Source organism: Mauremys reevesii, linkage group 11 (assembly GCF_016161935.1).
Source record: "Mauremys reevesii isolate NIE-2019 linkage group 11, ASM1616193v1, whole genome shotgun sequence".
NCBI classification, from domain to species: Eukaryota; Metazoa; Chordata; order Testudines; family Geoemydidae; genus Mauremys; species Mauremys reevesii.
In genome coordinates this window covers 36,237,504-36,381,682 of record NC_052633.1, presented here as the reverse complement: position 1 = coordinate 36,381,682, position 144,179 = coordinate 36,237,504, and the positions used below count along the sequence as shown (strand labels likewise).

General features: G+C 41.0%; 1 protein-coding gene and 1 long non-coding RNA gene across 3 annotated transcripts; one reads left to right on the top strand and one right to left on the bottom strand.

The window, feature by feature from the left end:
- Positions 1–24,899: 24,899 nt before the first annotated feature.
- Positions 24,900–102,837, bottom strand: LNPK (lunapark, ER junction formation factor). Of its 2 annotated transcripts, none has more exons than XM_039495501.1 (13): positions 102,683–102,837; positions 95,980–96,069; positions 92,189–92,233; positions 90,350–90,537; positions 85,198–85,256; positions 77,063–77,103; positions 67,510–67,593; positions 67,377–67,428; positions 58,785–59,009; positions 43,240–43,345; positions 42,403–42,473; positions 40,230–40,400; positions 24,900–25,886 (listed from the first exon to the last, which is right to left on the bottom strand). In XM_039495501.1, the coding sequence occupies exons 2-13, from the start codon at positions 96,004–96,006 to the stop codon at positions 25,687–25,689; spliced, it is 1,269 nt and encodes a 422-aa protein (XP_039351435.1). In that variant the 5' UTR covers positions 96,007–96,069; positions 102,683–102,837; the 3' UTR covers positions 24,900–25,686. The 2 variants fall into 2 exon arrangements, with proteins under 2 accessions (XP_039351435.1, XP_039351436.1); XM_039495502.1 differs by having other exon boundaries at positions 92,189–92,230.
- Positions 102,838–116,930: 14,093 nt separating this feature from the next.
- LOC120375208 lies at positions 116,931–140,676 on the top strand. The gene is made up of 3 exons (XR_005586511.1): positions 116,931–116,956; positions 125,302–126,020; positions 140,526–140,676. It is a non-coding gene; the product is annotated as an uncharacterized LOC120375208 (long non-coding RNA).
- The last annotated feature ends 3,503 nt before the right edge of the window (positions 140,677–144,179 follow it).

Here is a 144,179-nt window from a genome sequence, read left to right as displayed (position 1 = left end):
AATTAAACAATGGCCTATGCCCTTCCTAGAATGCTGGGATATAAATGTAAACGACAAATATAAATAAACAAATCTTACATGTCTCTTAGCACATTGCCTTCCAAAGTTCCCATAGCCATTTAAACGATATACATACATCACCAGGGAAAAGCACCTCCCTGTGGGATAGAGGGATCCAATCACCCAGTTAACAGCACCCTTCACAAACTGTTTGGGGGAGGCAAAAGTTTGGCCAAGCCCCTAACTTGACCAATAAAGCACAGCTTATTATAGCCAGAAATTATATGAACAAATTGCCACATGCCAGAAATAATTTTCTGCTCTCATTACAGAAACCAATTTTCAAAGAAAACAAATCTATTGCATGTAAAAAAGTGATAAACAAAGAACACAGTTCATATTAGACAAATGCCTTTTCAACCATGATTCCCAGGGATACAAAAATTGGAAGCAAATGATAAAATAAAGTCAGATTTGGTGGAATTATGAGGAAATCCATTCATGTCTATATTAACCTCTTGGCACTGGTAGTCCCTTTCATACACAGTCTTCAGAAATCCTGGCATTAAGAGATTAAATATTGCAAATGAACTAATCAATGGTACACCCATGTTGCATTAAACCACTTGAATCTTTTGGACAAAAGAAACAAAGGATAAAGCATACATGGATTAGTCACGCCTGAGTGTGCCAGGAATTAACATTACAACTTTCATTCCTGTTTACATTTTCTGTATAAAAAGAAATGTAAACAAACATCCACTCTCTGACTATTCAAAGAATAAAGTGTTGCATCTTCAGTTGTGATCTGTATTGTTAAATGTGACAGTGAATGTGTACAACCATTTTGTAAAGAACAACACTTTATTTTCCAGAATTCTCACCCTTGACCTTGACAAAGACTCAATTATTGCTGTTACTAGTCTTATAAACCCTACAGGGACATTCATTATTTCTGGGTTAGATATGACAAAATGCAACACCAAGCAAAATTCCACCTTATAAACTCAATTTTATTAAAAAAATATGTATCAGTACAATTAATGACTAAAAATGGACATAACTGCCTCTACTGTTTATTCTTTTATGCACTCACTAAAAAAAGAGCATCACTTTTAATGTTTGTTCTCTGAAGATATATCCCTGGATTTGGTCTCTTTCTGGAAGTTAAATCCCAGGAGTGCAGATCCTATGCAAATAGTATCTTTGGAGAAAGTCAGCTTTCACAAACACTGAAAGCAATAGCATTCTCGTCCCCTGTGCCTGTGAGGGTTGGGGTGTATACTTCCTCGGGTTGGGGTGTTCACCCCCCAAAATTAGCAGAACTGTCAAGATCTGCACACATCTCAGGGGATCTAAGAAGGCACAGAATCATCTCACAGGCCCCTTGGTAGCAGGGCTTCTGTAGAGTCATGAGATAAAATGGTTTCTCTCTCTAGCTACTGCCTGTGGGATCCCTCTTCCAGGTGGGTTCTATGTCACAGAGGAAGAAATTAAAGCTAATAGGGTTAGTATTAGCATACTCTACAGTATGTTGGGAGGGCTACATTGCCACAAAATCTTCCTCAAGCCATGCTTCCTCCTAAAATATGGAGGCAATACCCCATGGAGTTGTTTCAAAAGGATCTGAAGAGGATGCCACTGAGGCAATAGTCTCACTTTCTGTGCTCCTCCCCCCTGCTTTAATAGGTCACCTGTGGAAACCTGATATGACCCTTCCACTCACTTTTCAACCTTAAGGTCTCAATCTTGATCCTCTTGGAGTTGACAGGACATCTGCTATTGACTCCGAGAGGAATATCAGAGCCTAAATTTGGGTGCTCAATTCGGAGTAATTAAATAGGCATTAGATCCCTTGAAAGTGCAGCTGGGGGCCTAAGTGCCAATTTGAGTATGCAGATGTAGGATTTGAACTAACTAGGATGTCCACGTTTGAAACCTGGGCTTTTCATTCTGAGCTAATTTAAAGAAGCTACCTTAAAACACAGCAGCAAAGAGGATGGAAAACCAGTGTTACCATCTTTTGTGGGGAGGTAAAGTAAAAGCAAGATTTATTCTTGTGCCTTTCTTTTGCATATTTTCTCAGAAGTTATTAAACTTAAGTTTTGCAAAGCAATTTTCCAAGTTGCACTGTAAAACAAATCTGATTTGAAAAATCTTACTTCAGCAGGGTTGGTTTGCAGATGTTATTTGCACCATTTATTTATCAAAAATAACTAGAAAATGTTTTTAAAACATCATTCCAAACTGTACAAATAGAAATGTGACATGCTTGGCATGGCTGTCTGTTTTACTTATACTGTTTTACTGTTTCATATTCTGAGCAAACAGAGAGGCTATTTTCCCCAAGGGTTCAGGAGGGCATACTATTTCATTTCTTCAGAAAATTGTTTCTCAGGATTTCAATCTTTTTAGCTAGATATGACAAAACATAATAGCAAGAACACATGCTTTTTATCAGCTCTATTTTCAAAGCATAAATAATAGATCAGTATACATTTAAGTCAGGTGACCAAGACTTATCTAGGAAATCAGATAAACAATTCAGAATGCTTAAATGATATTGTCCATTTTCACACTACACCTTGTAAAATGCCTTCAAAAAACCAATTTATAAGGATTGAGCAGTTCTGGAGATTGCCACCGGAATGGGGTATGAACTATCAATTTTTTTAAGTCTTAGGGTTAATGAGGCAAAAGAATAAAAACTAAATTGGCCTCACACTTTGGTTTAAATATTTTTGTATCTGTCACATTAGTAAAACTAAGGCTCCTTTTGGTACCGTTCACATTGACTTACAGTATTTTGGCTCTCGGCATCATTACACTTCTGTTTATAATGGATCTTTTGAAAACTTTAAAATCTCAAATGTTTTAAGAAGAGAACAAATCAGGCATCAACGGGTAGATGAGCATAATGCCTTTCTATGATACACTAGGAATATCTCAGCTAGTTGCACACAGCTTTAGCTGAGCAATTCCCATTAGCATTAATATAATATACCCCTAGTTCCTACTCTCCTATCACTTACGCAGCAATCTGAGCATCAGCTCAATTTCATGGGGATTTCACTATTATAAACCTTTGTAATACTGCATTGAGACTTCATAAAACTTCCATAGATTTTGAAAGGTAACTGAACAAAAAACTATAGTAAAATATCATCAGGTTTGAGACAAGCCTTCAAAAGACAATGCCTTCTGCACCCAGGCTAGCACAACCTCTCTCTTAGCAATATATAGATATAGACACACACACTCTAGAGATACTGCAGTATATAGGACCTGTAGCAAAAGACCTCGTAGTGCTGCACAGTCTTACATAACCAAAGGAGTCCTTCACAAATAATACTGCAGTAGAAATGCTGAAGCAAATATCTATATGAATCCCTACATTTAATACAGAAGAGCATATTAAAGAAAAATACTTGTCCAGTATTATGCAACACTTTTGTAAGACTTCCATTCTTGCAAGGCCTCCTCTGCTCTTTAAAGTGGTTCATATTTTATGTAGTTATCTATAGGACAGAAGAATTAAAGCTGGACAGAGTCTATAAAAAAAATCACTCATTCACGGTATGCAAACAACTAAAATGAAATATTGAGTTTGGCAAGTTCTCCAGCATCAATTGCCTTTTGCAATGCAACCTTCTCCAAACAGTGAAATGCAGTTGTCTATGCTAAGGATATGGTTGCCAACTGTCTAATCACACAAACCCAAACCCCCTTGCCCTGCCCTTCCCCCAAGGCCATACCTCTGCCCCACCCCTTTTCCAAGGCCCCAACCCCACTCACTCCAGCCCCCCTCCCTACATTGCTCACCCTCCCCCACCCTCACTCACTTTCACCGAGCTGGGATTGGGGCGTGGGCTCTGGGAAGGGGCCAAGAGGTTCGGCGTATGGGAGGTGGCTCTGGGCTGAGCCAGAGGCAAGGGGTTGGGGTGCAGGCTCTGGGAAGGGAGTTGGGGTGCAGGAGGGGGCTGGGGCAGGGGGTTCTGGTGCAGGCTCCGGCTGGGCAGTGCTTACCTCAGGTGGCTCCTGGAAGCAGCAGCATGTCCATCAGTGGCTCCTAGACTCATGGGTGACTGCACACTGCCCCTGCCTGCAAGCATCATCACTGCAGCTCCTGGGAGCAGCACAGAGCCAGGGCAGTTAGGGAGCCTGTCTTAGCCCTGCTGCGCTGCCAGACTTTCAGTGTCCTAATATCTCCTGGTTTGACTTCAGTAGCATTCGGTAGATTGAGCCCAATTCTGGGAGACTCCCGGCCAAACTGGGAGGGTTGGCAACCCTAGCTAAGGATCAAGGACCTGCATTATTTTTCCCCCTTTTAAAATGAATGCAATCTTGAAATTGACCCTCTCCAAAATAAAATGAATAATAATCCTTCATAACTCATTATCATAACACATGTAACGTATTCTCTTCGTTAACACACACACACACCCACCCACCCACTAGCATGGTCCGAGACCTTAGGGTTTGGGCCTTTGAGATGCTGGGCACCTTCCACTATTGTTTCCAGCCATTTTTACTTCTGGTTCTCATATATCAGCAGGATGCTTCAGTGTCTGGACTGTAAATACTGTGTGGTCAAATTATTCCTTTGCTTTGTGTTTAAACAAAATCTAAATTGGGGCCTAGATTGTCATACTGGAACCCTATTAAGAATCCTGGCTGCTAAAACAGACCCCAATCCTACACACTGCTACATATAGGGACACCCCTGCACCCAGACTTTATAGGATTGGGGCCTCAGGGCTAATTTATGCAAATGTAATGACATGCTCTGTCATCTCTTGCTCTCCTTTCTTCCCAAGGAACAAACAATATTGCAGGAAAAACCTATTTTCATTAGCATACAAACCGCCCTCTGCCAGGAAGATGATGTGCTGTTAGGGGTCTGAAGAAACAGACAGTGAGAATGTGCTGTTGCTTCAGGAATAAAGAGCAAACATGGACAGCAGCTGTGAATACTTACCAGCTGGAGCACAGAAAGAAACTACCACCACTTATGCAATGGCTACTTTAGTGCTTGGCTCAGCCAAATTTAAAGGGCCACTACTCAAAGTAACACTGGGAAAAGTCCCTATAAAAGGGAAACTCTAGCATGGGGAGACCATGGTTATTGTAAAAAGAACAGGAGTACTTGTGGCACCTTAGAGACTAACAAATTTATTTCAGCATGAGCTTTCGTGGGCTACAGCCCACTTCTTCGGATGCATAGAATGGAACACACAGACAGGAGATATTTATACATACAGGGAACATGAAAAGGTGGAAGTATGCATACCAACTGGAAGAGTCCAATCAATTGAGATTATTGTGTGTGACATACCCAGGGTAAAATCTAGAGCAGTGAATAGCTGTGACTGTCACCCCTTCCTTTTAACCTGCGGTGCCCTTTACACTGCTTACTGTTGTTGCCTCCATTTCAGGACTGCTCACAAGCAGTCTCCAGCATGTAAGTTACTCCCAGCAATGTCTGCCTAAGACTGCAACCTTCCAGCCTGAAGGTGACCCCAACACCTTCCAGGCCCAGATTTCCCCCAGAAACATATATCTTGTACTGCCCAGCCCTCCCCTGGAAAGTACAGTCTCATATAAAGTCCACTGTTTCATTAATAGAAATTATATGCACAAATCCTGTTATTCCCAAATGGAGTTTCCCAAACCCTTCAATCCAAACACACTGGTTTAAATAAAACAATAAAACAAGTTGATTAACTACAAAGAAAATCTTAAGTGAACACAAGTAATGAGACAGAAAAGTCAGAAATGGTTACAAGAAAAATAAAAATTAGACAACTAGTGTCTAACTTAAACTATGATAAATTCAAAGTGAAGTTTTTCTCATCACATGCTCTCAGCAGTTTTACTGGCCAGGACCCCTTCTTCTGTGTAACGACTGCTTCCTTTGTTCCTTCTGCTGTAGTGCCTCGATGGACAGAGTGAGAAAGGAGGAGAGGTTCTTTGGGGGTGTTTCCCCTTTCTTTTTATAGTCCTCTTCCTCCTTTGATAAGCATCTCCAGCTGGGCTCAGGGCAACAAGCAGTCTGTGTGGATGGGAACCCCAAGCTGTTTCTTTGCTAAAATGTAGACTTTTCACCCACACCCCCTTTCCTGCCAAAGAATGGCTATTTAGCAGATAACAACCCATTGACTGTTTAAACTGGCTGAGGTGTCAGCTTGCCATTGTCTCTGAGGAACTGGTTTGGCCTGGGACATGTTTTAGTAATGTCAGAGTGAAATCTTATAACTCTACATACAATGTTGCTATACTTATTTTACCAGGACAATAATGACCGCATATTATGAGTTTTCAAATAATACCTCACAGGGCATGCTTTGTACAAAGATTATTACAATTGTGTGAAAGGAGTGAATACAGGGGTACAAATTATTACTATTATTTAATATCTCCTGGAGGACAGTTTTATAAAGTTTCACACTTAATACCCAGATACGTCCACTCTTAGGCAGTTGCCGAAAATAGCTGCCTTCAGAGACTCATTGTTTTACATAAACGCAGATGTGGATTTATTTTGCTCAGTGTCCCAACGGTTGCATCCCTCCTTTTGTGTTCTGTCCTATCCGGAGTCCTTCAGCTTATCATCAGTGTGCTTTGTCTTTAGTTTCATTGCCCCCCTCCCTTTGGGTGGTGCCCTGCGCCCACTGGCTTATGGGTAGGGCCTACTAAATTCAAGGTCCATTTTTGTCAATTTCATGCTCATAGGATTTTAAAAATAATACATTTCATAGTTTCAGATATTTAAATCTGAAATTTCATGGTATTGTAATCATAGGGGTCCCAACCAAAAAACAGGGTCATGGGAGGGAGGGGTTGCAAGGCTAGTGTAGGGGGTCAGTCTTGCCACCCTTACTTCTGTGCTGCTGCCTTCAGAGCTGGGCAGCCCTAGGGTAGCTTCTGGCGAGGTGTCCAGCTCTGAAGGCACCGCCGCCACCATCACCACCAGCGCAAAAGGGTTGCAATACCGTACCATGCCACTCTCACTTCTGTGCTGCTGCTGGTAGCAGCGCTGCCTTCAGAGCTGGACTTCCAGCCAACAGCCACAGACCTTCCTGCAGGTTTCCAGAGATGGGTCTGACCCAGCCTCAGGAGCGGCCTGTGCAGAGGAAGAGGAAGTCCAGGATTAGCAGCTGGAGCCCAGGGCACACTAGGAGCCCTCGGCTGGGGCACTATCACCCTGCTCCTCCCCAATGCTTGGTAGTTAAAGGGGCCTTGAGCTGCTTTTGTGTGTGACCACAGCACCCCCCCTGACCACGAGGCCCTGGGCAGTTGCCTACTCACCCACTTGTAAGGCCAGCCCCACCCCTGCTGAAAATTAAGGACCCCCTCTCCCAAAATCATATCACCCTCACTTCTGCGCTGCTGCCTTCAGAGCTGGGCTCCCGGCCAGCAGCCGCCGCTCTCTGGCCTCCCAACTCTGTGAAATCTGGTCTCCCCTACAACAGCCAGATTTCATGGGAGACATCAGATTTCACATTCCATTGTGCATTTTTCATAGCCATGAATGTGAGAGTCCTACTTATGGATGATTCATCTGTGCACAGCTGCAGGATCCAGGTCTTAGAGTTGATACTGTAAACACTTACATATGAGCTGTGTATTATGCACAGCAAGTAGTACAGCTGAGGTAATAATAAAGAAGTGTCTTATATAAGGTGTGCCTAGGCTACTTACTATGCATTGAATGTAAATGTTTTATTTTCTTCCTGCAGATGTTAAGCACCCACGGGTGGCTCCAGGCACCAGCACGCCAAGCGCATGCTTGGGGCGGCAAGCCACGGGGGGCGCTCTGCCGGTCGCCACAAGGGCGGCAGGCAGGATGTCTTTGGTGGCATGCCTGCGGAGGGTCCGCTGGTCCCGCGGCTTCGGGGGACCTCCCGCAGGTGTGCCACCGAATCCGCGGGACCGGGGACCTCCCGCAGGCAAGCCGCCAAAGGCATCCTGCCTGCCGTGCTTGGGGCAGCAAAATACCTAGAGCTGCCCCTGTAAGCACCAAAGTTATTTGTACCACTGTGGAAAGGGGACAAGTTTGGATGGGTTTGGGGTTAAGGTTCTGGACTAGAATTCAGGGGGTCTGGATTCAGTTCACAGTTGTGTCAAACTCCAAACCCCTATTGAGGTTGATGAAAATTTTGCAATTGAGTTGAATACAACAAGGATTTCACTCAGTGTGTGACCTTGGGCAACTCACTTCTCTCTCTGTGCCTTAGTTCCCAATCTTCTACTTGTACAATGTATCGCTTTCTACCAGCCTTTGTTGTGTTGATTTAGAATATAAGATTTTCAGGGCAGAGACTGTCTTAATATGGGTTTGCATAGTGACTAGCATGATGGGGCTCTCATTTTGGTTGGGAAATCTAGCTGCTTCTGTCTAATAAAGTATTTGAAGGCCTTCACTGAAAAGAATGTTCAACACAATTCAGTTGTGCCTGTAACACTGAATGCCCAACTGGTGATGGAACAGGCGGCTCAGGAGACTGATAATGGGATTTACTTCTAGATCATCACTTTGAATTTTGTCCATGACAGTAGTGATAGAAAGGCACTGACAGTTATTCAGTTGCTTGTTTAAAACGACCTGGTGATCTCAGCCTAATTCTTAGTGGACAGGTGTCCACAGTATAGAAGCCACCCCTGGCACTCATTTCAGACGTGTCTGGAAACTGTTAACTCCTTGGGGCAGGACTAGCTTGTTATGTGTTTGTACAGTGCCTAACACAGAAGCACTAGGACCAAGAGGCGCTATCACAATACAAAAATAGGTTAGGGAAGGAATGGACACAGACATTACAACTAGCTTCCTGCTGGTTTGGGTAGGTTAAAGATGAGACACGTTGCTGTGGCAGCTCACTGTGACCCCGTCTGTGTTTCTCTTCAGTCAATCACTGAGTCCTAAACATCATTTAAAAAATGAAATTCCCCTAAAAATAAATAGGAATTGGTCTTTGCAAACGTAAGGCCTTATCCTACAAACACTTGTGTGTATGAGTAGCTTGACTCGCGTGAGTCATCCCATTCAAGGCATACTCAGGCAGCTAAAGTTGTAAGTGTACGTGCTTGCAGGATTGGCCCCTTAGCTGGGAACCAGAGTATGGATAACGCTATAGAGCTTTTCACTGTATTGGGACAATGGCATTAAATAGCCTAGAAAATAACCTCTCTCAGGAAACAGTATTGCAACAAAATGCCAACTGCACAGGAGCAAGAGCTCACATCTTTCTGCTACTGAACTATGTTAATTTAAAAGCCAGGATTCTCTTGAAAAAAAAAATTCACCCTCACATTTTGTAAATCAGAAAGTTTCCCCAAGATTGTATCCATTTCTGCATTTGCAAAATATATTTAACTTAGAAGGATCCTCTTTTTTTCCCTGACATAATTGCTTACAAGAGGAAAGCTAAAACACAATCTCAAGTGTAGTAAAGGTAATTGCTGCACTTACTGCTCATGTCATGTTGATGTATTACTATGTATCAAAGGTCACAGTTCTGTACTCATACATTATCAAATTTGAAAGAGCAATATTCGGTTCTGACCAACCTTTAAACTGCTCACAATGTGTGTGAAAATGGATGGAAGGCTGCCTTGGGTTTAGAAAAAAAATAAACCCATGTTTCGGAAGCTGAGAGGTCAATAAGCCAGACTGACAGGGTTAGATGGCAGTACTATGAATCTAATACTCTCTTAGATTATCAATGAGGTGCAGTGCAATGATCACAAGCTAAAACGGCTACGCTAATGAAAATGAAACAGTCTACAAAAATTAGGTGTTACAGGCCTGTGACACAGGGCAGAACCTTGTGGACAATAATGCAGAAATAAGGACATAAATCACCATTTAGAGACAATAAAACTGATAATACCTACCCTGAAATGTTTACATGTCTATTGAAAGGAATATCCCAGGACAAAAGCCTGCAGCTTCACAGTGCTGTACTTTCTTGGGAAGTTGCACTAAATAATCAAGGCAGGTGAGGTTCTTGAATGCCCCTTCCCCATCGCACACACAAAATTGAGTAGTTTTCCCCCCATCCTTTACCTTAGAGGGTAGGGGGCTGTTCATGCCATGATCCAACAATTTTCACAATTGTTTGCTGTACAGATAAATTGGTCTTATTAGAATCTACTCAACCCTGAACAATTTCTGTATTCTACCTACACCTCCAATGCAATGGCAGTGGTGGGGGATGGGGAAGTCAAGGGGAAATCCCCATAACTGTGTCAATAGCACATTTAGTCATTTTAAGAAGACATGAGATCTAATTGTATTTGATCACACACAATTAGAGGAGAATGGATTATTAATAAAGAACCACATCACCCTAGAAAGAGACCACAGATAATGTGAAACCACTGAAAGGAGAACTAAATATATGTGCCTATGAAAAATTTGGGCAAATCCCTTATTTTGTAGCACAGATAACTATTAAGCATGTACAGTGCATCAGCTTTGTTTCAACTATAACCATAATTCAGATCAGATAATAAAACTTTCAACGGCCTTTCCAGAATCATTGTTCCTACAGTAAGATGACAGAAAAGGGAGAACACACATTTACACAGTGGACTAAATAATTCTACCAAGCTAAGTATAGGGGTATGTCTACACAGCAAAAAAAAAAAAAAAACCCTGTGGCTGGCCCAGGCCAGATGACTCGGGCTCATGGGGCCCAGACATAGGGGCTGTTTCATCGTTATGTAGACTTCTGAGCTCAGGGGTCCCAGAGCTTGGGCTCCAGCCCGACCCTAGAAGTCTACATAGCAATGGAACAGCCCCACAGCCCGAGCCCGACCAGCCCATGACTGCTGGCATGAGCATGTAGGCTGACGAGATAGCAAGTGTCAAAAATCGGGACAGGAGGTGGGGGATAATAGGTGCCTATGTGAGAAAAAGACCCAAAAATCGGGACTGTCCCTATAAAATCAGGACATCTGGTCACCCTATGAGCATGGGCCAGCCAAGGTTTTTTGTTTTGCTATGTAGATATAACCTAAGGGGGGGGGTCTGCTCTGGGCTACCTGGGACTCATTCAGAGCTTTGTTGGGGCCTGATGGAGGACAGGTGTTCCCTATAGAAAGCCAGAGAGGAACAGGAAATATGGAGAGCCAACTAGCTAGGCTGAACTGGCTGGTCTGGGGAGATGAAAGTGATAAATTATACTGAAAGCAGGTTAGAAAATGTGGGCAGAGAAAGTATTGAGGACAACTCGATGCAAACAAGGAAAAAGAAAAGGGTAGATTCTTTAGAACCAGCAGAAGGAACAGCAAGTGGGAAGGAAGGAATGGGACATGCAGAAAGTTATATCATAGTAAAATCCCTAGCTAAGGACATAAAGCTAGGGGATGTCCGCTCCCTGAGGATTGCAGAGTGGGTAAAAAGTGTTGGAGATATAATAAAAGCTAGGAAACTACCTGGTGGAGACTTGTTAGCAGAGTTCAAAAACAAAGAACAAGCCGGGAAGCTCCTTAAAAGAAAGGTGCTAGGAAAGCTGAAAATAAGCTGTCAGCTATCTATGTTCCCAATTGAAACGAGAGGAGTAGTATATGGTATGCCACTTGAAATGTCAGAAGAGGAAATAATGCCAGGAGTTGGTGAAGATGAGGGGATATATGCTAAGAGGCTAATAAGCAGAAGTGGAGGTGATAGCAAGCCCCCCACAGTTATGCTGGTCACATTTAAGATCAGGACAGATCTAGATTCTCCAGATTATCTGATACCCTTAAATTACTAAGATGTATATACCTCCTCCACTGGAATACTCTAGGTGTCAAAGGTTTGGTCAAATAGGAAATAATTGCAATGGGAAATTAAGATGCAGCAAGTGTGGAGGTAACTATTCATACGACGGATTGTGAGGAAGGGACAGAATAAAAATGTTGTAGCTGTGGAGTAAGACACAGCTCAGCATATGGAGGATGTACTGAGGCAAAGCAAAATAAATAGAAAAATACAAAAAACTAAAATCATTAATAACTTCTCATACGCAGAAGCTGCTAGGAAACACCTTAAAGGAAAAAAAATGAGGAAAAAAGAAAACAAGATGAGGACAGGGATTATAAAGCAACAGATTACTGGAAAGAAGGCAATGAAGGACATCAGGGTAAAAGCAGATGACATGCTACTTACAGAAAGAGAGAGACTGAAGTCATAAATTGTACTTCTCAGACAGGAAAGAAAACAGAAAATGATAATTATAGGTAAAGCTGCTGAAAAGAACCTACAGGGGAGCAACCTATCAGCAGAATACTTTCCTAAGTGAAGGAAGTATTCTAAGTTAAGAGAATGGGTGTGACTATTTTTTAGCTGGAATGCACATAGCATTATAGCACATGGGCAGGAATTAAAGACCCATATTATTGATATGACAACAAAGCTTAGTAGACTATGCATACCAGAGACTTGGCTAGTACAAAAAACTATGGATATGGTATAGATAGATAGATATGATAGAGAAATAGGACAGTGCATGGGCGTCTGTACCCTTGTCAAGGAGAACCAGAACTACCTTGAATTAGATGTAAAAAAGCTAAATCTCAAGTAAAATGCTGTTGATACACTGACACAAAACAACTCTGCATCTCTCAGACCACATAATGCTTCTAACCCATGCAGAAAACTAGAGGCTACAGAACTGAAAGAATTAATTGCAGATGTGACACTCCCATACATTATCTGCAGTGATCTGAACAGACACAAAAGATTGTGGGGAAGCAGGATAAATGATAAGAATGGAAAATGTCTAGAAATTTTTTGAAGATAATGTAGTAATATTAAATGATGGAACACCTACCAGGTTCAATGCAGCCTCTCTTGCCTAGACCTGAGAATAGCTTCTAGTAACATAGCAAGCAAATGCTGCTGGGAAATTTACAAAGAGGAGGGAATGGGTAGTGACCGCTTCCCAATGTTAATTATGTATCCAGGAAAAGGAAATACTGAAGACAAGAATAAAACCCTCACACCTGGAACCTAAAAAAAAGCAAACTGGAAACTCTTTAGACACAAAAGTGAAGAATATGTGGGCAAGCAGTGTGTAAGTGAGCATATTGAGGAATTCTGTAGTAATATTACCAAGGGAATTATAAAGAGACAGCCTGGCTATTCCTAGGATACCAACTTTAATTAAAGATAGGAAAAGTGTACCGTAGTGGAACAAGGAATGTGACAAGGTAGTTAAGGGAAGGAACAAGGCTTATAAGAAAGCAAAAAACTACACTAAATGGTGAGTAGTTAATTACATATAAAAAAGTAAGGTAGTTGCACAGCTGGCTATAAAAAGGACGAAAAGAAAAGTTGGAGGCAATACTGTGGAAAAATAAATAAAGATACCAATACATCAGAGGTATACAAGCAACTCTGGAAAATGAACAGAATAAAGCGTGAAAGCAACACAATACCAAGCCTTGTGGTGAAAGGCCATGGAGAAAATAAGCTCCAGCAAAGAAAAAGTGGAAATTCTGACCACTGTGCTTCAAAAAGTCAGTAATGACAAGGATCGGAGGATAGAAATTAGGGAAAGGAAAAGAACATTCCTTAATGATAATTCTGAGATGAAGAGCTGGGAGGTGGATGTTGGATCTTATTTTAAATGAAAATTTCAGTGTGAGGGAACCTCAAAAAGTGAAAATAAGGAGGAAAAGCACTGCCCCAAGCAAGGAGAAAATAAGCTTTGAAATGCTCGAACACGTAGGTGACGAAAGCCTGAGGGTAATACTAAAATTATACAACAGCATATGGAGAAAAGGGGAAATACCTGAAACGTCGTCATTGTTTCAGTGAGGAAACCAGGCAAGATGCACTGCAGGTCTTTAGACATACAGGCCAACTACCCGCACAGCGTGTTTTGGTAAAATAGAGGAAAAACTGGTGACAGAGATTAGTAGCCTACTTAGAAGGAAAAAGGCTCATAGATGGAATTGGGTTCAGAAGAGGTAGGAGTGCAACTGACCACATTGCAAAAAGACACAGAAGAAAAAAGATTACATGATAGTGACCTTCCTGGACACAGGAAAAAAAACCTACATGTTATGGAGAGAGGGATTATTATATAAACTGAAAACCATGGGCATTGTAGGAAGAACATACATATGGATCAGGGATTTCCTAAGCAAAAGAACTATGCAAGTCCAAGAAGGGAAAGGCTTTTTCCAAATGTATATCCCATCACAAATGGAACTCCATATGGGAGTGTTATTAGCCCATTCTGTTTAACATCAAGATAATGATCTTCCAAAGGGGATGAGTGCAGGAATAGGCATCACATTATTTGCTGATGACTGTGCCATATGGACCAAAAGCTGAAACCTTGAAAATGCCACCAAACGAGTCAAAGATGTCCTTCAGGGGAATACAGAAAGAGGAAGCAAAAGTGCGGCTTCAAGTTCTCCATTGATAAAGCTAAGGTAGTGATCTTCACAACTCGGAAGATTCAAAAAGACATACAATTATATCTACATGACTAGCAGATAAGCAGGGGCGGCTCTAGGTATTTTGCCACCCCAAGCTCGGCAAGAAGGCTGCCTTTGGCGGCTTGCCTGTGGGAGGTCCCCGGTCCCGTGGATTCGGCGGCAGCCTGCGGGTGGTCCGCCAAAGCCGCGGGACCAGCGGACCTTCCGCAGGCACGCCGCCGAAGGCAACCTGCCTGCCGCCCTCGCGGCAACCGGCATAGCGCTCCCCGTGGCTTTGCGCCCCAGGCACGCGCTTGGCATGCTGGTGCCTGGAGCCGCCCCTGCAGATAAGGATAGTGAAAAAGTACAAATTCCTAGCTATAATATTTGATAACAAGCTCATCTGGATGGAGCTTATTGCAAATATTATAGATAAGTGCAAAGGAAGAATCAACTTACTTAAAAGTACATCTGAAATCTCCTGGAGAGCAGATAAAAAACAAAACCAGTGATAAGGCTATACAGAGTGCTAATCACAACTATTAGTGAGTATGGCTGCCAGGCCTATAGGTCAGCATAAAAAACCAATCTGAGAAATCTAGACTCCATCCAAGTTTAGGCATTGTGTATAGCATATAGTGCCTTCATTACTGTGCCTGTGCATGTAATGCCTATGTACCATAGAATGAAGCTCCTAGACTTACCTTTTATGCCAAAGTACTAGGTAGTAGTGATGATAACACACTGAGCTAATATATACTGATCGCTGAGAATTAAGTGGAGAGCGGGTAGGACAAAAACTCAAAAATCCTCCACGTAAGTAGGGTAAATAAGTGGATAAAAGGAGCTCAATGAAAAGAAAAGCTTGAAAGAGGCCACAGTCAATAGCTATGGGAAACCATCCCCCTCCCCTCAGATAGACATGGAATTATATAATAAAATAAACAAAAGGAGAAAAATGATAACGATACATGATATAGCAAATCAATACATCTGTGTCAGATGAATACTGTAAGCGTACATATGGTACTGTATGTAATGATGGTTCCAAACAGGAAGGAACAGGGAGAGTGGGAACAGCTTTGTGTGCGCCTGAATTCAGACTCAAGAAAGCTATAAGCTAACAGGGATATTCATGGCACTAATCTGGGCCTTAGATGTGGAGTCAGACAGGACAGCCATGGCAGCTGACTCCTTATCAGGGCTGCAGGCACTATACAATGGCAAGTCTGACAGCAGAAACAGTATACTTAATGAAACATTACTGCTAACAACTGAATTGGCACAACTGGATAAGACCATAGTAAAAGCATGGCTCCTGGTGCATATAGGGACAGCTGGTAATGAATTGGACGATAGGCAAAAAATCCTATTAAGCATGAATTAATTGACCTAGAGATCCCCTTAAGTAAACTGGAATTTAAACATTTAATCAAAAATGAGCCAAGGAAGGAGTGGCAAGAACTGCGGGCACATGAAATGAAGGGGAAAAAATTCCATGAAGTATGCCCAATAGTTGAAAATGTTAATGTTATCCAAAGCCCTGAGAGGAAGAGTGAAGTGGTTTTAATTCAGAATTTTAACAGGGCATTGTGGATTAAAGTAGTAACCTATTTCTAATCAACAAGCATAAGGATGGACTATAAGAAACATGTAATGTCCAGGGCACAATAGATCATCTCTTATGGAATTGTTAAGACTGGATCAGTGAAAGGAGATATTCATATGGGGGGAAAAAAAACTTAGAAACCTTAAAGTAACAATTTTTTCTTTGTAACACCTATACAAAATACAAGGAAAATGGCTAGTCTGCAATTCTTTAAGAATACTGGGAAATTACAAAATCCAGTGAATGGTGGTCATAAACTCAGGAAGTGAGTCTGCTGCACCACCCCCAAGAAGGGCCAGGGAAAGGAAGCTTGGGAAACTGCAGAGAGTGAGAAAGACTCCTGGACGGAAGAAACAGCAGTAGAGTTTGGAAGGCAGATAGGGTGACCAGACAGCAAATGTGAAAAATCAGGACAGGGGGTGGGGGGTAATACGAGCGTATATAAGAAAAAGACCCAAAACTCGGGACTGTCCCTATAAAATCGGGACATCTGGTCACCCTAAAGGCAGAGCCACAAGGCTGAGCTCCTGCCTGGGGAGAGAGACAACTGAGTTCTGTTTTGACTGTTTCTAACCTGAGTGGAATGGGTGAAAGGCAAATCAAAGGGACCAGGGAGAAGAACTGCTCAAGCCCCAGAAGGAGGGCTATGGGTTCCATTAATCAAGAGGGAAGGGTTTGGGTCTAGTGGGCCACTGGAGACTGTGAGAAAGATTAAGTAGGTCCCACCCAGGAGGAATACTGTGGGCTGTGTAGTTCTTAAGAAGCCTAGACCAGGAGGAAACAAAGGCAAGGTGCTTCTCTGGGCATAAGGAGGCAGCTGACCCTATTACATAGAACAACTGAGCTTTACTGAAATATACCAGATCTCAACAGGTAAGCAAAAGCTTAACATTTTTGCAGATTGCAATCCACAGAAACTAAGAGACACACAGGTATTTCATGGTAAGGCACATTTACCTTGATGATACATTCAGAGCATGTGCTGGCAGATCCCTTTGCAATTGACTTTATTGGGGCTCCATTTGAGCATGGATCATATACAAGTGAACCTCTACTTGTATATAAGGACTTAGGGCCACAGCGAATCTGAATTACTTTTCTGTCCTGTTGAAAAACCCCATCTGATTAAAGCTATTGTTTATATAACATATTCTTTGAATGCACAAAACTCATACTAATGCAATGTAAAGGCTATTACAGCAACATGACTGGGCCAAACTATACATATGTTGTATTTTCTATTCCTGTTTCTCTGGTTAGAGATATAGCTCAATAAATAAGTGTTTATCTACTAAAGTCCATACATCCAGAATGTGTAATATAGTTGACTTAACATTGCACTAGGAACCTTAACATTTGCATTTCTTGACTTTTTATCCTAAACCAGGCAACTTCAACATTATAGAAATAATCAATTAAAATGTGATTGTCTTGTTTTATTAAAAAAGTTCATATGCACAATATTAATAATTAAATGGCTCTAATTAGGCTTTAAATGAATTCACAGCTCATTAATGTGAATGGGAAGAACAACTTTCCTCACTGAGCTGAATGGAGTGGGGCAGCACAGAAGTCCAGTCTTCACTCTTCCCATTTTACCTGAGAGTCTTCTACAAGTCTAGGTTAATGGAAGAGATGCACATCCATTTTCTTTGGAAATGAGACACAACCAAATTTCGTTTTTAAGTTTAACTTTAAAATTTACAGAATGCAACAAAACTGTGGCGAAACCTCACAAGTTCTTAGGATCTCCAGTTTTTACAACCTCAATTTTCTCTTATCCTGACTATTTAGAGATAATTTTGCTGGGTATATTTCAGTCAGCCAGTTGCAATCACCCTTGTGAAAGCTGTTCCAGCAAGGCAGGGAGAATGCCTAATGATATCACAAAAGGGGACGGCTTTGTTAGGCTGTGCTGGAAAAATATTAGTGACTTCTTACTGAGCATGCTCCCAAACATAGCATGGAAGCTTATAACCATCTAGCCAGATATTAGAAGTTTGCTTATTTCAAATACAGTGCTCACTGGGCCTTGAAAAGGAGAGAGAAATGCATATGATGGGAATTGTAGTTCACATAATGTACTACTATTGACCAAGAAATGTATCGGCTTCTATTAATTCTCTTTGCAGCCCTGCAGAATCTCTTTGCTGTTTTGGTATGTTCTGGAGTAATCCTGAAACATGCTAGTCTTATACTGGTGGCGGGCCTTATGCTGAGTAAAAAGCATGTTAGGATTAGAAATAGTATTTTATTTTTTCTGGATACAAATAAAGAGACTGATTGTAAAATGTAATTATATAACCCAGAGATGATTAAAGTACAATGAAGTGATTTAGGTTTTGCAGTGTTGCCAACTCAGGATTTTATCATGAGTCTTGAGAAACTTCATTTTTTAAAAACTGTCCTAATATTCTGGGGTCTATCTGACCTGACTGTGCACAAAAGTGTAAATTAGAATTTTCATGCCAAACCTGTGCACCTTCATACCTCATTCTCAAACGAGGATGAAATCAATCTTAACACATTGGTTTTATCATCCTACCTGCTGTGGTTTTTGTGCAGCAAACAAAGTCACTAAACAGGTAACGGGATCAGTTCGACCCCTCAATATTAATCAATAGGGAAAATGAAAGTACTACGCTACCAAGATCTTTGGAAGTCTCTTGGACCCCAAACAAGTACAAAAATGTAAATAGAACACAATAGTCTTAGACTCAGACTTTAGACGATCATGATGGTCCCATCTGGCCTTAGTTTGATCTCCTGCACATTGTAAGCCACAGTTCACCACCTATCCAATACTGAAATAGGCCCATAACCTCTGGCTGAGTTACTGGAGTCCTCAAATCATGATTTAAAGACTTCAAGTTACAGAGAATCCACCAATTACATTAGTTTAAAGTTGAAAGTGACCCATACCCCATGCTTCAGAGGAAGGTGAACCCCCACCCCCCAGGATCTCTGCCAATCTGACCTGCGGGAAAATTCCTTCCTGACCCCAAATATGGTAATCAGTTAGACCTTAAGGCATGTGGGCACCATCAAGACCCCAAACACATACAAATATTTAAATAAAACGTAATAGTCAAACCACTGTCTCTTCTAAGTATTCTCAAGCTATAATGAGGACAACCAGTCAGTACTCGTTTTGTCTGTATAGCTGTTGCACTTTTAATGTAGCAAAAATGTCACTCAAAAGATATTGGTGTCAGTTAGATCCCAAATTAATTACTGTACGTATTCCAGCATCAGATAGAAATGATGATGATAAAAACTATGTTTTTTGTTTTTTAAAAAATGTGCCAAGAGGATCTCAGGGGACTGAGAGACGTCTGATAACACTTGCCTCATGTATCATCACAATCGTTCAACAAATTGAGTTTCTTTGAAGATAACGCTGTCAAATTGAGTTTCTGGGACGCCTATACTTGCTATGAAGAGCTTCTGGGGAAGCCACAATTGTCAGATACGTTTTCTGGCAAGCCCACACTTGACAGCTACTGTTGCTGGGGCAAAGTCGTTGCATTGCACATGTACACTGCATGTCTGAATGCATACAGTGTTTGGATTTTGTTGAATTACACACAGCATAATAAATCCCTGAGTAATAAATCTCAGTGACCTGGATACCAAAATGGGGAAACCACTGGTGCAGGTAAGGACCATTGCAGCTGTGCCTCAGGCTTCCAGGAAAGCAGCATCTAGTGTGCTGGGTACTGAACCAGAGCCTAAGAAACCGGAAGATGTTAAATCTGTTTCAGAGAATGAGACAGAAAAACACAACAAAAAATGTTCAAAGTAAAACCCCAAAGTAAAACCTGTGTACGTTCAGAACATGTCACCTATTCGCGTCATTTGTTCACAGGAGTAGACCATTTACTGCCACTTTGCTGTTGCTATCTAGTTTCATTGTCTAAACTTCGGGTCAATTAGACCTCACCACCTGTATAGTGTATAGCATTTTTAAAATGTGTTTGATCATGGGGCCTCTCCCTTTCCCTTGTTAAATTGGGGTTTCCCCTCTTCATGACTTGGCCCTCTGGATATCGTCCTCTCCTTCTAGGGTAAAAGTCTTTCTAGACCAGCTGTCCAGTGGCATTTCCAATGCTCCTGTGCCTGCTAGGGGAACCCCCTGCCCGCCACACCAGGTTCCATTCCAGGGACCCTATAACAAGCAACCAAGATCCGTGCAGTCCTACCCCCTACTTCTGTTTCCATGTGCTTCTTCCTACCTTGCCCTCAGGTTTTCTTTCACCACAACTCTTCTGGGGGTGACCCTTCTTCCAGGGCTAGAACCACAGTGCTTATTCTCCCTCTTGGGTTTTCTCTTCCCCTTCTCTCTGCTCCCACAGAGTTGCTGCAGACTCTCTCCCTGCGGCCCCTTCCTCTGCAAACACTTCCCAGGCACTTTTGCTGACAGTATGAAGGAATTAATGGGCAAATTAGTCAGTGATGCCATTGGGACGGGGTAAAGTACAGTACTAAGAAGACACAGGATATATCTACACTGCAATTAAACACATGCAGCTGACCCACGTCAGCAGACTCAGGCTCATGAGGCGTATTGATTCTTTGTTGCTTTTACAGATCCAGACTAACACGGCTACCCCTCTGATAGCCTGAGCCTGAATGTCTACACCACAACTTTACAGCCTTGCAGCCCAGGTCAGCTGCAGGTGTTTAAATGCAGCATAAATATGCCCAAAGGGCCCCTCTTTTATCCCTTTAAGACACAAAGTAACTTGTAAGGAGGAGTTATTTTAACTTCCGATTTTCTTTCAGGATTCCCATTTTATAGAGATCAGAAATAACTGCATGATGGCAGCAACTGAAATTATATTTTTTATGAAATAAAATATTTAAATTACAAAATAAAGGAGGTACAGAGTCAAAACACATTAAAGGAGAGGTAGTTGTGTTTTTTGTACACCTGAAATTTTTCTTAAAGTTTTCAAACAGCCAAAAGCCATTTTTTTCCAAGCTAAATATCAAAGATGTTTGAGCTTGTTTTTTCAATGAAAACCCAAAAGCTTTCATTAAAAATTGACATTTCCCTTGCAAATATCAGTTTAAATGAAAAAGCCATTTTTCTTTAAAAAAAATTTAAATGACAAATTTCAACCAACTCTACTCTTCATAACTATACCTCCAACCTTCAGTTCCATGGATAGGCTGTGCATGCAGCCCTAACAATTACTATTTTAAGTAGTTCTAGGACACCAGATAAGTGCTCCATGAAAACAGGCACCTGCAAGAGGAATTAGATACTTTGCATGCAGGGACCTAAACTTATGTCATTTTAACTTCTGAAACACTATCAACATTCACCTGTTGGCCACTCCACTCAAGAGGCTTATAACCAAAGTGCAAACAAAACCTTACCTGTAACAGTGCTAAAGGAAGCTAGAGAAAATGTATGTCTCAACTTGGTTAGTTAATTTGTTATAATACCTTGAGCTTCCTTTCTGAAAAGTACACAAGCCACTGAAATACAAAGTAAAGCAGCAGATATAGGTATGTGCTTGTACCAAGATAACACACTTGCGTTTTTAGATCACTTTCAGCCAAATAGTTCCCATAACACTTTACAAAAAATTAATTGATATTTTAGGATGGGAAATTTAGCATGTTGAACATATTACTAGTAAGATGTATGTGTATCCCCCTTAGCACTTTGCTTGTATACGGTATCCCTTTTCTCCACGCTCTGGTCTGAGGCAGTACATTCTTAAGACAGAGACAGTCTCTCTTATTTGGAAGCACATTTTGGATGCCAGCATAGACTAAATCAACATCTGCATATTGTGTACATGTGCTAGTGAAATGACGTGAAGCCAGTCATATGACAAACATGTAGTATGTTGACTACCTCATCTGCACTCTGCCCACTGGGCCTACTTCTAACAATCCACAAGCATCTTAAGGCAGCTGCAATTAACATGTTCCATAAAAATATTTCCCCGAAATATGGAGCTTCCCCTCAACACAACCGCTGATCAATGACAGGTTCAAGTTTGATATCTTTTTACCATGAAGGTCAAAAAATAGCATATAATTGAAAATGGAAAATTACCAGCTTTCAAATGAAACTACTTCCGTCTCTCTCACTTGTCAATATATGAAACCTAAAATCATATTTAGCAGAAAAGTACACTGTTTTTTGGGATAATTTCATCTATCCTCCTGAGGTGTACAATTTGATTAAAGAGAAACTGGTTTTGCAGACAGAAAGACAAAAAATGTTGTTTGCAGCATTGTTGTAGCCATGTTGCCCCAAGATACGAGAGAGACAAGGTAGGTGAGAGAATATCTTTTATTGGACCAACTTCTGTTGGTGGACAGGACAAGCTTTCAAGGTTCACAGAGCTCTTCCTCAGGTCTGCAGAAGGTAGCAGAGTGGGACAGATTGTTAAGCATAAGAGATTCTCACATGCTGTAGGAGACCACTTAAAATGGAGTGGAAAAATGCACCATGAAACCAACAATATACATCAATGATATTTTAATCCTCTGGACAGATGACCTGAACTCCCTCAGACTTCCACCACAATGACAACCACCACCACCACCACCACCCACCAATGAACTATCTGGAATACTCCAACTCTAGCATCAACTTCCTGGACACCACAATAAGCTTCAGCAATGGAACACTACACACAACTATATACAAGAAACCCATGGATCACCACACATCCAGTGACCACCCCAGATACACCAAGATATTTTATGTACAGACAGACACTCAATTTGCTCAAAAGAGGAAGTCTGAGGTACACACTTAAACTCACTAAAAATCACCTCCACCGAACAAGGACTTGCCCACCAGAGAAGTAGATCATATCATGGAATGGCCACCCAAATACTCTGTGAGAACCTGCTTCAATACAGAAAAAACCCCACTGACTGCACACCCCTAGTTGTCACCTACCACCCCAAACCAGAACCCATAAAGGGTATCAAATAATTACAATCCGTACTTGATAGGGACCACTTTCTGAAATAAATTTTTCCCAAACCTCCTCTTGTAGCCTTCAAACAACTGCCCACCAACCTGCCAAGCTCATGATCAAAAGCAAGCTTCCCACAGACCAGGACATACCAACTCAAAGTGGAACCAAACCCTACCAGCACAACAGACACAAAACCTGCAAGCCTGGACACAAAAACTGCTACGAGGATTAATTACTCCCCCCGCAAAACACAACTTTCAGGATCCATGGGTCCTACAAATGCCTATCACAACATGTGGTGTACCTCATTCAATGTATCAAATGCTCCAACAACTACTATGGGGGTGAAACTACACCATCACTAAGCTCTCAAATGAACTCTCAGAAAAAATGATAAAAGACATAAAAGACAAAAACACCGCATCACCTGTCGGCAAACACTTATCACAAAGCAATCACTCCACGTCTGACCTCTCAGTCCTCATCCTCAAAGGAAACCTGCACAACATCTTCAAAAGAGAGCCTGGAAATTTAAATTAGTAACTCTGCTGTACTCTAAAAAACATGGACCTAACAGAGACACTGGCTGTATGGCTCATTACAACAATTTGTAACACGCACTACTGCCTGCTAACCCTTAATTGCCCACTTCATTCTAAGTTGCCTCCTATAGCATGCACGAACCCCTTATGCCTAACAATCTGTCCCAACTTCTATTTAATTTGGACACATTGGTTACCTTCCCCAGACCTGAAGAAGAGCTCGAAAGCTTGCCCCTTCTACAAACAGAAGTTGGCTCAATAAAAGATATTACCTCATAAAAATTTTAACAATACTTGAAAATATTTTTTCTGTGCAACGAGGCACATGCAGAGTACATGATGGTGCGGAAGAGGTTTGACTGACAATTATTTGGGATGGCCTGCATTACTCTGTGTCAGACACAAATGGTTTATTCAGGCCATCCCAAACATGTCAGTAAGACTTCTAATATAAGAGAATACATAATAGTCATATATTCTGCGTACACAAACCAATGAAATATCACCACCTCCGGGGTGAAATGTGACATCAGCTTAACAGTGTAAAGCAACTAAATAAAACTCCAAGGATAATTTTAGGCAGGTAGAATATAACTAGCCAATATGGAAATTGGTTAGGCTGATGTGGATCAAAGTACTTTCTGCAAGTAGTACATAGAATTTTTAAAGACCACCAACTACCAGGATCTCTGTTTTACATGCCACTCTTAGGAGGGCAGCTCCAGCAATAGAACCACTCAACTGTGCTACAAGGCTTTTGTTTTTTGTTTTTAAAACATAATGGCAGCTTTGCAGTAATCTGCTAAGTGGAAACAACTAAGGCCTTGTCTACAGGATAAGTTGACTTAAGTTATGCTACTCCAGCTACGTGAATAACGTAGCTGGAGTTGCCGTAGCTTAGGTCGACTTACTGTGGTGTCTACACCACGCTGCATTGACAGGAGACGCTCTCCTGTCGACTTACCTTATTCTTCTCGGGGAGCTGGAGTACCGGAGTCAACTGGAGAGCGCTCTGTGGTCGATTTAGCAGGTCTTCACTAGACCCTCTAAATCGACCCTCTAAATCAATTGCAGCAGTGTCGATCCCTGGTAAGGGTAGACATGGCCTTAATAATTCAATGTGCTGTTAACCAAAAAAAATGGAACTGTAAATTAGGCACATTTAGAAAACAGTGGAATGTACTAACATAATTCTACAAAAAGCTTCTAGGTTAATTACCAGCCCAGTTCAATTCTACCAACAAATTCACATAAGTACTAAAATACATGCTCTGTATAAAGCAAATTGACATATTCCTTCAAGAGTCTCCATAAACTGTTATAGTTGCTATATAGCACAAAGTTTTCCCATGATTTCTGGAAGATACAAAGCAATTATTGCTGCTAGATAGTCTTTATTTTCCTTTAACAAAAAACACAAAGGCACAAAATTCACTTATATATTGTCATTATTATACAGGTATAAATAACACTCAGTATTCAAGTACAATCAAGTGCAGAGACTTCCTATACCTTATGTAAACACAAACTAATTTTGTATATCATGTGCCTTTGGCCCATCTGCCAAAGGAGTTACTATACAGCTTAGTGCTGTTTAACTGCATTCTGTCAAAAAAGTTAAGACAATGACTAAGCTGTTACAGTTATAATGACACTTCCATACTGCTTAAGCTGAATGCCTAAAGACATTTTAGCCTGTAAACATCTAGATATTTAAAAGTCACTCAATCCATTTTAATGGGTAAACATTAAAAAAAAATCCTAAAAGTTCACAAAACCAAAACTCCACTAGACAAGTTGTTGCCAATTACTGTAGCTTCTGTTCAATAACCTAAAACTTAGTATGCATTTGGTTAGTATGCAAATGGAAAATAAACCTGTAGGTAAATTTTAGTTCTCAAGTATACAAAACTAAGCTAAAGCGACCTGTGATTGTGTTAGACTTCAATCAACTGTACATTCTGCAGCGCATTAGCTCATTGAAAGAATACATGCTTTATTGTCAATATCCAGTAGTGCACATAGCTTCAACGTACTGTGGTAGTGAGGCAGTCTGAGCTCAAGAGAGATTTTAATTTGTACAGTTTTCAAAAAGCCCACCTGAAGAGTAACAACTGGCATGAACAAAGCTAAAAGAACTAGCTACAGAAGGCACTTGAAGTACTTATTCTGCTTCTGGGACAGACTTATCACTTTGTTCAGTTGGAACAGCAGAATCAATTTTCGTAACTGAAGGTTCACTTTCATTTATTGTTTCTTCTTTCACAACCTCTTCAGATAACTCAGCCCCTTGCTGCTCAGTACACGATGCCTCACCATCTATCTGGTCTGCCTCAATAATACGTGTAACTTGTTCTATGAGTTCTGAGAAAAAAAATAAAATGATTAAATTAATCATTTGATCACTTCCAGAAATACTGAATACACAGTTGACGTTTGTAGGGAAGTGTGGGACTTAGACTTGAACATTTTCTAATCACAGGTTTAGAGTACTGTCATTGTATAGAAATTCTTTATAAATACCAGGACCAACTTGCAATGGGTTGATATTTCTCTAATGGTAAGGCCAAAAGTAAGAATTTGCAGAGTTTTGTAGGGGGGAGAGAAAAGTAGACAATGGGAGGAAGAGATATTGAAAATTCATAACTATCAAGGTAGACATTTATATATTCTAGCACATTTGATACAAGATTACACACAAGAACGTTATTATAATTGCAAATTTAATTACTCAAAAGTTAAGAATCAGAATTAAGGTTTCCTATGCAACCTTAATTCAGTACCCTTGTGCATATTCATTATGATATAGTCTTTAATTACGTGTTCACATACCATTTTTTCCACAGGACCCCTGCCTCATTCCATGGACAGGACAGCCCTACTCTGGAACTGAATCAGAGCCGGGCAATGAAGGAGGCTGTTTGTAGGACCCCTTGCAGCTTCTGCGAGGGCTGGGGCAGCTCAAACTGAGCTGACTAGGATCTGATTTTTCTGTGTTCCCATATCATTTTATCCACAGGACCCCTGCTTCATCTCTTGCAGAAGCTAGAAGGTGTGTAATATTTGGCAGGGGGGGATTAGGCCTGCCTATAACTATAGGCCCAACCCCTCAACTACGGGGGAGGAACCAATGAGCCCAGACTACAGTTGATTTCTGGGGATAACAAATGAAAAAAAACAGGCATGGGAGTGAGGTCAGAGGTAAAGAATAAGAGATCCAGAGGGGGACACAAAGCAGAGAACCCCAGACAGCACCCACTGCTTCTCTAAGGAGTTTAGGGAGTCAGTGGACACCGCCCAGAGGAACTCTGCCCAAAGACGTGAGTGGAAAAGGGATCGAAAATAGGCCCCACTATCACAGGACACCCCTCTGTGTAGCTTCCTCCTCCTGGAATGATGGATGGCCATCTTGGCCAGCACCAGGAAGAGGTTGATGAGGAGGTCCTGCAACTTTGTTGGCCCATGGATGCGGTGTGCATAGATCAGGTGGTGTTGGAAAAAAATGTGGCCAGAACCAGCTCCTCCAGAGTCTCTTGCTGAGGAAGAAGGGCTGCAACCCAATGTACTCCACAGAGATGTGCACCAGGGTCTCCTCCTCGTTGCAGAAGGGGCAGGAATCATGGGATTTCGTGAACTGCACCAGGTACATGCCTGTGATCACAGCTCTGCAGAGGAGCCACCAACTGATATCCCTGGCAGCCTGTGGGACCAGACTGGAATATAGGCTGGCCCGCCAGGGTTCCTCACCCTCCTCTGGTTGCAGCAGGTCCTGCCACTTGGTGTCAGGGCAGGACACAAAGGTGAGGATGTGGATAGTATGAAGCACGAGCACATACAGATGTTCTCTGGGCAGGGTTCGGAGGCAGCCTAGCTGGATGTTGTGCAGTTAGCTCAAGTAACATGTTGGGAGTGGCTGGAGAGGCTTGCAGAATAAGGGTCCAATGATGAGTTTTGGAGCAGCAGAGGTGAGGGACTCACTTGAGAAAAGCGAGAGAAGCAGGAAGCAAGGCTGCCCTCAGCTTCTGGAATGCACAACAGGTGATGTGCAGGATGGAAAGCCCCATGCACTGGCCAACAGTTGCAGGGTCCACCTAGCCTCTCTGACCAGAGTCCAGGTGTGTTATGAACGAGGCAGGGGATGCAGGAAGAGAAAGGGTGGTCTCACAGTTAAGAATGCTGCCCGGGAAAACACTGCATTCTATCCCTGCCTCTACACAAAGTTCCTGTGTAGTGCTAGGCAAGTCACTTAAACCAACTTTTCACAGGTGGTTATTAATTGTGTGTTCTTTATTTTCTGTATGCACAACTTGAGATCCAGATTTGAGTCTGATTTGCAAGACTGAGCACTCACAGCTGCAACTGAAGCCACAGCTGTACTCTGATCATATGAACTGTTAAGTACTCTGAAAAAATCAGATTCTAGTCAGCTCAAGTTGAGCACTGAAAGTTAAGGTCAGAAGTGTCCACTAATCTCCAAGCTTCCCATCTCATCTCTCATAGGCGTTATGAAGATACATTAATGTTTGTGATGTACACAGATACTATAGTGATGAGCACGACAGAAAGGCCCCACAAGCAAATTAATAATTTTGTCTTCAGAGGAGAGTTTCAATACCGCGCAGTAAAGGCATGGGGACACTAACTGAACAATGAGGAGGAAACAAAATATTTAATACTTCTCATTAGCTGGGCATCATTTAACCTACACATTGAATGAGGCAGGGATCCTCTGGACAAAACTATGTGATCATATAATAACAAGGGGGCAGATTAAAGTTGGACAGACAACCTTAATTCTGGCATTTCCTAACTTTTGAGTGCTAAACTTTGCAACCTTAATATTCTTTTAATGTAGTTTTTTTTTTAAATATAATTTACTAAGTCTTTAAGAAAGCCAACTATAAAAACAAATTCCATTATATGGCATCATACTGACACTCATGAGGTTCACCAGCAGGGCTGGACTTTTTAAAGCCACTACGCTCATCTCTGCCACTTGAGCTAATGTTGTAAATGGTAGCAGTAGAAGGCTGTCATCCTCTACATGGATCAGCACCAGAGTGGTAAGACACACTAATGGGGGGTTCACAGGTATTTGCTGACAGCAAAGGAATGGGGAGATTCAGGCATCCTGGATTCCATTCCAGGGTCTAGAGGGGAGTGTGGTCTAGCAGGCACAGGCTTCTGCACATTCCCTCCAATTTGACTCCTTCTGCTCTGTCCCTCTACCCAGTCCCTATCTAGTCTCTTCTCCACCCATTTCACCATCCCAGCCTCATTCCCTAGCAAGTCTAAGACTCCACTCCTCAGGCTTCTCATCCCAACATCAGTTTCGTGGCCCAGCCAGTCTGTTTCATCTCCAGGCTCCTCATTCAATCTGCCTCTCCACTCCTCCTTGGCCTCCAGTCCTTCTCACCCGCCCTGGTTTCCCAGTCCCAATTATTCTCCCCAGACTCCTCATCTAGTCTGTCTCTCTTACCCCCACCCCACCCCACCCCCTGGTTCCTTGTCCCAGTCAGATTTTCTTCCATACCTTACTTCAGTCCCTGTCTCAGACTCCTTGTTCCAATCTACTCCTTTCTTTGCCCAGTTCTTATCCTCTCTGCATTCAAGTCAGGTACCTTTCTTCTGCATGGGCTCTGGCCCCAGAGTGGGTGGGAGTGCCACTGAAAGCAAAGGAGATACACTCTTCCCCTGCTATCAGTTCCAGTGCCCAGCCACACCGTAGCCTGGAGATTTTTGCAGCTCCACCAAGAAGTCTGAGCATGTGTGAACTGCAATTTTTCAAAAGCTTATAGCAGCCAAATTTGGGTGGATTTTCAAAGGGAAAGCAAAAGGCACATTCTTGATACAGAGACCACTCCCCTGCCAAATTTCAAGCCCCTGAACTGAAGCATAGGGGCACACTAGAGATCTCAAAAGAAGATTCCAAGGATGTGAAAAGGTAAGTAAAAAGTAAGTTTTTATCATTTAAAAATAATTCTGGCAAAGGGCTGAACTGTTTGAGCTGAAACTTTCAAAAAATATTCAACCTGAGGAGACACTATGCATAAAAAATTTCAGCATAAATGCTTAAAAGTTGGCAAAGTTATATGCAACTAAAACCAGAGTCTTATAACAGCTCCACCTATTATATAACAAACTCTGATGTTTAAAGCTTTCATGTGCAAATACAAGGTTTTAATTTTACATTATAAAAAAATTGGTTATGATTAATGTAAATGTCTAAAATCATTTAGATCTCAGTAACAATTTAACTGCTAGTAAAAGCTGTAATTATAGAGGGATAAAACTCTGAAAATGAAATAAAAAAGGACAAAATATTACAATGCAAATATCTTATTTACTTGAAGTCTTTGGGTATTAGCAATTAGCCTTGATTGATTTAATTGAAGGAAAATACACCTACATATATCAGCCTTCCACACAACTGTTATAGACTGCTTAAGATGGATTTTAATATGTCAAAGCCATTAACATATTATAGCGCTCTTAACAAAAACCTGATCCCAACAGCCATGCATTTCTTAATATCCTTGCTTAGCATTTAGTATTTAACAAAAACATGTTAACAGAGCCTTCTTCACAATCAGCTAATGAAGTCAACTGTCCTACCTTTGCAGTAGGGAATGTTTCCCACAACACCCAGCGAGCTAACTATATTATGATTTCACAGTTTGACTAAGGTGGTAGGCATTTGTTATTAGGGAGTTCACAAAAATCATGTAATAAGAAAATATCAAATGGAAAGGAATCCCCCTACAACCTAAAATGCAACTATTTATTTTTTAAGAAGCTGTGGTAGCAACACATGAAACCAGATTCTTAGATTTTGAGTGTGGGGAGGAACAGCAGGAGGAAGGAGAGGGAAAAAGGAGAGAACAGAGAAACAATCCATTGCCTAGTCTCTCAAATTCTGAAGCAAGAGACTTTTGTAACACTTCTGCAACAGTGATGGCATCCAGCCACCTGTAATTCTACACTCAAGGAATCCTAGCAGCACTAGCAGCAAAATTTCAAGAATTCTGGCTTTTCATAACTCTGTTCACAAAGGCTTAGAAGTAAGGGAATTTAACCCTTTCTGAACTAGAAAAATCTGTATATGATTAAATGGTTTCAAATTAAAAAATTCTCTGAAAACCTGGGTTATCAAAAGTGAAACAAGTTTATTTAATTCAATTCAACCTAGCACTCCACAGGATATCAATTCTGTATGACAAGAATGGAGCAGCAGAACTACAGTTCAGAGATATACATAAAAGATATGTGAACAAGTTACTGTATACACAAGCTTTTCTGCATTTTACTGTGCTTTATCTGGTAGTAACAGTATTTCACGCTAAATAATAAAGGCCATCCAAAAAGTTTCAAGTTAGAGTCCGGGGATGCATATGTCTTACTCACTAAGAGTGAAGTGTGACACAGGAAGGTAATATTTGAAAGTTTTCATCTAGTTATACACAAAGCAAAAATGTCTATTTTCAACGCAGAATGCCAGGTTTCAGTTTTATAGACCATGTGACATCAGCATTGTATCATGTAGTCAGCTCCATGGTGTCACATTTAGATTGACTGGCAAACCTCATACTACCAAAGTGCACATTTTGGGGAGATGTATGGAGTCTCTTTATTAAGTGAATTTTAAATGTTCTGAAGAACCAGCCACCGGTTAAATAAGGATTACTGGGTTAAATCAACTCTTCAACTCCCAGCTTTAAAGAGTCTCATGCCCTGACTTGCAAACTACAGAACTTTTACTAGTAGTAAAAGCATGAAGGGCAGTGCATGCGTCACCTAGTTTGGAAACATTCTGAACAGAGGCATAACACTAACACATACCCCAACCCTCTAATCATTTCTTTAGTTGTTCCTTCCACTGACAGAAGTGATCTCAGAAACTTCATCTGCTCTTTTGCATTGGGCAAACATTGTTATTTTTATTATTCTTGGTACAATGCAGGATAGCTTAGCAACCAAAGGTCTTAAAGTAACTTCAAGTTTTTGACCTTTATATGAATTTTCTCAAAGGCTAGGTTTTCTTCTCCACTGTAGCAGACCCAGTGAAATAATCTGACTTTTAGAAATGTGCACTAGTGAAGAATGCACTTTCCAGTGTCTCAAATACCTGCCTGAGGGATATTTGTCTCACAGGTATTCCGTGTGCATGGCTTTTATACCATGAGGAAGGAAGGAATACATACATTTTAGTTTTTCTTGAAGAAGAAAGCCTAACATTTACACAGCAATTGCATCCATATGCCCTTTACAGTTCTGCCAAAGAGGTAGATGAGAGCTCCTCAGCAAGTCAGACTGAACTGAGTAAAAGGGTCAACAACTTAGGACATTTTTACACTGAAAAAGAGTCGTATTAGAAATAACTGAATCCAAGAAAAGCTGATTCATCTCCTCAGTCCTCTGTGCCAATGTCAGGAGGTCTGAAGAAAAAAAGCACATAAGACATCTGGGGGCAGAAATACTATTCTTCCAAAGAAAATAACTTACGGGTTTAAGAAATGGTGCCCTAGTGCTATTCTCTTACAGAGCTAGAGGATACTGGTTAAGCCTTACTGGTTAAGAGACAAGCCAATTCTTTGCCGACAAAGTTTGCTTTCAGATCCAGTTTCTTGATCAGTCATTCTGAGCTGTCATTCAGACCAAGCTAGATTTATTCCCCTATAGTAGTTACTATGTCTCTGCTGCAAGTATCTCAAAAAACATATCTGACATTTGAACCAGTGTCTATTCTTCTGGAGCATCTGGTAGGTAGCCAAACAATGGGGTCAGTACTTAGTCTTAGAGACATGCATAGTTGCCTGCCGAACTTCAGTCTACATTTCTGAATCTCCCTTTTGAAGGGTATGACTCTTTTTTTTTTTTTTTTTTAAAGCAGGTAAAATAGATGACCCTGGAAAAATAAAGATATCAGATCATCTGCCACATTGGCCTATCTCCTGGCCTGCCCCAACTGCCATTAAAAAAAAAACAAAAAAAACTTTGAGCATCTTTTTGTTTCTAGCAGCCACCTCATGGAAGATAGTCTTTGCAATCTCAAAACATCAGATACCCAAACCATGGTCCCCTTCGTAGTGAGGCAGCATTTCTGAACTTTGGCAGTGAATTGTATGGGATGTGCCCATGTGTGGGCGTGTATACAGATTTTTGAATTGAATGGTTTTTATTCCACTTTTGATATGTAAGAAAAGCAATAAAATCTCTATGGGGAAAAAAAATTTCAATCTTAAGATAGGATAAGGGACCTAGAGCTCATATAAAACTCCTTGACTTTCTCTACCTTTCTGGATTATTTGTTCCAATATTTTCCAGCACTGCAATCATCTTTGATTGATATGTCTTGGAAGTTAAAGTTTATATTGAGTTAATGGCACATCAAAACCTAATCTCCTTTCCGGGATCCTTCTTATAACAAGTTTCTAATGGATAACTCATGTCCCTGTCAGACAGAAGCCATGGAACTAGAGCTAGAGCTTTATTGGGGCAGAAGTTTTACTCCAACTATCCTCAGAGAAAAAGGTTTCTGTCCCATTTTTGAGCACTGAAAATGGAAAAAACAGTGAAAAACGGAAGTTTAGGATGGCTTCTCAGCAGCTAGTATGGCTTATCTGCTTTCTCCCATCCCATAGTAAACTGACTAATTTTTATCTCCCAATTTATAATCCTATCAACTCTTGGAACACTTGTACGGTTCTCATTAATTTTACATGTTCCTTTCAGACACATTAGCAATACTACTAAGATTACTGGGTTCTTCTTCAGCCTTACACTATTTTTCCTAAAGACAACATGGCTTTAAATCCTCAAGATACATTTTTGCATCCAAGGTGGTCAGAAACTTCTACATAAATCAATGTGTTTTGCTTCCACTGTTTCTTCCAAGACATGATCTCCTTGGGGAGAGGAGATTAGATTTCTGTTGTTAAAATGACTCAATTTTGTTTTATTTAAAAACTCAAATTTAAAAAAGACTGTCCACTTGGGGGCTATGGGTGCCTTTACCATCAGCTAAAAGCAAATACAAAAGCCAATTACAAAAAGAAAATCAAAATAGCAGAATTCTTCCATGCACCAGTCACTAGTCAGCACATTACATATTATCTGCCCAACAAAAATCCTACGATCACAGCTCTACCCAAATATCAACTCAGAGGAACTTTGTAGGATGCTTGGGTCAGATCTGAGTTATTTTAGAATGAAGCTGTGTACTGGGGGGGGTTGGGAGGAGGATGCTTTCCCAAAAGACTTCACAGAGAATGCCTTGCCAGCAGCCTGTTCTCTAAAGGTTCAAATTGAGTACCTATGCAGATCTCAAATTGTGGCAGTATGGTATAAGGAGACAGGAAGGTCCTTGGCCATTTAGGTTTAGGGCCTTATAGGTCAAAACCAACACCATAAACTCTGCCTGGAAGCCAATAGGCATCCAGTGCAGATAGCGGAGCACAGGTGTCACATGTTGGCCACAAGATACCACACTTATGAAGCATGCTGATGAACCATGCACTAGTTTCAGCTTCCAAACAAATGTTAAGTATGACCACCTTGAAGAGCACATTACAGTACACCTCTACCCCGATATAACGCTGTCCTCGGGAGGCAAAAAAAATCTTAATGTGTCATAGGTGAAATCGCGTTATATTGAACTTGCTTTGATCCGCCGGAGCGCGCAGCCCCGTCCCCATGGAGCGCTGCTTTACCATGTTATATTCGAATTCGTGTTATATCGAAGTAGAGGTGTAGTACAGGTGACAAAAACATGAAACAAAGGACAAGGTCAGCATCAGAGAGAGGACTTCTATCTCCTGATCAAATACAGAGAGGAAAAAAAGCCCTTATCACTGCCACTAGTTGATCATCCAAAAGCCGCTGGTAATCTAATCAGACCAAACTACAAACTTTGGTTACAAGTTTTGTAGATTCACACTCATTCAGGGTGTGCCAGCTTGTCTGCTTCCTTACTGCAACTTACCATTATTACCTGAGTCTTCTCAGGACTGAGTCTCAACCAGCACACTCTCACTGCACCCAGACACTAGGAAAATCACTGAATCGTACTCCCTGGATTGGTGAAATATAAAGTTGGGTGTCACTAACTCAAGCAGCCTCATATATGCAATGAATAAGAGGGATGAGAATAGGGTGACCAGATGTCCCGATTTTATAGGGACAGTCCCGATATTTGAGGCTTTTTCTTATACAGAAGCCTATTACCCCTCCACCTCCTGTCCCAATTTTTCACACTTGCTGTCTGGTCACCCTAGATGAGAAAGTAGATCCTTGTGGTATACCATGACAGCACCTGGGGTGGGGGGAGGTTAAGAGCAAATCCAATACTATCTATCAAGAATAAAGAAACTAAGGCAATGAAATGCAACCCTGTCCATTCCCTCCAGAGATCCTGGGCATGTTCAACATCACCTCATGATTTAAGGTACTAAAAAGCTGATTGAGGCCTATCTTACAATGAACACCTGATCTGTTTGCATCAGGTGGTTGTCAATGCAATAAAGTATTCTGTGCCATACTCAGGTTGAAATCCCAGTTGCTCAAGGTCAAGTAAATCAGAGCCACAGATCTTCCAAGATTTGTCACATTGCTGCCTTTCTACATTTTTAATTGGATATAATGCTCTATTTTTGGTTATCAAATATTTTCAGTGTCAGGATTTGGCTTTTTCCAACAGGGACTAAATATGATGCACTCAACAGGAACATTTGGAGACACAGAACAACAGCTGCTGATCCCAACTAACAGGAGAAAGAGAAGACTACACATGATTACTTTAAAGCACTCTGTGCTCTGTCTTCAAATGAAACCAGATGAGCAAAATGGATAAAACTGTGCTTTGTTGCTTCTTAAAAATTCTGTTGGAGATTTAGTACTAAAATGACTCAGGTTTTAATCTACTAGAGGGAAGGCAGCTACCAGGGTTTCCCTAATGAATTTCTCAATTACTGAGATATATTGAGGCTGCCATTTGGAGCTCAATTCAAACATTTACTAAGCACTAGTCTTTTGATTCAACTGCAAGATAAGATGGTAGGCATGTGAGAGCAATTTGCTCAACTAGTTTTCCTAAGGAACATCTCTGCTGGCTAATCTCTATCGAGTTGAGATCTGCAGAAGCAATTTCATGGAGAAAAGAAGAGCAATCACCTTAGTGTTTTAGTGTCAACAGGTACTTTAACCCCATCCTCCTATGTCTGTGACCATAAAAGATTATGCAGCAGACTAGTGAATACTTGGACACAAAACTGGGAGGAGGGAGAGGGAGGGGAGGGAATTGGATCTGGTCATCTTTACTGAAGGTGGTTAGTCATTTTGCCTATGTGACTGTGGTTTTGCTATGTTGGTAATGACATTAGCCTTACTCCAAGGCTATGGTTTAACAAGGTTACTGATCCAAGTCATGTTTCTGAATGTGCCAACATTTTGGTAGAAGTTACTTTCCTGTTGCCAACATCTGTTGTAATTATAATTAAATATGCCATTTTTTGCCAGGACAGAACCGTCTTAATAGCTGATCTGCAAAAGCCTTGCTTACAGTTTATACCTCATTAAAAGGAAAGCTTAGTAGCTTAAGTTTACAGAGTCACATTAATTAAACCCTTTAAAACAAGTATGGGTTAAAACTACCTGTAAGCAGAGTTTATGCTATAAATTAGATCTGACAAAAAAAAATGGCTTATTGAAAATGCTTTTTGACAGATTGAGAGTATTATTTTCATAAGACAAGGCTGCTCAAATGAAATGCCTTGAATCAAGTCATGGTCAGTTTGTGCATAATGACAAAATTACAAATTAGCATCAACCTATAGTGAACCATCTAATATGGGTACAAGAAAACATTTTCTTTTGGCTAGTACAGTTAGAGAATTAATATTTTGTTTTATACATTATAATGCATTAAAAGACAGTAGGTACAGCATTTATCTAGTATATTATATGACTAAGATTTTTCAGAAGATAAGGAAATTAGATGCCCACATCCCAGTAATAGTGGATGTTGGGAACCTAACTCCTTTCTTCTGTAAATCCCAGCCTGTTTTAAAAATTTAGTCCGGTGCACATATATTATACTTTCATACTTTACTTATTGACAATTAACTTATTGACAATCTGGATTGCATGTTTGGTTTTAGAACACCTTAATCCTTTTTCAATTATATCAATGACTTCTCTATGTGTAGAATGCAGATCATCAGGGAACTTTGGAAAATAAGAAATGGTTAATACAAGGGAGGGATACTTTACAATTTTATGTGCAATAGCAGCAGGAAGATCTGGGTCTGTGTTCAATAAAGAACTCAATGTTTAACTAATATAACTCAAGATCACACTGGTAAAATCAAACTGATGGCCATCATGACTTTCATTATTAAAAAAATCAATTGAAAGATGATCCATATTTAATACATTTCAATATAATAAGGAATATTAATGTAACATACCTGAGAAAATGCAAAGAAAAAAAATACTTCTTTTCAGAGAAGCAGAATTACAAGGTATTGTCTTTAAAGACAGTTTGCTTCACTAGCAAGATTTTCCCTCTATGAAGACTGAGTTCACAGATAAAAGCAACTACACCCTGAGCTGCTCTAATCTATGCTGGGGACAGTTACAGTCAGCTTCAAGAGCAAGAGGGGGCTGTAAACAGCTACTTTGGAGTTCCTTCACTTTGCTGCATCCAGAGTTTATTGGGTGCAACTAAGGACTGAGCCTGAAACCTCTTGGCTAAAGAGATTAAAAGGTAGGAAAGCTAGGAAGACTAATAAAGCCAATATGGCTCCATCAGGCACTCTTTAATTATATGAAAAATCAAAAAGGAATCCTACACAAAGTGGAGAGATGGACAAATTGCATGCGTTTCTTCCTCCTTGTTGTTAATATTAATTGGTAAGCATCTGGCCACAGTTAACCTTATTAGTGAATGCTGAAGCAAAATAGGCATTAAACACCTCAGCCTTTTTGATGTCATCAGTTATTAGCTCTCCTTCCTTGTTAAGCAGAAGACCTACACTTTCCTTAGAGTTCATCTACACTGCAACGTAAGACCATGCTTGAGCCCAGGCTGAAGCCTAACCTGACCAATGCAAAAAATTTTAAAAAATTGGGCATGTTAGGCTCAAGAAAAGAAGACTGAAGGAGGTCCTAATAACAGTCTTCAAATATAAGGGCTATTATAAATAAGATGAAGGTTTCTAACCATTAGAGGAGTGAAGTTCTGGAACAGCCTTCCAAGGGGAGTAGTGGGGGCAAAAGACATATCTGGCTTTAAGACTAAGCTTGATACGTTTATGGAGGGGATGGTATGATGGGATAGCTTAATTTTGGCAATTAATTTGGCAACTGATCTTTGATTATCAGCAGGTAAGTATGTCCAGTGGTCTGTGATGGGATGTTAGATGGGGTGGGATCTGAGTTACTACAGAGAATTCTTTCCTGGGTGCTGGCTGGTGAGTCTTGCCCACATGCTCAGGGTTTAACTGATCGCCATATTTGGGGTCGGGAAGGAATTTTCCTCCAGGACAGATTGGCAGAGGCCCTGGGGGTTTTTTGCCTTCCTCTGCAGCATGGGGCATGGGGCTTGAGGTCTTCAAACCACAATTTGAGGACTTCAATAACTCAGACATAGGTTAGGGGTTTGTTACAGGAATGGGTGGGTGAGATTCTGTGGCCTGCATTGTGCAGGAGGTCAGACTAGATGATCATAATGGTCCCTTCTGACCTTAAAGTCTGAGTCTATCCAATTGTTCTCCATGTCTACTCTTTGTTCCCCCTTCAGCTTAATCTGTAGTAAGAGAGATTTAAATTAGATGTTAGAAAACCCTTTCTAACTATAAGTGTAGCTAAGTTCTGGAAGAGGTTACCAAGGGAGCATGGGAAATCCCCATCACTTTTAAGAACAAGTTGGATAAACACCTGTCAGGGACAGTGTAGGTTTTCTTGGTCCTGCCTCAACTCAAGGTTTCTTCCAGCCCTGCATTTCTATGACTTTATGATTAAGTAGGATTGACTAGAAACTGGAGAACACAACAAGGACCTGAATAAGGGCTAAAGCAGCAAGAGGCACTCCCACATCAGAGCCAGTGAGCAGCTCCTTCACTGACCAATCAGAAAGGAACTGTCTGGAATGTTCTGGAGCCTCTAATAAGGTTATGTCTACACTGTGAAGAAAAACTCATAGTGCCAAATCTCAGAGCCCAGGTCAATTGGCTCAGGCTGTGGGATTAAAAATAGCAGTGTAGACATCCCCACTCAGGCTGGAGCCCTGGTTCTGGAAGCCAGAGAGGGTGGATGGTGGTAGACCCTGTGTCCCAGCTCGAATGGGATGTCTACACCTCTATTTTTAGCCCCACACCCCAAAGCCGAGGAGCCCGAATCAATTGATCTGAACTCTGAGACTCCATGCTTCAGGTTTTCCTTTGCGGTGTAGACATACCCTGAGGTACCTGAAGTTGGAGCATACTCAGTAAGTTAGAGCTCTCAAGCCAGCCTGCAGGTGCCTCACTGGATCAAACTTCTCAAGACCTAGAGGCAGTTTCTCACATGACTCATGCTGAGGCAGGAGACATCAGTAATGAGAATTCTGTACAAGTGGTATTTTTAGAGAACTCAGGGCACTATTAGCAAGTAATTAGACACTAATTGTGTGCATTTTTTACCAGTTTAAGCCATTAATGATCTTAATACATCACTACAAAAAAACCCCACATTTATTAATCTGTCCTCTGTGCAATGGCAAAGATGATCACCCTGCCTCTTCATGCCACATACAAAGTGAAAGACAATGCCACTCTGTCCCCAACATGAAAAGATTACAACGGAAGGGAGTTTTATTTGTTAAACTACTAGAACTATTTCCTGTAGTCAGCTGCCTTTTAAACCTTTTCAGCTAAGGACATAGTGACATGAATTGCTCCGTACTACCCAGCCCCACATGCTTTAGATCTTGTCTGGTTTGAACCGAACCGTAGAGAAATCCATACCTCTTTAGACTTGACTTTGATTACTTACTAACTGAAGATTCTTTGGTTTTAATTACAACTATTTTCTAAACTCTCCTGAAAACATTGCATCTTCTTGTTGGCTGAACACTAGACACCTACTGTATTTGCAGACTATAAAACTTCTCAAAAGGAACTTTGTTAAATTAAAATTGACAATTTGTCTTTGAACTCTTGATTTTAAGCAAGGCAGTTTTACTAGATTTTCCTGCCCTGGGGAAAATAGCAAAACTAACTTAAGGAACAAAGGCAGGAATTTCAGCCCACCTCAACCAAATGACCTGCTGAAAAAACAGTGAAATTTAACCACTTAGGGACAGATTGTCTTGTTAACTATGCACATAATATACAGTTTAGGTTTGCTATTTGTTTATCAATGATTAAAAAACCAGGGATTTCATTAGGCAGTATTTTCAAAGGGAAAATAAACTTGCCAGACATGAATGAAGTAAGACTGAATTTTAAGGAGTTGTATGGCTAAAAACCCTTCAGCAATGCAGATGAAGAGTAAACTACAAACACTAAGGAACAAACAATGCAAAATACACACACTACAGGAGAACAAAAAAGTTAGAATGCTTTAAAAACTGCTGCACTTTAAGGGAAAAAGGCTGAACCAAGAAGAGTAGTGACAAAAGGATTCCAGTGAAAAATTAATAATGGCAAGCTTCACAGGATTAGTACACACCTTCCCTTGGTGGATTCTCTTGTAGTTTTACCCCTCCAGAATGCAAAGGTCCAACCGTAGTCGGCAATTCTGTTAGCTGCCTCTTTTCACAACTGAAGTCTGGGAGTCGTGGAGCTTGCGGTCTAGTTTTTCTTGCAGGATTCAGGAAAAAGCAGTATGCACACCTAAATGCTGCACACAGGTTTACAAAAGCATACATAATAATAATCTCACTAAGTTGACTTCAAGTCTCAACATACTAGTATTCAGATACATATTTCCCAAGAAATAAAACTTTGAGTTTCCAGAAAAATAAAGCAGTGTGACAATATAAAGACACTAAAGGACTTTTGTTTTTAAATTAAAAATAGTTTTAAAAAATTGGTTAATAGAGCTATGTAGCGTGTCTTCCAACTTCAGGCCTAAGAGCATCACCACCGAACCTACTTGGGCCCCTCTATACTTCTTCCATTTTCCTCTGTGCGCAGTTGAATGCATGTTCCCTTTCAGCTCTGCTGCTGCTACTTGTGAACACTTCTGGTAAGCATTATTAGGGCTGTCACAAACATCAACAAAACATGCACCTCATGATACACAAAGTATTGCCAAATGCATAAACTGAATCTTTCATCTGTGATTTGGAGTTGTTGACAGATTGTGTATGGAAGAAAAGGATACTTAAAGATTTATAATACAAGACCATTCTTTTGGGGGTTTTGTTGTTGTTGGGTTTTTTAATAGTCCAGTATGGATATCCATTGCCTTTAAATTATTCTGTCAATTATTACGTAGTCATTTCCTTCCCTGAGGGCTACACCTTGATGTGGTGGGAAGACTTGAGAGTTCTCATGAACTGGAGAGCTATGCTAGCAGGAGTTTAACTTCTGGTAGGACCACTCCAGCCAGCCAGGTCAAAGACTAGGGACCAGACAAAAAGCAGTCCATTGCAGGAGTAGACAAGACTCCTAGCCCCAGTAGGCAGCTCGTCTAGGAGAAGACATACTCTGTATTAAAACCGGAGCTAGCCAGTCATGGCCCACAGACTTTGGCGGAGCAGCCACTCTCTTCTTCAGGCTGCAGTGATCTTAGCAAGTGAAACTGGCACAGCCCAGGCTCAAGGCCCTGGTCACTTTGGCCATCAATGGGATCTGCATATGATTGTCTCAATTGTTTCTCCTGCACCTCACAAAGTGCTGCATCTTTGTTTGACCGACCATTTGCACCAGCAAAACAAAATGGCCAAAAAGGATGAGAGAATTACAACCAACTTGCTACCACTTTGAAAAATTATTTGTGTAGGTCTACAGTCCTTAAATGGAGCTCATCCATCAAACTCGATGGGAGACTACATTATTACTTGAAAAATAACCTGCTCTTGTGGTATTTAGTAAGGAAAGCCACGTTTGTGTTGGAAAAACATTAAATGCTGTCCAATAATTTAAAATACACTTTTACAAAAGACCAAACAAAAGTCTCTTTCTTGCACATTTTGACTGTTTGTTGCTCAGACTGATACATAGCATGCATGCTGTAATATCAATCAGAAATAAAGTAATTGTTGCCTATTGTGCTGTATATTTTCTCCCAAACAGAGAGACAGGCCCCCATGCACAGTGGAAAGAAAAGAGATGTCTGAAACTATTTCTTACACATTAGACTTACTGTAGTTTTATTTTGCCTCTTTTGTACATCATCTGTGTTCAATAAAGAACTGTGTCTGTCTTAAGTTATTGTCAGCCATAAATTGACATATAACCTCCAGGGCTTGTTCCTACTCCTGTTTTGATGCCTCCCTGAGATCTTCTTGCCAAAACAAGATTTTCTTTAAGTTCTGGTAAAGCGAAGCACTTTAATGTCCGATAGTTTTTAGCTATAAAACCCTTCTGAGAACTATTCATAGCCCGTAGTGATTCTCAAGGATGTTTTGGAAGAGGCTTATTTCTCCTGAATAGTTTTACACACACAATATCCTCAGCCTGAAAGTTGTAATAAAGTACTTTTTTAAAACTTAAAATGTATCCTAAGCTACTGAATCGTAAATTACCATAAGTAGCATTTCTTAGCTTGTACTAAGAACTTAACTAGAATCAAAATGTTACAGTGCTGCAACAGTCTCTAATGAAGTACAAAACTTGTATTTGAGAAGTAATTTTTTTTTTTTTAAAAAGAACAGACTATGCAAGTTAGTTCTTACCAATGTATTCAAATTCCTCCTTCAGAGCCATACCATTATGAGAAAAACACTGTTGACATATAAGGGCATACCTACAAAAAAAAAAAAAAAGGAGTAAAAATACAGGTGTTAAGTTGAAGCTAAGTATTGAGACAATGGAACTGCTGTATAGTATTTAAGCTGAGAAACTTTTAATATATTTAAAATATTATTAACAAGTAATGCCCAATCCATTTATGAAAAATGTACTAGTTAGCAGGGTCTCTTCACTTATACATCAGAAAAAGACAAGTTTTTAATCATCATCTTAAGAATTAAACCAAGATGGCTAGCGCGTAACCTGTCATATAGCTGCAAATTAAGCATCTGTTTCATACTAGACTCAATAGAAGCCACATCAAAAATACTGGTAATTCAATTTTTATGGTGAAATACAATGATCTGATTAATAGCTCCTCTAACAGAGTTCGCAGGCCAGCTCAAGTGGGTTTGGGACAGTTCAGCAGGCAATTAGTTATAAGCAATTAAAAAGATGACATATGAAAAGAAATTAAGTCTTGGATGTTTTTAGGTGATAGTGCTCTAGTGAAAAAGAAAAGCCTTATTGAAGTGTGAGAGGGAGAATGAATTAAACTATCATTTTAAAACTGCTCGTGCTAGAGTTTACGCTTCTGAGAGTGGGGCAAAAGAGTTCCGGTGAGGCATTAGAGAGCCACTTCATTAGGAAAACTGTATATAAAGCCAGCAATAAACATAAGCAGCAGAATTCTAGAATATCTAATCCTGCACAAACAAAAACCAGACTTTCAACTCATTGTGTATGTGCTTTGTTACTTAATATCATTAGCAAAATTTTACCTGTTCTGTGGACCATCACCAACTAAGTATTCAACAACTCTATCCAAAGCTCCCCTTTCTCGAGGAAGAATAGGTCTTGCTAAAGGAGGGCCTGGTGGATGGAGACCTAACAAATGAAGTAAACATAATGAATTGACTTTTAACTACAAAGTCCTACTACATAATGCACTAGTTCTACTGTACATGCTAATACAGTGTATTAATATGTGCAGTATTTCTAAACTGTCACATTTGTGAAATCCACTAGGGAAGTTGTACCACTTTAGATCAAGCCCAACATAGTCGGACTGCAGCTAGTTTTCTTTTCTTCAATATGTCATTCTTAAAATTCAATTGCTCTTGCTGTTTGAATGTTTCAGTTTTATCAGTTACTAAATGTGGACTTAAAGTTATGATTTCTAAATCACTTATTTAAAAATACTGGTAAGTTTAATACTAAAAACTTGTTCAAAAATCAAATCTTTGAGGAAAAGGATTATTAAAAAGCAAAAATCCACCCTTGTAAACTGAAGAACATTTGAAGGAATGAGTATGAACACACAACATGCCCAATTCTCATTTATCTTAAGGCCCTTTAACACCATGCTGTCAGCGTAAAGGGGTGCTTACAGTGGGTGTAAATATACAAGCACACACTGGTGCTTTTGTATTTGCTGGAACAAGGGATCTCACCTCAAAACACTTTTGCTCTCACTGCCTATATTAGCCAGACGAGACAGAAACTAGGGGGAAAACGTTCACCTGCCCCTCAAATGTAGATTACCAAAAATCCAAAAGGTTAGACAAAGTCAGTCTAGATAGCCCAAAATTAGAATCTTAAAAATATGATCTTGCATACCAGCATCTTAATACCAACAATGGACAATAGATTCTCTCTTAGTACTAAATGGTACTGCAGAGAACAGATGAGGAACCCAAGACTGAACACAAAAATGCTGTTATAAAACAAATAAATTAATAAACCACTGTATGGTGATGCTAAAGAGAGTGATCTTGTTTAGCAGTACAGTAGTTAGGGAAGGCTACTGGTGCATTCTTCTCTGTTAATTTAAAGGATCAAACAGAAAAAAATTACAGTACCTTTATGATCCCAAACTATTTTAGAGGGCAAGCCTTAACTTTTTGCATTGCCATTAATATTACTTGACATTTATGAACACCTGTGGTAGAAAACCTATCAACCATTGCTTCAATGAAGTTTCATCTCTAATAGAGATACCATATTATGGATCATCTCCCTCTCATTTAAAATCATGAAATCTCCATTTTGGAAACTATAGCAGATGATGCAACATGAAAAAATAGCGAAGAGGAAGAATTTACATACTTGTAGTCATCTTTCATAAGTGTTTTGTCCTCTCAAATGAATTAATCTCACAATCAGATTTTGCTTCTTTTTGTCTCCCCTCACATATAGAAATAAGACCACCCAACTCTATAGACCAGAGTTTGGGAACAGCAGGTCTGCTGTACAAGACATATGCAACCTTTAAAAACCTGCAAATTTCCTGTAGCTTTAACTCTTCTCTTCCTTACTCCTGAAGTTGTCAGCCACATTATGGAAAAATTCTTGTCAAATTAATTTTTCAAATCTAAGTAGTCTCAATTATACAAAACCCGTCAAGTATTAAAAATTATTATTCCATCTCCCCAAGCTCTCACATTAGCGGTCAAGAGTCAAAATTTGGCCAAGAGCTTAATGAATAATAATACATGGGTACCCTGTGATACACTGATAACAAATACTGAACAGATTTTACTATTGTCATTTCCAGCCACCTCCTCTCCCATTACTGGATGCCTACATAAACACACTGAGTAGTAGTATATGTTTTAAAGAGAAATTTGCCTCCAACCCAAAATAGTTCTATGCCCTGAAATTTGCAATTCTCTAATCTTCAGAAATAAACCTTACATTGCCATATCATTCTTCTAGTTTCCCATAAGTGAGTTATAAAGTCTGGGCAGACTTTATACTGAAGATTTTTTTGTTCCAAAGTTTAAGCAGTTCATCAGTCAGCAAAACTCAAACTGCTTTTGAAAACAGGGTAACAATGCAGGTGGTAAGGATGAAAAGCTTTGACTTAGACTTCATCCACACTTAACTTTTATGTTTAACAAATCTGAATTGAAAGCATTTATTAATAGATTAAAGCTACAACCAAAATGTTGATTCATGAATAACCAATTTTAAGGTAAACAAAGTTAACTAACTTTAACTACAATGTACTGTTACAGTACCATTAAATGTCAAGACCCTAAAATTGAGACATCCCTCAAAATGCAACACAGGAAAATTTCTGATGAAGTTTTTTTGGTAATGATTCACAAAGAAAACAACACTTTGAATGAAAAAGGCTTTTGAAAACCTATGTTTAAAGACAATAAAAATGCTGACAGAAAAGGGTTATTGTGTTTTCTGTAACTCCCCACTCCTGCAATAGATTAAGGGGTAGAAAAGTGACATATGTTTACTGAAATACAGAATGAAGAATTGCTAAATGGTAAAATTAAGAGCTTTGTAAGCTATATTTTAATAATTTGTAATTATGGATAGTGAATGGGTTTAGATGAGGTAACACTTAGGCCAAGGCCTTGCCTGGCATAAGTGTGGTTTTGCCAATTCTTCTTTGATATAAATTGCTGTTTTGTTTAAAATGATATTATTGCTGGCAAGATACATAATGTGTCATGTTGGAAGATGTAAATAAGAGATACATAAATATGTCATGATAAATATAAAATCCCAGTTTTCTGGGAAAGCTAGGAACAGGGTGACATAGACAGGGGCGGCTCTAGACACCAGCGCGCCAAGCAGGCGCTTGGGGTGGCCGTTTCCCGGGGGGGCGGCATTTGGCTCCGGTGGAGCTCCCGCCGGCATGCCTGCGGCAGGTCCACCGGAGCCCGGGACGAGCGGACCTGCCGCAGGCATGACTGCGGCGGGTCCCGTCTTCCCGCGGCTCCGGTTGAGCTCCCGCAGGCATGACTGCGGCAGGTCCGCTCGTCCCGGGCTCCGGTGGACCTGCCGCAGGCATGCCGGCAGGAGCTCAACCGGAGCCGCGGGAAGAGGGGACCCGCCGCGGGACCGGGGAAGGGCGGCGCAGCGCTCCGCGCTGCTTGGGGCAGCCCGATTTCTAGAGCCGCCCCTGGACATAGAATGACATGACCCCAAAACTGCAAAACCAGCAGGAAAAATGCAGAAGTTGGGTAATTGAAGTTTGCGCGTGCATATTGTATGGGTTACATGCACACACAAAAATGAAGGGGTGATGTGGTAAAAGCCTAGTGGATAAAATTAAGTAATCTGTAATGTAAAAAATGTATAAGAGACTCAAGTGAACAAAGCCGAAATTAGAGAGACACTGCACCAGAAACTGCAGGAATAGGACTGAAGGACTAGACCAACAGATCAGAGAAGGTGATGATCATCATGGAAGGAAAAAGAACTTTCCAGTGCCCTGGAATGCAGCCATTTGGGCCCATTTACCTATTCCATCTTGTCTGTTATTGGCATAAGCATATGTTCAGACATTATAAGTGACAATACTTCTGTTTGAAATTGTATAAAGGCAAAAACTGATTAAGCCTAAATTGGGTGATTCAGTTTCCCACTTTGATATCCAACATTGGCATCCCTCGGTGGCATGAGTCCATGATGTCGTGTTCCCACTTCTGGCTCTTCAGGATTATGAAGTCTCCAGATACTATCAAGGCTTGGAAGGCTGTAGAGAACAGTGCCCTGGCCTCCAGCCATGGTGTTGTCCAACACCGAGACAAGAAAGTAAGTTCTCATAATCATAATGGAAGAGTATGTTAATATATCAGAGGGGTAGCCATGTTAGTCTGGATCTGTAGAAAGCAACATGTGTCTGACGAAGTGGGTATTCACCCACGAAAGCTTATGCTCCAATACATCTGCTAGTCTTTAAGGTGCCACAGGACTCTTTGTTGCTATGTTAATATAATTTGCCACTGAGGGATCTGACAGAAAAGTCTTAGCCGAGGAAGAACCTTGGGACATAGTTAAAAAGACTTAAGAGTAAAGTTGGGAATAAGAAATATAAAAATTCCCCATGAACTGTATATGGAAGTAGTATATTTAATGATTTTGTGTCTGAGGGACAAGTTAAAGAATGCTGCAAACAGTTAAAAGTACAGAATAGAGAAGTTGTGACCAATGATCAAATGACAAACTACAGTATTTGCTCTGGGTAAAAATCAATCACTGAGCTATGACAGTGAGAAACTAAGCACAACACTGGTTATTGTGCAGTTATGGAAAGACAGAACACACAGTAATATGTCCAAGAATATAAAGTGCAATCAAACTATAGAAAATTTAAGGAAACGTAAGGACACTGGTACTAGTGAGGACTTGTCCCATCTGTACCTTTGGGAAGAAGATAATGGCTACTCTGATTTGTATTCCCCCTCAACCTATAAACCTTTTTGCTAAAATGCTGGCCAGCAGTAACACTAAAGATTATAGACCTCTCTAATTGTTAAAAGTTTGTGTTAAGTCACGGAAGGACAAATTCAGTGGTGGATGCCACCCACCACAAGGATCCATGAAAATATATTTGTTTGTGCTAGAAACAGAGAAAAAGGTAGGGAGGGGGCAGCATGTGGGGAGGGGGTGCTCTGGACTAAGCCTGGGGCAGGGGTTTGGGTGCAGAAGGGGGCTCTGAGATGTTGCAGAATGGTAGAGTGCAGGGTGTGGGTTCTGGGAGTTTGGGTGCAGGAGGGGGCTCTGGTCTGGGGCAGAGTGTTGGGGTGCAGTAGAGGGTACAAGGTGCTGGCTCTGGGAGGGGGTCAGTGTTGGGGCTTTGGGCGCAGAAGGATGTATGGGGTACTGGCACTGTGAGGTGGCTCATGGCTGGGGGTTCAGGTGCAGGAGAGGGTTTCGGGTGCTGGCTCCAGGAGGGGACTCAGGGTTGCCTCCTGCTGGGCAGCACTTACCTCTGGCAGTTCCCAGCCGGCGGCAGGTGCAACAAGGCTAAGGCAGGCTCCCTGCCTACCCAGTACCACACCGCTTCCGGAAGGGGCCAACGTGCGCTGTCCCTCTGTGCGAGCCCCGCCCCACACAACTCTCCCGGCCAATGGGAGCTGCGGGGGAGGTGCTTGCAGGCAGGAGCAGCACGTGGAGGGAGACCCCGGCCCCACCCACGGGGCTGCAGGGCTGCTGGCCACTTCCGGGAGTGGCGTAGGGCCGGGGTAGGCAGGGAATCTGCCTTAGTGGCAGCCACACTATGCCGCCAGAGATCATGATCAGCTGGGAGATCCTCTAGGATTGACCAGTCAATTGCAATCGACTGATTGGTGACCATTGTTCTAGACTAATACATAGTCTTACTTCAAAAGGCAGCTTTGCATATACACACAGACTAATGTATTATCATTATACATATATCTCATGCAATGTATTGTATTTTCCTAACAAAACAAGGGTTGGTTTTTTTTGTATATTTTGAATACAAAAGTAGGTTGAAAATCAGAAAAAACAAAATACTACTTTTTCTAAAACTTGGGAATTTTTCAGTAAAAATCTGTTTAAACTGAAAATGAAGGGGCTTATAAGTTATAAGTTTATTTTATAATTTTTTGGTTTATATATTGTAGGCACCTGTGTTTTGAAGTGCTCAAAATACAGGGGAAAACTTATGAATGGCTCAGTCCTCAAACCAAATACAATCTGAGTTTATATATTTGTGGCATAACTTGCCAATTGGGGAGCATCAAAAATCCACATGAATTGGTTAAAAATGTTTAAAGAGAAAACATAATATTTAGCAAAATGGTTATTGGAATATTTTCTAAAATGGTTTTTTAATTACCAAGTTAAACTGTATTAAAACCAACAACAAGCTTCTCTTGGGAGTTTATATCTGAATAGATAGAAATAGTTGCCCCTTCATATAGTTTTAAAAGGTAGTAGTTGGGAATGGAACCCACAAGTGACTGAGGCAGTCACTAAATTGAAACAGGTATTAGCCTCAATTCCAGTGTTGGTTCAGCCTGACTATTCACAACCTTTTGTGTTGGAATTAGCTGCTACAGAAATAGCACTGGCAGTCGCCTTGGGTCAGCATAGGAATTCAAAACTCAGACCAACTGCTTATGCATTGAGATACTAGCTCCTATAGAACAGAAATATACCTGGTATGAAAGACATATGTTAGCTACATTTGGGCTGATAAGCATTTTGCTTATATTGTGGGACCATCATCTTTAATTATCAATATACACCCCAGTACAATTCTTGTTATTTGCCCAAGCATTAATGGAAACCCCGAAGAGGGCTAATCAGTCACAATAATGAGGAAGCTGAAAATCACACTATAGCTATAGGTAATGTGAAAGGCAATGGGTACATATATATTAATAGATGCTTGACAAGCTTTAAAAGATATCCACATAGGGAAAATGCATAGCCTCATTACCAAAAAATATCTGCTAGACTGGTATAGGAATGAAACAACTAGTCACAGAGGTTAATATCCTCTGGAATCTAGCTGTGGTAACATCACATCCTAATTATAATTAAAAAAAAAAGCCTTTTGTATAGTAAAGCCTCCCCCCCCCCCCCCCCCCACTTTCACTGCCAATAAAGCATCCTCAAAGACTCCAGTTTTAAGGAACATGTCCAGCCATGTACCTCACATACTGGAAGACACATGGATGGTGGCAAGCACCTCTTCTGGACTGCTGCACAGAGGTGCAAGTCAAATGGATCTGTTGATATGATGCCCTAGGGGCCATGTCACAAAGCTGTGGTATAGATCATAATAATGAAACAGAAACCCAAGAAAGAAATCATCTCAACTGCCAGGACAGCTGAGTACCTAGAATGGACATAAAATGTGGGAAATAAAGACTACTGTGTGGTTATAAGCCAGTAAAAATACAATCATGGATGGAAAGTGTGCCCATTCAATCAGCTCAATTGGTATTTTATTCTTAAAATTCAAAACTTAATTGAATTAGCCAAAATTATACCTATACTCAAATTTGTTGAGCCAGTAATAGTAAAAAGTCAACTAAGCTTTGGCACTAAGCTATGCAATTATTTCCTAACTTTAAAATACCTACTGTAAAATTAAATCTGTACTTAAAAGTCTTTATTAAAATAACATACATACCATAGAATTCACATGCAAGAACAATTAAATACAATAGATAATTAGACAGTTTGTTACAGCCAGTTACTGGGACCAAAGGAATACAATTGAGGAACATCCAGATATGGCATTTAGTTTTAAGATAGTATTATGGATACAGGTGTTGATAATTGTATTAATGCTTATAATGTGTTTAAGATAAAGTGGATTTGTGGCTCAGTTTCCCACTTGAAGCCCCAACAAAAATCAGTTCATCTGATGAAAGCGATAAAAATGAAAATTTATGCTTTCTACCATCTTCAGTTGGCTTGAAGACTCTATCCCATCCTTATGGATGATGACCAGTTATACTGTCTTTATCACCTCCTCGCTGGACTACTGCAAAGCAATATACTTGGACAAGAAGCAATCAATGCTTAGGAAACTCAGAGTATAGACTGTTGAAGCATGTTACCTAAGCAACATGGGTTATGATGCGCACATCCAACCTGCTCCCTGCTCTGACACTGGTTTCCCCACAGACTATCCAATCAAGTTCAAGGTCTTGGTCCTTACCTTCAAAGTTGCTTAATGGCCTATGCCCAGAATATTGAAGAGACTGCCTAACGCACAGAAGGAAGTGCTCTCGCAACTACTTTGCTCCTCAGGCACAACAGAACTTACTACCTTTAGTATTACTACTTTAAGAGTAAAACTCGCCTGTGCAGGAGATAAAGCCTTCTTTGGAGGACAGTCCCAGACCGTGGAATAAACTCCCACCGGAACTAGCTACCACCACAAACCTGAGCATCTACCACTAAGTGAAATGTACCTTTGCCTTACTTAACAAAACATAAAGCAGCATGTATTCATTTATAAGTATATAATACTAAACTGTAGAAGATTTCACCCTGGGGGGAGAAGGTGAGAGAAAAAGTTAACCACACATGACAGATGTTCATGAGATTGCTCAATGCACTACTGCAAAAAACTCTCAGCTACTACAGTGATGAGGGCTGTATAAGAACCTAAACAGAACACAATATATGGAACAATCATATTAATTACATGCTATGTCAAGACACACTCAGGAGGGCAACCCAAAAAAGACAGTTACCTCTTTTTTTGTAACTGGTGTTCTTCGAGATACGTTGCTCACGTCCATTCCATTGTAGGTGTTGTGCTCGCCACACACACCAGTGCTGGAAGTTTTTCCCTCAGCGGTATCCACAGGGGATCAGCTCTGGCATCCTCTGGAGTGGCGCATATATGCCATGGTATAAGGGGCACTGTCGGCTCCCCCCACCCTCAGTTCCATTTTGCCGGAAACTCCAACAGTGGGGAAGGAGGACGGGTCATAGAATAGACATGAGAAACATCTCGAAGAACACCAGTTATGGAAAAGGTAACTGTCTTTTTTTCTTCAAGTGCTTGCTTATGTCCATTCCATTGTAGGTGACTCCCAAGCAGTACCACTGGAGGCGGGTAGGAGTTCATGGATGTGTCGACTGCAACACAGCTCTGCCAAATCCAGCATCATCTCTGGCCTACTGAGTGATGGCATAACGCGTTGTAAATGTGTGCACTGAAGACCATATGTCCACAGATGTCCTGGATGGGGATATGCACTAGGAAGAATGCTGAGGATGCTTGAGCTCTGGTCGAGTAGGCCTTCAATACAGGTGGCAGTTCAGCCTGTGCTAAATCATAACATAACCAGACACAGGAGGTGATCCAGTGCGAGATCCTCTGCAAGGACACTGGAAGGCCTTTCATCCTGTCCACTGTCTCAGTGAAGTGTTGGGTTGACATTTGGAAGGGCTTGGTGCGCTCCAGGTAGAACACTAGGGCGTGCCAGACATCCAAAGTATGCAGCTGCCTCTCCTCTGCGGCGGAGTGCGGCTTTGGATAGAGAACCAGGAGATATCCTGGTTAACATAGAAGTGGCACCATCTTAGGCAGGAATGCAGGATGGGGTCACAGCTGGACCTTGTCTTTGTAGAAAACTGTATAAGGAGGTCAGGAAGTAAAGGCTTTAAATTTCAGATACTTGTCTTGCCAAGTTAATGGCTACAAGGAAGGCAACCTTCCATGACAGGTGTGACATGGAACAAGAGGCCAGGGACTCTAAGGGAGGTCCTGGAGCCTCAAGAGGACACAGTTGAGGTCCCACTGTGGAACCGGATCCCAGACCAGTGAGAAAAGTTGCTCTAGGCCTTTTTGGAACTGGATGGACATGTCCTGTGAGAACACCAATTTTCCCTGGTGTGGAAGGCCGATATGGCTGCTAATTGCATCCTGATAAAGGAAAAAGCGGGGCCTTGATGCTTAAGGTACAGCAGGTAATCCAGGATAGACTGCAAAAGACCTTGTTGGGGAGATGCCACATAGGAGAATCGCTTCCACTTTGCTAGGTAAGTCGTTCTGGTGGAGGACTTTCTGCTTTCCAAGAGGACTTGCTGTACATGGCTGGAGCAGGCCCTCTCCTCTGTGTTCAACCATGCAGCAACCAAGCCATGAGATGAAAGAAGTGAAGGTTCAGGTGCAGTAGCTGCCCGTGGTCTTGTGAGAGGAGATCTGGGCAGCTGAGCAGTGGCCATAGAGGGGCCACTGCCAGATCCATGAGCTTGCTGAACCAGAGTTGGCGAGGCCACGCTGGAGAGATCATGATGACCCATGCTTTGTTTGTTTTGACTTTTGCTAGGATCCTACTGATAAGTGGAATCGGCGGAAATGCGTACATCAAATCCCCCTCCCACAACAGAAGGAAGGCATTGGAGACTTAGGGCTGGTCTACACTGGCGGGAGGAGGGGGGGTTCGAACTAAGATATGCAATTTCAGCTACACCATTTGCATAGCTGAAATTGAAGTATCTTAGTTTGACTTACCTGGTCATCCTCACGGCGGCGAGTCAACTGCCGTGGCGCCCACGTCAACTGCGCTTACTCCTCCTGCCATGGTGGAGGACGGGCGTCGATTAGCGGATCGATTTATCGCGTCCAGATGAGACGCGATAAATCGATCCTCGATACATCGAACACTACCCGCCGATCCAGCAGGTAGTATAGATGTACCCAGAATCCCTGCCTAGGCCCTGAAAGGACTCATAGACTTTAAGGTCAGAAGGAACCATTATGATCATCTAGTCTGACCTCCTGCACAATGCAGGCCACAGAATCTCATCCACCCATTCCTGTAACAAACCCCTAACCTATGTCTGAGTTACTGAAGTCCTCAAATTGTGGTTTGAAGACCTCAAGCTGCAGGGAATCCTCCAGCAAGTGACCCATGCCCTATGCTGCAGAGGAAGGCGAAAAACCTCCAGGGCCTCTGCCAATCTGCCCTGGAGGAAAATTCCTTCCCGACCCCAAATATGGTGATCAGTTAAACCCTGAGCATGTGGGCAAGACTCACCAGCCAGCACCCAGGAAAGAATTCTCTGTAGTAACTCAGATCCCACCCCATCTAACATCCCATCACAGGCCACTGGGCATACTTACCTGCTGATAATCAAAGATCAGTTGCCAAATTAATTGCCAAAATTAGGCTATCCCATCATACCATCCCCTCCATACACTTATCAAGCTTAGTCTTAAAGCCAGATATGTCTTTTGCCCCCACTACTCCCCTTGGAAGGCTGTTCCAGAATTTCACTCCTCTAATGGTTAGAAACCTTCGTCTAATTTCAAGTCTAAACTTCCTAGTGTCCAGTTTATATCCATTTGTTCTTGTGTCCACATTGGTACTAAGCTTAAATAATTCCTCTCCCTCCCTAATATTTATCCCTCTGATATATTTATAAAGAGCAATCATATCCCCCCTCAACCTTCTTTTGGTTAGGCTAAACAAGCCAAGCTCTTCGAGTCTCCTTTCATAAGATCGGTTTTCCATTCCTCGGATCATCCTAGTAGCCCTTCTCTGTACCTGTTCCAGTTTGAATTCATCCTTCTTAAACATGGGAGACCAGAACTGCACACAGTATTCCAGATAAGGTCTCACCAGTGTCTTGTATAACGGTACTAACACCTTCTTATCTTTACTGGAAACACCTCGCCTGATGCATCCTAAAAATCGCATTAGCTTTTTTAACGGCCATATCACATTGGCGGCTCATAGTCATCCTGTGATCAAGCAGTACTCCGAGGTCCTTCTCCTCCTCTGTTACTTCCAACTGATGCCTCCCCAGCTTATAACAATAGTTTTTGTTATTAATCCCTAAATGCATGACCTTGCACTTTTCACTATTAAATTTCATCCTATTACTATTACTCCAGTTTACAAGGTCATCCAGGAGCAGTTCTGTTGGCACTTCCTGTTCTGTCTGGTGGCAAACAGGTCCACTTGGGAAGTTCCCCACTATTGGAAGAGCACTTGAATGATCTCTGGATGGAGGGACCACTTGTAGGGAGAGAAGAACCACCAGCTGAGATGATCTGCCAGCACATTCTGGATGCTGGGGAGGTGCGACACTTCAAGGTGGATGCTGTACTGGATACACAATCAGAGCACTTCCTGGCAGAGAGCTGATGAGCGGGCTCCCCCTTGCCTGTTGATGTAGATCATCGAAGCTGTGTTGTCCGTGAGTATCTGTACAACTCGACTGGAAAGATGGGGCAGGAAGACTCCACAGGCTAGGCAGACTGTTCTGAGTTCCCTGATGTTTATGTGCAACATCAGTTCCTCTGGGGACCATGTCCCTTGAGTTCGCAATATGCCAAGATGCGCTCCCCAGCCAAGGTCAGAAGCATCCAATATCAGAGATACCAAGGGTCGAGGTGTCAAACAGAACTCCTGCCAGCACCACCCTGGGGTCGTTCCACCACTGCAGGGAGGCTAGTGACAACCTTGTCCAGATGGTCTCTGGACGGGGCATAGACTATGGTCAGTCACTGCTGAAGGGGTCACAGCCTAAGCCTCGCATGACAGACAACATAAGTACATGCTGCCATGTCCTTAAGTACCAGGGACTGGCTCTTCTCCGGGTGCTTGCAGTGTTCTTAGGCACTGGTGAAGACAATAGGTACCTGGGAGCTCTTGTAGACGAAGGGAGTGCGCTGCACCGAGGCTGAGGTGAGCGTGGTCTTTTTGGGTCCAGGGCATAAAGTCCTTACAAATTTGGCATGGGTCTTTCCTATGCGCTTCCCCTAAGCACTTGAAACATCTCGAATGTGAGTTGCTCAAAGGCATAGACTTGTTGCAATCAGCACAAGATTTAACCCCCAGCAACCAGGTCATGCCTCGGCACTGGGACCAAGGACAGCTTCACTGTATAAAAGTGGGGTTGTCCAAACCAGTGGTTCTCAACCTTACCAGTCTACTGTACCCCTTTTCAGGAGTCTGATTGATTGTGTACCCCAAGTTTACCTCACTTAAAAACTGCTTGCTTACAAAATCAAACATAAAAATACAAAAGTGTCACAGCACACTATTACTGAAAAATTGCTTATTATCTAATTATATGGTAAAATTATAAAGTACATCGATTGGCATATAAATATTTTACTTACATTTCAGTGTATAGTATACAGAGCAGTATAAACAAGTCATTATCTGTATGAAATTTTAGTTTGTACTGACTTCACTACTGCTTTTTACGTAGCCTGTTGTAAAACTTGGCAAATATCTAAACTATCTATCTAAAACTACTTAAATTATCTAAACTAAGAAACTAAAACTATTTACATAAATTTCGAGTAAAACCACTAAGGGATGAGATTAGGGTGACCAGACAGCAAGTGTGAAAAATCGGGACATGGGTGAGGGGGTAATAGGAGCCTATATAAGAAAAAGACCCAAAAATCGGGACTGTCCCATCTGGTCACCCTGGATGAGATTGCCTAAGCAACAAGAGGTTCCAGCAACCATCACGGGCAGTAAGAAGGAACTGAAGAAGGGCAGGGTTGGTGGGGCCTTATGCCACCACCCAGCTCTAAAGGCAGCACTTTAAAATAGTGTTAAATATAAAAAATATGTTTTTAATTTATAAGGAGGAGTCGCACTCAGAAGCTTGCTGTGTGAAAGGGGTCACCAGTACAAAAAGTTTGAGAACCACTGTTTTAAGGTCACTGAGACAAAACACTCCCATTAAAAAGGAGTGGGCATAGCTGAATATAAAGCTTTAGAACACTCTGACAGCATACTATACTCTGGAAGAAAAGAAACTGAACACCTAAAATAGTCTAGTAATAATACTTTAGATGGAGGACTGAATTTTTAAATATTATAAGACTCTCCATAACATTTTATATTGCAAGCACATTTACTTGCTACATGTTAATAGTAAATGCAGAGAAGTGCATAAAGAAATCTAGATATATTAAATATGAGAACGTGCTCCACAAGAGTATCTTCAATCACTTGCATACTAATAACTCTGAAACCATGCATCTTAGTCTTCATGCTGTTATGGACAACAGTAATTAATATAAACATCAAAAGCAATCATTGTACGAAGACTGGTCATTTTTGCAAAGCTTGGCAAACTCTCAACTACCTGCTGGTTATTAATTTTCAAACATATGGGAGCTCTGTTGTGGTTCATGTTAAATTGATTCTCTTCTACAAAATACAATAATAAAAATGAATGAATATTCTTACTTCAGAGATAATTAAGCCCATTCATATTTGTTGCAAGTGATGCATAAACTTAGGTGGAAAGACATTTACTCTGATATTGAATTTAGTTTAGACTAAAATGTTGTGGTTGAGAGTGTACATGCACAAAAGTCAGGAAATCCAAAGATATGTCTTCCACAGTAACCATGACATAGTGTTTGTAATTTCTGTATATGAGAAATAAGTGAATCATCATATTATATACATATACACACATACAACAGAAACTACATATATGCAAAGGAAAACATGTCAGTTACTAAAGGAAACAATTTGATTTGTGCATGTAAAATATTAGCCACAAAACTTGCATTAATAGTTTCTTTTTACTTAAAAGACCTAGCAACTGTGCATTGCAATACACCCATTAAATACCGATTTCACTGTTCTATACTTAGAAGCTCAAATTCAAATAAACACAATTTAGTTCAATGTGCCTACATCTTAATATTGCTAAGAAAAATTACACATGGTTAAATAATTAAATATGAGCAAACATTTAACCAATTATTTCAGCAATCCAACAAGGAGCATATGCTTTAGGTACATGCCAAGTTTGAACTTGTTAAACACTGCCATTAAGTAGAGCTGTCTCACTGCAATACATTTACTGGTGGGAAAACTTCACTTTGGTAACTTAAGAAGCTTATCAGGATTTACTAAAAACTTTCCCCAACACCTCAGTTTTGGACTCAGAACCAACATTGGAAGTTTCACCATAAAGGTCATTTTCAAGTAGTTAATTGTTCGAGAACAGGGCATTACAATTAAAGTGTCTTCTCTAATCATTCTACAGAATTTGCTACCATCATAGGTCAGCATGAATTAACTTAATATGGTGAGAAGTTTAAATCCTGCTCCATTTAAAATCTTATCCCACTAAGTTGTTTTAAAGTATAGTAAAAATCCATTTCAAAATTAAATTGCCCAAGTTTCTCCTAATGAGAGAGAGAAAGATCATCAATGTACTGATATATTTTATTACCTAATGTAAGCCAAAAACTTAAAATAATCACTATAAACCTTAAAACTAAGGGGACATAAGTCACAGCTAAAAAAACTCCTTGGCAACAGTATAAAGAGAACAAAAACTACTCCACAGAATATGGATTAAATTGCAAAGAATGATATCAAGTATTTTTCATGGAGAATTTCCATTCTCAGTTTTGACCCAGAACTAAGCTGAAAAAGCATCTGCAAAGCAGGAGGCCCATTCAGAAGTGAACAGTTTGAAGTGTCTTGGGTAACTCACTATTTTTTAAACATCACAACTGTTGCTAAACCCCCTTTTATTGGACTACAGTACAAAATTAACATGCCATTTTTAGAAAAATCCATCTATCTAGCAGAAAAGATTTTAGGGTATGCAGTATTTTACACTATAACTCATGCTGCATCAACATCCCTGCTAGAATAAAAATTTAAATAAATGTCAAGATGCATAATAAAATATGTGCAGAGTTTAGTGAGAAACGAATGTATACTGAAAGCGTTTTCCTTTTTACCTGATTTATATAAAATCTAGAGCTTTCCTAAACCATGATCATAAAAAGGTATGTTATACTGTTGACTACAGAATACTGCAAAGTTTTATTGCCATTTAAACAAAGAAGCCATAACAGTTAAATGAGCTCAGGCAATAGGTTTCAGTATCACAAGGTGCCAGCTGTAAAGAGTTATGGCTAATTGAATATGGAACTCCTGCTTAATCAGATAACTGCTCTGCTATTTCCAAATGAAATGCCATTTCCATACTGTCTGAAAATGGCCTGTTTTATTGGTAACCAGAGAAAACAATATAAACTGTAAATAACATTAAGTGCTCTGTTTACCCATTCCAGGCACTGAAGTAGCAGGGGATCCAGGACGTCTTGGTAACACATTTGACTGCAAAGCTGGTGCAACGGTTCTTTCTGGAGGTCCACCAGGAGCTGAAGCGTCCCTTTGCAGACCAGGAGATGCTGCTAGTGGACCTGGAGCTTTGGGAGATCCCTGTTTAGGGCTTACTGGGGTGGCTGCAGAGATATTTCTTTGAGCTGGGGTCCGCTGACGAATTTCTGACAGGAACATGTACATACTGAATTTAATATTCGATACCATATTGCAAGTAACAAAAACACAAAGTATTACTATTCTAATCAGTAAGAGAAGTAATAAGCAGGAAGTCAAATACCTGTATACAAGACTACACTACAAAGACCAGTCATACTCTGAGGGCAGATCTACACTATGGGGGAAAATCGATATAAGATACGCAATTTCAGCTACGTGAATAACGTAGCTGAAGTCGAAGTATCTGATATCGAATTACTTACCGTCCTCACGGCGCGGGATCGACATCCGCGGCTCCCCATGTCGACTCCGCTACCGCCGTTCGCGTTGGTGTAGTTACGGAGTCTACATGAGCGCGTTCGGGGATCGATATCGCGTCTAGATGAGACGCGATATATCGATCCCCGAGAAATCGATTGCTACTCGCCGGCGGGTAGTGAAGACGTACCCTGATTAAGCATGCACTTCAGTATAAGCAGTTTGATCAAATACACAATCCTATATTTTAATACCAGCATTTGATTAACAACTGGTACATACTCAGAACAAAGTGTCTCCAAAGGTGCACTAATAGAGAGGTAATTGCTTAGTATACATATCTTAGTGTACAAAATGAGACATTAGTTGCTAGAATTAACTTGCTATACTCAAACAGAAAATCTGAACACAATGACTGATCACTAACTTAGGCTTTAGTTTAAATGTTTCCAAATATTGTTTCAAATTCTATGGAAGACTAAGTCATTTTGCTGGCAACTGGTAAAGTATTCAGTCTGAATTCCCCAGCAGTATTGGTAGTACACACCATTAATTTTCCAAATTAGAAAATCTAATGGTCCCTTCTTGCCTTAATCTATAATTTCAGTCTGCCCAGTTTCGTCCACCCTACTCTACCACCCTATTTTTTTTAGTGCGTGCTTGATTTGTTATTGCAGCAACAATGCACTGAGGGGGAATTATGAACTATGGTCTACCCTCCTGCCTTTTTAAGAAAGAGAAAAGCATGCTCAGACTGAATTATAGGCTGGTCATCAATACGGCAAACAATTTAAGGGGACCTCTTCAGTCCTCCTCACTCAGACAGAACTCCCATTTACACCAATAGGAATTTTGTTTGAGTAATGCATTGGGCCTTGGGCAGTTACAATTATTTATGGCAGAACTGAACAGCCACTAATTTAGCCATCCAGAAATTTGTTAACCAAACAGCTTTAATAATGAAATAGCATTTTTCTCTCACACACTTCTCTCCCCACTGGTTCCTAATAACCACTGGCACAACCATCTTCAGGCATCAGTGCCTGTCTCAAATACCTATGAAATAATGTACAACACTTGGAAATCCACCCTAAACACAATGACAAACTCCTTCACTCCATCCTTCCCCACAATTTCACATTATCCATGGGCAGTAGGACAGCTAACCGGTACGTCAACTTCTTCCTGGGCCACCTCAAGGAAGAATTACTGGAAAAATGTGCCATGAAACCAACGATATACCTGACATACATTGATGACATCTCCACATGCCTTTCACAACGTGTGACGCATCTTACCCAGTGCATCAAATGCCCCCAACAAAAACAATGTGGGTGAAACCAGACATTCACTACGCTTTCAAATGAACTCTCACAAAAAAAATGATAAATGACAAAAATACCCCATCACCTGTGGGTGAACACTTTTCACAAAGCCATCACTCCATGTCTGACCTCTCAGTCCTCATCCTCAAAGGAAACCTGCACAACACCTTCAAAGATGATCTTGAGAACTTAAATTCATAACTCTGCTAGAAAACAGACTAAAAAACAGACTAAAAATACACTAGTTTTAAGGCTCATTACAATTGTAACACACCCTACTGCCTGCTAACTCTTAATTTCCCACTTTATTTTAAGTACTACATGTGAACCTCTCGTGCTTAACAGTATGTCCCACCTTGTATTTAACTTGGACATTCTGGTCCCCTTCCTCAAACCCGAAGAACAACTCTGTGAAGACTTGTCCTTTCCACCAACAGAAGTTTGTACAATAAAAGACTTTACCTCACATATCTTGTCTGTCTTTAGAAACACACATTAAAAAAAAATTCCAGCTGTATTTATTGCTATAAACTCACTGCAGTAGGGTGGACATTTACATGAAATCAGCAGATAATAGTTTACTAAGCCCCCTTCCAAAGTGGGGAAACTCACAGAACACCAGTGTCCACCAGATGAAAATTAAACCCGTAGTGCGCATGACTGATGAAAGCAGCAAAGAGTCCTGTGGCACCTTATAGACTAACAGTCGTATTGGAGCATGAAAGCTCATGCTCCAATACGTCTGTTAGTCTATAAGGTGCCACAGGACTCTTTGCTGCTTTTACAGATCCAGACTAATATGGCTACCCCTCTGATACATGACTGATGAAGTGCATTGTAGGCACTTTCTTTTGGATGGTTTTCCTTGTTACCTACACTGATAAATGTTAGTGAATTTGGTGACAACAGCTTATTTGAAGATTTGTGTCAGGGGTTAACTGAGATCAAAGGGAAACTGGTCACATGTTACATTTAGGGAGTGAACTGTCCCGCAAAACCTCAGACTCGACAGATTACTGTATATTCAAATAATTAAACATAGGCCAGGTCTACATTACAAAGTTAAGTTGCCGCTGAGCAATGTAGCTGGGTCATGACAAATCCATACCTCTGAGGAAAGTAGCTATGCTGATCTAACCCTCGGTGCAGACAGCGCTAAATTCACAGAAGAATTCTTTCATTGACCCGGCTACTGACTCTTGGGGAGATGGATTACCTATGCAGATGGGAGAACCCCTCCCATCGCTGCGTGAGTGGCTACATTTAAGCATTACAGTGGTGTAGTTGCAGCACTGCAACTGTGCTGCTAAAGAATTTTAAGTGTACACATAGGCTTAGACAACAGTTGTCAGCCTCAAGTGCTGGCCAAAGGTTAACTGAACTCTGTTCATCCTCATTGGTGGTATAGGGGCCTACTGCTCTAGAAAGTATTGATCATTTTTATTATAAGTTGGTGCAATTAAATTAATTTTAACCATGTTTTACATTCAAGTGCCTCTTCACCTTGTTACACAATTTTTTTACAGAAAAGGGCAGGTCTAGATCAAGAGGTAACAGTAACCCTGCTGCACATACTGTATGGCAGGATCTCATTCTCCTCTAAAGAGTGGAGACAAAAAAAGTCAAAGAGATCAGATGTAGAACAGACATTAGAAAAGAGAGCTGTGATAAAACATTTACCAGGGATCAACTGTGTCAAACATGCTTCTCCCACTAAGCTCTCCACCTTCCCATCCCTCCTACATCTCCTTTGTAAAATCCTAAATGAAGTACACAAGTATCATATTTCAGCCTTCTCCCATCTCTATCCCATTCTTTTAGTCCAGTAGTCCCCAAACTTTTTGTCTGGCGGGCGCCAGACAAAGGACCATGGAGGTGGTCAAGCATCCGCCGAAATGCCGCCAAATTTCTGCGGCATTTTGGCGGCGACACCTCTCAATGACGTCACTTGTCGGTGGCAAGTGGCGTCATCGAGAGGCGTTGCCGCTGAATTTCGGCGGTGACGCCAAAATGCCACAGAAATTCAGCAGCATTTCAGCGGATGCTCTACCGCTGGCCAGGACGCGGGTGCATTCAGATGGCACCTGCGGGCATTGCTTTGGGGACCCCTGTTTCAGTCTTTCCCCGGTAGTGTCTTTTTTGTCTTGCTTCTACATTCCTCCTTAGTCCAAATCTTTTTTTTTTTGTAATTATCTTTTTCACCATCCTCCACTATACAGTCCTTCATCCCTCGCCACAGTTAATATTTCTTTCACCACATATGCAGAGCAAGGTCAGTGGGGCCCTTATTGTCAGGACAGCATTCTGCTTTGTGCTGTCCCAGGGGTTTAGGGCTCAGTCTATCAACCTCCAAAGGTTTTGCAGAATAGAAGCAAGAAGGGAAAAGAGGGAGAAGTACTGATAGCTGGGGATACAGAAGGCAGTAAAAGCATCTGGGATAGAGAGACTGTCAAACAATGCATAAGGTGCGCAGGAGGAGAATTCTTTTGCTAAAGCAGTTTTGCTGCTCTTGTGCTGGTCTGCAGGCTTAGGGAGGACAAAGGAGCTGTTTAGCCTGCAGACAGCCATCAGAAGGGGGATGAAAAAGACAAAGACAGAATAAAAAAATACTATTTTCATTGGTGTGTGTATAGGAGGACTGCTTTCATCAGCTGCACCTCAGTCAGCAAGAACAGGGTAGACAATACTTATATGCCTATCCTAGACCAATCACCACTTCTCTGCTAAACCTCTGAATCTTCTATTCCTAAAGTACATGCCATAGGCAATTTTTGCTGCAAGGTTTCACAAATGTTTGTTGATTTCAGTGAAAACTATTCCCACTGGGAGAAGAGAATATTTTAGTAGCTATAGTATTTAAGTCACATTCACCTTAAAAGATCATGAAGTAATTTAACACTTGGGGAAAAAGCAGGAGTCCCCTTTGTCCAGCAAACAGATATACCTCCGACAGTGCCAGTACAAACTTTCTCACATGTCTACTCTGCTTCAACTCTCTAGAAATACAAATGTTTCACTAGCCATTCAATTCTGGGTGCTCTGAGATTTAAAACTAAGAAAAGGACACACTTCCATTATGAATACTCCTAGGCTCACAAGCTCAATAGCTATCAAATGGGTAGGCCTAAATTCTAGCAATCTGGAATTACGTCAAACCTTTCAGTGGTATATCACTAATTCCCTAATGTTGGGTTTTAGGTTTATTCGCCCTTCAAGGGGCTCATGCAATAGACCGGTCTCAACAGAAGACCTAGTAATGGTTGGGAGTGGTCACCCCTTAGCGGATGGTCTACAACTCCACTGGCAATCATACAGATACACAGGAATGAGATTGATGAACTCTGACAGGAGAACTGCCTCTACCCCAGGAATAAGTATGGTAACATGTTAAGCCTGTGTGCCAGAAGGACCAGAATATTTCTGCTCAAGAGCCAGTGATATATCTGGTCAAGCAGAAGTGTTTTCTGCTGAAGTAGTAGGGACAAAAAGGAAACTAGAGTCCTAATAAACAATTCTAGCAAATAACTGGATGTGGGCAATTAAGCTGGAAACAGCACATGTTGGCATATAGTCTTGCCTGTAGTGAGACCTACACCCAAATATAGGGTAACTGCCAGAAGGAAGCAGAACTATAAGACAGACTGGATTCTATATACTCAACTAGTCTTATTTTGAAAATGGAATTTATCAGGGCTGAACTACATGAACACTTATTCAAATGCCAAATTTCTATATGTCCAGAAAAGTTCCACAATTTGATAGAAGGATTGTGTCACCTGGACCCCATTTTTAATATGGAAGAGAGTTACAAAACTTTTTCCTTTATTTGAATATCTTGCAATTAATCAATTGATTTTCTTCTGGGTATATGTGCAAACCAGCTGTATGAAAACTAAATTCCGCATTGGGAATTATTTGTTTTAGGTCACAAAAAGACAGCCTTGGTTTAATTTTTTGGTCTAGACCACTTAGGTCCAAATTCTGCAGTCACTCATGTTGAGTGGTACTCAGACAAGTAGGCAGGCCAATTCAGGGTGGATGTGGTCCATTCCCACTCTCTTGGTATTGAAACCTCCTCCTCTATTATTGGGAGTGGACCACATCTACCCTGACTGAACTGGCCTTGTTAACACGGATTCTCAACTCCCTTCTCTTCATGTGTGAGTATATTTATGCCTGCATCTGTAATTTTCACTCCATGTATCTGAAGAAGTGGAGGTTTTATTCCACAAAACCTTATGCCCAAATAAATATGTTAGTCTTTAAGGTGTCACCGGACTCCTCGTTGTTTTTAATCCTACTGTTTAAGACTAGAACTATTTATTTAAAAAGCAACCGGCATTGCATTATTGCCACACATTTAGACTAATTATTTTCTCCACAGAAATGACTGCTATGTAATTGTGGATTCACTAGATCTTTTAAGTAAACAGCTCTTCAGCTTTATAGATAGTTTCCATTTTCATCTATTCAAATATTTTCTTTTTTTAAATCTGTCATGAGTGCAACATTAAAGTTGAGACCAATCTGGCCACACTTTCATCATTACTTATCCTCTTTTTAAGGGGACAGAATTCACAAGTATTGACATTTAAATGATAATTGAGTTGCTAATATCTACCGCACTTCTGACCAGTTTAAGTGAAGAGAAAACTTAATTAAGGTTTGCACATAATTTAAATACGTTGCATTAAATTACATTCATGCAGACTTACATTTATCATATGGATCAATTTGAAATTGATATTTAGTTGCACCAATAGTGAATTATATACTGCACAAACCAGTAGCAGATCTGGTTTTGGTTCAGAGTTACTACCTACTTTGAATTGTACTACCCAAGCCAAACCTGAGAAACTAACAATATTCTTCTTGATGGCCTGACCTATAAGGTGAAACACATCTATTCAAGAAAATCAGAGATTAACAAATTTAATACTGGGCTGGTAGCAAACTAGTCCAATTTTCACACAGCACTTTGAGCAGCAATGCTTATAAAGAGGCTAGGAATAAGTTTCCAGGCAGCTTCACTCTTTATCCAGCACTACTCAAATGCTCAGGAGAGCAGTGATGATCTAGCTCTTGTGCATCTGCTGATCTAACTCAAGAAAAAGAATGAGGACTAAAAGGATAAAAGATATGAGGTAGCTCAAACAGAAGATAGGGCTTATGACAGGAATCACACTGAAATTCTATGACTGGTGTTATTCAGGAGATCAGACTACATGATCATAATGGTCCCTTCTGGCGTTAGAATCTAGGACTCTATGATTAGGACAGATAAACATAGTGCAGAAGAGAAGACAAAGACTGTTGCCAAGACATCAGGAAACCAAAGGAGAAAGCTGTTTGTGAAAACAGCACACTGCAAAACTTGCTCATTGTCACGACAATGGCAAGCAAGGATGGGCTAGTAAAAAAAAAAAATCACGATAATTTTGGAAGACTGAGCAAAAACAAAAGAAAAAGTGGATTTTATTCAACTGGATGGAGAATTATACAAACAGCTTTAGTGGCAAATTATCTATTTCATGTTGTATAAATATTATAACCAGCATTCCAGAAGCTGTGACATGTGAGAAAGTGACTTGAAATAGCCATGCTGGTTTAAAATCAGGCTTCCTCAAGCTCTTTCCTTCTTCCCAAACTCAACAGATCACAAGCAAGTGTGGGAAAAGGATGAATACTAAATAATGGTTTGACTATGTAGGAGTCTTCCAACCAGACTCCCACAAAAGCAATCAGGGCTACCATGCAACCACCAAAGATGTGGGAGCTTGGCAAGTCTTATATATGTGCTCAGCTGGAAACATGAATCTATTATTGAAAATCATATCCCTCTGATTCTATAATTACTTTTAGTGATCACTAGACCCTGTGCATCCCCATTGAGTTGACTTGCTTTAAAAGCAAATTAGTCTGTAAAAAAAAATTTCTGGGCAATCTATCTTCAGTTATATTCATTCAACGACACACTTAGATGTGAAATAGTAGCATTATTGCATTATCATTGTAGCATTTCATATTTACTTAATGTTATCAATTTTAACCAGGAGAATAACTTAAGTGTTTCAAAATGACTAGTGTGTTTACAGCCCATATTTCTGAATTAGAGCCATTCCACTTGATGTGATAAATTTTACCCTCTCTTTTGGGGTGGGAGAGTGCATGTTTCTCAGCATAAACCTTTTCCTTAATGATTTTTAATACATAATCGTTTTCTATTTCACTAGCATGCATAGTAGTACAACCTTTAAATGGAAAGGTCTAAGACAGTTAAGAACCGTCAGGTTTTAGTATTCCATAAAATATTCAGGTGATCTCTGCATTAACTTTTATCTCTAAGACATTACCCTGGGAGTGTTTTGACTAAGTAAAGAAAAATACAAATGAGTCAGTAGGAAATCCAAATCAGTCATTACATAAAAAACTCTGATCAAACTCTTGACTGCAAACTAGTATTCTGAGGGATTATCACGCAGAAAAATCTCACATCTGAAGATACAGAAGATGCATGCTGGAGCCAGATTCACACTGTATCAACATCAAGCAGCATTAAACATTAACTGGCTGAAATAGCATTAAATTCATTCATCCAATAACAGACCCACTACTAAATAAAGAGCAACTAATAGGCACAACCTAAAGCCAATTCCCTCCATACCCCCCAAAATTTAATCCCAGTTTACCACACAATTCCCATTAAAAAGAAGACAGACTCCTCTAGTGGAAATTGTTGCTATAAATACTGATCTTTCATAAACAGCAGCAATTTCACAGAGCTAGTACCTTGTCCAGGTCTTGGAGTTGCAGATGCTCCAGCAGATGGCAGTTCAACCTCCTGTCAATTATAGTAATATTATAAAAGTGTAGCATCGAGAAAACATTTTATAATAAATTAGTATTGATACCAGATTCCTACCTTTGCCTTCTTAGATTCTGGATCAAACCTTTCAAGAATTAATTTAGCGGTCTTATAAGTTTCCTTTTCCATTACTTCTTCAAGCTAGAAACAAAGGTTTCACAGGTCAAGACAGACTTCTTTAAAAAAAAAATATTTCAAATGTTTATTTTTCTATTTACAAGCATCACATTAAAATTTGCAAAAGTGCAAAGCCTAGTCCAACCAAGCATTACTGTGCTCAGCCACTTTGATTAACTGCAAAGGAAACAAAATCTAGTTTTAAAAAATTGTTTCTAACTTCTAACTTGTATTCAACTGCTTTATTGCAAGGAAACACCAAATATTGTTAATTGTTTACATATAATGAGGAGAATAATTACATGCACCAACTTCAATAATGGAATGTGCAAAAATCTATCAGCTATCATTATTGGAAGTTATTAGACATGACAAGCAAATGACAGGCAATTCCTCAGATTTATTTCCTCATAGCACTTAATGCTATTAATTTAAAGAAGGTCGTTAGCCAAGTGCTTTACAGAATAAAGTCTCTGTGCCAATTAACTGCTGTCAGCATCGATTTTAGATTATTTATTAGCAGAAGCAATTAGCTTGCTGCAAATGCTGTGAACACTCACTAACTGGGAGAACAGCCATGGAATTTGCTCAAGTGACTTTAAAGGCTAAACTCCATCTTTACGGTTACATTCAAACTGCTTTTCAGAAACAACTGAACATGTTAAGAATTTAAATAAAAATTTACTGAGTACTATGCATACTTTAGGGAGCATAATTAAAACACTTCATTATTACAGCATTTTATTTACAATGCACTCAAGTGGCTTTATAGCTAATACATGGGCTTAATTAAAAAAGTAATCACTAGTAAAGTATCTTTTTAGCGGTTAATAGACAACATCAGAAGAAGTTGAACTTTAGAACACAGATACGCATAGTTATAACAAATGGCTAATATGTACAGTGAATATAAAGTATTTTACAGAGTCTTAGATGGACCTTATTCCTTAGATATTCTGGTATCAAATAATATTTTGTTTAGAGTACTATAGTATTATATAATGTTTGGTTGCTGGTGTGAACAGTTGGTAACTTAAAAGGTCAGTGGCCACAAAATTAAGTTCTGTCAAACAGTCATTTATTGCTGCTAAGAAATAAATTTACTGAGACTTCAGGACCACTAGTTTGTAGAGGGTGGGATGGCTGCAATTTTCATTTCTCACCTGCAGATTAGTGATAATGGCTTACAACTATAATAGTGCTTTCTTATCCAGATAGATCCCAGAACATGTGTAAATAAAATTCACTTCATTCACAATAGAAATGCAGCATCTGTTTAACAGCTCACAGCAACACTCACAATGGTTTAAGACAGGAAATGAAATATTATCCAGATTGTACATTAAGCACAATTGAAACCACTAAATGATTAGGGAAGTAAAAAGCAATTCCCTAAACTGAAATTTGAGCAGGATATTGGGGTTAGCCTACCATCCTTGCAAAAGTGCAATGGAGCTTTAGTATGAGATCAGAAATAAGGATCTAGAATATATATCCCTCAATAATATTTCTAAGGAGAAGGGGAGGCCAGAAGGGAAATCTCAAAATGGCTAAAAGATCTGGGAAAGGAAGCTTGGGAAGGAGCCAGTTATGGTGACATATCACTTTAGGAAGGCCAAATGAAGGAGCACCTTTGTCAACCTCTGGCTCCTCCCCCAACTCAGAAGCCCTGAAACTGGGCTAATTACTTGTTCCTGTTCAAGCTACTGGAGAGCCGTTAAAAGATGGGTGCCATGTTTTCATTGCTCTTTGGTAGCCACACAAGGGAAGAGGAAACTGAAGGCAAGTAGCCAGCACCACAAGAAGGCCTTTAGAAAGGTCTCTGTGCACCTCCATTTTCCTCCAGCAGATGACCTTAGGAGAAGCTCCACAACTATTTCAGATCTCTTGTAAAACTGACCCAGCCATGAGAGCTAGTACACACTAACACTATCCCATCACCAAGGGGAAGTAATATTCTCTCATTATGCCCCTCTGCTTTCCTTTGGGGAATAATAGGGGTCAATCTGAGGGGTGGTGAAGAAACAGCACAGACTCTCCATGCAGTCAAAGGGTTGTAGTAGCCTTCTTCACTCAGACCTCTTGCTGGGAGCACTGCCACTGCAGCTCTAGATTGCTGAAAAGACACTGGGAAAGGTGGATATCTTTCCAAGGCCCTCCCTGCCTTCAGTCTCTTGATCTCTACAGCCACAAAAATAGTATGTGAGCAATGAAAGCCTATCCCTGACCCCCACTCAACATCAGCAGGCCACTGACAGGTAAGCAGCCTTGCTCCAAAGCATCGCAGTGGCTTATAGGTAGCATGAAATATCTGCCTAGTAAAGTTTTTACATGGTTCCAGTAGACTACAAACCTGGAAGTCCACTTTCAGTGCAAGTCTGCAGTTAACAGAAGTCTGGATTAACAAGGCTCTATTGCAATCTTTTTATGGACCAAGATGGATTCTCCATTCAAATGATCTGATGCTTTTTCCTTACAGCCGGTTAATGACAATCTGCCAAATAAAATAAATTCTATACCATTTTAAGATTAGACTCTCACCTAGTTATCCTGGGCACTGTGTCTGAAATGTATTGTCTGCAAAACTGCATTGCAAGCCCTCTAGATATGAAGTGTAGTGCTAAATAGTGGTAAAATAAATGAAATATTGCAGAGGATCTTGCAAGAAGTCAATGAGAAGTAAATTTACATATAAGGATAAGGAAAATTTTGTTAGAGGTCAAACCTAATAGCTTTTATTTCTTGATTTCTCTATACACATTCCATTAGTAATTGCCCCAGATCCTAGCAGGACCCAGCATCATGAAAGGCAGCTGCTCTTCATCTTCAAGAGCATGCACATGTAATTCTATGTTCTCCACACCTCCCTTTCAATGCAACAAGACATCTTGGAGAACCTGCAATAGGTCACAGGTTCTATTTTCAACAATATGGCTATGACATCCACTTCATCTCCTTTTCTGTTAGGCGCGATCAATGGTGTCACCAAGGTGTCAGTGTCCGCCAAAGATTAGCACATGGACAGACTGCAACTAACTCAAACTGACCCATGCAAGAATGAAGCAATGGGTGAAGTGAAGCACTTCATAGAGCTAACCAAGACATTGAGCTCTCTCCCCTAGGGCATTTCACCTTCCATTCATCAAGGTAGTAGAGTCAGGTTCCTCCTCATCATCCACATGGCAACTCATTGGTGAGAAATCCCATTCACCGCCAGATTTTCCTTTCTTATAAGAATTAAGACAAAGATATACTTCACGTAAGTGCATTTAGGACTAAAGGTGGAGACTACATGGAAAATCCAATTTGTACAAAATGCAGCAGCCCAACTTCTCAGTCACAAAAAACAGTCACAAAATAAGTGAAATTTCTATGTACCTTGATACTACCCTACAAACAGAGGTTTTCAAACTATTTCATCATGATAAGCATATCTTAAAGAGATGGTCTCAAGGACCACAATCTCTCCTATTCATAATTGCATGGATGGCCTGCTCTCCAACTGGCAATCAACAGAATTCTTGTAGCAACTACATCAACTGCATATATGGAAAAGGATTATTATCAATGTATTTTAATCTTCTTTTAAATTTGATTTAGCAGCTGAAAATTTGAGATCCAGCAGCACACCATGCCAACAGCTAACATTCCATTCCACCACAAATGGTCCAAGTAGTTCAGTTTGAAAACTAAAAGAATCATATGTTCACTGAGCTGTAAGATTAATTCTCATCTTTTATATAAAATGTATGAGTTAATATAGCAATCCTTTATTTAAAATAGGAACTAAAATGAATATATTAGGTCACAACAGTCTGTACTCTGAGTAGATCATCATCTGATCTAATAGTACAGTGAACATCATCTGAGCTAATAGTACAGTAAACAAATATAGCCTTTTTTGTGGACTTTCCATCAACAAGCAGACAAAAATGCCTCCAATTTATTCAATTGAAATTAAAATGAATTTTTTTGTTAATTTTACTCTACATATTAAATGGGAACATAGTTCACTATAAATTTAGTACTCTATGAGATGTATTGTTTAGGACTGTCTCACTCACGCTGCCTGTTCATGCAAAACATCGCTGCTGTGTTGTCCATGAGAAATGAAGGGTATGTCTACACTACCCGCCGGATTGGCAGGCAGCAATCAATCCAGTGGGAATCGATTTATCGCGTCTAGTCTAGACGCGATAAATCGACCCCCGAGCCCTCTCCCGTCTACTCCTGTACTCCAGCGCTGTGAGAGGCGCAAGCAAAGTCAACGGAGGAGAAGCAGCAGATCAACTTACCGTGGTGTCGACTAAGTACATCGACTTCAGCTACATTATTCACGTAGCTGAAATTGCGTAACTTAGATCGACACCTCCCCCACCCCCCGTGTAGACCAGGGCAAAGATTCTGACCCCTGATGTGATAGAGAAAAGCTTAACAGGTCATAGCCCGCAATTCCTGCACATTTATGTGAAGATCCAAATGTTACTGGATGTTACTGGATACAAAGGCTCACAGACCTTGACTTCGTAAGTTTTCTAGGTGAGCTCCTCAACCTAGAAAAGAAGCATCTGTAACAAGGGTCACTGTGGGTAAAGAAGGGGCAAAGGAATTGTCTGGGTCCATCCACGAGTCCAAGGAGGCTAACATTCCTGCAAGGACTCAAAGCAGAATGTTCAATGGTTGATGAGCCAGGGAGTACAGTGACCTTAACCAGTCCTACAATTTCCTGAGATGAAGTCTGGCATGCCAAACCGCATGTGGCCCAGCAGTCTGTGGCAATTTCTCACCTGTTGTAAGCGGATGGACTTTGAGGTCTATGGAAAACTTAACATTATCTTAAATTTGGCCTGAAGAAAGAACACCCTGACTACTGTAGAATCCAGAACTGCCCGTATAATTCTATTCTCTAAACTGGGGGGATATTTACCTGTCCTTGTTTATCCACATATCCTGAACACTTAAGACATACCATATCTTGGAGAGACTGACTTCTACTTGGAGCATGGATCAACCTCACACAAGGCAGTCATCCAGGTAAAGAAATACTTGTACAGCTGCTTTCCTTAGGAATGCAGCCACCACCCTCAGGCATTTTATAAATACTTGCAGGGTCATAGACAGGCCAAAGGGCAAGACGAAAAAATTGATAATAGGCCTTGTTGACCAGATATCTTAGCAATCTCCTGTGGCTTTGATAGTTAGCCACACAGAAACATGCGTCCTTCAAGTCGAGGCTAGCATACCAGTTGCTGTGATCAGGGGCAAAGAGGATGATTATGGATGCCAGGGTAACCATGCAAAACCTTATTTTCTTTATATATTTGTTCAGATTTTGCAAGTCTAAAATGGGCTTGAGATATCCTTTAGCCTTTGGGATCAAGAAGTAATATAGAAACCCTCTTGGAGAAGAGGGGAAGCCTCTTCTATAGGTCTCAAATGAAGAAGAGACTGGACCTCCTGGAGAACAATCTCATGAGAGTGATCCCTGAAAATGGGTAGGAAAGAAAGATGGGAAGGAGAGCATGGAAATAAAACTACAAAGTATCTTTGTTCCACAATACATAGGATCCATTGATCTGTGGGACTCAGCAAATAGGAAATGGGACAATCCGTTGGAAAAAACAGGGAAGGGAGATACTGCAATGACATGATCTGGTACTCTTACCTCAATAAGGCATTCATGGCCCGCCATACAATTTCCATACCCCAATGTGGCCCTCAGGCCAAAAAGTCTGCCCACCCATCCTAGATCCTCTGCTAGACCTATTGAGGCATACCCAAATGTTTGAAGCCATGAACATCTGCACAAAGTTACTGAGGATGCCATAGCTCCGGCTGCCGAATCTGAAGCAGCCTGCATAGAGGTCCTAGCCACCAGTTTGCTCTCTTATAAGGAAGTCTTGCCTGGCATCCTCTGGCAATTTGTCTGAGAACAAGGCTTGCTGGTTAAAAAAAAACAAAATTGTAGGCTAGCTGGGAAATAAATCTTTCTATCAAAAAGATCTAGTCTCTTTGCACCCTTCTCCTTTGGGGTAGGAGAAGGCCATCCGTAATGCACTTTTTCATATACTTTTGAGACAACCAAGGAACCTGGGAGGGATAGGTATAAAAATGCTCTCAGCCTTGAGAAGACACACAGTACCTTCGAGGAGTGCCAGAAAAGGTGGGTCCAGGGATCCATGGCCCCATCATTTTAAAAGTGGGACGACTATGCCCTCCCATTTTTTTCCCATGAGCTGGGGGGCAGGGCCTTGGGGAGAGGGGCAGTGCGAGGGTGTGGTCTTGGGGGAGCAAGTGGCAGTGGCCTCTCCACTTTTAGGGAGCTTCCACCGCTCCTAGTCCTTCTCTCAGATCTCTTGGCTGTCAGAGGCAGAGAGAGGATGGTGTTTTCCACAAGGCTCTTATAGGCTTGAGTCAGCTGACAATTGTGGTGTCCCACATCTCATCAATATTGAAAATTAAGCATGATTTACGCTTCAAATAATCTCTATGGAATAAAGGTTACTCTTTAGAGGAGTAAGCATTCCAGAAGTAAAGTATGGCAAAAAATACTATTTTTCACACTTAAAATATTAAAGTATAATTAGTTAAATATAAACAAAGTATAATTTGAACCATGATTTGCTAAATCTTAAGGGGCTATTTGAATTCAGAGGTGAAAACCAAGTTAGAAGCTATTTACATGCTGTGAGGATATAAAAGGGTACATATTTAGTGAATCAGGGGTGATAGCTTACTTAACAGAAACCCCTCCTTGAATTTCTTGGGTGCACAAGGGAGGCAGCAGTGTAGTAGTTAGAGCAGACTGATCACTCAGAGTTAGTTCTTATTCCCAGAGTTCCATGTGCCTGTGTCATCACAACTTGTATTTCATTTTCTTGTCTGTAAAGCTAAGGGATTGAGGCTTAATGACTGTATAACACTAATGCCCTTGGAGGAAAGAGGCTATAGAAGCATAAAATATCAATCAACAATACTTTCCCAGTTACACTAGGTTTTTCCAATTCTAGTTTTAAATTATATTTATTCACACTAGGCCAATTTTCTTGACTAAGTACATGCATGATACTTTAGAAATCTATCCCTTCTACCATTGTTAAGTCTCAATTTCTATACTGGCTGCAGAACATTTGTCTTGTCACAGACATCAACCTTAAAGACATGTTGCCTTGTTTGCTGAAATGCCTAGATTTCAATTATATTCCACATACCCACCATTCCCACCTCATTCTTGCATCTCAATAGCATACATTCCTTATTGAATGTGTCTCCTTCAACAAAAGCCAGACTTCACTACAGACCTGATTCTAAACTTCTTGTACTAAACAGACTACTCCTATTTTAATTTGTTGTTGTACCTTCATCAGAATAAAGTTAATAAAACTACACACTAATCAAAATTCAGCCTCACTTGTCCTTTTACCATCCTAGAATTTAAGACTACTTCCAGGAAGTCAAGCAGTTTTACTGACTTTTAGACATTTTTAGAGTGAAAGTAAGTGTTCAGAAACTGTCCTGTTATTTATTTGAATCTACTAGCACTTGTTTGGACAGCCCACATGTAATGTAATCTTCCTGAGGTGAGATTTTAAAAATGTAATGGTCAGTCACATCTATTTAAACCATTCTGAAGGAAGAAATAAATTCCCCTTTCTTCCACCACCACTCTAATTTAATGGATCCCCTACCAGCGTCAGTTTACAAATGCAGATCTCCAAATATGCAGAGGAGGAGGATTAGACGTGATGTCACTGTGAAATTGTGACCTTTACCTCTAACTTGTTTTTGTTCAATTTCAATTTAACCCCCATATCAGTAAAAGGTAAACAGAGTGGAAGATTAGTAAAGTCACCTTTCCCTGTAATAGACAGGTACTGCTATCTGCTTTATGCTGTTTCCCTCCAAACAACTGACTGTCTTACAGATCTCATTGCAGGAGTAACAAGTCCAAAACACACTCTTTTGGAGATCTTGCCTTAATACAGCATGCTAGTAACATGTCCTGAAACATTTAGGCTTCTTTGATGATTGATTTCGAAGTTGGAAAGAAAAAATATGGATTATTTGGCCCTCCCTCTGTCCAGCATAAAGTGATATAATGCAGCAAGTTTTAGGATAATCTGTTTCAAACAAATATTCACAGCTTTGGCAGTTTCATTTCCATATTTGGTTGAATTAAGCTACCAAAAGGTAAGGAAGCATTTTTGTAAGGACACTATTGTAGTTATCCATGACACACATATGGAGAAAAGATCTGGGGCTTCTAGTTCTGCCACCCGCTTGGCTGCTGTCATATCAAATCAGACCACATTAGAAGAATTCAAACAGTAGAGAGCAATTGAAAAGAGGGTCACCTCACATGTTTAAGATTAGAGAAGTACTGTGAGACAGCATCTTCATACCTTGGACATAAAGTCCACAGGAGCAAAAAGATTCTAAGTAACTTGGAGAGTAAAATGCATGAGGACCAAATTATGGGAGTCTAGTGACTTTGGGTGACAGACTCTTTCCAAAGCCAAAATGATTAGTACTTACGTCTATGCTTGATAGCACAAGCTAGGAGAACAAAGTGTAATCTTTGCATAAGTGAACAAAGATCTTCCGTATCATATTATAAATCAGAGAAGAATGGTTCCCAACACTGCACCATTGTAATGAAAGAGAGTTCCTGAGCTTTAAGAATTCTTTCAACTCAAAATCCAGGCTACTAAGGTTAAGTGTTGATCCAGGTGAAGCAAAGTACTTATGAGTGCCAGTTTCAGACTTATTTGGAAGTGTTGTTTGAAGAGCTACATAAAAAAGTGGATGAGCTCAGAGAGGAAGAGGCTGATGGGATAGACAAAAAAACGAAGTATGGAAAAGAGATTTGGAGAAGAAGGAATGAAAGGAAGGAGATAGAGAACACTGAAGGGAGAAAAAAGGAAAAGAAGAAACTGTCAAGGCAATGCAGGAAAAGATGCACTATAATCTATTACAGAAAAGAAAAAATAGAACAAAGGCAGAAAGAGAAATAAGATAACAAAAGTAACATTTTTTTAATCTCAAATAAACAAAAGTTAATTAATTAATATTACAATTAAATACAATTGTGTACTCTATTTTTAAATTATTGGGGTGTGGTTTCAGTGACATAGCAGCACAGATATTTTTCACCTTGACTAGTCAGCTTAATACTCATGCCAGTGGGCTTCAGGAATTTTTTCATTCCCTGATTAAATGGATCTACAAACTGATCCAACAGTCCCAAAACCATCGGCTTGATGGGACGTCCAAATAAACTAAAATGAGATTGATTCTTGCATTTGAAAATCAATTTCAGTTATTTTTGGTGAGGGACAAGACCTCAAATTACGAATTGTAAACACATCACAAAAAGATAGTTTCCTTTCTTTCCCACCTTATGTTCTATAGTCAATCCCAGTTAGAAAAGCTGTAGAGGGAATGTTTAACAGGATACAATGGATAGATTTGTTTGAAAAAAAAATTTACTCACTATTTTCTTCTTTTGGGATTTTAGCTCTTCTAATGCTTCACCTAAAAAAAAAAAAAGATTTATGTTAGTTTTTATATTAAAAATGTGATAAATATATTTCAGCATAGATTAATTGAATATTTCTCACTTGTGAGAGCCAAACAATATTTTCATTCACTGGGCCCAAGTAATCCCAGTACATTAGCAAATCCTTCTTGTGCTTAGTTTATTTTCACATAAGAGTTTTAAATAAGCCACCTAAACCTATTGGCAGTTTCAAGTTTTAATTATAAAACCTTTTAAAGAACCACTTAATTAAACAAATCAGTACAACCCAAGTCCTGTTTTGACCTATATTAAAATTGGTGCAACAATAGCAATGTTTGCTTAAATATGTTGATTCAACTGACTTTACAGAAAATCTTTTAGTTTGAATTTTAATACATCTGTTTGATTCCCGGATTCACATGTTTAATACACTTTCTACAGTGCTGTTGTAGCTGTATTGGTCCTGTTATATTGAAGAGACAAGGTTGGTGTCATATCTTTTACTGGACCAACTTCTGATGGTAAGAGGGACAAACTTTCAAGCTTGCCTAGAGCTCTTCTTCAGGTCTGGGAAATGTACTCAGAGTGTCACAGCTAGATAAGAGACGGAAAAGATTGTTTAGAATAAGGAATTAACACATATTTCAAGGGACCATTCAAGGTGAAGTGGCCCGTTAACAACTCTCCAGTCATGAGGGTTAGGGCAGTGGTCCCCAACGCAGTGCCCACAGGTGCAGTGGCGGCCGCCAGGGCATCTATGTGCGCCTGTGTACTGGCCAATGGACAAGCATCCGCCGAAATGCGGCATCATCCAGAGGCGCCGCTGCTGAAATGCTGCCGAAAGGCAGCAGCATCAAGAGGCGCCGCCGCCGAAATGCCACTGATTTTTGGCGGCATTTCGGCGGTGACACCTCTTGATGACATTGCTTTGGCGGCGATGCCTCTTGATGTTGCCACTTCTCGGCGGATGCTTGTCCGCCAGCCACTGTCCTCAGTGGCTCGTCGTCCGGTGCCTGCCACCCGGAAAAGGTTGGGGACCACTGGGTTAGTGGATTACAGATTGTTGTAATAAGCCATAAATCCAGCGTCTCTATTCAGTCCATGATTTTTAGTGTTTTGCAAAGTTTGTCTCTTTCACCATCTAATACAGGTGTCTCAAACATGTGGCATGCGAGCTCCTCGTGGCCCCCCTGCGCTCCCCCAGCGTTTACCTAGAGTGGCTCCAGCCCGATGCGCACCAGGGGCAGGGCAGGCGCGCCACTCCGGGAAGCAGACAGAACCTGGGGGAGGAGAGGCGCAGGGGTGTGTGTTGATGTTGCTTCAGGCACCGCCCCAGCAGCTCCCATTGGCTGCAGTTCCCCATTCCCGGCCAATGGGAGCTGCTGGGGGCGGTGCCTGAAGCAACAGCAACACACACCCCTGTGCCCCTGCTCCCCCACGTTCCAGCTGCTTCCCAGAGCGGCACGGGGGCAAGGAGCCTGCCCTGCCCCCGGTAAATGTCGGGCCAGAGCCCACCCTCCGAACCCCTCCTGCAGTCGAACCCTCTGCCCTGAGCCCCCTGCCGCACCCTGACCCCCTGCCACACCCCTCCTGCACGCCAACCCACAGCCCTGAGCCCCCTGCCACACCCCAACCCCCTGCCATACCCTGTACCCTGCCCTGAGCCCCCTGCTGCACCCTGCACCCCTCCTGCATCCCAACCCCCTTCCTGAGCCACCTGCCGCCACCCTCCTGCACCCGACCCCGTCCTGCCCCCCTGCCGCACCCCTCACCCCTCCTGCACCCCACACCCCAACTCCCTGCCCTGAGCCCCCTGCCGCACCCGATCCCCTGACTTGACCCTCTGCCACACCCCTTCTGCACCCCACACCCCAACTCCCGGCCCTGAGCCCCTGCCACACCCCTCCTGCCCCCCCTGGGGGCAGGGAGGGGGCGGAGTTAGGGTGGAGATTTTGAGGAAGGGGTTGGAATGGGGGCAGGGAAGGAGTGAGATGAGGCGGGACATCATGGAAGGGGTAGAGTGGGGGCGGGGCCGAGGGAGGTGGTGGGGGAGGGGTCAGTAATGCGGCCCTTGGGCCAATGTACTAGTCCTCATGTGGCCCTCGTGGTCATTTGAGTTTGAGACCCCTGATCTAATATATTTTATGCAAGTCTCATGCATGCTAGTTGCAAATACTAGATCATTTCCAAACTTATCAATGGGAGCTATATATTTCATCCTGACAGCATTTCCAAAATACAACAAAACCCCAGTTTTATAAGAGAAGATATGACTACCAGAAGATCATCTCATTACTACAGAATAGAAGGGACAGTGTTACAGCCAGTAAGCACAATATCTAACCTTTACCTCTAAGAGAAAAAAAAATTAAGTCAAATGCATGTGGGATTTTTCCTGAAAGTCAATACTAGTAGTTCAGTACTTATGGAAAACTCACTGTAATAGGCCTGAACGAATTCCCTGGATACTACCAGTTCTCTGCTACCTCCTTTATAGGTAAACAATGCATTCTAACAAGCAAAAAACTATAAAGGTATTTACAGTTATTTTTCCACCCTTAGTGTTATTTAACAGCTTCCTCGGTACAGCTCATTTTGTGGGCTCAAAATTTATTTTGTCAGCATCAGTTTTTCACAAAGATAGTCCATAAGTGAGAAAAGGCTATAGTGAAGAAGAAACTAAAATTATGGAATTACATAACCATTATTTGGGCCAGGGGTCAGCAACTTTTCAGAAGCGGTGTGCCAAGTTTTCATTTATTCACTCTAATTTAAGGTTTCATGTGCCAGTAATACATTTGAATGTTTTTAGAAGGTCTCTTTCTATAAGTCTATAATATATATAACTAAACTACTGTTGTTGTAAAGTAAATAAGGTTTTTTAAATGTTTAAGAAGCTTCATTTAAAATTAAATTAAAATGCAGAGCCCCCCAGACTGGTGGCCAGGATCCGGGCAGTGTGAGTGCCACTGAAAGTCAGCTCACGTGCCGCCTTTGGCATGCGTGCCATAGGTTGCCTACCCTGATTTAGGACATCGCACATTCATAAAAGAAGAAGGCTGGAGTAAGTTTGCATTATCTATAAATTGTTACTCAAAATTTAAAAGTTTACATTAGTGTTTGTGTTCTCAGACAACATTTCAATTCTTGCTGATTTAGTAGGCTTTTCATCAAGGCAAAGATATTTTATTTGTTAATTTATAACATGCACCACAAATGTATTTAATTGGGCATACATACATAATTTAAAACAATTTATACAAAGAGACAGCTATCACCAATCCAGTAACCTTGACAGGTATGCTGCAAGGCCTAGAAACCCACTGTTGTTAGGCCAGCTGGGAGGAGTAGTTTCCAGAGTCATAGAGTCCCCAAATGATTAAATATTAAGGCTGTTTGCTCACACACTGACACTGACAGACTAGTGAACTGGTGTGTGACCCTTAACAACTTAACAAGAGGCACTGATTGGTAAACAGGGCCATTCCCTGTAGATAGTTATCAAAGCCATGTTAAGTAGACTTGAATCTTTAACATGTTTGCCTGTATTGTTGGAGAATCAAGAGTAAATACTAACTGTTATTTGTCTGTGTTTACCTATATCTTGTTAGAAGTTTAATAATGTGATCTAATTAGTTTGTAGATACTAAAATCCTGTTTCTATCTTTTAGTGATTTGTTACTGTATTCTATTGAATCAAAGACCAAAGATATAATATATAAGATATTGTAGGAACTAAATGTTATTTACTTTGTCTTCAGCTTACACTGTCTATGCCATAATGAACTGTCTTGATAGGGCAATTAACCATTCAAACTATGTTAATTAATACCAATAGTTACCTTTGTATGCATAGGAAGCATAAGATTAGCTTCAAAGCAACAGTATACGTTACCTAGTCTTCATCGAAGGAAGGCCCTTCTGTGATGATTGCTGTCAAGAGGCTATCAGCCTGCTAAAGAACTATAAAGGAAGCTTTGGGCCTGATCCTTTTTATCTCACATCTGCTTAAACTTTGACAGGGAAAGTCTAAGCCACAAGACCTCCGAGGCCTCTAGGTTTACTCTGGGTTCACCCTGGAATTCTCATAGAAGGAAACTCTGCACCTGGACTGGCTATTGGACTATAACCTTTTACATTGATTTCAGAAAGACTTTTACAAATCAGCAGTCTCACTATCTCTGCTATGAAACAAACGTAGGGTCTTTATACACATTTGTATGTATATTGAACTCTCTTTTTTCTTTTAGTAATAAGTCTTAGATCTAGTTAATAAGGATTGGCTGTAAGAATGTATTTGGGTGAGATCTGAAATATTCATTGACCTGGCGGGCAATGTGTCCAGTCGTCTGGAATTGGTAGGACTAAGTATGGTAAATACAGTTTTCAATAATCTCTCACTATATTAGTCTTGGCTGTCTGGATAGGAGCCAAAGGGTGGATTGCTTAAAGGGGGCTTGTATTTTGGCTTCTTGGTAACCAGTGTGATATTACAAAAGCTACTTGGCTACTGGCTTAGTGAATCTAATTATAGAATAAACCACCAGTTTTGGAGATTGTCTGCCCTATTCCTTGCTGTTTGCACTGAGAAAGCACTCTCAATATGACCCCTCCAGACACCATGGTCACACACACCATTAATGAATTTGACCGCCACAGCAAATTACTAAAAAGAGAGGCAGCCTCCCAGATATCCTACACCATTTAAGACTACAGATCAATGACAACTCCTCAAACTGAACCCAGAAGCAATATGATGTCAGTACAGCTGAACAATTGGAAAATGTTCCGGTAGTTAATACTATATAACAGACAAGCAGCTACATTCTTCACCAAGTGCAACTTCCCGGTGGTCTTCAACTGCAGCCCCAATGAGCACTGCAGTATTTTTATTTAGTATAGAGTCATAGAACTGGAAGGGACCTCGAGAGGTCATCTAGTCCAATCCCCTGCACTCAAGGCAGGACTAAACATTATCTAGACCATCCCTGACAGGTGTTTGTCCAACCTGCTCTTAAAAATCCTCAATGATGGAGATTCCACAACCTCCGTAGGCAATTTATTCCAGTACTTAACCACTCTGAAAGTTACAACGTTTTTCCTAATGTCCAACCTAAACCGCCCTTGCTACAATTTAAGACCATTGTTTCTTGTCCTATCCTCAGAGGTTAAGAACAACAATTTTTCTCCCTCCTTCTTGTAACAGCCTTTTATGTACTTGAAAACTGTTATGTCCCCTCTCAGTCTTCTCTTCTCCAGACTAAACAAACCCAATTTTTTCAATCTTTCCTCATAGGTCATGTTTTCTAAACCTGTCATCATTTTTGCTGCTCTTCTCTGGACTTTCTCCAGTTTGTCCACATCTTTCCTGAAATTTGGCACCCAGAACTGGCCAATACTCCATCTGAGGCCTAATCAGCACACAGTAGACTGGAAGAATTACTTCTTGTGCCTTGTTTACAATACTCCTGCTAATACATCCCAGAATGATGTTTGCTTTTTTTTTTTGCAACAGTGTTACGCTGTTGACTCTCATTTAGCTTGTTATCCACTATGACCCCCAGATCCCTTTCCGCAGTACTCCTTCCTAGGCAGTCATTTCCCATTTTGTATGTGTGCAACTGATTGTTCCTTCCTAAGTGGAGTACTTCATATTTGTCCTTATCGAATTTCATCCTATTGACTTCAGACCATTTCTCCAGTTTATCCAGATCATTTTGAATTTTAATCCTATCCTCCAAAGCACTTGCAACCCCTCCCAGCTTGGTATCGTCCGCAAACTTTATAAGTGTATCCCTTTGCCATTATCTAAATCAGGCCTGCACAACTCGTAAAGCGGCGAGGGCCACATTCCTCCAAAGAAAACAGGTGAGGGCCGAAACCTCCTGGCCCCACAGAAAAACCCCGCCCCAGGGCCGCCCAGCCCTGCGGAAACAAACCCTCCTTCCCCAGCGCCGCCCCACTAAAACAGCTGTGGGCCAAAAAGGAAGGTTGGGGGTGGGGAGGTGATACTTTATTTTAAATCAACCAGGGACTCCCAGCTGAAGAGGTGGCTGGGAGCCCTCAGAGGCAAATTAAAGGGCCCGGTGCTCCGGTGGCTGGGGGAACCCGGCAGGGCCGGCTCTAGGTTTTTTGCTGCCCCAAGCAAAAAAAAATTTGGCTACCCCCCGTCCCAGCCCTGGGCTCCCCCCTGCTGCCCCAGTCCTGGGCTCTCCCCCCACCCACAGCCGCCCCAGCGCTGGGCTTCCCCCTTTCCTCCCCACCAGTGCCCTCCCCCCACCCCGCTGCTGCCCCAGCCCTGGGCTCCCCCCACCAATGCCCCCCACACACATCTCCTACCGCCCCAGCCCTGGGTCACTGGTAACTCGCTTCCAGTGTGGGTCATTCAGCAGGAATTTTGGATGTGCACAAAACACAGACAGGATTGGTTCCCATACGGTTACAGAGCTGCAGTAAAGTGGAACAATTTTCAGCTTGTGTGATTGGAGGATATCAGGATGCATATTATAAGACTGTCCTCCATAAATGAGGAAAAGTTGAGGTGCCTTTATTATTCTTTTGTTCCACTCTTTCTTTCTATGGGGAATTTGCCAATGCAATATCACTGTCTTCCATTCAAATTACCATTGCTTTCAGGTAATCCAAGCTCTATTGACAAATAAAATTTGACACTAGCTTTTTAATTAAGGCAGAGAGCTTTGTCCTTCCCATTTTCTGGAATGGTTAGACTTAGTTCATATTGGCATGTTCCAAGCTGCATAAAAATTCCCTCAACACATGGGTTTAACAAAAAGTATTAAGTTAGTTTGTTGAGTTTAAAACGTCTGTAAACTTAAAATATCCAGGCAAACTACACAGATACTGCAGAAAGTGAAAAAAGTGCAACATATTAGCACGCGACACCGATACACTTTCATCTCCAAAGAAAATAATCCTGGAACACAGTGAAAAATAAAGCTATAGGTATATTTACATCTAAAATATTTAAGCAGTATTGAGTCAGAGGAAAGATGCTCAAAAAGTTATGTTGCTTAATTTGGGAAATTACAAGGAGTTTCAAATAACCCAAGTACAATTCTTGAATCTCCTTTGAGTCATAAGACAGGGCCAAATCTGAATTCTCTTTACATGTTTTGCATACATTAGTAAGGAGTGTTGAAGGCAATCTCGCCTTTAATGAAGCGGTCTCTTCATGAATTCTAAATGCTATGGACAGACCCGCCACCACAAATGCCTGTTTTTAAATTTTGCCTTAGAAATTATCCTTTTATTAGAACTCTGGCCATCCCTTTTGAACATTCTGCATTATTCTCATGCCACCTAGCTGTACTACTTTAAAAAAAAAAAAATCAGGAATTCCCATTACAGTGAATAGGCAGCTCTCAAAAGGACAACAACATATTAATATTGCATCAAGAAAATGATGCTTGCCTGTCACACTTTTCCATTTAGAAGACGCTGCTGCTTTTTAATAGCATACTATTACAGCCATGCTACAAACAACAAAGACGACTGCAGTAGTCTCTTCAAAAGAAGGACATTAGAATGTATTTCATATAAACAGTCTCTGCCCTTACTCATAGCATGAGAAAGTTAAGACAGTCAAAATACTGCCAGAGTATTTGTAGTAACTTTTTGAAGCCTATATTCAAATCGAGCTTATATTCTAGTCAGGGAGCCATATGAGTCTCTCACATAAAGTCATAGAGGTTAAGGCCAGAAGGGACCACTAGATCATGTATTCTTATCTCAAAAGTAATGAAACCCAAAGGAGATTGGACTATTGTATGCCACAGGCAGAGAATAGGAAGGATCAAGGTGCACCAGTGCTGAAGGCCCCAGCAATGATCTATTACACCTCACAACACCCCTCTATGGCAGGGCGTTGCCATTTTATATATGGGAAGAAAAGAGATTAAGTGACTTTCCAAGGACGTAAATGGCAGAAACAAAATTTAAAAGTCTACCAAGTCCCAGTTGTGTGCCTCAACCAAGAGGTCATCATTCCTTTCCTGGAAGCTAATATAAGTACCTGTATACCATTATATTGAGTCTCACTCCTACTAATTAGTTCCACAGGATTTGAAAAAGACTGAAAAGATACTTACTGTTTCTTTCTGTTCTTTTGGAAAAGAAGAAAATGAGCACTGTTCTTATAAACCAGATTCTGTGGGGGGAAAAAAGTTATTTTACATTAAGACTAATAAAACTGAAAATAGTTGAATCTGTAATGGGAAGCTAACTTCACCCTCAATTATGGAATGACTAGCACTCCTCCAAAATGGTTTACAAGTAGCCTATTCTGAAGGTTTAATAGAAACTCAAGTTTCACAGAACAGCTAATGTCAAACACTTTCACAAAAGGTGGCATTGTTCCCCTCCAACATCTCTTGCAAATGTTGCAAAGGACACCAACAGAAAAAATAACATTACTCCTAGGTCACATTTCCCTTGTAACTAGGGTGACCAGACAGCAAGTGTGAAAAATCAGGACAGGGGATTGGGGGGAGGTAATAGGAGCCTATATAAGAAAAAGACCCAAAAATCAGGACTGTCCCTATAAAATCGGGACATCTGGTCACCTTACTTGCAACACCTAGTTTTAAAAGTAGATTATCTATAATCACTTCCTTCAAGGACAGCTCAGTGGTTTGAGCATTCGCCTGCTAAACCCAGGGTTGTGAGCTCAATCCTTGAGGGGGCCACTTAGGGATCTGGGGCAAAAATCAGTACTTGGTCCTGCTAGTGAAGGCAGGGGGCTGGACTCGATGACCTTCCAAGGTCCCTTCCAGTTCTAGGAGATTGGAGATATACCTATTATTATTATTATATTATATTATTATCCTTAGCAACTATGCAGAAAATAGTGAAAATCTTCCCAAATATATTACAAAAGTAGGAAGTTATGAATGATGCTCCAGCATTTCCTCCCATCACAGCACTGATTTACATAAAATCAGTAATGTTTCTATTAAAATATAATGAAACAAATTATTACTATGTGAAGAGCTAATGAAGAACAGCCACAATGGCAATGTCATATTTCATAGGGAAGTTTTAATATATACCCTCCAACAGTAAAGCAATAAAACGTATAATAGTAAGAATTTTAAAAATAAACTACTGACACATATTTAGTCACATATAATACGTAAGGATTCAAGCAACGATTGATTTTCATGTAGAAACATTATAAATTCAAGGACTATGCTGCTCAAGTAATCTGCTAAAAACAATTTCATTTGCAGGTTACCCCTTGAAATATTTATCAGAAATATACTAACCTGAGGACTAGACTTCCCAGCTATACTAAAAAAACTGAAGATTTGGGAGGTTAATGGGGAGGGGTCATACCAGGAAGGTCCACAGAAAACAGCTATTGTGCACTTGCTACGTTAAATCTTTTTCCAAGTAGAAGAGTAAACTGACATTCTTGTCAGAGTCCTGTAAAATTGAATAGCAGCAGTGATGCTGACCCATCTCTTGTCAGTTTTATTCTGCTGCTTCATAAGACTATGAATATTAGCAGAGACAATGGAGCAGTTTATCTGCACTCGTAGGAAGAAAAAACTGCACTGATTTACGTTAGTCAGGTTCTCCTTTCAGGCATAAGGATTAGAAACTATTATTTAAAAAAAATAATTTAAGGGCCCCTCTTGCTAGTCATCAGGAAAATCTACTAACTCCCTAGTGGCAAGTAGATTTTCAAGCCTCACTGAGAATTTTATATAAAACCCTGTTTGTCATTGGCACTATATAAAAATCTAAAGGCAGACACAGAATTAAATGAAGCCAATAATAAATATTAGAGGTCTGCACGAGGTTAAAGCCCAAAGTTACCAAAAATCATGTTCAGCATCACAAAGAATAAGCACAATTCCACAATGTTTTAACACAACACATTAATGTCACAGTTTAATAAGCGCATACTTAGCATTTATATATTGCATTATTAAAATGCTTACAACAATGAATTGTCACAAAATCCCTGAGAGATAAGTTAGTTAACTACTATCCCAATTTTCCAGATGGAGATGTCAAGGCACATAGGTGAAGTGACTGCTGAAGGTCACAGACAACAAATCATTGACAGAGACAGGATTAACAAAGGCATACTATACTGACATTCCACTTTCAAAGTCATGGTTTTAATAACTATTTAAAAATAGTTATAAAGTAGTCTGATTGCTGACATATTCCTTATATGTCATGTGAGTGGCACCTATTCTCTATAAAGGGATGATACAATGATGCATCGTATGTTTATAGGGTTATAAATTGTTTTTGAGAGTATGCTATAAACCCAGAAGCTTTATTTCCTTTAACAATTATGTATTTTTTCCCAAGTCAAGTTTCTTTCCCCCAACCCACCACCTAGTACTATATGTTGAGTAACCAGATAGTGCTATTAATATTGAAGTTTCCATTCTAAATTCTCTTTTTTAGGACTATAAGATGTCCACTCCAGCTCTCAAATTTAAAAGATTAAATGAAGAATCTTGTCAATTTAATTATCAGAGAATTAAACTATTTAAAGTTTCAGCTGAAGGAATGAGACAAAATAATTCTGAATGGAAGTAATTGCAGTTTCAAGAAGCGAGGCCTTCTTATGTGCCACTGTTTTTCCTCAAGTCTTCAGCTATTTAAATGTAGGTATTTCAAAGTTAAAAATGCTACATATTCCTAGAACCTAGCTCACTGTACCAGCATCAGTAACATACTCAGACCTTGTGGGAGCGATGTAACATAGTAGTGTTAGTGAGTGACTGCAGGCTGGGGGAGGCAGACATTTTCCAGTTTGCTTAAGGCAGAAAAATCTCTAGAGTTAGTTCTGGATGGCACCAGGCATTCAACATAGGTTCACCTCTTGACAGAGAGAAGACATGCTGGCAGCTGCTTGCCATTCATACCTGCCAGAGAAAACTGAAGAGGACTGGATTCAGGGGGCGGAAAAAAAAATCAGACACACGCTTCCAAGTTTTAAGAGCCTAAATTTAATTTTAAACATTCATATGCTTGGTGGTTGCCTGACCCAGGATTTCATGGAAGCCTATCATTCAAAAATGAAATGTGTACTGAACTTAGAAAAACAGGAGAACAAAAGATCCATTAAAAGATCAGACTAGTAGAAGACGACAGGCCCTTGAACAATGGCAATACAGTAACTCCTCACTTAATGTCCTCCAACTTAACGCTGTTTTCGAAGTTACGTCGCTGCTCCATTAGGGAAACTTACTCGTTTAAAGTTGTGCAATGCTCCTTTATAACGTCGTTTGGCTGACTTTACAAGGGAGCACTGCACAAGTTCCTCTTCTCCCCATCCCTTCCTCCCAGCGCTTCCCCTGTTTGGCGGCGCTTAGGACTTTCTGGGAGGGAGGGGGCTGCCCCTGCTCCTCCTGAGTCCTCCAGCCTGTGCTCACAGGGCCGCATTCCAAAAGGGGCCTTAGAGCTGCAGGCCAGGGCCCTGGGGCCCCCTTAGCCCAGGGCCCTGCAGCTCCAAAAGCCCCTGCATTCCGGGGTGGGCAGCTCCCAGAATTGCGGCCCCCAGAATCGAGGGCATGGGGGCGGTGCCATGCAGCGCAGAGCCACCTGCACACCCCCTGCACCAAACAGGAGCTGCCCCAGGTAAGTGCTCTGCACCTCCTGCCTGCCACAGCCCTGAGCCTCCTCCCCCATCCTGAGCACCCTCCCGCACCCTAACTCCCTCCCAGACCCCACAACCCCAGCCCTGAGCCCCAGGGGCACCCCCCACCACAGTACAGTACTGTACAGTATATAATGCCTTTTGTCCGCCCCAAAAAATTTCCTTGGAACCTAACCCCCCACATTTACATTCGATTTTATGGGAAAATTGGATTCGTTTAACATCATTTCACTTAAAGTTCCATTTTTCAGGAAAATAACTACAACATTAAGTGAGGAGTTACTGTACTCATTTCTACACATTTGCCATATTTGAGTATAAGAGAGAGGCTGGCATAAATAGAAGGCTAGCTAAAAAGCCTGTTTCACAATACTATCAGGGAGGAAAAAAACAAAACCTATTCATTCTCTTTTGTCAATACCTACTTGAGCCTTCATTTACAGGTCAGTTCAGTCAGTGTATTGCTGTACATGTATATTGGTCTACACTTTTTATTTCATGAAATGCATGTCCATTTTCAAGTGAACATCAATATTGTATAGTAACTTAACATATATTATGAATAGCAAGATTACTATATGTGCAAAAAGCATTTTAAAAGACTTCTGCATGTAGTTTTGCTGTCCATAGTCTGCACAAATCAGTCGTGCTATAATATCTGTATTAAAGCCCCAAAAGGCTAAACAGACTTCATGCCTCTCTGCTCCCACACAAAAGGTGATCCACAGTGAAAATCCTGTCAAGCCTAAGTTCCAGCAGGGGTATAATTTGAAACTAAACTCAAAAAATTGAAAACAAGACACTTAACAAGCAAAGTAATCAGCTCAAACAAACCTAGTGTATATTCAAAGAGTTAACAGCATTCTACGATAAGAAAAAACCCTGTCAAGAATACTCCAGTAGAACAGCTCTTCATGTGAGACTCATCCATGTTAAAAGGACACCATCAACTTTAAAAAAAAAAATCCATTCAACATGAACATTCACATAGTTTTGTTAGTTGCACCTAAAATGTACTTAAACTGAAAAATTAGAACATTTTTCTTTTCCAGTTTTAGTTTCCAGCATTCCGACTACCTACAAAGTATTTTGTTTGTGCAACTGTTTCAGACAACGGGGTGAGAAAATCTTGTAAAAACCTAAATGATAATAAAGCCATAAAAATGGTCCAGGAATTTTAGGTGTAGCTATAGTACTCTAATAATTTAAATATTTTTTTCTTAAAAGGACTAGATTTTGAGTTGATGATATCCCTTTAAAAACCTCAGAACAGGAGTATAACTTATCTTCAACCCAAATGTAAACTGATTTTAAAGCTGTTCAGATTTACATAAAACTCTACTGAGTATCATTCTGATAAGCCAAGCATCTTCAGATGTTGACACTTTTTGAACAGAAAAATCTTTCCACTCCAAACCCAGGCCCAGCAGAGACATTTCCCTTAAAAAAAAAAAAAAAGATGTGCCCAACTACGGAGATCTATTTTAATGGGAAAATCCAGCAAGTTGTGATAACTCAAAGGTTGTCAAAAACAAATTCAGGCCCCTGCTGACATTCACTTTCCACTTCCTTTCAACAAAGAGACAGCAATTAGGAAAAAGGCATATTTTACTTACATCAATGGAAATGCAAAAAATGGAAGCATCATAATCAGCCTTGCTGTCCATTCATCAGGAAGATACCACAAATATACAATTAAACAAGTAATAAGATAAAGAATTGATGAGTAGAGAAGTAGTCTTCCAACCCATAGCTTCTGTAGCCTCTGATTTTTTTCTCTGAATTCTTCTAATGCCTGGATTTCCTGTAAATAAAGGATTTTTAAGTGACTAGTGGCTGAAGTTAATTGATGCTTTATTAGGTTTGTTGAAGTTGAGCATTTCAGTGTGACATTTGAAAACATTACAAAAGCAAGCAGGCTTTCTGTACATGACACTGTTTGTCCAACAGATCTAACAGTTTTCATAGCATGAACTACACCTTAATACACTGGTTGTGGCATGGACCATCTGCACTTCATTCATGAGCAGATAACATTCCTTGGGCAACTACAGCAACTCAAGAGTGATATTAAGAATATATGTATTTTTAGTTGTCTTAATGGAATTTAGTAACTTGGAAACCAGGGAGAGAACCAGCATCATGGGACCAGACAGCTTTTTGTGTTCACAGCAAAGTGTTCCGCAGTCCAGTTTGAGTGCTGTTGCTTTAACAGGCATCTGTGAAACTTCAAAATATGTTTTTATATTTTAATAGTACCATCTCCTCCTGTGACAAGGCTGAGCTATTGCAGCCACTTGAACTATATTTTTGTTTTAGTACTCCCTCCCATTAATAATACAGTCCTGAATATTTTAACACTGTTTTGTTTTGGGGGTTTTGGCAGATGGATGAATGATCTAGCAGTGCTTTGTACTTTTAGTAACAATAGGATTACCCACACCTTCATTCATTTGGCCAACGAAAATACCGACTGGATATTTCAAAACAGGCCATTGCTCCATAAACAGACATCTTTCACAAATGCTGACCAGAATCATACTAGATCACTGAACTGTCTCTTTAGTTATTCTGTCCATGGTCTTATTTTACCACCATAATAAGAGTTGTAACAACCTATATTGAAGCTTTTTGAATGAGCCAAATGAATAGGACTTTGTTCTAGTGACATTTTCTGGAGAATATAAAAATGAAGGCCTAACCATTAGCCTTAATTAGATTCTCCAATAAGGCCAATTTAACATTCATTCACTTTACAAGTTGTTGAAATGTAGACTTAGACTATAACTTATGTAGCTATTTCTCGAGGAAGTACTAATGTTCAAAATCATTTAATGTTGGGGTTCTGCTCTCTGCTTTCCTTCTCCTGAAACTCCAAGTCTCTAGTACATCAGTGCTCAACTCTGGAATCAGCACCATTATAATTTTAATTCCATTACAATTAGGTTTGGAAGGATTTGATTTTCTTTATCAGTAAATGTCGGTAAATATCGATTTCACCATAAGCACACAAACCAACAAAAAATTATTTCCATTGATAATCATCAAAATAGACAGACAGGCAAAGTAAAAAAACACTGCTTAAGAACTTAGATTTTGATTTAATGATATTTACTTTGTATATATTGACATGTGATGTTGACAATGTGTGTTTTAATGGTTATAAAGCTTTAACTTTCTGAATCTGTCTACTGAGATTAAATAATTACCAGATCCCCCGCCCATAACTTTCTGCAACTATAAAGATTTAAATAAATACAAATTTTAAAACATTGACATGACAAAATTCTTTAAAAAAAAGTTAAAATTGAGTTCTGCCAACGTTAATTAAAATGTGAATAACCTCCTCTCCCCCATATTTGTTAAAAGCTTGATATTTTAAAAAACTGCCCAGATGTTAGATGTCTATTTTTAAAGTAAACAAAACAAGGATAGTGCAGAGGCAAAATACATACCTTATCAATTTTCTCCAACACTTCTACTGTCGAAGGCTTTGCCTGCTTAAAAGGGAGGGAAGAGAGGTGTCATTGAACTCTACGGTGATACCCAAGTTATTCTATTTACAACATACTGCCAGCAGTACTCGTGTGTGATAAAAGATTAAGATGTTTTCATTCAAAACCAAAAAATGAAGTGTACTTTTACGTTGTAGTATCTAAAACCTACTCATTTTAATTAACTAGTTATCCATTTTCCATGCACATTTCTTGCTGACATTAGCTGCTCATAAAGGCTCCTCTCCTAAGCCACACACTAACAAGGATGTGCACGCTGCCAGCAGACTTAACATTCAAAGACCTGATCTACACAGGGTAGATCAATGTAAGGCAATTTATATCAACCTAATTATCTCAGTGTACACAATACAGCCTTGTCCCGCCGATGTAAATGCCCTACTACACCGACATAATAACTCTACCTCCACTAGAGATATAGAGCTTATGTTGGTGTAGTCAGGGCGACACAGTGTCTGGGTAGACACTGCTTTACTTACATTGGCTGTCTTGTCAATTTCAGGACTAGGTGCTGGAGCCCTGAAATTGACAAGAAAGCCAGACAGCTAGAGCCCAGCTGTCCCTAGTTCTCTGCCAGGCTGCACCTGCCCAGCTCCCCAGAGATCTGAGAAGCCCGAGCAGCTAGCCTCTGCTCCTGGTGGGGAGCTGTGCAGAGCTGACTCTCAACCCCGCCCCACAGTCAGTGGAAGTCAGTCCTCACTCCTGGTGAGGACACACACCACCAACAGAAGGAGAGTACTGTGGTGGTTGGTGTCCACACTAATTACTGTGGGGCTGGAAGTCGACCTAACATAGGTTGACTTAAGTCTGTAGTGTAGATATGCCCTTAGAACAGGGGGTCTCAAACTTCATTGCACCGCAGCCCACTTCTGACTACAAAAATTACTACAGGACCCCAGGACAGAGAATCGAAGCTTGAGCCTGCCCAAGCCCAGCTGGGGGGCCAAAGCCTAAGCCCCACCACTCGGGGGGGATGAGCGGGGACAAAGGCCTGTAATCCTGGGCCCTGCCACCAAAGGCTGAAGCTCTCGGGCTTCCGCTTTTGCCCCGGGTGGTGGGGCTTCAGTTTCAGCCCTGGGCCCCAGCAAGTCTAACACCGGCCTTGGCGACCCCATTAAAATGGGTTTGAAACCCACTTTGGGGTCCCAACCCACAGTTTGAGAAACACTGCCTTAGAAAAACCTGCTTCAGTGTTTAATTTGTGCCAGGACTTTCCAGGGCTGATCTCTGGCACTTCCAGGCTTAGCAGTTTATAGCCCCGACACCTCTGGCCTTGCTGCCAGTGTTCCCTCTAATTTTTCCCACCCATGTGCGAAATGAATTTTGTTATGTGCACCAATATGGAGGCGGTGTGTGATGTATCACCTCCAAATTGGTGCACATAATAAAATTCATGTGGCCAAGGGGCTCGGACTGTGGGAGGGGGCTCTGGACTAGGGCAAAGGGTTGAAGTGGGGGGGGGGAGTTGAGGGAGATGAATCAGGGTGTGGGCTCTGGGGTGGGGCCAGGGTTGAGGGGCTCAGGGCAGGAGCAGAGGGTTGGGGGCTCCGGCTGGGGGTGCGGGCTCTGGGGTGGGGCTAGGATGAGGGGTTTGGAGTGCAGTGGGTCTCCCCTGGGCTAGTGAGGAGAGAGGACTCCGCCCCAGCTCTCTCCCCACAGCACCACCTGGGGTAGGGGAGAGAGGTGCCTTTCCTTTTGCCGCGACAGGTCCAGGGTGGGATGGGGAAGGGCACCTGTCCCCCAGCCGCACCAGGTTCGGGGCCAGACTGGGTCTGGGCGCCTGTCCCCTGGCTGCAGCAAGTTCGGGGCCAGGCTGGGTGATGGGGGTGCCTGTCCCCCGGCCACAGCAGGTTCCAACTGAGTTTGGTCAGGGGAGGGGCACCTGTCCCGGCAGACGGGCGCCTGTCCCCCGGCCGCAGCAGGTCCAGGGCTGGGCTGGGGGAGGAGCGCCTGTCCCCCACCTGCAGCAGGTCTGGGGCTGGGCTGGGGAGGGACACCTTGGCAGGTCCGGGGCTTGGGGAGAGGCACCTCTCCCCGCCACAGCCCTGAGTGCCTGCACGGCACTAAATAGGCAGCTGTGCTGCTGCGCAGCTTAGAGGAAACTTAGCTTGCTGCGTCAGTTATGAAAGTAAAAAAAATTGGTTAAGCTCCAGCACCCAATTGCTTGAGCCCCGGCAACTTTTTCATTACAAATTAAGAACTGCTGTGCAGGAGAGCTGCCCTTCATTGTTCTCTGGAACTCACCTTTCCTCTACCCACTCCCAATGCTAGTGATCTGGTGTAAACACAGTGGCAATAAAGAGGAAGGAAGACAAGACTTGGAGGAAGATTGAGAGAGAGAGAGAGAGTGTACATGTGAAAGGCAGAGCACCTGTGTAGGATTGGAGGCAATTATGAATGTAGGATATGGAATAAGTGAGAGGAAGGAAGGAAAGGAAATATATTAGTGAAGAGATGAATGAAACAAGGGAGAAGATGTGAATAGCAGAGACCAACCTCACATTCCAACAAAAAAGTCATGTGAACATTGCTGCCTGTGTGTATTTGTTTTAAATAAAAATTACTAGCAAATGCAAACAGAATATTTTTCCCTCCCAGGAGGATTCCTTTCAGGAATAGATTCCATCTTCCAAAACACTGAGTTTTAAGAAATGAAGAAACATCTCAACCAGCTCATTATCTTGTTTGGGTCCTCCTCAAACTCAAGTAGAGGTGTCAGCCAAATGGCACAACATGAGCAGGAAAGTTATATTTTACCTTTAAGGACCTGGTAAAACATCTATTATACAAATTTGACAGGTTAAATCTTTAGAGGACTAGATTTATGTGGTATTTGGTTAAAAACTCAAAACATTCTTTGGGCATGCAACACATTTGAGAAATATACAGTGAATTTAGGTTAGCGTTAAATAGTTTGCAGTTTACAAGTGCTTTGTAAAGGAAGCTTTCACACTTAGATATGCCGAAAAAACAAGGACCTATACTATGGAACTTACTCCTGCAAGAGGCAAGAATGACCAGACTTCGCCATTCATGTCTTTGACCTAACTTTGCCATAACTTCCTCACACATCCCAACAACAAACCTGTAAACTAAGACGCTAGTTTTCCTGCAGACTGGGAAGGAAGGGAGACTCACTTCTATTTTTAAATATTTGGTAGGCACTCTTATACTAGTACATACATGTAAGTCTCTAGACAGATAAAGGTTGATACTCTCCCTGATTTATCCATTAGTACCTAGGTTAAAAGGCTCAGGAACAGCAACCAAATTACAACCTGTATGTACTGCTACATCTGTCCTGATCCAGTGTTAAGTGATTATTTAGATCTAGAAAAGGATCTCTGAAGGTATCCCTGAGGTTACAACCATCTTCACCACATTTCCAATAGTTACAAATTCAAAGCAAGGTCGAAAGGTAGGACAAAGAAAGCAGTAAAAGTTAAGAAAGGCACAAAAACAGCCTATTAGTAAGGACATGCCCTAATTGGATTCAGAACCCAGGCCTATTCAGCTATGCAGTTTTCCATTTGGGTAGCATGACCAACATTTATTTGGTTATTGGTTTTCAATCAGCACATAGATTAATTACTAGAAATTTCAGATTCAGAACAATTTTTTGACTAAAGTATCATGAACAAATACAGAATTCTGTTCTAAACCATATCAAAGTATTTTAGTCTTCTGAACTATCTTAAAAAGATTTTTATATTGTAATAAGATTTACTTACCCGCCATCGGGACACTAATCCACCCATTTTTTTATTTGTGGAAATAGGTTGTTTTGGTTGCTTAGAACAATCTTCTGATGGAATTCACAGCTAGAAGTAAAGCATTACTGTTTAAGAATACGCCAAAAGTATATTTTAAGATGTTTAAGGTGATATTTCAAAATTGCATTCTAGAATATAAATTAAATAACACTGCATACAGGTGTCTATCATCTCCAAATTCTTCACACTATCCTGCACTCCAGCCACCAGTTTTAGAACCTCTTTGTATTGTTAAGTCATTCTACTAATTAGCCTACCAAGATTGTGGGCAAGTTTATGTTTTGCTTTGGAGATATCTATCTACAAGTGAAATACAAAATAATTAGTAGTCAGAGACCCAAACCCTTGTCTTCATTTAAGTGCCACAAAAGTTATAATTTAGCAAATAAGAATTATTTAAGTGCTATATAATTTAATTATAATTTAATTAGCCATAAATTAATTCCAATTGCAGATTATAAAATTCAGACCACATTGAAAAAAAAATCTAATTTGTCAAATTCAAATTGAATGTGAATTGAATACTCTTGTGAAGTGTCAGATTGGTCTCTCTTAGTGCCCAGAAGATATACAATCCAGCCAGCAGCAGTGCAATGGCCCTTTAATACTTCTAATGGTCAGTCTCCAGGTCCAGCTATCTGCCAAGACTGACAAGGATTCCAATCAACAAAAATTGTAATGTAGTTTTTACTATATGGATGCTTCATTGAAAAATGGAATAACCACCAAATTACTTCAGAGACCAATGAACAGCAATCATAAACCAACAACCTTCAGCCATGATCTTGCTGAGATGGGTTCAGACAGAATTTACAGATAAAGATTATATATTTTGCTACCATTTTAGTCCCTCAATTTAGAATTTTTATCTATAAATAAGTTACAAATTCCTATTTGTAATAACCAGGGATTCTGGAAATCCCTTTGCCATGGAATATGCATTTTTACAGAGAATCTTTAATTTTTACATTTTGTAAAAAACAAACATTATATATAGTAAAACCCCATTTATCCGAGCCTCCATTATCCAGCTCTCTGTGTTAACGGAACCACCAACCACCTAGGGCTGACAGTGAAGGGGGCTTGGGCATCTATGGTTCAGTTAATACAGAAAGGCAGATAATGGAGGCTCAGATAAATGGGGTTCTACAGTCTATCAATAAAACTGTGTTCAACAGATGGACCTATATATATTATGGCTAGGGAAACTAAAGTTCAGCATTTCATTTTAATTGTGGAAAAATACGGATTTGTATGGGGTTTTTTTAATCAGAGAATTTGGGCGGGGGGTTTAATCACAGAAAACTAGCATCCCTGGTAATAATCCAAACCCCAAAACAAGGGTTTGTACCAAGTGTTTTGAACTCAGGAAATTGAAATGACACTGTCTCTAAGAGAAATATTCCTTCATTTTAGCAGAGGTATTAAATTACTATTACTAATTATCTTTGGCCAAGATACAGAAACTCCATGCAGATCCAGATTTCTTCTCAAAAAGTTTAAGAGGTTGTCAGAACAAGGTAACAACACAGTACACATAGCACTCACTACAGCTAATACTGCTGTGGCTAAGTACCTCTTCACCATTTAAGAAAACCAAAAATTTCCATCAAAGCCAGAACTATGAGAATGCAGTTAAGTCTTATGTTTCTGAAAACAATCCTTGAAGATGCTAAGAAAATCAGTATTTGAACTACTGCCAAATTAATGCAAAGAACAGATGGACAGATCAACTTTGTTGCTGCCAAATGACTAATCAAGAGGGGTGAGCTGCAGACAAGGAAAAGCACAATTACTTTCTGGGTCCCTTAGATTTACCCTGTGGATAGCCACTACTACTACAGAGTCCACAATGAAAGAATAATATATTTGTTTTTAACAAAAAACTTTTTTTAGCACTGAAGTTTATATAACATCTACTTGGCAGTCACATACAAGACTGTGTATGCCAAATATGTATTATATATTTGGACCATTCTGAGCAGACACTTTGCTCTTGAACACTTCTAAAAAGAGATGCTGTTTTTGTTGCAAAATCATATAAGAAGGGCTAAGCTACAATGTGTCTAATTACTCACCAGAAAGTTTGCATTCTTTAAAAAGACACAGACAATCTTAATATGTATTTAACTTAGCATTATGAGTATCACTTGTGTATTTTGAAACTTATTTGGCAAATATCCGAGAAAGAAAGCAGGCTTGCCAAAATGCGGGTATGGACACATGTTCATATGGACTAGAACTGTGACTTGCTTTACGTGTACTGTTCTGAAAAATCAGACACTTTTAAAGGAATTATATCCGATATGAACAGCTAAATTAGGGAAGCAAGTAAATTTACCACTCTTTATTTATATGCCATATATTATATTTGAAAGATTAAGCATTCCCCATTGTTTTGGTTTGCACATGAAGTACATTATCTGCCAGCCCTTCCAGTACCACTCTTCTTCCCTCATGTCTTTCTTCTGCAGCTCTTTCACAAACAACCATAGGACAGATTTCCTCCAGCTCCTCCATAAATACAATATCCAAGGGTCTTGCTCACTCTACTTCACACATACACCATTAACATTCTAATATCCACCATGACAAAACTTCCCCTTCCCTAGACCTGCTTCCTTCTCATGCCCTGGCCAATAGCAAGTTACAGCTTATTTCCTCCTCTGTCTCCACTAGCATGAGTAGACTTCCTCTTTTCACTCCAAGTGATGGTCAGTGCTGTGAAAGAACCTACTTCCATAATCACCATCACATATTACTGAAAATGCAACCGTGTTATCATGTGCAGTATTTGCTACCCCAATGCTGCAACGCAATAACTTTTATCTTAAATGATAAGGTTATGTGGAAACATTTTACAGTAAATTCCGAAACTGAGAGATAAAATATGTTGACAGTATCCCTTCAACCAGATAAACTAGCTTCCGTACATTACTTTATAGTAATCAAGAAAATCTATGTGAAAACTGAATGGTTGGGAAAATTAAAAGGCTGAATGAGGCAGAAGGGAAAGTTTCCGGTTAAGCTTTCTTCTTTTTTTTTTTTTTTTTTTTTAAAAGGGAAACTGACCAGTCAATTACTGAGCAGGAAGTCCCACCCATATAAAACAACTGTAGGAAAAACTAATAGCAAAAATCAGAAGAATATCCGCGTGCTTAATTTGGTGTTCTGCTAAATTTGTTTTTAGAATTGTGCACTTACACAGAGTGCTTTCTTCAGGTAAGACTGAAATATGAGCATTTTGTCTTACTTTAGAACTCTAATAGAACGCTAACCTTAAAGCAAAGATGACAAAAGCGTCAGACCCTCCAAGAGCCCTCCGAGAAAAAATGGTATAAAAAAGTGATATAGAAAGTCCTCTATTTTCAGCTTCAGGTTTCTCCACTCTGCTATAATAAATGTGTTTTGTAAAATGCAGGTGATCTCAAAAATCAAGTTCAGATCCTTTAATTTTGCAACCTGAAACACTTATGCAAAATATTCTCAAGATTTAAAGTCACCTCAATTCAGATAATATACAAAGGGATGACAATTGAGAGTTTATAAAAAACTGTATGCAAGAGATTCTATTAGATGATTGCAAGGATTTTTTTTCCCTTCAATAGTAGACATACACAGTTTTGTTTGCAATTTTCACCAGAAAACCATTTTTGCCCATAATTCATTGATGCTGTCTCTTGACAATTCATTGCCAATGCAACAACCACAAATGAAAAAAGTGGAAGCCCATTCTGAGTTGATTCCATTCTCTAAATCCAAATAAAATCTTGTAAAGTCACCATTAACTAACAAAATATAACCCTCATAGCCTTGACTAAAAAGCCCCAATATGCTTTGTAATTAGAATCACAGAATATGATTTGGTATTTATTCTAGCTTTTTTAAAAAATAATCTTCAGGTACTATAAAAACAGTCAAGATTGCATACAAACAGTTGACAACGTGTTCAAATGTGGTGCCTAAATTGTGTTCTTAAATCAATATTATGTCGTTGATTTAGGAATCTAAGTTTTAGACACACATTTTTGGCCAGTATCATCATAAATTTTTAATTCAAGAAAGCCAACCCTGCAGAAAAGACAATTAGGTGTGGAACAACCTGAAACAATCCAAGCTTGAGAATGGATAGACCTTTGAGACTATAATGTTAACATTTTTAAAAGTTTCCTTATCTATGTTGCAAAAAACCTTAGATTACTAAACAAATTCTTAAAATCAAATCTGTTTTTCACCATTACAGCTGCCTGGTTTTGCATCTGTTTGAGCAATGAAAACAGACTCCTGACGTTAATTTTAGTTGTTTTTTTCCCCCTCAAATTTCAGGTTCTTATAGATTAGAATATGTTCCAATGTTTGGGTTGCAAACCCCGTAAAGGAATATCTGCTAAAAATCTTTCTATTGATTAGTTTTTTAAATGTCATTGGAAATATCTGAAGGTGTTCAGTTTTGTAAAACCTTATTTTAAAAACAGATTTAGGATCAAACAGGACTTCAAAGAGATCAATTAAGGAGTTTACTGGATTCACAATATTGAGACAGATCTGCTGTCTGGTGCAACACCATCAACCATGGTCACTCTGGTTGGCAAAATGGTCCTTAGTAGACTATGCATTTGATGAAAGGTGAATTGTCAGACTGGAGGGAGGTTACTAGTGGAGTTCCTCAGGGATCAGTTTTGGGACCAATCTTATTTAATCTTTTTATTACTGACCTTGGCACAAAAAGTGGGAATGTGCTAATAAAGTCTGTGGATGACACAAAGCTGGGAGGTATTGCCAATACAGAGAAGGACCGGGATATCATACAGGAAGATCTGGATGACCTTGTAAACTGTAGTAATAGTAATAGGATGAAATTTAATAGTGAAAAGTGCAAGGTCATGCATTTAGGGATTAATAACAAGAACTACTGTTATAAGCTGGGAAGGCATCAGTTGGAAGTAACAGGAGGAGAAGGACCTCGGAGTATTGGTTGATCACAGGATGACTATGAGCCGCAATGTGATATGGCTGTGAAAAAAAGCTAATGCGGTCTTGGGATGCATCAGGTGAGGTATTTCCAGTAGAGATAAGGAGGTGTTAGTATTGTTATACAAGGCACTGGTGAGACCTCATCTGGAATACTGGATGCAGTTCTGGTCTCCCATGTTTAAGAAGCATGAATTCAAACTGGAACAGGTTCAGAGAAGGGCTACTAGGATGATCCAAGGAATGGAAAACCTGTCATATGAAAGGAGACTCAACGAGCTTGGCTTATTTAGCCTAACCAAAAGAAGGCTGAGGAGAGAGATGATTGCTCTCCATAAATATATCAGAGGAATAAATATCAGGGAGGGAGAGGAATTATTTAAGCTCAGTACCAATGTGGACACAAGAACAAATGGATATAAACTGGTTATCAGGAAGTTTAGACTTGAATTAGACAAAGGTTTCTAACCATCAGAGGAGTGAAGTTCTGGAACAGCCTTCCAAGGGAAGTAGTGGGGGCAAAAGATATATCTGACTTCAAGACTAAACTTGATAAGTTTATGGAGGGGATGGTATAACGGGATAGCCTAATTTTGGCAATTAATTCGTCTTTGACTACTAGCTGTAAATATGCCCAATGGCTTGTGATGGGATGTTACATGGGGTGGGATCTGAGTTACTACAGATTATTCTTTCCTGGGTGGCTGGCTGATGAGTCTTGCCCACATGCTCAGGATTTAGCTGATCGCCATATTTGGGGTCAAGAAGGAATTTTCCTCCAGGGCAGATTGGCAGAAGCCCTGGGAGTTTTTTGCCTTCCTCTGCAGCCTGGGGCACAGGTCACTTGTTGGAAGGTTCTCTGCACGTTGAAGTCTTTAAACCATGATTTGAGGACTTCAATGGCTCAGACACAGGTTTTATACAGGAGTGGATGGGTGAGATTCTGTGGCCTGCATTGTGCAAGAGGTCAGACTAGATGATTATAATGGTCCCTTCTGACCTTAAAGTCTATGATTCTATGATGATGAATTAATGAGTGGTTTGGTTAAGCACCTTTTTTCAGTCTATTTTTCTACAGCTGCCCATGAAAACAGACTAGCCAAGAGACACCAACGCTGCAGGGAGGCTACCTGTACTGAGATAGCTGTACTGGAAACTAATGTAAGCTACTCGCAACTACCTTTTGTCTGCAAATCACTTATGAAACATGCTCCCATAACACTGTGCCGCCTGCTCCGTACTTTACAGGAGCAGGAATAAAACCATGGAGGCTTTCCCGGGGCCACCCCCAACGGCACAATTCTCGTGTGCGGGCGCATGGAGAACAAGCTGCTGTGACAAGCTGTAGCTCTCCTGTCCTCCTCCTCCCCCAGTCTCCCGGGTCGCCCCCCCCCCCGTGCGCTGGGCGCTGCACTAGTTCCCCTGAACGCGACGAGACCCGCCCCCCTTGCCCAGCTCTTGCAGGGCGCAAGGCTGCGCGCCAGGAAGAGCGGCCGCCTGTCAAGCCGGTTGCGGGGGAAGCTCCAGCTGCTGAGCTGAGCGCCGCCCCCTCCGCGGGGCAGAGCGGCCAGGAACGAGGGCCGGGCCAAGGAGGGCACCCAGCGCCCCAGCACCGGGCAGCCGGGCCGCCTGCGGAACCGCCCCCAGCCGGCCAGCGCAGAGCCCCGGGACACGCTGGGCACCCCCGTACCTGCGCCGCGCATCCTGCTGTCGCCTCCGCAGCCTCCCGCCACCGCTGACGGGGCCGCAGACCGCCCAGCTGCTCTCCCATCAAACACCGCGCGCCGTGCGCAGCCAATCGCCGCTCCCCCCCTCGAGCCCGGATCACGTGAGAGGGGAGCGCCGCTGCTGTTGCGCCAACGGCCGTCGTGGGAGCCTCGAGCCCCCGGCAGGGGCCGGGCGGAGGATGGGAGAGCGGGGGGGGGGTGGCGGCTCTGTCGCTGCAAGCCCGGGGCTCCCGCACTCCCCTGGCCTCGGAAAGGGGCCGGCCAGGGGGCGTTGAGGTGTTTCTCGTTCGCTCCCGCTTTTCTGAGCGTGCGCGAGTGTCTAAGGAGTTCGGGGCGCTGCTTGTTAGTTAAGGGAGGCAGGGTCCGCGCGTCGCGTCTGGGCGCCGCGGGATGCACGCGTGCGCCTGTTTCCAGGCCTTTGCCTGGGAGTAAACGCAGGGCACGTTGGTGAGTGGCTTTGTCGGCGCTCACATCTTGACAGCAGCAGCGCAGACTTCCCCGCCCTGCCCTGCCCATCTAATGAAACAGCTGTAAAGCGCTCTGCACCTGCACTTCCCGGACAGATACGTTTGAGGCCAGAGAGCACGTCTGAAGAAGAAGAAAAGAGACTGGATAATTCAGGAGAGGCATATTGAGGGGGTTGTGACTGAGCAAAATTAAGAAGGAGGAATAGCTAGCTGAGGTCATGCAGGGGGAGCAAAGGTTTGTAGAGTGCAAGGACATGGGGAACGTTCTAGGTATGGGGCCAATGAGAGAGATAGGAACATAGAGAGAGAGAGAGAAAATGTCAAGAGATGAATGAGAAGAACAAGGGGAAGAAAAGGAGAAGTGCACAGCAGAGATGTAAATAGGAACTTTTTAGGTAAAGCCTTTTAGGTGAGACTGAAGCTTGAATTTGATCTGGTGATGGAGGGGGGAGTGACATGGGAGGAGACGGAGATGACTTCAGAAGCAGCATTTTTAACAGACTTGACCAGGGTGGACGGAGATGCAGTGAGGCCAGAGAGGAGAAGCTCACAGCAATCAATGTGAAAAATGACCAGCACATGGAGAGAGGAAGTCAACTAACTGTTATCTAATGCTTGCACAAAACTTTGAAGATGTAAATTGTATTAGTGCAAGTATTGTTAAGGAGTTGCTAATATATCTTTGGAGTGAATTGTTACTCTGTCTCTAATTGGGAGCTATTCATGAAAAATCATGCAGAAGCTTTGACTAGTGCAATATGTATGTGCACTAATTGTTGGCAAATATAATAGATGCTTTTCAGAGGTGGCATTTTCTTGTGGTTGTAATTCTAGTAATTGATTTTGAGCCAGAAATCCCTATGTCCTTTAGTACCGACTTACCCAAGAAACCACCTCTCTCCCTCACAGCTGCTGAAACATTTAAGATAATTTTGGTAATAGCCCCTAAATGTCCCAGGGCTAGAGGCAGGGTATTCTTGGGGTTGGGACCTGGACTCTGGGATTTGCTTTTTCACTGCTATATCAGTCGCTATGGCAGGGATTCCAGTCTCTTCCCACTCCTGGTTCACTGGAAATGGCAGCAGCTAATGAAAGGATGAAAAAGTAATATGAGCTGTGCTTACTCGGCAGACGAGGATCACAAATAGGGTGACCTTTTGGAGAGGGAGTACTATTTCTCAAGCATTCTGCCAACTACAGATCCGTTATGGTTAGATACCAATTGCAGCTTTGGGAGCTGGTGATATTCTAATTTTATCACTTTCCAGAGGAACAGAAAATGGCATCAAAGGAGCAGGTGGCTATAGGATTTGTAGTACCTAGCTGTCTTACAAGCCACTTACAATGCTTCCAAAATATTGGGCAATGGGGTCAGTTATTTCAGTTGTTAGTTCAGGCTCATGAAAAGAATCTCCAATTCAGAGGGGCAGCATCTCTTCAGAGCCAAGATGATCGGGAAGAATGATAGTCTCTGAGACTCCTACAACTTTGTCAGAGGAAGAAGTCCTTCCAGTACCAGGGTATTATCCTACTTGTACTGGTTTCCATCTGCAGCAGCTAAAACAGCAACCTTGTTAACAGGGTAGTGGGAAGCACATCAAAATAGGTCTGCTTTGATTTTATGCCCAACAATCCAGAGCATGTTTTAACATCTGCTTTCCACCCTTCTTCTTCTTTCTTTGTGAACTGTTTGATCCTGGAGTATGGTGGGTGTTTCCTTGGGGCATGGAGTAAAATCACTATGGATCTGCCAGTCAGTTTGGCTATTCAATCCAATTCCACTCTATGCTGCCTTCCAATCAATCAATCTTTTTTCTGAGAAAATGACTAGAGGACTCTACGATTCTACCTGAGGTTGATGGGGCCATGGATTCCAAGGCCAGATGCAGGATTATTGCGATCACCTGATCTGGCCTCCTGCATAACACAGGCCATAAAAAATTCCCAGAATAATTCCTTTTGAATTAGACTGTGTCTCTTTACAAAATCATCCTGTCTTGATTTTAAAATTCCAGTGATGGAGAATCCTCCATGACAGTTTGTAAATTGTTCCAATGGTTAGTTACCTTCACTGTTAAATATTCATGCCCTAGTTCTAGTCTGAATTTGTCTAGCTTCAACTTCCAGCCATTGGATCTTGTTATACCTTTGTCTGCTAGACTGAAGAGCCCACTATCAAATATTTGTTCCCTAGTTAAGGTACTTATAAACTGTGATCAATTCACCCCTTAACCTTCTTGTTAAGCTGAATACATTGAGCTCCTTGAATCTATCACTATCCGACTGGGTTTTCTAATACTTTAATCCATACTTCATAAACTTGACGCCTCAGTCTTATTTAAAATTAATGCTGCTACAAGTGGCAATTCTGTAGATGTAAAGGATATGGGAACACTTTCAAGCATTCCTCCAAAAATCCCCACGGCCTTCTGTTTTTGGAAACTTGGTGTACTGATATTAATCTCTTTTTTCTGTATTCCTATCTGTTGTGGTGATGTGATATACATACAAGATAATCTAAGAAATCTCTTCCACCACTGATCAAGAGTTGTGTGATTCAAATGCTTATTTCTTACATCAATGGATAAGGAGGTGCTTGTTCTCAGATATGTGGTTCACTGAGTATATCCCATTGCCCTACATCTAGTTGTCAAAAAAGAATTCTCTAGCAGATATCAGTCACAGACTGCAGGGACAACACAAGATGTCTCCGAAATAGACTGCTGTATGATTTAGCAGAAAGAATTGAGGAGTTGAAGCTGTACAATCATTTAATAACCTTGGCTCCAAACAGGTGCCATAAGAGGATGCTTTCATGGCACCAGTGGACAGTGCTTTCCTAAGGATTCCTGAAGCTCTAACCCAGGAATCAGCTGAAATATTGGACTTTAAAGTTGTCATGCTTTCATATATAGAAAAACTACTCTAGGTCATTTGTAGAGCGTTTTTAGATCTCCATCTGAAACCTGTACAGTTAAGTTAATGGTAACTATACAGTGGTGCAGTTTGATACATGTATACATTTCAGTTTGGGGATGGCTCAAAAATGCAATAGCATTAATGAACTGGAGGAGTTCAAGCCTTTTAGGCAAGGAGCTGGTTGTTTGTCTTGCTGATGTTTATTTAGTCAACACAATATAAGAGCTCACTCTGGAGATTAAAATAGGGATGCCGGGTCTGATCCTCTGCCAGTCATTTTCCTTTGCTGCTGACACTAGGGAACTCTTCCTTTCAGCCTCAAAGGGTGTTCAGAGCTAATCTTATTGCTCATACATGGGTGTCACATCAGTAGAGTACCAACTGACTACAGTTGGGGCCCATGAATAGGACATGCCTCAACTCAAAACTAGTGAAACAGTCCACAAAGAACTGTTGACCAAGATGGATATAGGATGGGATCAAGCCCAGAAGTAAAAACAGCCTAGGCTGGATCTAGGCTTTCCTTTTTCCTCAGTGAGCTCTGGTCAGTTCCTTGAGAGTAGTCTAACATTCCATTGACTAAGCCTTCCCTTCCCCAGGGAGGCCTCTCATCTCACCAGCCTGCTGTAGGCTCCAGATCTGCTGACTAAGCTTCTTCTAGAGCAGTATGTTCTGCCCTCTAGCCCATTCCCTCCTGATACTACCTGCAGCTGCTGTGCACTCCCTCCTGGCTTGACATTTCTGGCAAAGGATTGTGATGGTGGAGCTGATTTAAGTTTGTCTCCAGGACAGGCCATTAACCTCTTTTTGCCTAGCCTAGTATGGGTTTGTATATCACATCCCCGATATAAATGTACACACAAAGTGAAGGTAGTATGTTTACAGGTTCTTTGGAATTCTGCAGCCAAAATGGTTTTTATGAGACCCTTTCACTTCTAACAGCAATACACATGTAGAATTATGATGGATAAACAAGCAGCCATGGCACTGAAAACCATTCATATGTCAAATAATACCATCCATCGATGCGTTGATGACCTTGTGTAAAATGTTCAGGACCAGTTAATAGAACACATGAAGAAGAGTCAATATTTTGCACTGCAGCTTGATAAATCCACAGTCATAGCCAATATGACTCAGTGTTTGTGTTACATAAGGTTTGTACAAACAGATACAACAGTTGAAGAACTTTTATTTTGTAAAGAAATCCCAACCCAAACAATGAGGAAATGTTCAAGATCCTCAAATTCATATTGGATGAAGACCTTAACTGGGCTGTGGTTGTGGCAGGGCTGTACACTGTGGGGCTGCAGCAATGACGACTAAGGAGGTTGCAGTATGAGTAAAGAAAGTGGCACAAGCAGCAATTTGGACGCACTGCATGATTCAGTGCCAAGCTTCAGCATTAAAGTTGTAACCTGAAGTACAAAAGGCCCTCAACAAAGTTATTAAAATTGTTAATTTTATAAAATTCCAGGTACTGAACACACATTGTTTTAGTATGCTATGCAAAGAGATGGGCTCTGACCACATAGCTTCTGTTTCAGAGTAAAGTCAGGTGGGTGTCACATGGGAAATTATTTTAATTGTTTTTGAATTGAGACAAAATCAGAATTTTCCACCATCTGATAATAGACCTTGCAGATTACATATATAATTAAACTTTTTGATGATGATAGCTTACCTGGTGGACATATCTGGAAAATTGAATGCACTGAATGTAATGCTTCAAGGTTGGAATAAAAATATAGTAGATATGACAGAGAAAATCAAGAGATTCAAGAAGATTTATCTTTGGAGATGCCACATTGAAAGAGGGTTACCAAGATGTTTTCAAACTTTTTTAAAAGGCAAGAGTGAAAGTAATAATATTATTAGAGACCAAATATTAACTCATTTGTCTGGATTGTATTCCTATTTTAATTAATACTTTCCTGGAGTTGAATACGAATCTGTAGATACTGACTGGTTTCTAAAGCCATTCTTGGTAACAATTAGCTCCATTCCAATTCTAAGTATCTCAGCTCAAGAAAATCTCTTAGAATTGCTGAAGACCAAGTTTTCAAATCTAACAATCCAGGAATTCTAAATTTCTGTTAAAGGAGACTACGAAGAACTCAGGAAGGTATGAAAGTGCTGCTTTCAGTTATTTCTGTGGGTCTGGGTTTTCAGCAATAATTTTTCTGAAAAGGAAACTTAGAAATCATTTAAACTTGGAAAATGGCTTACATTTGGTGCTATCAGCGATCCCACCAAAAATGCAAAACAATCCATATGTTCAAACTATAGTTTTAAAACCCTGGATTAGATCAGATGAGATAATTAAACAACGTGCATGTAATTGAATAAAGTTGTTCAGTCTTCCAAACTCTAGTGTCCCTCTTGACTCTAGTGTCCTGAGGAAGTAAAAAAACTGTATTTGTTTGTGGGGAGCCACCAAGTTTTAAAATATCTAGAAGGGAGCCACAGTACTAAAATGTTTGGGAACTATGGACCTAGGGCCATATTGTGGCATTGACTTTTAAGCAGTTCTCTCCAATTAAGTTCTAATCAGAGGCATACAATTATACATCTAATTAACTTGTAGCTGGACGGCTGAGTCACATGCAAAATTAAGCAATACTTTAAGTGCATGTCTGCTAGTTGATTGTACACTAGAGCAAAGAGGATGCTGTGTACTATCAGTCTTGATTTGTCTTTCTGTGAAATTACATTTTAAATAGAAAAAACAGTGTTATACTGCTAGTGAAGCTAATACAACTGAATACAGAATTATAATCTGAATCCAACCAGAGTAAAATATTAATTAATCTGATTTAAAACTGCCCCCTACAGAATATTTAAATTTTGTATATCTAAATAAATACCTCACTGAATATAGCTTCTTACCAGTGAGGAATTGTTTGGATCTGTACTTCCTTAATGCTGTGTAACCAGCCTAATGCTAGCGTGTATTTGCATGGTTATTCAATTTGCATCATAAATAATTAGGGCCGTATCAAATTCACAGTCATGAAAACATGTTATGGACCGTGAGATCTGGTCTTTTGTGTGCTTTTACCCTATACTATACAGATTTCATGAGGGAGATGGGTGTTTCTCAAATTTGGGGGTTCTGGCCCAAAAAGGAGTTGCAGGGGGGTCACAAGGTTATTTTAGGAGGGCCACGGTCATAAGCACAGAATTTTTAATCTGCCAGGAGGGCACTCCCTCTGGCTCTGGCCAGGCCCCCCGCCCCACTCCCCCCTTCTCCCATGGCCTCATTCCCACCATGTTTCTTCCCTTCCCAGCCCAGTTCCTTCCCCTGAGCATACTGCACCCTCACTCTTCCCCCCTGTGCCACAAAACAGCTGATCCACAGCAGGTGGTAGGTGCTGGGAGGGAGGGGGAGGCACTGATCTGTGGGGCCCACTGGTGGGCAGGAGGCACTGGGGGGAGGGGAAGGTTCTGGTAGGGGGGCTGCCAGTGCGTGCTCAGCATCCACTATTTTTTCTAATGGGTGCTCCAGCCCCAGAGCACCCACAGAGTCGGTGCCTATGGCTGTGGTATTGCCACCCTTATTTCTGCACTGCCTTCAGAGCTGGATGGCCGGAGAGTGGTGGCTGGTAGTCCAAGAGCGGCTCTGAATGTGGCGCCCCACCAGCAGCAACATAGAAGTAAGGGTGGCAATACCATACCATGCCATCCTTACTTCTGCACTGCTACTTATGGCAGCTCTGTCTTCAGAGCTGGGCTGCCGGCCAGCAGCTGCTCTCCAGCTGCCCAGCTCTGAAAGCAGAGCCACCAGCAGCACAGAAGTAAGGTAGCAGTACCGCAAACCCGCCACACACACAATAACCTTACGACCACCACCGTGATAAATGAAGGGAAGGGGTAGTTCCCTTTTATGGACATCCAGCCAGCAGCTATAAAATCCCTCTTAGTAGCTGTTCTCTAATTGTTCTACCTGTAAAGGGTTAAAAAGTCTCACTGCATAGGTAAAAGGAAGTGAGTGGGCACCTGGCCAAAAGAGCCAATGGGAAGGCTAGAACTTTTTAAATTTGAACAAAGACTCCCCTGTTGTCTGTCTATGGTTGTTCCCCCCGGGGAGAGGCAGACAGGGCAGAGCTATGCTGTAAGAAGCTTTGGGCCAGGTATGAAAAATCCTCAGTATCATACCTAAAAACTACCCATTTGAAACCCCAGATATATAAGTAGATCAGGAAATGTCGAGGAAGACACAATTAGGTTTATCTCTTTTTTTTTTCTTTATGGTTGTGGATTGCTCTGTGCATCCTCTGGGGTGCTTTTGTTTTGCTTATAATCTTTAAACTGGACCTCAGGAAAGCTATTCTTGGTGTTTAATCCTTGTAGTTGATGTATTTTCTTTCTTTTTTATTAATAAAATGTACGTTTTTTAAGAACAGAATTGGATTTTTGTATTTTAAGAGGTTGTGCACATGTAGTTTAATTAGCTGGTGGCAACAGCTGATTTCCTTTTGTTTTCTGTCTCAGCTCTTCCCCGGAGGGGGGGTGATAAGGCTTGAGGGTACCCCACAGGAAGGAATTTCCAAGTGCTCCTTCCTGGGCTCTCAAAGGGATTCTGCACTTGGGTGGTGGCAGCATCTACCAATCTAAGATCAGAGAAGAGCTGTAACCTTGGGAGTTTAATACAAGCCTGGAGTGGCCAGTATTAATTTTTAGAATCCTTGTGGGCCCCCACTTTCTGCACTCAACATGCCAGAGTGGGAAATTAGCCTTGACACCCCCCAACTCCTTTTTCGTTCAGGACCCCTACAATTACAACACCATGAAATTTCAGATTTAAATAGATAAAATCATGAAATTTACGATTTTTAAAATTCTATGAATGTGAAATTGACCAAAATGGACCCTGAATTTGGTAGGGCCCTATAAATAACACTTCACACTTATAACTCTCTCCATGTTCAGAGTACTGTACAAACAACAACTTATGTTTTAAAAGAAGCTTTTTACAACAAAGAAACATTTTGAAATAAACTTAAAATTATCTGTAGCCTTTAGGACAACTTCTTTGGAAGAATTTTTCCCCAGTAACTTAAGAGTTGAACTGTGTTCTTCCCCTGCTACAACAAGGAGCATTTCCCTACATTCCTAAGGCATATATGCATCAGCAATGTATGTATTAAACAGCATAATTTGTCTAAATAAATATATGGTCCTGTACGTCCTTAGAAAAAATGCCATTTGGTTAAGAGAAGTTTAGCATTGCTAACTGGGATGTTTACTTAATGGTTTAATTAGGCTGCCAAAAAAAATTGAGCAATCTCTTAAAAGTAGAGCCTTTTAGGCTTTTCTTTCTCCAGGTAGGGAAGGCCATGCAGGTTTAACTCATTCAGAAGCAGAATAAGTTTTGATGTAGAACAGAACATGGGCAATCTGATGAAACACTAATCAATGAAAGAGCAATTTGATACTTACATGCTACTGTATGCTGCATTTCTTGGACCACAACTGGAGTACTGGATTTTATTCTCCATTGTGCCAACAGGTGTCATGCTGCCACTCATCACCAGGGCTTCCATAAGGGGGAGGGCAGTTTTCACTTGCTGATAATGCATAGGAGCCCAGTGAAAGCTCCCCAAAATTTTCAGGGGCACTGTTCATACCCCTCTACCTCAATTAGTATTTTACTTTTGGAATGACATTGGAACCATGTCTGCAAAGCAAAGGACTTGGTGTTGTGTGTACCTTGTGCTGCTACAGCCTCATCTGGGCAGACATTCCACTGTTAACAGAAGCCAGCTTAAATCAAATCTGAGTCAAGCCAATTATGTTAAATTTAAATTATATGCTCATCTGGGAGGGACCATGTTTCCTTCAGGGTCTTATACAGCATGAGCACACTGTTGACACTTAAATAACTAGTAATTCTGGTCTTGTCATAGAAGGACATTAGCTGTGGGACTGGACATCTCCAGGAGACCCAGTCCTGCTCCCACTGCAGCCACTTGGAGTTTTAACAGAGATTTCAGCTGGAATCTATACTTGTTGTATAATCTGACACCTCTAGGTGAGTAGTTAAATCTAACCCAGATCCAAGGTTCTCCACAAGCATCAAAAGATGGCAACTCCACCACACATTCATTTTCTCCCCACATATTCCCTACTTTGAAAGCTTCTCACTGTTTTTACTGGACCTAAAACAGGGGCTTGGTCTAGATGATCCAAGGGTTCCTTTCAACCTTACCCATCTATAAAGTTTATTTATCCCTCTTCCAAAGGAAAGCAGCATTATGTTATTTTTAGAAAGGGTATCTTATGTAGTAGAATCCAAAACAAGACTTCCAATCTATTGAAAGATGAAATATAACCACTTACAGTATAAAATTGTTTGACTTCATTATAGTGAACAAGCTGCAAAACCATAATAAAAATATAGCTATTTAAAAGGAAAATCAATCATAAAATAAACACATTTATCGGTTTAGGATGTTTGGCAACAGTCATGCCATAGCAACAATTGAGTCCCTGCCCCAAAGAAAGAAGGAGCTTGAGCTTAGGGACTGGGGCTGGGGCTAAGAAGCAATCTAGAGGGAGGTCTTTTCAGAAAGGCTGGGAGGCTGGAGTGGGACCGGCAGACAGAGCCGTGCAGTGGGACTGGGATCCTGGGGGTCCCAGAGGACCCACTCTCATATAGCAGTACCTGGTAAAATGTATTTTATTGCAAGTGGGATTGGGTGGGCAAAATAAATGGACTGCAGTAATTTGTGGGAAAACACTTTAAAACTTTTAATACATAAATTTAAGCAAGGGATAGAAAGAGATTTGATTTTAATTATAATAGGAGTTAAGTATTTTTTACATAGTTTAAGCAAGATTTGTTTTATGCTTTTAGTGATAAAACAACATCTGAATTCTGTTTCTGTATAATTTAACTGACCTTTTTTTGGTTTGGGGTTTGTTTTTAATATGGGGAAATCTGTCTCTCTTGTGGTATTTGCAGAATTTAAGGTTTTTGCAGTTGGGAGCGGGATAAAAATGCAAGAAACAATGCGGGAGTGAGTGGGAATGGGTATTGTGGGGTGGGATTAAAAAAAATAGCCTAGTGCAGGGGTCTACTGGCAGAGCTCCCTTGCTCAGAGGGAACTGGGGAGCTAAGACCTCACACTCTGAAACAAGGCAAACTCAGTGGTGGATTTAGAGTTAGCGCGACCCTGTGCGCAGCTTCATCTTTGGACACACACACCCCCGGCACCCAGCCGAAAAAAAAGAACATTCTCTCTTATCTCCCCCCTCCCCCCTGTTTTTCATTCTTTTATTCTTCATCCTCCTCCTTGTTGTATCCTTGGGGCAGCCGGTGTAGGAAGCAATCACTTGAGGCCAGAGAGCAGACAGCTAACCAAAACCTCCATTGTATTTACAGAGACAGAGAGCTCACTCAGCCGGTTGAAACCGGCTGAGCTATCCCTTAATAGTCTAACTCAGTTGCCATAGTAACAAAACCCATGACAACCAAATACACAACATATTCCTCCCCCCCTAATAAGAACATCCCCTAAATAAAACACACACTAAACTAGAGAAGGAGGGTAGACTGCCTCCATTCCCGGCTAAACCCTGGGGATTATTTTGCCCCATAACCGTGGGTTCGCCCTAACTAAAGATCCAGCCGATGAAGAGGCCTTCTGTCTCTAGGTGGATTACGGCGAACTTCTGGTGTTGTTACACCCGAAAGTACTAGGGGCTCAGGGTCCGCAGCACGAATAGGTGAGGAGGTGGTATCAGCTCGTGCTGGGCAAAGGGGTATCTCAGCTGCCGGCAGTAATGGAGGAGAACAGTCAGGAACAGGTGACTCATGATTCGGTGTCTCACCAGGAGGGGTGAAGTCAGACCCCTCAACTGCAGATGGGTCCTGAAGACTGGCATGACCTGGCAACAGCTGATCTACATGTCGCCGCCAGGTAAGATTCTCTGCAGTCCGGACTGTATAGGAAACAGGTCCTGTTTGAGTGATGACTGTGGCCGGGACCCATTTAGCTCTGGAAGTATAATTCCGAGCCAAAACTGGCTGCCCTGGGCTAAAGGTTCGGTCTTTTGCTCTGGGTGCCCGTCTGATGACTTGATATTGCTGCTGATGTTGCACAGTTTGTCTGGGTTCAGAAGGTTTCAGCAGATCAAAGCAAGTGCGCAGCTGTCGTCCCATCATTAGAAAGGCTGGGAAGCCTGGGTCGTAGCATGAGGTGTGTTTCTATAGGAAAGTAAGAAGGTATCCAGACGCTTTTGAATGGAGTGTTGTCCCTTTGCTGATTTCAAAGCGTTTTTCATTGTCTGCACAAATCTTTCAGCTAATCCGTTGGTGGACGGATGATATGGTGCTGACGTGATGTGGTGTATCCCATTTGCCTTCATAAAATTTTGAAACTCCTGAGAGATGAACTGCGGTCCGTTGTCGCTCACAAGTTGTTCTGGCAGACCAAAACGACTAAAGAGTCCTCGTAGTTTTTGGATAGTACTCTCTGCAGTAGTGGACTGCATTATAGAGACTTCTGGCCATTTAGAATGGGCATCTACTGCCACCAAGAACATTCTTCCTTCAAGGGGGCCAGCAAAGTCAACGTGAATACGTTGCCACGGGTTTTCAGGCCAGTCCCATGGGTGTAGGGGTGCCCACTGGGGTGCATTTCTTACACCCTGACATGACATACAAGCTTTTGCCTTCTCTTCAATAGCACTGTCCAATCTAGGCCACCAAAAATAGCTTCGTGCAATTTCCTTCATGCACACTATTCCACAGTGACCAGGATATCATCCAGATAGCACTGAACTCCTGACAAGCCACACAAGATCTGGTCCATAGCCCTCTGGAACAGGGCGGGAGCCGATGTGATTCCGAAGGGTAGGCGACAGTATCGATAAAGCCCCTTATGAGTCACAATAGTCAACAGCTCTTGGACTTTTCATCGACGTGCATCTGTAAATATGCTTGACTCAGATCAATCTTACTGAACTTTTGTCCCCCAGCCAGGCCTGCGAAGAGGTCATCGATGCGGGGAAGCGGGTATTGCTCTGCACACAACACTGGGTTGACAGTGACTTTAAAATCACCGCAAATCCGGAGAGAGCCATCTTTCTTCACTATTGGAACGATAGGAGTGGCCCATGAGCTATGGGTAACTGGTATTAGGACTCCATTGGTGACCAGGTGCTCCAGGTCTGCTTCAACTTTTGGCCTGATGGCATATGGCACAGTTCGGGCTTTCAGATATTTTGGTGGACTGCCAGGTTTAATATTCAATGTCACAGTGATTCCCTTCATACTTCCCAAATCATCTCCAAAAACAGCAGCATGTTTCCTTAGTATAGGGGTTAGACTGGTTTCTTCTTTAGTCATCCGGCGCACTTCTGCCCAGTTCAGCTGAATCTTCCCAAGCCAAGACCTACCCATTAAGGCTGGGTAGTCACCTCTCACCACAAACAGTGGCAATTTAGCTGCCTGTCCATTGAGCTCCACCTTAACATCAATAGTGCCGACCATGGGCACAGCTTCTCCCGTATACGTCTTCAGAACAGTTTTTGTTGCCTTAAGCGGAAGATGCTGTAGCTTTTCTTTATACACAGTCTCAGAGACCAGCGAGACAGCTGCACCGGTGTCCAGTTCCATGCGTATAGGTTTGCCCTCCAATAAGGGGGTTACCCAGTATTCATGTGAGCCCGCTGCCAAAGACAAAACATGCAGTGGCACTTCCTCTTGTGAGGAGGTGTAACCTTGATCATCCTGGGTCTGCTCTAGGGTATGCAGGGTTCCTCTTTTTGTCGGCCAGACCACAGGCCTCTTTTTCTTTTGTTTACAGGCATACTCAATGTGTCCCTTTTTGCCACAGTGTCGACACACCAGGTCCTTACACCAGCATTTTGATGCCTGGTGACCCAGCTTACCACAGCGGTAACATTCTTGACTCTGCACCGTTTTGTGGGTCAGTTCTTGTGACACTTTTTGCACCCTAGGGGATGCACCGATGTATTGCGCCTCCCTTGTAGCCAGTTCCATGGAGACAGCAATATCAACAGCCTTCTGTAATGTAAGCTGAGCCTCTGTCAGTAGGCACTTCCGTATAGCTTCACTGCAGAGGCCACACACTAACCTGTCACGCAGGGCATCATTTAACATCTCTTTAAATTCACAGTGTTCTGCTAGCTTTTTTAAAATGGCTACAAATTGTACAACTGTTTCATCTTCCTTTTGGTCTCTTTTGTGGAACCTATATCTTTCAGCAATTACCAGTGGTTTTGGGGAGAAATGAGACCCCAGGATTTCCACAATGTCACTGTAAGATTTAGTCTCAGGCTTAACAGGGTGTAGTAAGCTGCGTAGCAGAGAGTAGGTTTTAGCCCCTACAACAGTTAAGAATATTGGCACCTTCTTCGCTTCTGTAATGTCATTTGCAATACCAAAAAGCTCAAAACGCTCAGTATACACATGCCACTGCTCTGTATTCTCATCAAAAGGCTCCAGGGGCCTGGTCAGAGTAGCCATGATTTTTAGTTTCACTTTCACAGTCAGTGCAACAAGCAGCTTTTTTTCTTTGTTTGGTCTTTACCTTGACTTCTACTTCCTTCTGTTACTGGAGCAGCACCAGGATCCCATCCTCGTCGCCAGTGTTGTATCCTTGGGGCAGCCGGTGTAGGAAGCAATCACTTGAGGCCAGAGAGCAGACAGCTAACCAAAACCTCCATTTTATTTACAGAGACAGAGAGCTCACTCAGCCGGTTGAAACCGGCTGAGCTATCCCTTAATAGTCTAACTCAGTTGCCATAGTAACAAAACCCATGACAACCAAATACACAACACTCCTATATTATAGGTAATGGGAAGTAAATGAAAAGAAAGTGAGTACGTTGATTGGGGCAGGGAATTGGGGTGCAGGAGGAGGATGGGGAGCAGGCTCTGGGAGGAAGTTTGGATGCTGGGTGCGGGCTCTGGGCTGGGGCAGGGGTGTGCGAGGAGGGGTGAGGGGTGCAGGCTCTGGGAGGAAGTTCGGTTGCCAGCTCTGGGCTGGGGCAGGAGATTGGGGTGCGGGAGTGGGTGAGGGCTCTGGGAGGAAGTTCAGATGCAGGCTCTGGGCGGGGGCAGGGGAATTGGAGGGGGGCAATGGGGCAGCGCTTACCTCAGGCAGTGCGTGTCCCAAAGCGACCGGCACACACACCCCTCCGGCAGCGGCTCCTAGGCAGGGGAGCGGGGTCAGGGGGTCTCCATGTGCTGCTGCCTGCAGGCACCACCCCTGCAGCTTCCATTGGCCTCAGTTCATGGCCAATCAGAGCTGCAGAGTCAGAGCTCGGGGTGGAGGCAGTGCGCAGTGACACACACACACACACAGGCTGAAAAATGATAGAAAAAATGTAAATGGAACATTGAACTGTCAAATACCAAATCAAATTTGCCCAGTTTTCAAATGAATTTTTCATGATTTTTCTTACTGTTTGTGCTGGAGTTCCACATGATATCTAAAAATCAGCTATATTCTTTTTGCTTCCTACCGTATGGGCTTGTTTACAAGTGGAATTATTCCAGAATAACTATTCCACTTTAAATCCACACCCTATTTTATTCCAGAGTAACTTCTATGTTTAGACAAGCTCCATCACTAATAATGTTTATTCTTCCATCAGAACTTTGACCCTGATTCAGCAAAGTACCCCTTTTCCACCACACTTAAGCAGGTGCTTAGGTCTCATTAAAGTCTATTTGCCTGAGGCAAAATAAAATGAAGTTGATTCCCATTAGTTCTTTTAATTTTGCTGTGCTGGTGTAAGCAGAGGATTTGTCCCACCATAGTAGGGAAATTTCTCTATGTATACAGCTGCCCCAGGTGAACAGAGTGAGAAAAGGATTCACATCACCCCAGTACCTGCCCACCTTGACTCTCTCTCCTGGTATTGTGTGAACAGGACTCACATCATATAGGTAGGAATGAGCCCGGGGGTTCCTGGATGTTTACCTTAATCTCTCCCTGGGCAGCTTGGAAAGGAACAAGGGTGCCCCTAACTCCAGAATACTCCTATTCTTACTCATTACCCTTTTAATTCATAATCACTGCAATTCACTTAAACATATATACAATTTATTTACAACAAAGACCTTTTCTTTGGATATTAAGGACATTTCATGATGTAAGCACTGTGAGGAAATGACTTGGGTAAAGTTCAATGCAGCAGTTTCTGAAGTGCAATAGACTTTACAGTTACAACACATCTATAAATCCGGTGACTTCTTCCTGAACCTGGATGTGGTGCCATGAGGCTGCTAGTGTGGCACTCTCCCAGGATGCATTTGGACTCTATGTGACAGAACCCATTCTCCTCAAGCCACAGCCCCCCTCTGGGTCTGGCACTTAGTGGCCTCTTGACTGGTGACATCCTCCTCTGTGTCTGGCACTTAATGCTGTTTTGACAGACTTGGGAAAGGCACCTGTCTCTGCTTCTCTCCCTAGACCAGTGCATACGACTCTGCTGCAAAAGCATGAGACTCATCCCACCAATCCTTGATGCTCTCTAGCACTTCAAGGATGTTGGGGTATCCCAGAACAACTGCATTCACAGCTTCAGCATTGGCACTCCACCATGTCCCTGAGAGTGACTTGGGCACTGGGCATCCCTTTGGTAGTGAAGCTATAAGAATCATCCAATGACTGGTTGATGCAGAGAAAAAAATTGTACAATTCTTGGACAAATCCAAAAAAAGAAACTGCTTCAACACAACAATCCACGGCAGACTGGCCACCAAGGTTGAGTGAGTGTGTAGCACATGATATGTAATCAACAAAGCATTGCACTCTTATTTTTGTCTGCATCCTTGAATATTTGCCACTCATATTACTTGAATTATCACAGCTTTGACCATGACAAAGGCTGATGTCAATCCCATTTTTGGTGAGGAAATCAAATAGGTATGAGGCAAGTTTCTCCCCTGTGTGACTGGTGATGTTTATGAAGGTCATGAAATGCTCAACTTGGACATTGGGTAGCACATAAGGCAAGACGACAGTCAGCTGATCTACACGTGATACATCCAGTGTTGAGACGATGGACACTGAAAAATATCCCACATATTGTATCTCATCTACAATGGCTAATAGCATCTTCTTTACCAGCAGTGCAGTGAATTCATCACAAATAGTTTTTGATAGATATGATGTATGGCCTTTTCCACAATTTCCATGTTCATTTGGGTCAAACTTAGCTATTAGCTCTAGAATGCCAAGCTAATTGCCATTGTGTTTCGATCCAACAGTCTCATTTAAGCCACGGAATGGCAGACCACACTCAGCAAGAAAAAATATAGTTTCAACTGTGCTTCGGAGAAAGTTCTTCCAATAAGCACAAGCTTCCTGGTTTTCCATCTGGGTATCAATTCTGCCACTAACTTTCTTTTGGGCATGGTAGCTGCTAACTGACAATGTATGCTACTCACTCATTGCATGATTGTTAATGTATGCAGCATTCTTCCATTGAATCATTGCAGCCTTTGCAGAACATTCCCCACTTTTTGGTATCAGAAAGCAGATGGCAATAAAAACAGTACACTTTCTTCTCAGAAGGTGAATAGATGAGCCATTCTCGCTTGCCAATCTGTTTGTTAGGCTTCACATGTTCAAACATTGATTTGGTCAGATAATGATTTGGATTGGTATACTCTCGGTTTGACAAAGAAAAGTCAGCATCTAGCTTCTGACATTTCTGTGGGCCCTTCTCAGTCCAATAGGCAATGAGATCTTGAGAAGTCATGTCCCACTCGCCTGGATTGTTGGAGAAGGATATTTTTGTATTACTATCACTGGGAAAGTCTTCAAAGGAGTGGGGTGAGACTGCAGCTAGAGAATTCACAGGAGGCCGCTCCTTTTTTTATCAGGCACAGGTGCAGCAGGTTCACTTGGGCTGGCATTTGCCTGGATTTTCTCACCACCAGACTTAGTAGGAGGAAAAAACATTAGGAGAGAAGAAGTACCTTTCAGCACTACATCTTGTCTTTGCCGTCTTTCTTTGGCCTACTTCAATTTCCGCCATCCTCCTTTCTTTGACATGGTTTCTATTGTCCAGTGTAGGCCTACTGTGTACAAAGTTCAATATTGCTTGGGCCCACACTTACTTAGCCCACAAAGACAAAATCACAACCACCATAAATTGAATTCACAATCTTGATGGATTAATTTGTACAAGCAATATCTAATGAGACAAAACATTTCCAATGGCCCCGCTACCATCGCTCAGCTGTTACTTCAATATGGAATGGAGGGCCTACAGCAGGGCCTAAAAATAGGCTTTAGCCTTATTAGCCAATCCTGGCCTGTGTACACTGGGTTCATTGGTAAACTAAGAGCCAAATTGTCCTTAAATGAGAAAACTCCTGCTGGCTTCCATAGGATTTGTACTTGATTAAAGACAACAGGATTTGGACCCAAGTAAATATGATGCTTGAGAGCCATTTCTCCCTGCTACTGAGCATGTAACTCCCATTCAGGATTGCTACGTGTGTGTATAGAGCACAGACAAGTATAGAAACCAGTGTGACAGATCCAGGCCAGTGGGGTACAGGAGTCTGGTAGAGGGCAAATATACTGGTCACTGGCTGAGTAGTTTTCTGTTCCCTGAGCGACCAGAGCAGGGGCTGCACTAGAGTAATCAGGAACCTGCTAGAACCAATTCAGGCAGACAAGCTGATTAGAACACCTGCAGCCAATCAAGGCAGGCTAATCAGGGCACCTGGGTTTAAAAAGGAGCTCACTCCAGTCAGGGAGGGGGGAGCCAGAGGAGAGGAAGTGTGTGTGAGGAGCTGGGAGCAAGAGGCACAAGGAAGTGAGAGTGAGTTCTGCTGGAGGACTAAGGAGTACAAGCATTATCAGACACCAGGAGGAAGATCCTGTGGTGAGGATAAAGAAGGTGTTTGGAGGAGGCCATGGGGAAGTAGCCCAGGGAGGTGTAGCTGTCATGCAGCTGTTACAGGAGGCACTATAGACAGCTGCAATCCACAGAGCCCTAGGCTGGAACCCGGAGTAGAGGGTGGGCCCGGGTTCCCCCCAAACCTCCCAACTCCTGATCAGACACAGGAGAAGTTGACCCAGACTGTGGGGAAGATCACTGAGGTGAGCAAATCTGCCAATAAGCGCAGGACCCACCAAGGCAGAGGAGGAACTTTGTCACACCAGATATCAATTTTTTCACCCTGACTATATTTTAATGCCTTACTAGTCAAGCTGGAGGAGATAGGCAATGAGAAGAAAAGTCCTAATTAGCTGAATATATTTTACTGTTAGCTTTTGATAAACTGTTCAAGACTAGAAAGGTAGGTAGAGAAACATTAACATTCTGGGCATTTCATACTTGTTTCATAGAGTACAGAAGGTTACTTTTAAACACCGTTCTAAACTTACATATAAAACTGTTTTCAGCAAAATACTGAGAACTGGATCTGCTAATAAGCTTTGTCCTGGTTGGAAATCAGATGGAGCCATGCAGTACCAGAATGCCAGAAATAGGACAATAAATGTTTTTGGCACAGTTTCAAAGCTGCATAATACCAGACATAGACATGTAAAAGTAATGGCAAGAACTACAAAGATTATAAAAGAAATAAAATCACAGTTCGTAATTCATATGATCATGTTAAATTGCAGGCTTATAAAGCAATTTGGGTAATAAGAGCCACATGTAATTGTATCAATGTACTTCACTCAGTTAAAGATTATAAATATTAGAACTGCCCTTAAAAGCAAATTTACATTTTGAAAGCTGAAGAACAGTAACTGATTGCTTTGTATTTATATTTAGATGAATAGCTTCTGTTTGTCTTCTCACATACATTGACATAAAATAAGCGTTCTTAGGGATTATGAAACTCAAAGGCACGCTGATGGTTAGAACTGGTTTCAACTGTTGACTGTTCTGTATCACAACTGTTACTATTTAAAGTTGCAGATAATTTAAGGCCCAGTCTTGCAATTCCTTCACATGTGGTATTTTCAATGATGTCAACAGGAGTTCCACATGTGGGCGGCTTCCAGGACTGAGCTCTTAATATATAAATATTTAATATGTGCCTGTGAATCAGAGCCTGATTTGAGGACTGCTGAAGCCAACACTCCTCCCCTTTTTTAAAACAAAACTTTTTTATTAAATATGGGTAGAGGATAGATCAAAAGAGGAATTTCCCATGTCAAAGTTTTTCACCTGAACCCTGGTCTGACTACTAAAGACAGAGTTCAAATATTAGAACTGAGGGTCAGTTCAAGACTACTTTGGTTACTCTTAGAAACTTAACCTGATTTAAGACTTCTAATCCTTGAATGCTTTAAAATATGTGGGGGGCCTACATGATCTAGCAGTATATGATGCTGCAATCTAGGATGGTTAGGTTTAGATTAGCAGAAGTTAGGATACATTTTATATGCAATGAATTCTTTTTCCATGGTATAAATATAGCACCCTTGTGCTCCCTTGCTGCCTGATTTATAAATTACCATTAATCAACCAACAGGGTGGGCTAGTGAAAGATAAAACCAAAGAGAAGGTGCTAATGAATGAAAGATGGAGTATAAGGCAGATGGGAAAGAGTAGTCTTAGATGAACTGTCAGTTCCTTAGGCAAAATAAGCCAGAATACTGCAATTGAAATGAACAACTCTGGCTCATTTTTATGAGAGATTGAGTCCCACTGAGAATAAGGTAAATTACCAGGAAAGGTAATAACATAGGTAGATAAACAGAAGGTAGTGGCAACATTTAAGGACAAAATATGTATTTTGCATTAGGACCAAATATGTATTTTTGTTAAGTCTGAGTTACTTTATAAAGTAATATTTGTCAAAATTGTATGGTGGTATTTCTTTCACACCAGGAAAACAAATTGTCTTGTGATACATGTGCACAGCTCTCAGCGACTTCAGATCTTTATTAGAACAAGATTATTCTTCACATACACATATATTTTTGTTAATTCCATGTGTAGATATGTTTTAGATGTGTATTAATTCTGAAAATTAAAAGCTAGCATACAACAGAACCTCACTAATTCTCACTGTGCTAATCAACATACACAATGGTTTCAACACAAAAGGTGGTAGTCTCTCTGATTTCTTAGCAAAGATCTAATACCAGAGTGCACTAGTGAGGTCTCAAGAATAAAACATCAATATTATACACAATATTAACATTGTTTCCTCGTGCTCCTCCATCTGTCTGTAAACTCTTGTCTTATACTCAGGGAAAGTGGGCCAGTACGGTACCGGCCTGTGCTCAGCGACATTGAAGCGCTGCCATGGCAGCTCTTTGAGAAGGGTCCTTTGCCATGGCAGCTCTTTAAGGACCCTCCTTAAAGCACTGCCACAGCAGCATGTCAACATTACTGCCCCTTCCCCCCTCTCCCCATCAGCAGGCCTGCCGGTAGGTTCCCTACTGGCAGGTTCCCTACCGGCAGAGCCGCTGATGCCGAGGGAGAGGAGCAAAAGGGACTGCTGCCCCAGGGCTGATGATTTAAAAGGGCCCAGGGCTCCAGGCTGCTGCCCCAGGCCCTTTTAAATCGCCACTGGAGCCCTGGGTAGCACAGGCCAGGCAGCGCAAATGGGCTTGCTGTGGGAAGCTAACCTCCTCAGCCCTGCCCTTTCTTCCTGAGACCCTGCTCCTTCTAGGGGCCCACTCCAGGCCCCCATACCAGTAAGAATTTTATATTACTTTCACCCCTGCTTATACTTAGATTGCAAGTTTTTGGGGCAGGGACTGTCTTTTTGTTCTGTGCATGTACAGAATCTAGCACAATGGGGTCCCTGATCTATGTCTAGGACTCCTAGACACTTTATAATAAAATAAATAAAATAATAAATACATTATGAAGATATACAAATTAATACTAAGCACTTATATAAATAAATTAACAATGCTGATTTTGTAATAGGAATTTCTACTTATTGTGCTTGTTTGCTTACTCATTTACCAAATCCAGAAATTCTCCGTGGCCAAGATTTTTAAAAGTGACTCATGATTTTGAATGCCCAGCTTGAGACACCTTAAAATATTGTGAATCTCAGAAATTACTGAACACAGAACTTTTGAAAAGCAAGCCTCTTTAAAGTGTCCAAAGTTGGGCATCCCAAAATTAAGGCAGTCATAATCACCAATCATTTTTTAAAATCTTGGCTTATGTGTCTCCTTGTCAGCTATATGAATTAGCAGAATTTGTCTTGATTTATGTCAATTATTTCTTTGCTATTATTAATAATGTTTGTATTATACATTCAAAAACAATAAAAATATGTTATCGCTAGGAAAACTACAGGCACCACATATATTCCTAACAATCTATAAATGCATTCCTACAAACTTGTTTATTAGATAAGTCTGGACATAAATTGGCCAGAAACACAGAACTTCATATGAAAAGGACAGAACATTGAACAAAAACAGCATAAATCCAGAGTATTAGACTTAAAGTTAACTACAAACTCCTAAACATATATCCCAAAATTCACTATCTTTACAATGTAACTTTATCATATAACTGTCTTAGACAGGCAGATCAGCGTTTAACTTGTTTATCTTTCAGTTAAACAAAATTCATGTGTCTCTAGGGAAGACAATTCTATAGCATAACCATATAAGCTTTGCATATGAAATTCAATTTTAGCTTTAGTAGGGCCTGTCAAATTGAAAACTGTAGTATAAGGCCAATATCCTTAATCAAATTCTATCACACAGAGATCAGGCATTTGTTTTTAATTCAGTTTGTCCTAGAGTTTCTTAACAGCTCCTGGGTCCTAAAATAGATACATTTTCCTTTGGTATTTTGCTTAGTTTTGCAGAGTACTTGATAGATATCACCTCAGTTTTTAATTAGAGAAGTCCACATTAATAGAAGAAAAACATACTCCATTGCTTGTATTTGGTGGTCCACATCTGGGAAAATCATGATTGTCTGCCCTTCTCTTTCCAGTAATGGTATGAATTCTTCTACCTGCTCCTTCTATCAAATGAAATCATGTGAGACCTTCCATTAATTTCAACTAGAACAAAAGCAAGCCCTTTATCCCCCGCACATGGAACACCCTTCTTGAACTGATCCATAAAACAACCACACTCTCTTATTTTAAGTGTCCCCTGAGGACACATTACTTCAATCAAAACCTACAAGATTATTTTCTATTTAATCTCATCTTATATTTATTTTAATATTTTTTTGCTCCATCACAGGTCATGAGACTAATTCTTCATACTGGAAAAATACCTGATGAGTGGCAAAAGAGCACATTGGTCCCTGTCTTCAAGCTTAAAGGAGATGTGCCAGAATGTAGTAAAATATTTCGCCTTTTACTGACCCATCAAGTTAATGAGTAACATGTTGAAATGACTGGAAAGAATTATTGAGAAAAGACTTTGAGAGGAGCTGAAAATCAAGTATGCCACAACAACCAATTTGGGTTTATTCCAGGAAGGTCAGTAATACAGTGTTTGCAGCCTGAACATTGCAGGAGAAGTACAGGGAAAAACCACAAGGAATTGCAATTAGTGTTTGTGGATTTGGAGAAGATTTAGGACAGCGTTCCTAGATAAACATAATGGTGGTGCCTGCAGTCATGCAACATGCCAGAGATATGTGGTCAAGCTATCATGGAGGGACCGTAGTAGTAGTGAGAACCAGCTAGTGGCTACAGTGAGTCACTCACTGTCAGAGTATGTCTACATCAACCATCAGTCTTAAGTTCTTTCCTATTTGTAGCTGTAATGGATACCCTGACTCAGGAGATTAGGGAAGAGGGTCCATGAAGCATGTGTTTCACTGATGACATTTTATGCCATGAAGAGAAACAGAACCTGGAAAGTAACCTAGAAGAATGGAGACCTGCATTAAAAGAAAATGGCTTACAAATCACTCAACAAAAGATGGAAAACATACAATGCTTCAGTGAGAGGTACAAAAAAAAGCCAGTAAAATGAAATGGTATAAAGTCTGTGCAACATGATGGTAATGTGTATGAGCATATTATGATCCACATGAAGAGTGCTTGGTGTAAACAGAGGGAGTTGACAGGAATTCTCTGCAATGAGTATATGCCATGTGAACTAAAAAGCAAAGTGCATAAGATTATCATTAGGCAGCTGTGTTGTATGAGTCAGAATGCTGGTTAGTGAGGAAGAGAGATAAGAACAGCTACCAAAATGAGAATACTCAAGTTGACACGGGGTAAGACAAGAGCTGATAGGCAAGACAATGAAATTATAGAAGCCATGATACAGGTAACCCCCTGTCATGGAATAGCTGAGGGAGTATCAGTGGAGATGGTTGGGTCATGTGAGACAGTAACATGTGGGATATGTTGGACAAAGAGTACAAGAACTAGTAGTCACATGACAAAGACAATGAGAAAGGCCTAGAAAAAGTGGTTCGAGATGTGGAGGCAGACATGAAGAAGGCTGGTGTCAGCTTAGAAGGTGCACTTGACAAGAATGTTTGGAGATGAAGAACAGGAGCCAAGAGACAAGGCAAAGACAAAAAATTTGTAAACTTTCACCATTAGAGCTAAATATTGTCTTCAGATAAGAGCACACAGCTCTATGATTTCAGCAGGAGTTCTGAGTGTTCAGAGAGTTCTATAATAAAAGCTGTGCTAAAGGGCAAAGCCTCAATCCTGTATCAATACCAGTAAAACACTTTGGTGAGTGGGGTGGTAAAGCCCCACCGGGGTGGGGGGGGGGAATTCTCATCCCTGCCTCCAAGCCACACAGTTGTAGAAGAGCCACTACACAGTTGTCACTGCTGCAGCAGCATACACAGGATGTGTCCCTGTCATGCCTCCTCCTGGTCACTCTGGGGATGAGCTGTAGAGGCAGATACCCCCTTCTGCAGTTCGTATGCCGTCACTCTGAGCCTGGTCTGCAGCCCCCTCTCGCTCCAGGAACTGCAGCCTCTTCTTTGTGACTTAGCCCTCCAGCTAGGTCACTCAGCATTCCCCCTTCCAGGATATATCAAAGTCTTTCTGACAGCAGTCCTAGGCAGTCTTCCCATTCACTGCCTCAGGTCTATGCCACACCTTTGGTGGCTGATAGGGGAACCTGAGCCCACCCTCCTCTCCAGGTTTCAGTCCAGGGACCCTCAGCTCAGCAGTTCTGGGCTTTCCTCTCCCAACCCTCACTCTTCCTTCCCTGGACTGCTTCCTACCAATCTGTTTCCCCTTCTCTCTCTCTCTGAGTGTACCAGCTCCTAACCCTCCTCCCAGGGAGTGACTGAAGCCAGCATGCCTCTGCAGCCTACAAACACTCCTTCCTCTTCCCAGCAGCAGCCTGTGGAGTTAATTCGCCTACCTGGCCATCTTAACACCTGTCAGTCCTAAGTGGGGTGGACACCCCATCACAGTCCTCTTAGTAAAGGGAATGGCCAGTGAATCCATCTAGATTCACAGCTACAAGCCATGCCCTCATTCTGCCACCAAATCTTTGGTGGAGGTTTATGCCACCACAGAAGTGGGCTCCACAATGTTCCACCATCCATCATAGGAAAACAATACTGATTCCATTGTACCCAGAGAATGTTTCACCCATAGTGGGCCAAAGCTGGATTTCCCCCTTAGTTATTCAAGATGCATGATAGGGATTCTTTCAGTATACACAGACATAGTTACATGCCTTATTTTATAGAAGACAGTATGTTATGAGGAGTTCATAACAGGCTGGCTTGCATTTTGAAAATCTCTGCCTTTGAAATCTGAATGAAATGATCCACCCAGCTGCAGACAATTAAGACTAGCAGCCTAGTATAATAGGGTGGGGAACTTTTAATGGGTGTTTATAGATTGGAAGCATCAATCCCTCTTTTAAATGAAAGAAGCAGAGGAAGAAATAGTAAGTGTTAAATGATAACTCTGAATTCAGAGAGCCCTCACAAGCAGAAGATCTGTTATCAAAGAGCTGTCAGGATACCACGCCTTCAAGAGAACTCGGCTCTTCAAAAATCAGTAGCAAGGGGAGGGGGGAGTTACTTCAAAAAAAAGTTATTTAAAAAGAATATTTCATTAGCATTTTTAGCTGTTTTAAAGGTTAAAGCACATACCAGCAAAAGTGTCTAGCATGAGGTATGACAGACAAAAACAAATATTGCTCCATGAAATCACTATACTAGCATAAAAATAAATAGTAGGCTTAAGGTGAGAATTTAGGGCCCTTTTTTTCTTCCCCTTTTTTGACAGGAAATACTATTTAGGCATTTTATATAGAGGGTTCTGCGTTTGTGAAAGGATAATTTGCTCTAAAATATGTGGGCAACCAGCCTAAATTCTCTAATTGAGTAGTTTGCTCATAACCTAAGGCCATTAGACGAATGTAAACTGTTACAGGCTTAGTAAAAAAAAAAAAAAAAAAAGTCCCATTAGGATTTTAGTATTTGTATGTGGTTGTGGGTTAGTGTGACTGTTTCCAAAATCATGGATTAATGAAAAGATCTTTTTTTCTGAGTTTGCAAATACCTGCTTTGAAATGCCCAAACTCAAATTAAGCCAAAGGGTTCTTTATTCCCAACCCCTCCTTCCCTGAAAAGGAAAAAAATACTTTTACAAGTTCAAGGCTTTACTATGAGTTCCAGGGTGAATTATCTAGGATAAATCAGAGACATATATGCCTTTTTTTTTTTTTTTTTAGTAAATAATAAGAAAATCTCTCTTTATAACTTTTCATTCATTGAAGGCTCCCATAGTGATGCCTAGTTCAGTTTTGCTCTACAGTTAATAAACTCACCTTAATTTTGGGAGCCAGCTATAAATAAAATAAATTGTATGTACAATAAAAATGTATGAGATTTACTTTTTCATCTAATATGAGAAAACTATGGCCCTTCCAAAAGTATAAGTATTTAGCTTCATGCTTTGTACATGTATTTCACTAGTTAATGCTCATGATCACATAAGGTGCTCATAATTCTATAAGGAAGAAGACAAGTTTATGTGCAGATTCTGTATGCTGCTAACATTAAATCTTATGTTTTACCTACATTATACATGTCCTTAGTTAAACAGTCTGTTCCTCTTTCCATTCCTAAGTTACCTTTAGCATTTTGTTTTTACTAACCTTCACATATATGCAATATGCTAAGAAATTAAAAGGAACCAGAAAATTGTAATGAATATTAACATGAACGAGTGAGCCTAAATCCAGCCTACTATTTATAAATGTCCATCTGGGTAACAGGAAAAAGTATATATATTTGTATTTTAATTCTCCAGAAATAACTGAAAATCATTTGATTTTAAAATAGTTACCTTTATAGTTTTCCATATACCTTCCTTTTTTCACACATCAAACTAGCTATAGTAGTGTTGTGAGTAACAATACTACATTCCATGTTACCATTCCCCTTAACTCTGAACTTTATATGTTAAAATATAACTTGATAGGTTATTTCCTCTGAACTAAAATCTGGCTTCTCTTTTATTTGGTTCTAAAGAGTCTGAGCTCTCTGTTATTTTCTTTGTACCAAATGAGACATGTCCCCATTAGAATACACAAGTCCACCTTTTGCTCCCTTGAAACAGAAGCTGAAACAAATGCAAAGATGACATTCATAAGATAGGATTGCAGTGTCAGGGTCTTGGACATTACCTGTTTTTTTCTTATAACAAATTGAACATCTGCCTGAAACCACTTTTACAGTGTTAGACTGAAATCCCTACCCATAAGATGTTTTAGTGCAGCAATATGGGTAAAGGAATATGAACTCCAAAGAAACAAGGTTCTAAAACAAACATGCCCTGAAAGAGACTCGCTACAGGAAAAGAGTGTGAAAAACTAGTTGTGGCAGTGGAACCTGGTGCTAAACATCAAGAGAGAAATCCTGGCCCCACAGAAGTAAATGGGAATTTTGCCACTGAGTTAAATAGGGCCATGATTTTACCCCAGGAATTCCCACTGAAGTCATGGAAACTTGCAGGTGCAGCTCAGCATCTCTCAGGATTAGGCCTCAAAAGCACGGTTCTCCCTGCACTGGCAGCAGCTGTAGAGGTCCTAGATCCAAAAAGTGGTACAATTTCCACAACAGTTGGCAGATTTGCCAGTGTAGTACAGGAAAACAAAAGAAACTGAGAGGAGAATCTCAGAAGTGGAAGACAAAATGCCCTGCAACAAGGCCAGGTTGGCATGCTCAGAGGAAGGATATGGAGACAATGAAAAAGAGAGTTGAACATTCTGAAAACCAGGGCTGCTAGGGTAAACTTCATGTTATACAAATAGTCGGATTGCCCAGGGGATTAAATTAAATAACCCCAACAGAAGCTTCCCCAAGGCATTAAAATTGTATGTAAAAGGAATTAATTAAACAGAATTACATAGCTTGTTCCATCTCCCTGATTATTCAAAAAGATCATAGGTAATTATTATTATTTATATTGTGCCATTGATGTAAGTGACATTGTACAGTAAAGTGAGATAAATACCAAGTCCCTACTCTGGGGACTTTACAAATATAAAGGCATTGTGGGTACAATAAAGTACAGCACAAAACAAACACAGAAACATGCGATTGTAGAATAGGTGGGTCTTCAGAAATGTACTGAAGTAAGGAGGGATCTTGATGTACATTAAGTGATAAGTTGCTTCAGCCATATCAGGAAGGCATGGAGTGGACGAAGACGACAAAGGTAGCAGTCAGAAGAGAAGTGTTTACAGACCAAATGGAAACTTATAATGAAAATCTACAGCTGAAGGTTTTGGAATTGGTCAGAAAAATTAGTCAGCTTGAAACTGCAAATACAGTTCTCAGATGATGGTGAACTTTGGACATGAGTGAAACAATTGGTGACCATTAGGAGATGCATTGCTGGAATTAAGAGGGTGCCTCTTAAAGTAGAAGGTTGCAACAATACAAGGCCTGTTTAAATCCGATTGTGCATAATTATATAGGGAGAGAAAGAATCAATGAAATCCCTCCCATACTTCTGGCATTAGTATGACACTTAAGATACTGATCTGATTCATGGTCAGATGCACATCACTTGAGTTTAACTCATGACCTCCCTTCCCAGTTTTTTTTAGCAGAAGCTGATGGAAACTGGGCTACAATCCTGATCTGGCATTTGTCAACAACAACATAGCTGACTCATGTCACAAACTTTGGGTCCAATTCCACATTCACAACCCTGGCCAATTGCCATCCAGATCAATGCAGCCATAACACCGAACTCAGTACCATTCCAGCACTGTTTTAATTTTAAGAAAGCAGAATGGAAGGACTTCACCAATGACCTTAATGCCATTTTAAGAAAGAACAAACCAACAACAGAAAATTATGACGAGTTTGTCAATGTAGCATGCACTGTCTTGAAGAAGCATATTCCATGAGGCTGCAGAACAAACTATGTGCCAGGGCAAATATCCAAGTTATCAGATCAGTACACAAGATACAAACAGAAATTTGAAGCAGACCTATTCACTGAGTATACCATTGCAGCTGGCAAAGAATTGGTCTCTGCAGTAAAGGTGGAAAAACAGAAGTCAAGGCAGATTCTCGTTCAGAATGTGGACATAACCCACAGCAGCATGACAGCATGAATAACTGTCTGGAAGCTTAACAATGACCCAAGGAAGGCAGAGCAACACTACATTACTGCAGACCAGGCCACACACCAACTTCTAGAAAATGGCAGGGTACTGAACAAACAACCCAAGACAAGGCTTAAGCAGCAAGAAAACTAAGACATATAATTTGGGGGCACAATACCAATGACTAAATTAACTTCTGGAATTAACACCCTCAAGAATGGCAAAGCTATCAGTCTAGATTCATACTGAACAAATCAAACATTTGGAACCAAAGTACTCAAGTTGTTTAACACATGCTCAACCACTTACAAAGTACCCAAGATCTGGCACTGAGCACATGTTGCGACACTCCTGACGCCACAGAAGGTCACAATGGAGCCGAAGAACTTTAGACCTATAATCATCACTATGTCACCTCTACAAACCTTACGAGCATTTCATTCTAAGCCACCTATCACCACTTGATGAAAAGCACCTAATCCCAGAGCAAACTGGATTCTGCCAAGGCAAATCATACACTGGTCAAGTGCTGAACATCACTCAATACATCAAAAATGGCTCTGAAAAGTGTGGGAGAACAGGCACCATGTTAGTTGACCTATTAGCAGCATATGACACAGTGAATCACTGAAGGCTCCTTACTAAAATATACAACATGATGAAAGATCATCACCTTACATGACTGATGCAATCTCTACTAGAGAACTTATATTTTTAAAGTGAACTATGCAGGAAGCAGAGCCAATGACAGCAATGGAAAAAAAAGCCTACCACAAGGGAACGTACTGTTGCCAATAATCTTCAACATCTACGCTAATGATTACTTAGTCCCATCTCAGCACAAGAAGTTTTATCTATGCTAATAATATATGCTTTGCTGCCCAAGCCAAGGATCTCTTCTAGATGAAAACTACATTAACATCAGTGGTCCCTGGTCTCTCAGTCTTTTACACCAAGAATCAATTTTGCGCCTACCCAGCCAAAACGCAACTGAGTTTCTTCCATCTTTGGAATTGTGAGGTCAATAGACAACTCAGCATCACCTGGAATGGGATATCACTTGTCCAGTACTGAAATCCTGTCTACTTTGGATTGTTTTAGGTGTAAGAAGTATAAACTGTTTAATATGTTTGTCATAAATAAACAGATCAGGGTTAAGGTCTCTTTTACCTGGAAAGGGTTAACAAGCTCAGTAACCTGAGAAACACCTGACCAGAGGACCAATCAAGGGACAGGATAATTTCAAATCTCTGTGGAGGGAAGCCTTTGTCTGTGTTCCTTGTTGGCTCTGTGTTCTCTCTTTAGATCTAAGAGAGGCCAGACATGTCTCCAAGTTCTCCTGGAGTAGTTCCTACTATCCAATAGTGAGTATTAATTAGAAAGGCAGATTAGTCTTATAATTTCATTTCTACATTTGCAATTGTGTGTTTGCTGGATAACTTATTTATTCCTGATTGCTGTTACTTTGCTTTTACTGAGAAAGAAGGGGGAGGGGGAAGTCTCTCCAGTTTTTATAAGTTAGACCCTGTATTTTTGCATCCTGGTATGACAGAGATAGTGTACTTTCTTTTTTTGTTCTTTTAATAAATTCTTTTCTTTTCTTTGGACTTGGTTAATTCCTTCTCTTTTGGAGATTCAAGGGAAGGGGAGGAGGGAAGAGTGAGTTCCTCCTGAGGGTGATTCACAGAGTTGAATCGGTGTGTATCTCTCCAGAGTGGCTAGGAGAGAGGGAGGGGGGAAGTGGGCTGCTTCCCTGTGTGTAGAGATTCAAGGAGTTTGAATCAAGGTATCTCTCTCTCCGGCGCAGGCGGGAGAGAGAGAAGGGGGTGGGGGGAGGGGAACTGGCTATTTCTCTCTCTCTCTGGTGAGATTCAAGGGGTTTGAATCTGGGTTCCCCAGGGGAAGCTTGGGGGACAGGCAGTGTGTTACTCACTTAAAACGTAACTGGTGGCAGTGAGAACCAGATCTAAACTAGGATTTTAGTTTGGAGGAGTCCATGCAGGTCCCCATCTTGTGAACCCAAAAGCTCCAAGTGGGGGAGAAACCTATGACAATGTTCAATTAGTTGTTTAATAAGGTGTTTATGAAATAATGTTAAGTAAATCACTGGCTTTAAAATAAGATCCAATATGGAGTATATGAACTATTGACCCTTGGACTCCATCTCTGAGAGTGGACTTGTTTACCATTAAGACACAGGCTCAAACCAGTCAAAACCAGTTTTTCCCGCCAAAACCAGCCCTCAACATTCCATCTTCTCAGACCTTTTCCCGCCACAAAAGTGATATAAGGACTTGTTCAGTGCCTGCGCAGAGCTGTCCACCCCAGCGACAGTACACGGTCGGGTCTTCACATTGCTCCAGAGCTGAAGAGTGAAGAATACTATGGGTCTCACAGTGAGATTGAGGAAAAGGAGGCCTGTCACCATCATTCCTGCCATCCTGCATTCCTGGTGTCCATCATCCCAGAGGGCCTCCTTGCCAGCGACCAAATCCAACAGTCGTCTGGACTCCCCCGTGCTCCTCCTCAAAGGCTCTAAATCAGCTGGAGAGTGGAAGGTCCTGGGCATCACACCTGTACGTGGTATCCAGTGCACCTGAACAGTAGGAAAAGGTTTCTGTGTTGGGGCATCATTTATTGTTTTCCAGTTTCCAAGGGAGGGTTTATGGGCCTGAGCTTTAAGCTCCCAAAGCCAGTCCCTGTTTCATTGTATTAATTAAGTTTGCATTTTCCTCTATTCCTCCCAGTTTTCTGTACCTTTACCCTGAATATACTTACCTTTGTTTGTGCCAAATCACCTTGTCTCCTCTTTATTTTATTTACACCACAACAGGAGGGAGGCTAAATCCACTAGTGATAGATACAGGAGGGAGTCGAGTTTGTATCTTCTGAGAAAAGGGGTTTTCCTTTCCTATTTCTCCCCTACCATTTCTAAAGTTTTCCTTTGAAGTGTTGCCTTATTCCCCTTGAGGTAAGAGGATGCTAGACCACACTCTCTCCTTCAAGGCACATGTGGAGAAGACAAAAAGCAAAATTTGCATCCAGAACAATATACTCAGGAAGCTTGCAAATTCAAAACAGGGAACCAACTCAGCTATACTAAAAGACCACCACACTTGCACTTTGCTTTTCGGTGGCCAAATATGCATGTCTGGTTTGGGAAAGATTAGCTCATGCAAAGAAGCTGGACCCTGTGCTGAATGACAGCTGCCACTACATCACAGGATCTCTAAAACCAACAAATGTGAGCAGCTTTTATGTGTTTGCCAGACTAACTCCTCTGGATGTTAGGAGAGCAGTCACAAGCTAAATGGAATGTTTACGAAAGGTTAAAGATACCAGATGTCTGTTACAAGGCCACACTGCAGCAGTTAGCTGCCTGAAATCGCAAAAAAGCTTCCTAACTGCAACAGAACCACTTAAAAAAAATCTCTGATGTCTGCACGACTGGAAATGTGGTGCACACGGCTCAAAATACGCAATGAGGACACCAAAATGCACATTGATACTGCCAAATGCCTTTCCCCAGGTGCAGAGAAAGATTGGTAGAGTTGAAGATATTTACATCACCTCCAAACAAGAGTTGGCAGGTCAAAAGTCAATATGTGGATATGGGGCTATTCCAATGACCCAAATAGATGTGACTGCAGTGAAACACAAACCATAGAATATCTGTCGGTCTGCCGACTCCTGGAGGAACCATGCACCAACACTGGAAAAACTATGATTGTGATGGAAAGACACAAGAACAAGAAGTATGTTCCCTCTTTCTCCTCCTCACAGCCTGCTGGTCACCAACAGGAGAAACATTGAAAGCACAGGAAAGACAGTATCCCTGTTCTCAGTTCCAGTGGCTGGAGCTACAGTGGTCCCCAGCTGCTGGGAGAAACGATATACTGCATGGAAAATCCTGACAGCCCTGGAATGGTCTGAAGCATGCTGTCACTATATGGGGATGGCATATGCAGAGTCCACTGAGCACACAGGAGTTGTGAGGTGATGGAGCATGCTCAGTGCAGATGGATTCTTCCATGAATTTAGCTGCCAAACTCTAACAAGTGGGAACTGAGATTGTTCAGAAATTTATAACTTGGTCAAGTATGGATGGATTTTCACAGGAATGGGAAGAATCATATGTCTGACCCTAGGGTGACTGCCCTTCCAAATTTCAAGCTGTTGCTCCAGAACATGTAGGCACAAGAGCTGCTCAACAAAACTGTAGTAAGATTATTTTTAACACAGGCAAAATATATTTCACTACCCTCATTATTGGAAATGACTTTCTTTAAAGCTGAAACTTTCAAAAAATCAGCTTGAGACAGATCCCTGACATAGGACATTTCACCCTTAATGGTTTCAGTTTGGCAATATCACAACCCCCTGAAAACAGAGTCTTATAATGGGAAGTGTTGGGCAACATTAACTATCGGGCAATCTACACCTATAATGAACTTATAATTCATTTGCAAACAGAATAGTAGTAGTAATCTTGTACAAATCAAGATTTTCCCTGCAGGAGAAGTGAATGAATTTTCATCGCTCATTAATCATTTTCAGTGTTATTGTCTTCACTAGTGTCATGACTCCAGCAAGATCAGCCACTAGGTCCATTAGTGGTTCTGGTTTGTGTGACAGTACAATACAGCCTTTTCATATGCTCACCAGAGCTGTTAATACATTACAATGACTTGTCAAAGAACTGTTTTCTGAGTTGTCCTTTCACATTGTTTTTTAGAAAGTACCCCCCAAGTAAATTAAAAGCAGAAGTATTTTATCACATTATAGATCCTAAACTTAGAAACCAAAAACAGAATGATGATTTTCTTATTAGTTGCATCAAATACTCTTGTTCTGAATTTAATTCAATACAAAATCAGGCTCACATTGAAAAAGAGTCTTCCTATACAACAGTGGAAAGCAATGATGATTTGATGGGATTGGGAAATTTGTTAGAAGAGATCCATCTCATTCCAAAAGACAATAGCAGACCACGAGCAGCATCTGCTTTCCTCTCCCTTCCTTCTTAGCCTTGATTTCTGCATGTAAAGGTACACTGCTTCCTGCTCCCATCTCCCAAACCCCACTCTGGAAGATCCAGCTCTATGGTGCTTCCAGTTTCCACAGACATGATCCGGCTGTCTCTCTCAGCTCAAGGCTCGATCCCTTACACACACGCCAAGCCCTGCTGTCTCCAAAGGGAGAAGCAAGATATTACAGGTGGGCAAGTATCTGGTGTGTATGTTGTGGGAATTCTTCAAGTAATCTAATGTTTAAATGAATTCTCTTTGATGGCATTCACAGGTCCTCTTCTGTTTGCATTCTTGACTATCCTAGTATAAAAATGGGAATTTTTAAGTAAACATTGCAGAATATCTGCAGAAAGCCTAAGGCTATGGCTACACTTCCAGCTGGAGATATAATTCCCAGTTCAAAGAGACATATCAAGGCTAGCTCTGATCTAGCTAGTGCACTAAAAATACAGTGTAGCCATGGTAACATTACCATGCTAACTAACAGGAGGGGCTACCCACCCCCAGTACTGTTGTGGCAATTAGTCTAACTTTTGCCTTCTTAGGAAATTACCATGAAAAATAGGTCAATTTATTTTTCAATAAAGAATGTTATAAACAGGTGTAAGACAGAGGGGCTGGATTAGTCCAAACAAAAATGGCCTACTGATATAATGCAAGGATGGCTGAGATTATGCTTTTTAAAAAACAGATTATGTAGGTCCCCAAACTAATGAACCAAAATAGGTGTGTAGGATATTAGGCCTAACTGGTGGACAAAGTAATGAGGGGATGGGCTATTCTACCCATCACTCCCCTTTTGGGTCCTTAAAGAAAGAGACTTCGGAGGGGAGTGGGGGAAATACAGAAAGAACAGATGAAGAGAAGAAAAGACAGAGAGGCTACTGAATTGAGCTTCACCATCATGGCTGCTCTCTCACCATCTTCTGGGATCCCGAGCCTTTGTCATCCTGATTCTGACCAGACCAGGCCAGAGAGAGGGATCCTGAGGACATCATCACCTCTACCAGCTCCAGCTGAATTCCATATGCTATCTGGGATGAAACAGGATCAGATGTTGGCAGCAGCTTCAGCTCGTCCAAACTAAATTCTTCTCTTTTACCCAAAAGGATAGTTATTACATTTGATACCATTGAAAGGACTATCAAATAAGCGGGGAGGAGGTTCCTTCTAAAAAAAAAAAAAAGGTCCAGGTAAAAAGAAAGGGAAACAAAAATGTTTTTAAAATGCCTTACTTAATACTTATGTTTCAGATGCCTTCACTATTTTTAATTTTTTTCTGTAATAAAAAGTTTAAAAGATTTTTAAGAGCATGTTTGCCTTAGTACTAAGCAAGCTGAAGTCTCCATATGCCTAATCATAGGACTGGAAAAGATCTTGAGAGGTCATCTACAGAAGTCTCCCGCACTCATGGCAGGACTCTCATCCCTGACAGGTGTTTGTCTAACCTGCTCTTAAAAATCTCCAATGACGAAGATTCCACAACCTTCCTAGGCAGTTTATTCCAGTGCTTATCCCAGACCTTGTCTAACACTGTTTAATGTTGGACAGTGACTGGGTTAACATCTTTGGCCCATTTATTATATCTAAGTTAATACAACAATACATACCATCTGAGATGCTAGGTACCTACTTGGGCAGCTAGCCCCTCCCAGCACTCTGACTATGTTTTAGTTTTAGAGCATTAGCTCAACCACAGCTAGTGCTGGTATGTCTCTTTATGCTGACAATTACACCCACAGCTCAAAGTGTAGACCTACTCTACATTTCAGAATCAAGTTCCATGTGAAATACTTAAGATTATGAATTTCAAAAAATTGATAAATTTCAGTAATAGTACAAGAAGCATGATTCTAACAGGTACACTCAGTCAGGGAACAGAAACATACTATGTGGCCTATGGCAAAAAATAAAAATAAAAAAAATAAAAATTAAAGCATGGGAACTAAATTTAAGCATATACATGGCCTTATTTTCATTATCATGACCACTGATATGGAGCTTCAGATGCTGAGCACCTCTGAAAGTCAGGTCACTTTTATTTAAGTGTTCAAATAGAGTCAGAGATTTGGAATGTAGAATCTGACAATTAAATAGTCGCAAACAAGCAAAAGACAAAATTATTCTTAGCTATTATTAGCCAAAAATACTTGAATGTAAACACAAAATGAAAAAAAATATAATCTGTTGGTAGACATTTCGTAAACAGAAAAAGTAGTATTACTGGAATAAGATACACATTATTAATTCTTCACCCATTTCTACAACTATGAACTGCCTTCTTTCTTTTCCAACATTGCCTTTGTGCTGGGAAGAGTGAACCACCAACAGGTTCCTTCCAAGAATGTCTCCAGGATGATATTCATACCCAGTGCAATGGAGTTGCAGCAGGCCAATTTCATCCTGGTGCCTTTAGAGAGGGTTGGAACTAGCTCTGAATAGATCATTCCATAAATCTTTGCTGTTCTAGAACCTGACCACATTCTGCCTTCTCTAATCTTTTCACGTTCTTTGAGATATCTCCCATCTGTTGTTGTCTTCCCAAGAGCTATGTTCTACTCTTGATCTCTTTTTACACATTTTGATATAAAGTCCTTTTCAGGATTTAATATCAACAGTTTAAGCTTTATTAACAACTTAAGTTAATTTTATTTTAGCTTTAAACTGTCAAGTTTCTTGGGTTTACATTGGAAAGGGCTTATAGTAAGATCAAATCACAAGAACCCTAATTTTAAAGTTTGTGGGTTGACATAAATAGTATGTACTAAACTGTCCTGTACACTGGATACAGGAACAGGATCTAACAATTCCAAGGACGAGAGGAACAGGATCAAAGCCAGGCTTCGTAGACATATTTAATAATGTATTTCTGGTAAAATGAAGTTTACAACATGGGCCCTGTTTGCAAAAAGGACATTGTTTTGTCATGTTCTTCTTGTACATTCCTTGTGAGACTCAAAGTGTTATTTTATATGTTATTCATAAAAACAACTGTCAGTTCTGTATGGATGTACCAATGTGTTATGGGGATTAATCAAAAGGAAATGGGTATGTCAAAATCATTGTGTCATTAAGAATCCTTTGCCAATAAAGTAGAATTCATAGTATGGTCAACAGCGTGAATGCCTAATGGATGAAGTTGCACTGGATCTTCTGCACTTCTTGGAAAAGTGATACAGAATAATTTCCAAATACAATTGTTTATGCTTTTATTCAACCAAATATTCTGTAAGAGAAAAAAAACCAAGGGAAATATTGTGTGAAGATTCCCCTCACTGTGCTTTTCTACTGCCCTTCAGTATAGAACATTGCCTTAAACACTAACAATAGGGGAATGGAAGAAGGAAATAGTATTTTCCTCCCAAGCATTATCAAATAGTAAAAATCTATGTTGCTGACTACATAGATGCGTACTCTGTATTGTATTTGAAATCAACGTACATTTTAGTTTAATTAGATAATAGCTGTAGTCATTTGAATCCCAAATTTCATCCACTGATTGCTTTTGGCATGTAGATATGCAGCGGCCCAAAGCCAGGAGCTGATATCAAGGAAGCTCATGCCATGTGACTTCACACTTGTGAACCAACTTCTAAAAAACACATATGTGGGATGTCATAACTGAAAAACAAAACTAAGGTTCAGTACATCCTTTATGTTAAATGGGGAAAATGAAATAGATAGGGGGAGAAGAGATAATGGGGAGCATGAAAAGAGACCGCTGGGAGATGGAAGTGAGATTTAAATTGTCCTTCCTCCCTCACCTCCAAATACCAACCAAGCCTTCAGTAGCACATTGCATTGTTAAAAGAAACCCTGAAAGGGAATTGTTCAATGTTCCAATTTTATTTTTTTTATAAACAGAAAGTGAGTTAAACACAGCTATTGGGCCAAAAACTTCTGCTGAAAGGACCTACGGGGATTAATGTTGACTGAAAATGAGAAGATCAACAGCACATGAATCTAGGCTGATGTACGAGTATTATGAAAGGGAATGCTGACATAACTCTGAAAGGATGCTACTGTGTTAAAAACAATAATACAGGGAGCTTTGTTGTAATGCTGACTTACATAAAGAGTGAATAAAAGAATCGTATAAAAATTGAATTAAAGTGATGTTAATGATCAAACAAACCCACAGGAAATGGAGAGAGAATTCTAGCATCTCTCCCATCCCATTGTGTCTATGTACTGAAGCATACATAGCCCTCCATCACCAGATCTCAGTCAGTGAATGAGCTTCCATAGCCTGCAACAAATGTGCATTGGTTATTGTTAAGTGGCTAACAATGAGTAAATTATCAAATGAGGATTACAGGAAAATGAGGAAACATCCAGAAAGGCAAAACAACCAAAAACACAGCCCTATTATGATCCAGGAGTTTTCAATTGGCAGTGAAGTCACTTAAGAAGCATGAAAAAGTTATATAGAAAGACAGACAGGAAGCACACCAAGAATTTAATGAATCCTACTGGGCAAAATACTTTAAAAAAATGCACATCTGCTTTCCACACCCACCAGTGAGGCAACCATTGGTTCTACAAGCTGAGCTAAGAGAAGATCATCTGGTGTAAATTTATATTATACACACACACGCTTTGAAGGAAATATTTCCCAAAATTGATCAAATGAACTGCTTCAAAGTGTTATCAGTACTAATTAATAATAACTTAACTGTGGTAAAGCTAGAAATATTCAAGGCTTGATTCTCCATTCTGATGCACCAGTGTCATGACACCAATAGAAATCTATTTATTTCCATTGTAAAAACTTATGTAACAGATTTGAGAACTGGGCCCTTGGTTTAATGTACCTGTTTCCCTCACATGTGCACCTTAGGATGGCTCAAGGGAATTTAGAGAATGAGATCCTCACATCGTTCCAGTGAGATATAGAGCTGTCCCACCAGGGAAAAAAAGTCACACCATCCCTGGACTCTGTAGCAGCTTCATTTAAATTAAAAACAGACTTTTAATTAACTGAATGAATAGTATACTCTGTACAGTAGCTACGTTAGTCATGTTTATCTACAATGTGATTTATTTTACAGGGACCCCATATTTTAGTTTTCAATATGTAAAAGATTGATTAATTACACAACTGCACCATGGAAATTGTTTTTGGGGCAGCTGGAAGTTTTGGCTGCTTTTGGCATCTTCAGAGGCAGATTGGGGTTGTGGGATAAAATTGTTAAAATGAGCAGCAGTGAAATAGTCAATAGTGTTGATATTTAAATTGTCATTAGGTAGCCAACACCACATTGAGATAGATCCTCTCATTCTGTTTCACTTCTCTTACAGCTGTTGTCCAGTCTGTCTGCAGATTCTGGAAAACAACAATGCACTGTTTGTAACTGGTATTCACTTCTTGTTTTCAAAGTCATCTTTACAGTCCTGAGGACTAGAAACACAATATTTTAAACATCAAGACTATAGATTCTTGAGCACAGTTCTGTGGGAGGAATGGGTGGATTCTGTGGCTGCAGTTGCCAAATACATAGAGTCCACACCATGCTCTTTCAGTAGAAGAATGAACCTGAAATATAATTTTAAAAAACGGCTATCTTTGTCTGGTGCCAGTTGTTTTTGTAGGGTTGCCTTGTTTACATGTTTTGGCTCCCCTGTTTACAATATATACTCACTAGAGCCTATTTTTAGTCATCCATAAGCTTTTCCAAAATAGCAAGTGAATCTTGAATTCATGTAACCCATCATATGGCATGGGGAAATCTCCCTTTCCCTGAATTTGGCCAAGCAGCATCTTGCTGTCATTAGGAGGTACAAGATTAATTTAGATATTTTAAAGAGTTTTTTTAAGATGTTGGGCTTAGAAATAGCAGAGTATTGAGAAGTAGCCAAGAACCAGTGGTTTTGAAGTTTAAGGATATGCATCCAAAAATAGCCACCTTGCAAAAGCATGGAATACTACTAAATATAATAACCCTGTCCTGTGACTCTCAGCCCATCCACAATCATATATGCTACCAGGCAGCATGATCATTATAATGCCTGGTCCTGCTTTGCTATTGGTTCGCTGCCCTACCATCTCCCAGGTCTGTTAAAGCTACAGAGAGAGAGTTACTGCTGCTTAGGGCAACAATAACTTACAATGCAAATTGCACTGTAAATTTTGCTGCCTTGACAGTGCAACGTGTCACATTGAACATTTTACCTTTATGTGGTTAAAAACAAAGAACCAAAATCTCTGTCCCAACTCACAGCCCTTTCACTTACATGCCACCACTTCAGTGGGACTGTAAAGGATGGAAGGGAGGTTAGAATTTGTCCCTAAAGCTTGAAGTAACAGCGAGGCCATTCTAGATATAAAATAATTGCTGATTTCAAATATCACTGATGCTGGCCCTGACTTGGTTCACCTTTTATACACATTTACCATGGGCTAAATATCCACACAAGTGAACAGTAGTTAGTTTACACTGTGTTTGGAATATTTTTGAATACAGGTCACGGGTTTGTTTGTTTTTTCCACCCTGAGTTAGAATTCAGTTCAGGTAAACAGACTATCCCTTAGGAAACTAAATATGGCAACTACTCAGAGAGATTAAATGAGATTGTATGTTGTTTTTGTAAGTTGCAATTAGACAGCCAACAGCTTCACTTGTAAATACCAGACTGTAAAGGATAAAAGACCAGTGCCTGCTTCCTTCAATAAAATGTCTGTGTTCCCCCCCCCCCCAGGAGACAAAAAGCCGATTGTACTGGAAAATTATTTCAGTCCATCTAATTGGACACATCCCATTTATACCATATCTTTCCCACAAATTTGTGGCCACAAATGTGGTCTTTATTCCTTAACATATGAAAAGCAGGTGCTGTAGAGTCAGAATGCTTCTCTCTTGAGGTAAAACTTACCCCTCTTCAGGAGGGCTCCATGCTACTGTTGGGATGAGGCTCTATAGTCTGTAAAGGTAGTGGAACAAGAATACTGTAAATAAAGTGCATGAGGTGTTTTACCAGACCATTTCCAAGCCCTGCGTGAGGATATAAAGTAGGTAGGAGCAAGTCCACCCTACAACAGCTGCCTAAATCCCACTGTGGATCTAGCCCCCAAAATCTTATTTTCAGACAAAGATTCCTAGTAACAAAAAAATCAGGAGACAAAAATGTTATTCACCTGAATCATCCCTGGAGAAAAAGAAAATATTGTTCAAAGTTTCTCAAGACACATTTCCAAGAGGTTTTAAGAATTTGAATTTTTCCAAATTGTTTTCCTTAATTGCCTAGAAAACAAGAACTTTATTCAGGACAATCAAGTCTATTGTTGAGAGTGTGCATATGGTTAATTTTATTTAACTCTCACCTTTTGTTCACCTCCCACCACCTCCTTGAATAGGGAACATTCTCTTGAGCAAGTGAATGAAATGCATGGCACCCTCTGAGAGCACAACCAGTGCTGTATTAGCAGAAGTGAATAGTGATGCACTTTTCACTTCTTTCTATAGGACCTCATCCAAAGCCCAGTTAAGTCAATATGAGTCTAGAAGACTTGCACAAGCA

Coding starts and splice junctions, on each gene's coding strand:
- LNPK (XM_039495501.1), bottom strand. CDS start 96,006: ATGGGTGGATTAGTGTCCCGATGGCGG. Junction 77,104..85,197: donor CAAAAGAACAGAAAGAAACA/GTAAGTATCTTT, acceptor TTTTTTTTTTAG/GTGAAGCATTAGAAGAGCTA. Junction 67,594..77,062: donor AATCCCAAAAGAAGAAAATA/GTGAGTAAATTT, acceptor CTTTGTTTCTAG/CTTGAAGAAGTAATGGAAAA.